This window comes from Adiantum capillus-veneris, chromosome 24 (assembly GCF_014529385.1).
Source record: "Adiantum capillus-veneris isolate H3 chromosome 24, ASM1452938v2, whole genome shotgun sequence".
Classification (NCBI taxonomy): Eukaryota; Viridiplantae; Streptophyta; class Polypodiopsida; order Polypodiales; family Pteridaceae; genus Adiantum; species Adiantum capillus-veneris.
In genome coordinates, this window is record NC_140954.1 from 70438513 (window position 1) to 70582691 (window position 144179).

Below are 144179 nucleotides of genomic sequence, written 5' to 3' on the forward strand. Positions count from 1 at the left end.
CACTAGAGAGCAAAAACTCTAGCTGATTATCAACGATAATTAGCTATATCTCTTTTTGATTAGCAAAATTATGTTAATTTACCTCTATTTTTTTAATTAATTCAATTAATTAAGAAGATTAAACCTCTTTACATTATAAATTACTCTTTTAACTCTTAATTTTCTGTTGATTACTTAGATTAAGGTTAGGGATATTAATCTAATTAATTATTAAACCATATTAGGACTGAAATTAATCTTTTAGTCTTAAATTAAGGATAAATATACTAATTAAGCTTAGATTGGTATAAGATAATTATCAAAGCTAGATTAAACTATTAAAAAGGTAGGAAAATTATATCTTTATTTTTTGATTAGTTTATATAATTAAGTAGGAAAAAATTAGCTGTTTTTAATAAAAAAACTCATGGAAAACCTACTTAATTAACTCAAATATTCCTAAGTTAATTACCACAGTTAGGAAATACTGTCAAGAACACGAGGTAATTACTCAGTAGTAGCAAATTAATCTAAGTATTTAATTAAGCTAAAACTAGCTGTTTTTAGACACAATTTTAAGGGAGAAATTATCAAATCAGGTTAGAGAATTATGTGCTATTTATGAGAGTTAGTTACATCATAAGTAATCCTTGATAATTATCTTAAGATAAAAAAATTAATTTAGTTATTTGTCTAAGCCAAAATAGACTCATTCTAGCTAAAATTAAAAGGAGGAAATTAGCAAATCAAGTTATATAATTATGTGCTATTTATGAAAGTTAGCTTACATAAAATTAAGCAGTGATAATTATTTAACACTAGGTTGGTAACCTAACAGGACATAAAAGTGTCCTTTCAGGGTTTTGAAAAAAACCTCCAAAACCATAGTAGATCTACTCATTTTGTAAAATCCTTTCATGAGGTTATAGTTCAAGGCCTACTACACATGGAAAAAATAAGAAACTTGTAAAATTTCTCATCTTTTGGTCACACCAAGCCTCCAAAGTTGACGGACCAGTACATTTTCATCAAAACAGTCATTTCTTACCTTTTGTTGCATAAAAATAAGTTTAGGGATTTTTGTAGGACTTGAGATAAATTACCTAGTTAACTTCAATGGGTTGGTTATCGGAACATATGATTGCTTCTCACTCACTATTTTTTGTTTTGCCAAAAAAAATAGGTACAAAAAAGTTGAATTTTTACCATTCTGCAAACCTATCATCAAAGTTTCTATAGCCACGCTCAATACAAATAATATATGCATGTTTTCTTAGTTCCCTATTGTCCTTTAGGTTCATAAGGAGCCATGGAGCATGTCAAAAGAATAATACATCTCTTACCAAGGGGAATCTTGGGGACAAAGATGAAGTGCTAAATACAGCAAACATGAAAAAACTGGGTTCAACATTATGAGTTGTAGAATCCCATAGAAACTATTCAATATCTAGCCAAATTTGATCCTTATGACTAGATATGCTTACTACCTACAAAATGCATGTAGTTGTCACAAGAAACTAACAATATTGACAAAGCTATACTTGATATACTAGAATGTTTCGTTTTCTTCTATAATTGAAAAAATCAACCATCGTTGTCACCTATGCAAAATAGGGTATTAGGTGCCCCAAAACTCAAGGAATATTAGCTTTATGTTACGATATGCGACATAGAAAATCAAAACTGCATTTGGATATCATGAAAGCCATCAAAAAAATCATAGAAGAGCTAAAATTGGCTAAAAAACAGGATTTGATAATTTTTGTAATTTGGTCATAACTTACAACTTTAACATTTATTTCTCCCTAGTACATGTTGAGGACTACTAAAGATAGTTCTCTAGCATTATAGACCTCACAAATATGAATTCTAGAGTGGTATAGTTGCAAAAAGTTGAAAAAAGCCAAAAACAGGACCCGTTTTTTCACACAGTTTAGGTTGTTAAATGTTGTGCAAGGACAAGGTTAAAGATGGCATTGATATTCCAAAAACATGTCGAGTTTTTTTCAGCTCATGAGACAACTTTCTAGACAGATAGCACCTCAAAATCTATTTTGAAACTCTTGAAATAATTCAAGGAAAATGGTCACTTAACAGGACATAAAAGTGTCCTAGGACATAAAAGTGTCCCATTACCAACCTAGTGTTAAGGTTAGAAAATTAATTTTACTATTTTTTAAAGCCAAAGAAGACTAATTCTTGTTGAAAGTAAAAGGAAAAAATTAGCAAATTATTTATCAGTGCTATTTTAAATCATAAGTAAGCCATGATAATTATCTTAAGGTCAAAAATTTATTTAGCTATTTTTCTAAGCCAAAACGGACTAGTTCTAGTTAAAATTCAAAGGGGGAAATTAGCTAATCAAGCTAGATAATTATGTGCTATTTATAAAAGGTATTATAAACTATAAGTAATTCTCGTAATAATTATCTTAAGGTCAGAAAGTTAGCTTAGTTATTTTTCTTATGTGCTATTTATCGCAGTTAGTATACATAATAATCATCTTAACGTTAGAAAGTTAGTTTAGCGATTTATCTAAGCCAAAATAGACTCGTTTTAGTTGAAAAAGAAAGGGGAAAACATGATAACTACTTTGGATAATTGAAAGGTAATTATCAAAGTTAAAAAATATCTCTATCTACTTGTCATAATTATAACACTATTATTTAGTCAGTTTAAGTAATTATAATGGATCAAAATCCTTATTTTTATCTAAAGATTAATTATGATAAATAGAATTTACAGTCAAAAGTTTCTTAAAAAATTACAAAAAGTGTAAACCATTGATATAAAGTTGCAAAAATGCAATCTTTAAGAGAAAATAAATATAATAAATATTAAGCTTAAAATAAGTAGATTTCAAGTTTAAAATAGATGGAAAAATTAGGAAAAGATGTAGAAATGTATAAGAAAATTAACAGAGCTTAGAAAACCCTCAGGGAAACTATGGAAAACTTATCTTACCTATATAAGCAAATAACAAATTACTAGGTTAAGAATTTACCATCTAGGACTACAAACTCAACCTTGATTGGGTTAGAAGACGAATTACATTGAATACGAAGGTTAAGTCTAGATTTTGGATGATTTATCTAAAATTAGACGTCCTTTTTTATAAGGATAAGAAGTCATGGCACCCAAAAGGACCCGAGCCAATCGTTCTTCTGATGATGAGGGTAGTATTCCTAAAAGAGCTAGAGCGTCGCACGACGATGAAGCCGGGCCTAGTAGTAGGCCCACTGACGAGAGCGTTCAGGTCTCAGCACTACAATAAATGCCTGATCAGTCCCAAGTGGGTCTTCGTTATAATTAAGTTTACCTAATTCAAGTTTTTCTTTAATTATTAACATTGCATACGTAAAGAGGGAGTAAGGAATTAGGAAAAGTAAAATTGGCTGAAACGGAAGACATCTTCCAAGAAACTTACGAGCACTTGTTTGTAAATTAGAAAGAAAATATTTGGGATAAGACTGGTTGACTTAGGAAAGAATGATTAAGACAACTTGTCTCAAGACACCTCTGATTCCTTGGAATACTTTCACTTCAGGTGATGAGTAATGATGGCTTGTCAGCCATGGATGAGTTGGTTTCCCCCATGTACGTGGAGTCTGTACCTCCTACATGTGTATGTTTGTGGATACTACTTAGGATACCGTTTTTATCCTAGGGAAACCGTCCGGTTGTATGGGCAACTGGTTTATGGGCGCCCCGAACTTCAGGTGATGGGTTTTCACCCTGTTTATAAATAAGGAAGGATGATGTTGTTCACCCATGTTTAGGTGTGCTTGAGACAAGTGGAGTACGTGTCATGATTTTCAAGATATATTACAAGTGACTGTACCTTGTTTTAAGTCTAAAGATGTTTGTTTTCCAAAAGACTGTTTTCAATGCTAATTTCAATGACTTGTCTTAATGAATAACTGTGACAGAAAGTTAAAAAGGAATACATTATTTTAAGTGTTAAAACACATGTGGTAGTAATTAGGAAACAAAAGGATCATGTGTGAGTACCGGGTGGTAACTGGGCATTGACTAAGGTTGTCAATCATCGACGGGTGGACCTGATTAGTCAGGTAACTATCCATTCCCGTGCACTATAAGCATTTAGTAAACTTCTCCAATTGGAAGAGAAGTTCACCAACAGATGTCATGTCACATCTGTTAGGGGGAAAACAAGCATTGGTTAAGAATACCTTAGCCCAATTTGTGGAAGTTATAGGATTCAAACAGTCTTAGATTTTTAAGATGTTGTCCGTTTCCGCTAGGACTAGGTTTTCTTCTAGGGCTATATACCCAAGCCATTGAGGTCAAAAGATACATGTGAGTGCACCCTTGTGATCTAAAGCATTAAGGAAGCAAATAGGCCAAATTCCATTGAATTTGAAGCATTTTTGGGGTTGTAAAGGCCATAAGACAGATCTAGGAAAAGTGAATGCTTGAATTCGTCATATCTAGCACAAAACGTGTTGGATTTGAATTCTAAAAGTTGTTGTGGGTTACCAGTGCAGTGAGGGACCTCTGGAGTGAATTTCACTTCATTCTGACGAGTTAGACATCATACGTGTATGATGTCTAAGGGAAATTTTAGGGTCCAAAGTTGACATCAAAGCATACCATGGTGTTTAGCACCACAAAACAAGCCTCTAGACCAAATTTCATCTAATTTTGAGTACATAGACATCATACACGTATGATGTCTGAGGTCAAGGTCTGAAGGTCCAATTGCACTTTTGACCACATAGGAGGTTTGAAAATGATGTGTTAAGCTTGTTTGTAAAATTTCAACTCATTTGGACACATATCTTTGAATCTAAGGAGATTTTTGCAAATCCAAGAAGGTAAAGGTGAAAAAGTAGTGATTTTGAGTAATTTTGACATCCAAAATTTGTTGTGATCACATATTCTCTTTGTATGCATCAAGGAGTACCTTGGGTAGAAATATAAGTGAAATTTGAGCTAAAAGACATCATACGTGTATGATGTCTTAGAGGCCAAATCTGGGTCAAATCAGACATCTGAGTATACCCTAGTGTCCTAGAGCATAAAAGAAGTCCCTAGCCAAAATTTCATTGCATTTGGAGCACGTTTGGGCTAAAAAGTGCCAAGAGACAGAAGTTGGGCAAGGTTCATGCTTGTATTGATCATAACTTGCACAAAAAGTGTTCAAATTGAATTCTAAAAGTTACTACCAGTTGCTTGAGTAATAAAGATTTATTGGGATAACGGTCACTTCATTTTGCCACAAAAAACATCACAAGTGTATGATGTCTGAAGTGCCAAATGAGAGGTCAAAACTTACATCTGAGCTTAAATAAGTGTTTGTCATCACAAAATAAGCCTAGAGACCAAGTTTCATCAAATTTGGATCACTTTTGGCTCAGCTAACCTCCTCGAGAAGTTGCAAGCAACCAAACAGGAAAAGGACTGATAAACTGTCTAAAAGTGTCAGAATCACAAACTGAGACTTGGAGTGGTTAGAGTACATCATCAAGGAGACTCTACATGTAAAGTTTGGAGCAATTTTGAGTCAGGATACATTATATACGTATGAAGTCTCCAGGCACAGGTTGAGGCTAGACAGGAACTTTGACTAGTCGAACGGCTTCCTTTTGACCCTAGAATCCCAAATATAACTCCAAAACCAAGTTTGGACACCTGTAAGTGGACCAAAGCATGCATCTAGTGTTGACACTCTGAAATTGCCAGAATTGTCCTACAAGAAGTTTGAATGCAATAGAAGACTGTTTTGGCCATAACTTGAGCTCCCGATATCAGATTCAAAATTGTTTTTTATAAAAATGAAGCTCCAGATAGCTCTATAAGATTCAGTGTAATCCTTGAACAACAATGAAAGACCTTTTGGGAAAAGGTCTTTTACTGTTAGTCATAGTTCAAAAAACGTTGTTTAAGGCCTCAAAATTCATCCGGAAGTTGGGGTGTCTAAAAGTGACAATTTGAGAGAATTGTGAGGAAACGGTAACGGTTTTGGACATAGTTTCAACTTTTTCCTAACCAAATCACTAAACACATTGGTAAAGTCTTCTTACATCAAGCTAGAGCTATTAAGCCTAGATGTCATGTCTATTCTAGCTTCAAACTCAGCTTATACAATCTCCAGGATCCCAACAATAGAGGAGCATCCGCCCATAATGGATCTTCCAAACTTGCAGTTGATAAAGACCAATTTTGTTGAGAGAGTTTGGATGACAGATCATGAAAGTGAAGGACTATATAGCTACGTGATGACAATGCGGTCAGCCTTTATAGGTACTTAGAGCCATACCCAGAAGAGCTGACATATTACAAGCTCTTATATGTCTATACATATTGAGTCAACTGTCAATGGAAATCTATAGTTGTTGACAAGTATGGACAATAATATAGAGCTATAGAAAACAAAAATTCTCAAAATGCATTAGAAATAGGTAGATATTTGGCAATGAAGGACCACAAATACCTCACCAAACACAAGAATTTCTATGAGAATCCCAAAGAGGGAGCCACCTAGATTCTCTTCTAGAGTGATAACAAGTGATGAAATGATCAAAGAGATGGAAAACATGCCTCCTCAAGTGAATCCCCCCAATGGACCAATCTCCAACAGAACAACCAATCCCTTTGAAGAAAAACCTAAGCATAGTAGAAGGCCTGAAGCGAGAGAAGGATTGGGAAAGTCTATGGTTAGACTTGTAGACAATTGGTGAGTTAGACCATCAAATCCAAAAATGCATAAACAGGAAATACTCCAAAGATAAAGATCGGAGAGATCATTTAACGGCTTTCAGAAGAGAAATTAGAGCAGAGGAAGTTTTAGATTTTGTGACATAGTTTGCTGGATTCGGACTGACTCTGGAAGATGACGCAACTACATGGTTCGACTCAGTGGAAAGACGGGATTTTAAGACTCTAGACAATTTGTTTGAGCAATTCATCAGACACAGTCTCACAAATTCATAGCTCACAACACGGTCTCACAAATTTATAGATTCAAAGAGAAAGAGGGTGAATCAGTACATAAGGCAAAATTACGGCTCAAGAGATATGTCAAGTTTTATCCAAGAGTGGAACTACCTACACAGACACAAATGATGTTGATCTTTATTTTGGGAATGAGACATTCACATCTTCAAAAGGATCTAGATATAATAACAAGCTTGACGCTAAATGAATTGATAAAAAAAGCTCTTTATCTGGTGGATAACTGTGAGGAATATAAAGAAAAGGAATGTAAGAGTCAAGAGGACAACAAATTCTCTCAGCACTATGATTCATAGATGAGTGAGTCCATTGTGAAACCAGTGGCACCTATCGATCAAGAAAAGTTTATCGGCGATATGGTCAAGAGGTTAATTCCTCTTGTAAGGTCTGATCCGAGGGAGCCTAAGTGGTGCAAAAATGAAAGAAAATGAACAAACCATACGAGGAAAGAGTGTTACTACGACATGGAATATGCTAGGGAGAGGTATGTACAACCTATTCCAGTAGCACCTACTCCACCTAGATACGTTACGGGGAATGTGTCAGGACTAGTAGGAGTTTCTAGGCCACATCTTGTCTTAGGACAACAACCTCCACTGCCAAGTATTGGAATTCCTATGGACATGAGATACACACTGATGATGGAGCCATCCAGTAAACAAGCACTAGGACCGACAACAATGTGTTATAACAACGAAAGCGGGTACTGCCCTTCGAAGCGACAGAAGATGAGAGAAACAAATGGAATGGTGAGGCCAATACAACCTCCACCTCCTACGTTTAGACCTAAAGAAAGAAGGTAAGAGATGGAAGAAAGGACATTGCGGTTCATTGTGAATGGAGGCTTAGCTAGGTCAGAACCTGCTTACAACCAAGAGGAAATGCAAGAAGAAGCTCTTCAACCAGAGACAGATTGTCACAAAAGCTATGACAACCACTTGGCCAAACAATGTCCTTAGACGGATATCACTAAAGTGAATGCCTATTGTCTTGACTGTGGTGTCATTTTCTTGATTCCCGACTGTCCAAAAAATCCAAACCAAATCAGAAAGATCACAACGAATGTCTCAAGAATTGTTCAGCTATCCAGTAGCTCGAAAAATAAAAACAACGTGCTAGTTCAAGTAGTTACAAGAGCGGAAGCTCAAAAGGAATCTAATGAGAATTGAGAGATAGAGAAAATAAAAACTGACATGAGTCGAACCAAAAACCGACTCACCTAGTCAAAAAACCAAGAGCAAACAAAATAGTTAATAAGATAGAAAGGCTAGGATGAAAGAAGTAGGGAATGAGAGCAGAAATCCCTAGGTGCTGAGCTTACCCAAGCTAAAGAGAAGATAAGATAACATAAGGAAGGCTTTCACCTTCTCTTACACAAACGTCTCAACCTCCAAAAGAACCATCCATGGAAGAGAAACTGAGGAGTGCTAGTTCAAGAGGATCAGTATTGGTAGAGAAGTTTAATGAGCCATTAGACACCCTCCTAAAATCCTATGAAACACGGCTCAAAAATAACCAAACCCAAGAACAAAGGTGGATGACATATCCATATGCGGAGCTAGAAAAGCAAAGGCTTGAAATGTGCCTGCAAATGATTCAAATAGCCCAAGCTTTACTAGAATCTCCAAGTGGAAAACCTGAGGATGTGATCCTTGTCCCACCTATACAAAAAATCCCACCAAACCAAGAACAAAAAGAGCCAGATCCCAATCACGAGCATATGTCAAAGCTCAAGGACCCAACATTAGACCCAAGGATAGTATTGAATACCATGGATAAATCTTCCAAGGGATTTCACGTAGCTATACCTGAGGGTTGTAAAGAAATAGATGGTCTAGACAAATTGTGGAAACAAGTCAAAGATGTCAATAAAGCAAGTGAGTTAAGTAGACGAGTAAACCAGAAGTATGATGGAAGAGGAGTGTTTCTTCCACCAATAGAGGAAATTGAGACTGGATCTCAATGAATCTAGACGTGCAATCATATTGGGGAGACAAAGGATATGTATAGTCCATGGACACTCAACCCCATTCGCTAAGAACAATACCAAACTATACGAGAGAGCACAAGGCCAAGTCAAATGTTATTGCTGTCCCATCAGAGAGACTATCTTTCAACAAGGTCATCGATTCAAAAGGGCTGATAGATATTCTATCTATCCCAGTCAGTTGTACGATAACGTTAGCCAAGTTGCTCAAAGTAGAACAAACATGTGGAATACTGTGGGAAAATTCCTAAAGAAATTTGGTGTGAAAAACCCAATGACTCAAGTCAAGGAAGGGATCAAAGATCTTGAAATGCCTCAGCTAAACACTAGGTGAATGCCATTAATCAAGGTAGACGAGTATTATGAGGGAGAAAATGGGAACACCTCTCTTCATGTGGAACTCCAAGGTGTAAAAACAGTGGCATCCTTGACAATGGAGCTGGTGTTGCCATCGCAATAAAATAAAAGTAAAAAAATGAAAAAACTAGGAGTGAGGGCTACCATGATGAAACTCTAGCTTGTAGACGGACACACAAAAAGGCCCCTAAGACACCTTGAAAATTAGTTGTTACTTCTTGTGGCATTGAGTATGAGCATACCTTTGCTATTATTGACTTTGGCAAAAAGAACAACTATGAAATCATTCTAGAAAGACCATTCATGCGACAATTGAATATGGTCCAGGATTGGTGTTATGGCCATATCTAACTAAGACACATGAAAACACAACAAGGATAAACTTGAACGACCATAGCTACAAGGATGTGACAAGAACCCCTATAGAAGAGTTTGGCTCCGCTATTATAACAGGATCAAAACTTCCAGCATGGTTGGGCAAGCCTAAGGAACTATGGATGTGTGGAGCTTTGCAATGTGGTAGCTTGAAATGAGAGGAGTGTATTTTAGAAAGGGCAATTGAAGATACATGTTATACCCCAAAACCATTTCTTGAAGAAGCTTTAGAGCCACTTAAATGGGAACACATCTTGACTACTCTAGAAGTGTGTGCTATTCAAGACGGTCCAGCAACAAAGTTTTGTGATCAAAATGGCTATGATGTTGTTCCTTACCATGCAGTGAGTGTGATCTAGAAAAATGAAGAGAACCATGCATCAACAAAGTTCTCAAAATGAAGAGCAAACAAAGGAATATGGTGAATCAAGGGACAAAGAGAAAGACGAGTTCTATGAATCCAGAAAATACTTGGAGCTTCAAGAAGACGTCGACAATGGAAATCTGGACAACCCAATAGGTGACATAAACAATAATTTAACTAATGCACAATTTTATGATTGTCCATATCAAAGATCTACGAACCAATGTCACTGGTACAAGAATAAAGTGCATCAGAAGTGGGTTCCAAAATCCCCAATGGTGATGCAACCGCATCAAGCATCCTCATACGTGGCTCCTATACAAGAAGAAAAGACTCAACCAAGAAAAACACAGCCATGTCAATGGGCTAACAATGCTTTAATAAATTGGCTAGAAAAGCCCTTTTCGAAACAACAATCCAAGAGCGAACAGATAGTAACTTTCCATAACCAGCCAGAAAGTGCCAAAATTCAGCCTTGTTGAGCATAGTAGCGACATTGATGATTCTTATGACATTCCCTACCAGGAACTCAAGTCATCACTATCACTAGTAGCTTTTGTGACCACCATAAAATGCCAAAAGCAAAGAACAACAAGTTAGAGTCAAAAAAATTGACAAATTTGGATACCAAAGAGCCAGCTCGGCCAAAATGAGGTATGGATCAAGAAGAAGAAGATCTTTGATGAAAACTCACAAGACTCAACACCAAAATAAAAACAATCAAAGTGTGCAAGAATGGCTAAGAACATCACAAAGTTGCAAGCTTTCACAACTCAGATTCGGGTTCCAAAGAAGTTGATTCAAGAGCAAAGAGGTTAGGAGTTTATTTGGATTCCAAAATGGTTAAAGTATCAAAGCCCAAAGTCTGAAGCCCGTCCCCAACCAAGCGTACAAGGGCTGAAGCAAAGACCGCGACTGACTCACACAAAGACAAGGTGGATCCCAAAGAAGTCTCTTCAAACACAAACAAAACAAGGACAAGTATGGGTTCCCAAATGAGCACACTCAACGAGATAGCTAGTAATCACAAAGAAGTGGGTCCAAAAGGGAACCAGTAAATCTATTGTCACTGCACTGCCGCTTGAATTCTTTCAATTCCTTCTATGGTTACAGTACAGTTAAAAGAGAGCATGTCGCTCACTTCACCACTGCATGCTACCAAGGCTTATGAATTAGGAGATGAAGTGAATGCACAAAAATATCGGAATCAAAATGACCAAAGACAACCAAAGAGGAAGTCAAAATCTTTCTACAACCTTCGATTCAAATATCGTCACATTGCTTAGAATAGGAAGACTTGCTAGCAAATGCCAATAAGAAAATTGCTTATACCCACATCTTGCACATCATAAAATTTTTCCATGCATTGACTGTGTATGCATAATGGAGCTCCATTGCAAGGCATGCATTGGCACAATTTTTGAATGCCCAAGCACATCACATACCCTTGACGATACCCTATCGTCTAGGAGGACTCCAAATACGAGGGGGGAAGGCATTCTAAATGTAGACCTAATACTATGAATATAAGAGGGAAATGTTTTGTGAGTTGCATTTGAGGTTTTGCATTTTATTGTGATTCCATGTCTTTGGGGACTTGTCGTTTCCACGAAGGTTAGCCCACCATTGACAAGCAAACTTTTGGAAGTGTATAGCAACATGGTGTAGCTTGGAGGAATCTGTGAAGACCTCGTCTCCAAACGCCACATCAAATTGTTGGATGAAGGCCAATACTTTGTCGGTGGTACCAAAGGTGCCATCATAGGTGACAAAAGAGATACTCTTTTCTCCCTCTTTGAATTTCTTGAGCTTTTGGGACCTTGCCATGCAGGGTAAGTTTTGTAATGTCCTCTCCTCTTGTATTCTTTAGGAGAATAACTATTGCTTTCGTCCGAAGAGGAGTAAGTTGAAGAAGAAGGAGAAGAGGGTGACCTCTTTCTTGCCTTTTTCTTCCTTTTTTCTCTCTCTTCCCTTTTGGAATGACGAGGAGAAGGACTATGGGTTGACTGTTTCCTCTTGGGAGGAGTTGGCGACAGCCTAGATCGCCGTCTTCGTGGAGCCACATCTTCAGAGAAACTTAGGGATTTGCTTTTGTCTCGTTCTTTGGATTCCTCCTCTCTTATGGGAGAGAGTCTTCTTTTGGGAGTTTCATCAAGAGGCCTCCTAAACTTTCTTTCCTCTTGGAGAGGAAGGGAACTCCCATAAGCACGAAGTTTTTGGGTAACTTCCGCTTGCAAAGTAGGGTTGCCCATAGCTTGATGCAACTTAGGAACAAGATAATTGATAAACATGGGGAATTCATCATTAGCACCTTCATGTGCAAAATCAAAGTTATCAATGTTCATTCTACTCTCTTGGTTATTGTCAGCCATGCTAATTATACTTATGTGTTTACTTAGTGTATCCTTTGGCAATTCAAAACCTTAGTTGCTACTCTAGCCTTTGAAAATAAGCACTTAAGTATCTACACCCACGGCTTGAATTGGTTAATTATATAAAGTAGTGGAGTGGGTCTAACATAGCAGAATTGCCGAGGGATAGCTCCTTTTAGAATTCTTATGGCTCAATAATGGTAAAGTCATAGGCAAGTCTAAAAAGACTCCATTATTTAAGACCGAGGTGTGTGCGCCATATCCCACATAGTGGGCTCAACAAAATCGATAATAGATCTGAGTCTCACTTACCCTAATATAATTAACAAAATCAACCATTAATAGGCTACTTAAGGACCTCTCTTCTTAAGCAAGAAAAGAGAAACCAAATGCTCTGATACCAGTGTAGTGGAAATGGCCTATGAACTTTGAGAATAGCGGAATCAAGAGAATTATAGTGAGCATTTTTGTGAGATTACTTTGAGAACATAGAGGGTGAACTTAATTGATGGTAGCAACATGAACATAGTACTTAATTAACTTGGCATGAACAATACTTTTGCAAGAGAGAGAGTATTAGAGAACACGACAATAGTTGAGGATCGGATTTACTTGGAGCCAATCCCCCCTCCAAAAGGCGTTTGTATTATAGATTCTCCCATCAAGAGAGACTTGGTACAATAAAATCTTTGTGTTCCTTGTGACCTCAATGATGCTATGAAGATGGAAAGCTTCATGCATCACGAGCATAACATAAACTTTGCAAAAGAGGGTAGGGAAGAGGAAGAAGAATCATCCATATGAGAAAGAAATAGTTCCTCACTTATCATCACTCTTCTTACTTAGAATAGCATAATAGCATAGTAATGAAGATGAAGAAGATGGAAAGCTTAAGCATTGAAGCATGGCTCTTGGTTGGAATTGCATTCCATAGCCAAGAGTGTTGGTGTAGGCTCTCCACTTCTCCTCAAGCTTGGAGAAGGAGATGGAGCTCTTGCACTTTGCACTCCACACAATGAGAGAATGTATGTGTGTGTGTGTGTTTGTCTGTGAGTATACCCCCCTCTCATGCTTGGTCCACACCTCTCTCTCTCTCTCTCTCTCTCTCTCTCTCTCACGTAATATTTAATTATATCATTTGAGACATGTGTCCTCTTTTTTCTCTTTGAGAGAAAGAACTTAATTATTTATTTTTATGCATCTAAATTCTCCTTGGACCCCTTTAAAGCCTATCCAATAGGATTCAAGCACATCATGAGGGCCACATGTGGATAATTTATTGAACATGTGTCTTTTATGCTTCTTAAGTCATTTGGTTTGAATTGAATACTTCAAGCACTTAGTCAATCAAGCATGGAAACGTTGATGCTCTTGAGAGTTTATCTTGGAAATGAACTCTTCAAGAACCTTAGTCATTAAAACCTCAAGCTTTGGGCAAGGTTCCACAACCAATTTAAGCATCTTAGAACCTCATGCTTGGGTAGGATTCCCATCTCGAGGTTAGCCCTACCTTGCGTAAGGTCAAATAACTTTTTAACACTAACGTTTGGAGGTCTTTAATGACGCTAACCCTAAGGTCTTTTAAGCTCCATTAGATGCACGTTTCTCTTTGACAAACTACCTCTTTTTGGACCCCTTGAGATGTAACCATCTCTCCTCTTGGTCCCTTGTTGATGTAAATCTAGAAGCACTTATTGCACATTGCTCTTTGGTAGACTGTCTTCTTTTGGACCCCTATTGAGATGCAACCATTTCTCCTTTTGGTCCCTTGTTGAGATAGGTCTAGAAGCACATATCTATATCCTACCTCTTGTTCCCCTTTTATCTTCCATATTAAATGATCAATTTAATATGAGAAAAACATTTTAATGACATATAGGAAAATGACAAAACTTCATGAGGTATGCCTCGAAAGCCATATGCACAATGGGTAATGTCAAAGGTAAGAAAAGAATGTTGATCACCCTTTGACAACAATATGAGGCCAAAAATGACTGAGAATGGTCATAAAACTCTGACATGGTCTATCTACAAGGACAAAGAAAGTTGGTGATGCGACTAAACGAAAGCACCCATCAAGTCTAAAGTTGCCTATCAAACACTTCATGAACTACAAGGCCATATACAGGAAGTATACCTTTATACTGTAAATCTTCTATCTTGTATGTGATTTAATGAAGCCTAACAAACAAAAGGGACTAACAATACTGACAAGAATAAAAGGGACACAAATGATAGTTCGATCATCTATCACGATAAATGTCTGCAAGAGCAACCAAGGGCTAAGCTAGATTTTGGTCATCATCATTGGTTCTACATGTGTTTGGTAGCCAGAAGGTGCCACAGATACCCATTAGACGTTTTTGAGACTAAAACAAAAAAAAGTACCAAATACAAGTCCAAATCAAGCCAAACTTTGTTAGTAGGCTGTGAATAGAGAATACAAGCTAAGGGTGAAAAAAAGGGAAAAAAGAAGAAAAAAAGAATAAAAGTCTAACCCCTAGCCTGAGATGCAATTTTTCAACTCTGAAGCTATGATAGCCATCTTCATACATTGTACATCATGTGTATGAGTTTTGGGGGACAAATGGACAATGATAGCTCATAGATGGTCATCTATCGTTAATGATGTCGGATAATCCCTTTTTGAAGCAAGTTACTAACTTGGGGAATTACCTGGGGTGCTTTAATTAAGTCATGTATCAAGTAGAATCAGTATAATGATTTACACAGCACATAAATGCTAACAATGATAAATGCAACTTTGATCACCTTGATTGTTGGACATGGGTCTTGAACCTCAAATCAAAAAAATTATCTCCCAGATTCGGCATGACACACAGACTTTGTATTGGAGTGCAACTTGTCCTAAATAAGTTGAAGGTTTAGCCATACAATTTCTACAGATTCCTTACAAAATTGTCATTGGTTCACAAGATCTGAAAGCCAATCATTCAATTCTACAGATTTTAGAAGTTGTTTCTGAGAATAAGAAATACTCAAAATTGACAGATTTACAGGAGTGAGTGATGGATGGAACTTTATCTATCCATGGTGATAAGAGTCAAGATGAACGAGATTGGGTTCTTTTTGAATTTAGATCTGGCAATAGCCCACTAATGACAACAATAGATGTTGTAGCTCAGGGCTTGGATGTGAAGGACATAAAGATCATCATCAAACATGATGTGGCATAGTTCTTGTTGTGGTTTGACAAAAGTACAACTAGTGGAGCACAAAAGCAAGAGCGACAACAAAGATCACACCGACATTGACAATCAGATCATGTCAGGGACGACATGAATTCAAAGGGGGGCAGTGTTGACCCAGGGTCAACAATACGCCATAACTCAAGAAAGCCTTATTTTCAAAGAGTTATGAAATGATGCAGATTATGGTTATAAACATCATTTGTAATGAGTAGCTATTCTAGTTACAAAAGCCAGGGTGCAATGGCACTTCCAGATTGTAAATACAAAGCCATTTGACCCCTTGAACTCTATTTTAGGTTTAACTTATGGTAGCCTTAGTACATAAAGTACCTAGGTCATTTTGTAAAGAGAGCTTTATCATAATCAAAGTTGTGAGCTACCGTTGATTGTGTGTGAGAGAGAAAGAGAGAGAGCACGAGCTTCATCCTGGCGCTACTTCTTGATTGCTCATCGTATCAGAGATTTAACTGCACCATGGCGATAGGCTCGGCTACGCAACCACGCCAAGCATTCGTCGCAAAATGGAGCACACACACTAACACATCTACGAGCTATTTGCGGCCGTAAGTATATCAAATGATGTCTGTTTTCTACGTGCAAGTAGTCATTAGAATTGTGGTGACATAAGCTACGCATAGGTACTCATAGATTTCAATTTCAAACACTTTCAAAATGTTGAAATGTCGCTCTGTGTTCATACGCGTTCTTCGTAGATGGGTTTGGAGTGAAGCTTTTGAGTGTAGAGGCTTTGGGCTAGGTGTATCCTAGTGAGGGGATGGTGTTTTTTAAGTTTCATACGATTTTGGTATGATTTGGTGAGTTTCCTTCCGTTTGTGTGTATGTGGGTTGGGTGGTGTAGTTGAGAGCAGTGAGATTCTTGATTGTTGTTTAGTTGGTTTTCTAGAGTGTTGTATGTGTGGGATGATCTCAGGCTAACAAGCTAAAGAGATTGCCTCTGTGTGCCTATCGTGTCATCTGTGTTCTCAATTGACATTATGTTGATCTAGGTAGTGTTACATGCACTTTATAGGTGGTGTGATTCGCTCCCGCAACAGCTGTATAAGCTCACTTTGTATGACAAGTGTGGGCAAAATTTTTCAAATGAAGTTGTGGATTCTAAGGCTATTTCAAATGCAAAAGTTTGGCATGCATGTTTTGGGCATGTGAATTCTGTCAGTTTGCTACGTTTGTAGAAATCTGATATGGTTGCTTCTTTGCTGCCTCTTGAAGCACTTGCCAATTATGTTTGTGAAGTCTGTATTTTGGGTAAGATGCAACGTTAAAATTTTCCAAAGGATGGTTCAATTATTGCCACATGCAGATTGCAACTTGTGCATAGTGATGTTTGTGGGCCCATGCAAACTCCATCCTTGGGCAATTTCCTTTACTTCGTGACTTTCATAGATGATTACTCTAGGCATGCATGGGTGTATCCGTTTAAGGTGAAGTCCGAAGTGTTTTTGGGCTTCAAACAATTTCTTGCTATGACTGAAAGTGTCTCAAAATGTACTATTGGCACTGTCTGTTGCATTTTTGGCTAGTCATGGGATAAAACACCAATATATAGTGCCTTCTACGCCTCAGTGTTGCTGAAAGGAAAAACATGTCACTTACGAAAATGGCACAATGTATGGTCAAAAGTCAAGCTTTGTCGTATTCGTTTTGTCGTATGCCACTTATGTACTTAACAGGTGTCCTACAAAATCTTTGCAATCTATGACTCCATATGAAGGATGGCATGATAGAAAGCCTTCTATTGAGCACATGTGTGTTTTTGGCTGTTTGGCATATGCTTTGGTGCCACAAACGAAGTGCAAAAAATTGGATAATAAGGCTGTCAAATGTAATTTTGTTGGTTATAGTGCTGAAAGCAAAGGTTACAGGTTGTATCATTTGCAAGCAAAGTGTATCTTGGTTTCATGGGATGTTGTGTTTGTGGAAGATTCTGCTCAGCCCTTGCTCTCATGTACTAGAGAAAATAATGTAATTTATTGTCTCTAGTACATTTATGGCACTTTGTTGCCTCTTTTTAGTGGTGGAAGTTTGAATGTGAATTCCAATGAGGAAAATGTACAGTCTATGGGGCTTTCTGAAAATGTTGCAGATCAGCCTATTATTGATGCAGATGTACATGATGTACTTGATGAGGAAAGGGCTGAGAATGAGCAAGCTAGAGGTATGCCTAAATGGCTGGTGCATACTTTGCATGATAGTAAATTAGATGCACCTTTGTCTAGTCGTACTTGTTCAGGTTCTTATCATGCATCTTATGCATCAGATTGTTATGATTTTGTTGTGTCTAGTTTATGTGATATTAAGGAACCTCTATCTTTTGATGAAGCATAGGATTTAGAAAATTGGATGGATGCCATGCAATCAAAATATGATGTGCTTATAGAAAATGACACATGGACTTTATGTGACCTGCCTCCTGGAAAAAAGGCCATTGGTACGAAGTGGGTTTACAAGTTGAAACGCAAGTCGGATGGTGAGATCAATCGCTACAAGGCTCGACTTGTTGCAAAGGGTTATGCACAACAAAAATGTATAGATTATGAAGAGACTTTTGCTCCCACTTTTTGTATGACTACTGTGCATTTTCCATGCGCATTTGGCATCTCATTTTGGTTGGGATGTACATCAGTCATATATTGTTACTGCATTCTTGAATGGTGACATATTTGAGGAAGTTTGTGTAATGCAACCTCATGGTTTTGTCATTAAAGGGCAATAAGAGAAAGTGTGAAAATGCAAGAAAGCTTTGTATGGGTTGAAGCAATCTTCTTGTGCTTGGTATGAAAAGGATGACACTCATTTGGTCAAACGAGGCTTTCGTAATAGTCCAATAGAAAGCACATTGTATGTAAAGCGTGAGGGTGATGTACTTCTCATTGTGGTTTTCTATGTGGATGATTTGCTGATCACTGGACCAAATGAGAGACATATTGCTAAGTTTAAGGCTGATTTGAATGCTACTTTCAAGATGAAAGATTTGGGGTTGTTGCAACATTTCTTGGGCATACAAATTAGGTAGTGTGATGGTGGTATTGCCTTGTGTCAAACAAGTTACATAGAGACATTGCTATGTAAGTTTGAACTTGAGGATTGCAAACCTATTGCCACTCCCATGGAAACACACTGGAAATTGAGACTTTGTGATTCTGGTGATCCTGTCGATTTCACTCTTTACCAAAATGCTATTGGCTACCTTATTTATGTATGCAACACGAGGTGGATATTGAGTTTGCAGTCTCACAAGTCAGCATTTATGCATAGCCTGGTCTAAGCATTGGCAGGCTGTCAAGAGGATTTTTTGATACTTGAGTCGCACTTTACATCTTGGCTTGTTTTATCCCAAGGGGGGATCATTGCCACTAGATTTACATGCTTTTTTGGACTCAGATTGGGCTAGTTGTTTTGACACGCGAGTGTCCACGAGTGGTTTTTGTTTCATGCTCGACAGTTCATGCATATCATGGTTGAGAAAGAAGCAACCTATTGTGGCCACTTCTAGTTGTGAGGCTGAGTACAATGCAGTCTTCACAACTAGGATTGAGTGTGTATGGCTCAGATGCCTTATGTCTGATTTGGGTGTTGGATAGGACACTCCCAACACTATCTCCACTGACAGTCAGAGTTCATTGGCAATTGCGAGGAACCCAATTTTTCATGCTCGCACAAAGCACATTGAGGTGCATTACCACTATGTCAAGGAGAGGCTCTCAGTAGGAGAGATCAGCTTAGCTTATGTGCCAACATAGGAAAACCTTGCAGATCTTTTCACAAAGGCATTGTCTCGTGAGAAATTTGAAGCTTTCCGCAAAGCTTTGGGCTTACTCCCCTTGTGGAATGATCATGGCACTTCCCTATACTCTAGGTGTCAGCTCTCATTTACCGCATCACTCCCAGGGGGGATTTGTTACCATATACATGTGGTAGTGATGTGCGTGAACACACTTAGGACCATCGGGGCAATTTTTCCCTCACTAGGAGGTTTTTCCCCCGGTGCATTGTATATACGCCCATCACTCTAGGGCTATCTCATCTTTCCATTGCACACTAATAAGGAATATACTCTTTGTTGTGTGCCTTGAGCTTCCTTCATCTTCTCCAAGCTGTGTGTGTTTTCTTGCAACCCTAATTCCAATAGTTGAACAACGCAAGAAGCACTAGCATGACAACGAGATCAAGGTCAGAGAGTTCAAACAAGGAGACTTGGTGCTCTTGTACCAATCTAGGCTGGGCCTAGAAACCCAATCTCAAAATAGCTTGTTCAAGACCTTATGAGGTTGATTGGGTCTTCTCGAATGGCATAGTATAGCTAAGGGATTTATTAGAATTATTATTGTTTGGGTCTATAATGGTGCTAATATCAAATCGTATTATGTTAGGTCAAATGTAGCATCATCAACACCAGTTCCAGAGAGTAGTACGGACTCGAAAGAAGAACCTTTGAACTTGCTTCAGAATGTCAAATATTAGCCATTGGAAATATTTCAAAATTCAAAGAAAGGGGGGTAGGAAATGTAAACGATGGGAACAATCCCTAGGTTGGAATTTTGATTGACAATTGAGCTAGTAATTACTAAACCAATTGCTTTGTTCATTATACAATGGACAATCAGTTAGAGACCTAGTTTGACAACTATAAATAGGGGCCATTACTTCATTTGATGAAGGGATTTAGGGAATGCTTTTGGGGAATTTGTTGGAGTTGTCTTGAGAGTTTTTAAGTGACACTATTGTGTTGTGCTCTTGTACTCTTTTGCCTATAAGCTTAGAGAAATCCTTTGGCTCTCAATGTACTTTGTCCAGTTGTACTCGTTTAATTGAATACAATCCAATTCCAGTTTCAATTCTAGTATATGTGTCATTTCCATTTTAGTTGCTATTTCTAGTATCGTTGTCTCCCTGATCTGTCGTCTGAAGTTTGAAGTCCGAATTGATAACTAACTCTTAACCCAACACTGGAAGCGCTGTCTGAAGAGACCCGCTCATTCCACACATATAGACGAGGCTCACCTAAAGGGTGTTTAAATTCCTTGTACTAATGTGGGCCTTAATATCACATGATTATGGATCTTAACAAATCCTCCTACCCTTCTAGCTCTAAAATCAGCTAAAACCCATGAATTTCTTTGGCATATTTGGAGGGAATCTATAAATTGCAAAAGAAAATTAGTGTACATATCGCCATCAAAGCCAGATATGGCTTGCCTACCTTCAGAGTCTTCTTGCATCTCCCTCTACATAGCTCATCCCCTTCCACCCTCCCTATCTCTCTCTTCCAGGTGGGCCAAGGATGCGACTGAATACACAAAGGTATCTACCGCCCATCCCCCCCCCAAGAGGCTTGGTCCCACCTTCCTTGACGATACTCAAAACACAATGGTTGTAGCCCATCACTGCTACGCTTTCCCATTGCGCCTCACATCTCTAGAGACTCTGTGTGTGTGTGGCAATGTTCATTGAAAACCGACCTTTAGTCTATTTTCGAAAGACAAAATTTGAAAATTCCTGGCTAGTGTGGAGGGTCACCTTGATGGAAATCGCCTTTGTTTGGAGGATTTTAGTGTAAAAATTGATAAAGACCCTAAAATTTTCACTAAAATCCGAGAGATCTCCAATACGTTCTTTTTTTCTTCATTGATTGCTAAATTCTTTTTGGTGAACACTGCTCCTAGGTTTGCCATGCAGCAACACCATCACAAGGCAATAATCGATCTTCTCTTTCTCTCTGACAACCCATCCTGATGCACAGGCAAAATATCTCTCTCTCTCTCTCTCTCTCTCTCTCTCTCTCTCTCGTGCTTCTCGTGATGTACGACAACTCTCTCTCTCCTTCCTTGTGCCCTCCACGTAGCATCTCCCCCTTTTTTGCTCTCAAAGCTATCGCGCATCCGCGTTGATTCCCCTCATCGAAGCACGTCAAAAGAAAAATGCCACACCTAGGCCTATTCCTTCGTTTCATACGGTTGCATATCTTGAGAATTAAGTAACAAATGTTATCATTTGGGTTCGTGTAAAGATTATACTTCATAGACAAATTGCAGAGGATATATTGATGGGGAGGATGCACTCATGGGCATGAGGACTACATGGGCTGCCTAGTTGGCCTTTGTGGAGGGCCATCGATATTTTTGAACTTAGGAGATGAAGACCCATAAATTTGGAAGGCCCCCTTACGAGGACCCCATAAAAGCACTTCCGAGTAACAAAGAGAAATAAACATGTCCATTGTCTATGTTTGGCTCTGTGTGCGTGCAATAGAAAAAAAGAAGCTAGTGAATTCTAAATGAGAAGACGGTTGAAGCACCCTCCACGTATTTGGGAGGTCTACGAGGCAACCTTTTATCTTATGAGGTCCCTCCACAAGCACCTTCAGAGGGCCTCAACCTATGAGGGATCTCTCTAAGCATATTGTATGCTCATTCCTTTTGTGATACCGTAGGGACTCACATGCCCCTTTTGTAGTGCGTTAGAAGAAACATTGGCCGAGCAAGAGCGGATTCGCAAAGGTTGGAGTTGACTCGAGTCAGCTAACGATGTCTAGCATTCGCACGGGCTGTAGTCAAGTAGCGTTGAGCAAGGTACTAGGAAATACCACTCTGTTGAAAACGACAAAGTAGCCATTTCAAATTCTCATTAATCGGTGGTGCAAGCAAGGGCCTACCTTCCCACAAGGCTCGCATTCAAGAAGACGGTGCAAGCAGAGGCCTACCTTTCGACAAAGGCCTGCTAAGAACTAGCAAGCAATGGATGGACCTACCACGTGGCACAACTCTAGTCCATGCAAATGCTCACCCTCTCTGTAGCAATGTTGGTAGCAAAGTTCCGTTGGAGTATGCAAGATGGACAAAAGCGTCTGCCTTCGGTTTCTGGGTGCATAGTGCTAGTCGTTCTTCTTGTATACTTTTTGGTGTATGAGGGGAGCGGCTGGGCGTGCCGTACCCGACTCCGAAAACAAAACAAATTATGCAAGATGGGGGTAGCACCCCCGTGTGTGCAGACACTCCCTAACCATGAATGCAATAGACTTCAACAATGAATTTGCATGTGCGTAAAGAGAGATAGATGTAGCTATACGCTTGTGCTATACTCCCTCTCCCACTTGATGTGTGTGGAGGGTGTTATGCTTTACCCACAAGTAGGGGAACTAGAAAGGATATGTGCATGGAAAGATAGGATAGAGTAAAGAGTAGTTGCTTCTGTTGAAACCCTTCCTCCCCTCCTCTCCCTTTCTTTCTCTCTACTTAATGGGATGTTCTCTCTCTCTCTCTCTCTCTCTCTCTCTCTCTCTCTTAAGTATCTACCCTTGGTTGTTGAGCAATGAATCAGCCCTCAATATTACTTCATGGAGTGCTCCTTGCTTACATCAGAGAAGCCGATGAGCTCGTCTGCGAGCATAGGCGATCCACGCCCAAATTTCTTCGCAAAGTAACGTCACACTCACCATAATTTTTGTTTCATTCTTTTCTTGTGCTCAGTTGGAAATTTAACATTTATGCACTATATGGTTATGCTTTGCGTTGTGTTTGTGTGTACATGCTTGGTAGACCAATGGAAACTCATTTTGCATGTTCGTGGTTTGCGTGCATGTGTGACAATCAAAGTAGTAACACCCACCCACGGAATGCACACATTGCAATCCCTAGTGTGGAGAACTCTGTGTTGATAGCCATCATTGCTTGTCACTTACCCCGTGTTGGATGATGCATGGAGGGAATGCTTAAGCGAAGTTAGCTTAACATGCCAAGATTAGCAATTGAATGGCATGTGCCTGGGTTAGAACCCATTGGGGCACTCTACAAGAGTGAAGCCTCAAAGAAACTAGCATAGATGTGGTATTGTGATGTCCAATGCTTAACAAGGTGAGGAATCACAAAGACTTGCAAAATAAGGGGAGATGAGAGTTATCGGGAGTAGATCATAATGAGTGCTTAACATCACATGTCTTTTTTGTTTTGTTTTAATATAAAGAATGTGTGGCCCGTTCTATGGATAGGGGGAGGGAGGGAGCTCGGAGCTCGGACGGAGAGAGAGAGAGAGAGAGAGAGAGAGAGAGAGAGAGAGAGAGAGACCCTTTTCTTGGCATCCAATCCACCACTAGCTCCACATGTCATGACCTTCCTCTCTTTCTTTCTTTGCTGATCCCCCTCAAACTAAAAAAGAAAGCACCCTCAGCTCCCCTCAGCACTAAAGGGCATGAGAGAAAAGAGATGGGATCCGCGGTGGGGGTCCAAAGGGGGAATCTCGAGGCGGATGGATGGCAGAAAAAAATGGGCGTCGATAGCAGGCTCGGAGACTCGAACCTGCGCGACCGCCATGAGAGCCCAATGCTTTAACCGCTACACCCGCGACGGGGAAGTTGACATATGGACAAACCAAATAATAATAAATAAACTCGGACATCCCCCCCTGCTTGTCCAAGTTTACCTTTTCGTGTCCTAGTTTACCTCGACATCCTATGGTTGCGCACGTCTCGATCGTCGTGTCTTGACTTCACTATCGTGGATCCCACTGCTTGAGCTTCAAAAATTTCCCGTGCCCTTTAGTGTTGAGGCTCAGCTCCCCCACCTATCTACACCCTACGTGCACCTACCTCTAGTTTTGGGTCCATCACACCATGTGCTTAGAGCCCACCACTGCCCTCACTTTTGAAGTATTCACTTTTCCAATTCAACAAACTCTTAATTAATGAAATACTCACATTCCCACAATCGAGCAAACTTTTAACTTTTAGCTTGTCTTTTGGATCTAAATATTATTAGTATTAGTACGATCGACAAGCTTCTCTCTCTCTCTCTCTCTCTCTCTCTCTCTCTCTCTCTCTCTCTCTCTCTCTGTGTGTGTGTGTGTGTGTGTATGTGTGTGTGTGCGCGATCGTTGTATACCCAGAGATTGGAGGTCACACCGTCGGATGAAGGTGTTGCTACCACATGTCAGAGGAGCCCCGACGGGCTTCTCTGTGTGTGTGTGTGTGTGTGCACGATCGTTGTGTGCCCAGAGACTGGAGGTCACACCGTCGGATGAAGGTGTTGCTATCACATGTCAGAGGGGCCCCGAAATCCCTCCCCCCTTTTTTATAATAGTATAGATTAAGTGGATCTTTCACGATCCCTCTCTCTTTTTCTTTGCCTTACTTGACTTGATCTTCACTCCCTCTCCTTATGCCACATGATAGATCTAGCCTCCAAGGTGCATTAAAGATAGCATCGAATTAGTCACATTGTATTGTCCATGATACACGCATGATCACAACAAACGCCTTATATATCGAGAAGGGCCCCACTCAAACAATAAGTTGAAAAGCTCACATTGGCATCGTAAAGCAAAATGTAATTTTAAAAAATAAAGTAAAATAAAGAGACCTATTAACAAAGAAAACAAAAAAAAATTAATGGTTTTATAAGCAAGCCAAAACGGTTTGATAAGTAAAACGGTCTTCTTTGGGGGAGGGGAAGGGCGAAGCTTTGGCGTTAGCTCAATCCAATCTATGTTCTTCATGGAGCCGTTTTGGAGCAAAGTATGATTTTATCATAAGTTCTATCCGTAAGCGACTGCAGCGTGTCCTCATGTCTTGACAGTTTGTGTGAAGTTGCAAGGCCTTAATGTGCTCAAATGACCCTCGTCACTATATGGCACGGCTCCAGTCAGGGGGGATCTATGATGGGAAAGAGAAGCGAAAATCGCAATGCAATCTCAGTCGTCCGTCGACTCGGTGAACTACTGGGGGCAAAAATGGCACCCTGAGTTCATCCCCCTAGTTCACTCGCTTCGCGGGGTATGGGTCGGAATCCGAGACCTCTTTGTTGCCACACAAATGCCCTACCACCACGCTAGCGCGTGTCGCTATCCATGTTGGCATGGCATGTGATCACACCCTAGTTTACCCGCCCCTAGTTCACCCTTAGTTCACCCCCAGTTCACCCACCCCTAGTTCACCCCAAGTTCACTGTATGATCCGATGGCTAAGATTAAAGCCGCCTCACCCCCCCAAATTTGGGCCCTAGATCCCCTCTGAACCTAGAGCCATGCCATATAGTGACCAGGTCAAAAACTCTCTCTCTCTCTCTCTCTCTCTCTCTCTCTCTCTCTATATATATATATATATATATATATATATATATATATATATATATATATATATATATATATATATATATATATATATATATATATATGTGTGTGTGTGTGTGTGTGTGTGTGTGTATGTGTGTGTGTGTGGTGGGGGGGGGCGGGGTTGTAACACATCGCTCACCTATAGCCTCTAGCAAAAATTTAACGTAAGAACTTTTCATTCATCCGTTGGATTTGTTTGATAGCTATTGGCTTGCTATCTAGCTCAAAGATCTCTGTCGCATCTATTCTTTATCTCCTCTCAAACCTCATATACTTTCTCCCAATCCATCTATTCTTACTCCTATGAGGGAAAAAGTGTCTGGGTGGTCCTAAGTGTCTTCATGGTTACATTAAAGATCTCTATGGCATCTATTCTTTATCTGCTTCCAAACCTCATATACTTTCACCCAATCCATCTGTTCTTACTCCTACTGAGGGAAAAAGTGCCTCGGTGGTCCTAAGTGTCTTCATGGTTACATTAAACTAGATCTCAAAGATCTCTATGGCATCTATTCTTTATCTGCTTCCAAACCTCATATACTTTCTCCCAATACATCTGTTCTTACTCCTACTGACGAAAAAAGTGCCTCGGTGGTCCTAAGTGTCTTCATGGTTACGTTAAACTAGATCTCAAAGATCTCTGTGGCATCTATTCTTTATCTGCTCCCAAACCTCATATACTTTCTCCCAATCCATCTATTCTTACTCCTACTGAGGGAAAAAGTGCCTCGGTGGTCCTAAGTGTCGTCATGGTTACGATCTATGGGGCATCTATTCTTTATCTGCTCCCAAACCTCATATACATTCTCCTAATCCATCTATTCTTACTCCTATTGAGGGAAAAAGTGCCTCGGTGCTCCTAAGTGTCTTCATGGTTACATTAAACTAGATCTCTGTGGCATCTATTCTTTATCTGCTCCCTGAAGGAGTACGAGCGGAAGTGCGACGCGAGAGAGAGTGTGAGAAGAAGCGCACGACGATATGGTGAACTCGCTCTACTGTAATGTGTAGAGCATAGTGAGTTCTTATTAGGTTTTTACAAAAGAATATGTGTACATACCTGGCGGCCCGCCCACTTACCTGGGCGACCACATTGGGCTTTATACCCCAACAACCTCCCACTTAAAGTCCAATGTGGTACTTTAAGTGTGAGAGAAGCTACTATACAAGCTAATATACAAAAGATGTAGAGAAGTGATGTACTACCCTACACCTATCTGCTTGCAAAAATGTGCAAAGCTCTCTGAGGGAAGTCCTTTTGTAAGTAGATCAGCAGGATTTTCTATGGTGTGAACTTTGACAAGCTGAAGTTGCTTATCCTCGAGCATTTCCCTGATGAAATGATACTTCACATCCACATGCTTTGTCTTTGAGTGATAAACTGGATTGCGAGCCAATTGTATAGCACTTTGACTATCACAATATAACACAGGCATCTCTTCTTTGATTCCCAAATCTGTTACTAGTCGATTAAGCCAAATTGATTCTTTGCATGCCTCTGATGCTGCAATATATTCAGCCTCTGTAGTAGACTGAGTAACACAATCTTGTAATCTAGAACGCCATGATACTGCTCCACCAGCCAATGTAAAGACATACCCTGACGTAGACCTTCGGTTGTCTAAGTCACCTGCATAATCTGAGTCTGTAAAACCCTTTACACTTAGCTCCTGACTCCCATAGCATATACGCATACTCTTTGTAGCTTTCAGGTATCTCAATATTCCTTTCACTGCCTCCCAATGTTTCTTGCCTGGGTTTGACATGTATCGACTTACTACTCCCACTGCAAATGCAATGTCTGGGCGAGTAGCAATCATTGCATACATCAAACTACCCACTGCAGACGCATATGGAATCTTATCCATTTCAGCCTGTTCTTCCTCAGACACAGGACAATCTTGTTTGCTAAGTTTCACATATGGTGGCAATGGAACACTCAGTGCCTTTCCCTTCTCCATATTGAAACGTTGCAAAACCTTGTCAATATACTCTGTTTGAGATAACCAAATCAACTTCTTTGATCTGTCTCTCTCAATGCGCATACCAAGTATATGACTTGCCTCACCCATGTCTTTCATGTCAAACGATTTTTCCATCTTTGACTTCAAAGCTGAAATTTCTTCCAAGTGCTTGCCAGCAATCAACATGTCATCCACATACAAAATAAGGATCAGCCAACTGCCATCCTTAGCCTTCTTTGTATATAGACAGTAATCGAACTCACTACGTTTGTAGCCTTGAGAAAGCATAAACTTGTGGAATTTATGTTACCATGCCCTCGGTGATTGTTTTAAGCCATAAAGACTCTTTAACAACTGGCATACCCAATCTTCCTTGCCTTTCTCAACAAACCCTTCTGGCTGCTGCATGTAAATTTCCACATCTAAATCACCATGCAAGAACGCTGTCTTGACATCCATTTGGTGCAACACCAAATCTAATATGGCAACCAATGCAAGAAAGCATCTCAATGTAGTCATCTTGACCACCGGAGAGAAGACTTCATCAAAGTCAATGCCTTGTTCTTGCTTAAAGCCCTTGGCAACAAGCCTTGCTTTGTACTTTGGCTAACTATCATGAGCGGTGATCTTATACCTGTAAACCCATTTACAAGGTAGAGCCTTTTTGCCCCGTGGTAATTTAACTAGATTCCATGTCTGGTTTTTATGCAGAGGTGTCATCTCTGACTGCATGGCCACTTGCCAATTCCCAGAGTCCTTCATTTGCACTGCTTCCTTGTAACATGAAGGCTCATTGCAATCAGTCAACATGACATAGTTCATAGATGGAACAAACCTATCAGGAGGTCGCGTGACACGTCCAGATCTACGCACAATAGGTGGCTCAGGCTCAGCCACAACCTGTGGTTCCACTCTATCTTGTCCTTGCTCCTCTTGAGCCCTGACATTTTGTCTTGCACGTGCAGGTCCATCTTCTTGGAAGACAACTCTTCTAATCTCCTCAACCCTCTCTGGTTTAGAATGATATTTGGATTCATTAAAGTGAACATCATTGCTGCGGACAACCTCTCTGGATTCGGGATCCCAAAGTCTGTACCCCATCTCACCAGAATTACCATAGCCTAGAAAGATGCACTTTCTACTCTTTGGCTCAAGTTTGTTCCTAAATTCTTTTGGAACGTGAGTATATGCCTCACAGCCAAAGACTCTGAGATGCTTGTATGAGGGCATTTTGCCTGACCATACCATGTCTGGCACTGAATCCTTCTGCAAAACCTTGCTAGGAGATCTATTTACAAGATGAACAGCTGTTGATACAGCTTCAACCCAAAACCCATTTGGCAGCTGTGCATTAGACAACATACTTCTGACCTTCTCTTGTATGGTCCTATTCATCCTCTTAGCAACACCATTTTGAGGAGGATTGTAAGGAGCAGTAAGTTCACGTTTTATACCTTTTGACTCACAAAAGTCCTGAAAGGCCTTTGAAACATACTCTCCACCATTGTCAGTGCGTAAGCATTTAAGCTTCTTGCCACTCTGATTCTCCACAAGTGTCACAAACGTTTTGAAAACACTAAACGCTTCATCCTTGTGCTTGAGAAAGTAAACCCATACTTTCCTCGAGTAATCATCTATAAATGTCATAAAGTAAGACGCTCCCCCTAGAGATAGGTTAGGCATAGGTCCACACAAATCACTATGAACAAGTGCCAACTGTGTATCTCTTCTACTGCTTCTATGCTTATGTGGCTGCTGTGTTTGCTTACCATACAGACAATGTTCACAGAATTCAAAATCATTAAATGAAAAGCCAGGCAAATAACCAGAACGAGACAAGATTTCCATTCCCTTCTTGGACATATGTCCTAACCGGCTATGCCACAAAGAAACGTTCGGCTGCTCGGTTACATTGATTACATTTTTAGAGACATTTGATACATAAATCATGTAAAGTCCTTCAGACTTTACTCCATGTGCTACTGTCATAGATCCCTTGGATATCTTCCACATGTTCTGTCCAAAAGTGGTGACGTAGCCAGCATCATCAAGTAAACCTGTGCTGATCAAGCTCTTTGTAATTGCGGGAACATGTCTCACATTCGTTAGCGTGAAAGAAGAACCATTCTGAAACTTCAATTGAACATCTCCAACACCTAAGATCTCACATGTGTGCCCATTGCCTAGCCGAACATGATCTTTAGTGGTCACATAAGTTGTAAACCACTCCTTGTTTGGAGACACATGAAGTGATGCCCCTGAGTCTATAATCCAGTCACTCAGTGCATTTCCATCAGATGCTGTAAGAAGAGCTGAGTCCATTGTATTCTTCAAGAAGTAGATGTCTCCTGACACTAGACTGTCATCCTCTGCAACAGTGTTTGTCACATTTATTTCTTGAATCTTCACTGAGGACTTGTTCTTCTCACCACGGTCTTCAGCTTTCTCTTTGCCTTTTTCTGCTTTCCATTCTCTGTAGTCTCTTTTCATGTGACCCTTCTTGCCACAATGGTAGCATTCTATGTCACTCTTGCCTTTAGCACTGCGGGACTTGCTATGAGACTGATTCCTCTTTCCACCTTTGTACTTTTCTTTGGTCCTTCCCCTGACAACTAAGGCTATTCCTTTGCCTTTGTCCATTGTCTTTCTATTGGTTTCTTCAGTAAGCAGACTTTCTTCTACACCTGCTATGTTCAAACCATCTGGAGGTGCAGAATTACTCAAAGTTGTGCGAAAAGTGTCCCAACTTTCCGGCAATGTGATCAACAGGAACATAGCTCTAACAGGCTCATCAAACTTGACACCTTGAGCTGACAACTGACTATAGATTGTGTTGAATTCATTTAGATGATTGGACATAGGTGTCCCTTCTTTCATCTTCAAGTCAACAAGCTTCTTAAGCCAGTATACCTGTGAAGCTGCACTCTGCTTCTCATAAAGATCACTCAGCTTTAACCATGCTTGATAAGCCGACATCTCGTCTGCTACATTGAAGTAAATGCTTTCTACCAAAGTCAGCATAATGGTAGAAAGTGCCAATTCATCCGTTTCGCTCCATTCATCTTCGTCGATATCTTCTGGTTTTATCCCTTTGAGCTTTATAGGTTTTATCTGCTTCTTTTGTACCAACACGTGCCAAATCTGCTTCTTCCACAATGGGAAATTGGTTCCATCCATCTTCTTGATATTGTAAAGAGCAGTGTCCTGTGATCCAGCCATAGCTACGCTTCATAGTGGTTTACTTTCCTGGGAAAAATTCGGCAGAGTTTCTCCTGTAAACTGACCTCTGAACCAATATCAACCTGTCAAATGAACCAAAAAAGCTTCGGATTCTGCATAAATTTCGGCAGAGTCTCCTTTGTAAAATGGCTCTGGTGTACTCAAAAACAGACCAAAAAACAGCTCAAAAACACTGTCTCTTTGACACTGTAAGCTGCGGGTAAACCTGTCCTGCACCTGTACTATCTCTGACTGTCCTGTCACTGTCAACGGCAGTAAAGCAAAGATGCAATCCCAACTGTCTAACTCACAGTCAATACATCCTAGCTGCCTATCTAAGGGTGCTCGAGGGATCGCTCCAAGACCTGTATCACTGAAAGGATCTCAACATTCGAGAATCCCCCAGCTCAATAAAACCTCACTCGACCCTCAACAAAGGCTGCAGTAAATCTGACAGTACATAGACTTCCCACAGAGTCATACATCCACAAATTTCCCACTGTATGCTGTAACCGCTGCGGCGGTTGTTTGCTGCGTGACTCACAGCCAGCAAACCCTCAACAGACATACATCATCTCTGACAATACATCCCATGTGGAAGTACCTGCAATGTCAGGATGAAATCTGGAATATCAAGCAGCAAACACAAGCTACCTGATGAACTAGTGGATGTCGCCTACAGACTGTGTGTAGATGCGCCCGTGTCGTATGTGACACGCCTCCAAGAACTGTGAGCCGTCCTTCGATGTGTAGACAGCCACAAATCAACACTCTGGGAGTGTCGATATCCTCAGCACCTGCAGTTGTAGGCCAAAAACCCCAAATTTGCAGAGTCGGATCCGCACCCGCCGAGACCACCTAGTCGAAAATGGCCTGCGCAGACCTTTGTCGAAGCCAAACGGTGGCCGAGATGACCTCAGAATGAAATTCTGAGAACACCGAGCCCTTTGGGCTCGCCCACAGGATTTGGGGCCGTGTCTTCGCCTGTCGAATTTCACTCCAACCTGAGCTGGTGACTCTAGCCTCCTGCAGTGCTGCCCCGAGCCTCGATCTGAGCTCTGATACCAGTTGAAGGAGTACGAGCGGAAGTCCGACGCGAGAGAGAGTGCGAGAAGAAGAGCACGACGATATGGTGAACTCGCTCTACTGTAATGTGTAGAGCATAGTGAGTTCTTATTAGGTTTTTACAAAAGAATATGTGTACATACCTGACGGCCCGCCCACTTACCTGGGCGACCACATTGGGCTTTATACCCCAACACTCCCAAACCTCATATACTTTCTGCCAATCCACTCTTCCAAAATTGGATCCAAGCAATCAAACTCGCATTAGCATTTCCAAGGTTTGTACTTTTAAACTTTGTACGCGATCATTCTTAATTATGTTTTGCTTTGAGGATCCCATCACACATGAAACTGATGATATCGAAAGTATCAATAGAATCTGCCACAATTTCAACAAACTTGGAAATGTTTCATGCGAGTACAAAGAACATGAAAAAAAAATCATCATGCATCGTTGAAGTTCATCCTTCATATCTTTGAAGTTAAAGGGTGTCTGCAAACGCTTTTAATTCTTCCTGCATCTATCTGCATCAATTGTATGGCCTCCAAGCCCACCCACAAGCTGTGATACCCATAAGACACTATTTGCACCTCGCTCTTTTTCATCTCTCAAATAGTATTGGGGACTAAAAATCTTGCACGCATTGAAAAAATACGTCTGGGAATTTCTCATTCACACATTCAATGACTTGCAACATGAAACACTTTGTAATAGCTATCACAAGAACTTTTGGACAAATTCTCAGAATAATTCCCACATTGTGACTTACCTCAACATCATGAGCTTCTGTGAGGGAGGCACTGCATACCTAGCTAGGTACGATTGGGGGCAGGAGACTGGCGCCCCCCCCACTGGCCCACTGGGCCGGCGGTCCCCTGCCCCCAATCGTACCTAGCTAGGTATGCAGTGCCTCCCTCGCAGAATCTCATGATGTTATGCATTGTATGGAAAACACTGACAAAGAATCTGTTTTCCTACATGAGAAAATTTCTAAATTATCTTGTGTATACAGCTAGCTAAATCACCCCATTCTACATCCAACAAAACTCCTTGTTTATCTTTTCCACGCATTGAAGAGTGTTTAAGATGATGGACATACTTTTTTTCTTTGTAAATTGTATGTCATAAAACACCATACTTAGTACTGTTACCATATACATGTGGTAGTGATGTGTGTGAACACACTAGGACTGCCGGGGCATTTTTTCCCTCTTTAGGAGGTTTTTTCCCCCGAGCATTGTATATACGCCCATCACTCTAGGGCTATCTGTCTTTTCCATTGCATACTAAGAAACACACTCTCCATTGTGTGCCTTGAGCTTCCTTCATCTTCTCCAAGCTGTGTGTGTTTCTCTGCAACCCTAATTCCAACAATTGGTATCAGAGCAGGTCACGCCCTCCCAGGCTTAGTCGCCAGCTGCTCCAGCACACGCCTGCTCACTTTCTCCGATTTCAATGAGCTTTGGCGAGCAATCGTAGGTCGACAAAAATTTAGGGAAAGGTCAAAGAGCTTGGTATGCTCAGAATTTTGATTTGGGCTCATTTCGGCCTCCGTTTCCACTACAGTCAGTACTACACAGGCTATTTCGTCATTTTGTGCAGAATTTCTGTCAGTGCCGTTTTCTGCATAACAGGTGCCTTATAGTCTTCTACGGTTTGTGCTATATAGCACAGGTTGTTCCCGCTCCGTTTCTCCTATTTTCGGGCAGTTTTCACATCAGGTTCAGCATTTACCATGGCTGACAACAACAACACAGATGTGTTCAAGATGTTTGCTGCTGAGGACAGGTTGGATGGGGACAACTACCCTATGTGGGCTTATATGATGCAACATGTTCTTGTGTCAAAGGGTGTCTGGAACATTGTGCAGGGCATTGATGTACGTCCTGGTTCTGAGGATGTAGGCGATGTTGAGGATGTTGCAAGTCTTGCTGCAAGGATTGCAGCTGTTAGAGTTGTTTTGCCTACGGCAGAACAAGCTCGTTGGGATGTTAAGGATGCGCAGGCTCATGCATTGATTGCGTTGTCTGTGAAGCACACCATTGTTCCTCACATCCGTTCAGCAAAATCTGCAAAACAGGCTTGGGATATTTTAGCATGTCTTTATGCAAGCCGCAATGAGGCTAAAATTGCTTTGCTGCGTAAAGAGCTGGAGTCGAAGATTATGCATGAGGAAGATGATATGGACACTTTCCTTGATAGTATCAAGGATATCAATGAGCAGCTTATTTCTGCAGGTGAAGTCATTTCAGACAGCTCCCTTGTGCAGACTGTTCTTGATGCCTTACTAGATTCCTACCAGACTTTTGCTAGTACTTGGAGACTGATGACCCAAGGAATCCAGAAGTTGTCAAGTTTGATGCATTATGCACATTGCTGTTGCAAGAGTCACTGTCCAGAAAAAACATGACTAGACAGCGTGCAGTTGAACAGGATTTTATTGCTTCTCAAAGAAAGGGTGGTAACAGTAATGTAGCCACTTCTTATGGTTCTGCTACGAGTGGCAAAAATTATGTTCCTAATGCTTCTGCTGGCAGCAGTTCGTCTGGAAATTCTAGTGATAAGGGCAAAAAGAAGATGCGTTGCCATTATTGTAAATCCAATGATCACTTGATCAAGTCGTGTCCTAAGTTGAAGGCCAAAGAGGCTAAGAAGAAAGAGGGTGGTTCCACTGTAAATGCTGGTTCCACTACAAATGTAGCCATTGTTGAGTCTTCTGTGAAAGGAAACTGTAATGCTGATGTTGATGCAGAATGGGCTTTTAGCGCAGAGTGCACTTACAATCCTGCTGTCCATGATGCATGCTTGTCAGTTGCTGCAGATTCACATGTGTGGTATTTTGACAGTGGTGCTACAAAGCACATTACCTCACATCGTGAATTGTTTACCTCTCTCGAGTCTGCCCCTCATGGGAATTCAGTCACTTGTGCCAACAACGCCTCTTATCCAGTTCAAGGAGTTGGAAAGATTGTGCTCACTGCTGCTAATGGCAGCTCCTTCACACTTGTTGATGCACTTTATGTACCTGGGATCAAGAAGAATCTCTTGTCTGTATCCGCACTTGCTAGACTTGGACTTGTAGTCAAATTTGTGGATGACAGATGTACAGTTCATGATCTCAGTTTTGGTGATGAAATTGTTGCATCTGGCCTTTTGTGCCGTGGGCTGTATAAGCTCACTTTTTATGACAAGTGTGGACAAAATTTTGCAAATGCTGTTGCAGATTCAAGGGCTATTTCAGATGCAAAACTTTGGCATGCACGTTTTGGTCATCTGAATTTTGCCAGTTTGCTGCGTTTGCAGAAATATGATATGGTTGCTTCTTTGCCGCCTCTTGAAGCACCTATCAAACATGTTTGTGAAGGCTGTATTTTGGGTAAGATGCAGCGTTCTAAGTTTCCAAACGATGGTTCAGTTCGGGCCACATGCAGGTTGCAGCTTGTGTATAGTGATGTTTGTGGGCCCATGCAAACTCCGTCCTTGGGCAATTACCTGTACTTCGTGACTTTCATTGATGATTACTCCAGGCATGCATGGGTATTTCCGCTTAAAGCGAAGTTCAAAGTTTTTATGTGCTTCAAACACTTTCTGGCTATGGATGAAAATGTCTCGAAATGTACTATGGGCACCCTCCGTTCCGATCGAGGGGGGGAGTATATGTCTCATGAATTTAATGCATTTCTGGCTAGTCGTGGGATAAAACACCAATGTACAGTGCCTTATACACCTCAGCAAAATGGTGTTGCTGAGAGGAAAAATAGGTCACTGACGGAAATGGCACGATGTATGGTCAAAAGTCAAGCTTTACCGCATTCTTTTTGGCTTGAGGCCATCATGTGTGCCACTTATGTACTTAACAGGTGTCCTACGAAAGCTTTGCAGTCTATTACTCCATATGAAGCATGGCATGATAGAAAGACTTCTATTGAGCATATGCGTGTTTTTGGCTGTTTGGCATATGCTTTGGTGCCACAAGTGCAGCGCAAAAAATTGGATGATAAGGCTGTCAAATGTATTTTTGTTGGTTATAGTGTTGAAAGCAAAGGTTACAGGTTGTATCATCCGCAAACAAAATGTATTCTGGTTTCTCGGGATGTAGTGTTTGTGGAAGATTCTGTTCAGCCCTTGCTCTCATGTACTAGAGACAGTAATGTAAGCTCACAAGACATTTATGACACTTTGTTGCCTCTTTTCAGTGGTGGAAATACGAATGTAAGTTCCAATGAGGCAAATGTACAGCCTATGGGGGTTTCTTAAAATGTTTTAGATCAGCCTATTACTGATGCAGATGTACATGATGTACTTGATGAGGAAAGGGCTGAAAATGAGCAGGCTAGAGGTATGCCAAAATGGTTGGTGCACACTTTGCGTGACAGTAAATTGGATGCACCTTTGTCTAGTCATACTCGTTCAGGCTCTCACCATGCATCTTATGCATCAGATTGTTATGCTTTGGCTGTGTCTAGCTTACATGATGTTGAGGAGCCTTTGACTTTTGATGAAGCACAAAATTCAGAAAATTGGATGGCTGCCATGAAATCAGAATATGATGCACTTATAGAAAATGACATATGGACTTTATGTGATTTGCCTCCTGGCAAAAAGGCCATTGGTACGAAGTGGGTTTACAAGTTGACACGCAAGCCGGATGGTGAGATCGATCGCCATAAGGCTCGACTTGTTGCAAAGGGTTATGTACAACAAAAAGGCATAGATTATGAAGAGACTTTTGCTCCCACTTGTCGTATGACTACTGTGCCTTTTCTATGTGCATTGGCAGCTCATTTTGGTTGGGATGTACATCAATCAGACATTGTTACTGCTTTCTTGAATGGTGACATATTTGAGGAAGTTTATGTAACGCAGCCTCGCGGTTTTGTCATAAAAGGACAAGAGGACAAAGTGTGCAAATGTAACAAGGCTTTGTACGGGTTGAAGCAATCTCCTTGTGCTTGGTATGAGAAAGCTTACACTCATTTGGTCAAACAAGGCTTTCGTAACAGTCGAACAGAAAGCACATTGTATGTAAAGCGTGAGGGTGATGTACTTCTCATTGTGGTTCTTTATGTTGATAATTTGCTGATCATTGGACCAAATGAGAGACATATTGCTGAATTTAAGGCTGATTTGAATGCTACTTTCAAGATGAAAGATTTGGGGCTGTTGCATCATTATTTGGGTATACAGTTTAAGCAGTGTGATGGTGGTATTGCGTTGTGTTAGAAAAGTTACATAGAGACATTGCTATGTAAGTTTGGACTTGAGGATTGCAAACCTATTGCCACTCCCATGGAAACAGGTTTGAAGTTGAGTCTACATGATGCTGGTGATCCTGCTGATGTCACTCTTTACCAAACTGCTGTTGGCTGCCTCATTTATGTATGCAACACGAGGCCGGATATTCAGTTTGCAGTCTCATAGGTCAACAGATTTATGCATAGCCCAGGGTCTAAGCATTGGCAGGCTGTCAAGAGGATTTTCTGCTACCTTAGTGGCACTTTACATCTTGGCTTGTTTTATCCCAAGGGGGGATCATTGCCGCCAGACTTACATGCTTTTTCGGACTCAGACTGAGCTGGTTGTTTTGACACGAGAATGTCCACAAGTGGTTTTTGTTTCATGCTTGGCAGTTCATGTATATCATGGTTGAGCAAGAAGCAACCTACTGTGGCCACTTTGAGTTGTGAGGCTGAGTACAGGGCAGTCTTCACAGCTACGGTTGAGTGTGTCTGGCTCAGACGCCTTATGGATGATTTGGGTGTTGGACAGGACACTGCCAACACTATCTACACTGACAGTCAGAGCGCATTGGCAGTTGCGAGGAACCCAGTTTTTCATGCTCGCACAAAGCACATTGAGGTGCATTACCACTATGTCAGGGAGAGGCTCTCAGCAGGAGAGATCAGCTTGGCTTATGTGCCAACACAGGACAACCTTGCAGATCTTTTCACAAAGGCATTGTCTCGTGAGAAGCTTGAAGCTTTCTGCAAAGCTTTGGGCTTACTCCCCTTTGTGGACTGATCATGTCCTCAGGGCATGGCACTTCCCTTTACTCATGTGCCAGCTCTCGTTCACCGCATCACTCCAGGGGGGATTTGTTACCATATACATGTGGTAGTGATGTGTGTGAACACACTAGGACCGCCGGGGCATTTTTTCCCTCTTTAGGAGGTTTTTTCCTCCGAGCATTGTATATACGCCCATCACTCTAGGGCTATCTATCTTTTCCATTGCATACTAAGAAACACACTCTCCGTTGTGTGCCTTGAGCTTCCTTCGTCTTCTCCAAGCTGTGTGTGTTTCTCTGCAACCCTAATTCCAACAAGTACTATCAATAGGTGGCTAAAACGTTCTTTCTTGGGTTACAATAGGCAGAATCCTTGAAGATGCCCTCTTCGTCGCTTTGGAGAAGGTGAGGGTAGGCAAAGTAAAGCAAAATTGAGTGCAGATGTCGCCTTGGTGTTTTCTTAATCTTATTAAGTGAAATTTCAATAGATTCTCTGTTTGAGGAAAAAGGAAGCAGATGTTACGTGGAGAGAGAGAGAGAGAGAGAGAGAGAGAGAGAGAGAGAGAGGGAGAGAGAGAGAGAGAGAGAGAGAGAGAGGAGGAGGAGGAGGAGGAGGAGGAGGAGCGAAGGATACGCACCGATTGATGAAGACGAGGTTGGGAGAGAGACGGAGAGCTGAGGTCGCAGGAGTTGAAGCAAGCTTGCTCTTCTCTCTATGAAGTCATACATGGAGCTTTGCCCTCAACAACTTGCTTAGCTGCAAACTTTCATGGCAGCAGGGGCAGAAGCGCCATACTTTGAGGAAGATAGCCAGGGTCGAAGCTGAGAGCAAGCGAAAATTTGGCAATGGAGGCGGATGGGGGCGAGCTGGCTTTGGAAGAGGTGGCAGCTAGAGACCAAAGGCATGAAGGAACTGATGAGCAAGAGGTGGACTAGAGTGTGAGCAATTTTGGTAGAGTCTAGTGTCGGAGGACCCGAGTGCACACGTGGGGAACATAGAGATGAAAAGTGCAAGTGTAAACATCTCTTTCTCTCTCTCTATCTCTCAGTTTTCTGTGGTGCATCAGGGGACAATGAGGAGAAAGGAGGGTTGGATTTTGAGGCTTGCAAGGAGGATGCAGTGAGGGCTTGGTGTTTGTCACTACGCAGGCTGCAAGGTTGTAGTGGAAGCGTGATGAAGAAGTGCACCGTGAAGGAGGTTGCATGGAGCAGGCATGGGGGGACCTTTTGCTTTGCGAGTGGCACTTCAGTGCATATGATTTCCAAGTTGGGTTGGAGAGAGAGAGAGAGAGAGAGAGAGAGAGAGAGAGAGAGAGAGAGAGAGAGAGAGAGAGAGAGAGAGAGAGAGAGAGAGAGAGAGAGAGAGAGAGAGAGAGAGAGAGAGAGAGAGTCATCACTGCTGTGTCAAAGGAAGGTGGAGGTACGCAGCGATGGCACGAGAGTGGAGAGACTGTATAGATGTAGAGATGGCTATGTGTAAGAATCGGCTCCAATGCTTTTCCCTTCGACTTCAAAGATTCCTTTTGGAATCGAATCATACAAATTAATTAATTCTTTGAGAAATAGACCGAGTATGTGGACTGAGTAGGTAATGAAGAGTGTCTCACCAAGCATCAAAGCATAGTAAGGACTAGCTTGAAACTCATGCATCCAGTGCATACACAAGATCACAACGAGCCTTATACTTCATTAGGGCCAAGACTTGTTCCGTAATGAAGCATGCCAACTTCATGCATGTCATTACCTTTAACCCCTTCCATTGGGACCTTTTCATATTGGTAGGTCTCCATGGATGAGCTACCCTCGCTATGGGCCTCGGGCATTAAATCTCATGCCCAAAACATGCTAGTTCTCTAGTTTCTTTGATCGACTTGGTCAAACCTTGATTCAAAAATGACCCACTAGTTCATATCGACAACCTTATTCGAACCCACAAAACGACCTTTGTGCGCTCTCTCTCTCTCTCTCTCTCTCTCTCTCTCTCTCTCTTCGTGCATTGTGTACGTTGTTGACCATTCATTTAACCCCTCCTTGAGACCTTTTTAAACTAGCTGGTCTCCACAAACGAGCCACACCTAAGCTGGGTCTCAAACATTAAATCCCATGTCCAAAACATGCGAGTCCTTGGGTTTTCTTGACCAACTTTGTCATTCCTTCATTAGCGAGTGATAAAATCACCAGGCCTGCCAGGCATAGTAGAAATTTCTTTTTGACGTACAATTTTCCAAGCCCCCTTTCATATGCTTTGTGTAATGTGATCAACCTATATAATTTTCCATATATAACATTAACTCAAGGGCATAAACACAAAAAATGACAAGCAATTTTAAGTTTAGCATGTCAAATGACATGAGGTTTTCTTAAAGCACTTGTTTGATAGGTCCTTGACAAAAAAAAAAGTGTCAATTTTAGACCTTGGTCTAAGTCTAGATCCCACCTTAAAAAGTTCTACATCTCTAAGTTTTTTATAAAAAAAATATAAGTTGAATTAGAAAAGCACCCATAAACTTTAAAGCCCTATGCTCTAGATCCCACTTTAATAATTCTACATTTATAAGCCCTAGAGCCCCTTTACAAACTTAAAACTCTAGATCCGTAAGCTATAAATCCAACTTTAAAAGATCTAAAGTTCTAAGCCCTAAAATTCTAGCACCCCAAGGTGACCCTTCCCCTACCTGTGGATCCAGGTAACCTTTTCACTTTCTTTAATTCAAAGTTTTACCTTTTTTTTAAAAAAAAAACTCTAGATCCTTAAGAGAGACCTTACTTTAAAACTTCTACATCCTTAAGTTCTAAACTTAGATTCAAAATCTTTAAAATAAAAAATAAAAAATATCTAGAGATTAAAGCTCTAAAGGATAGATCCCTTCCTTAAACCTAGCAAAAATAACCATTTTATGAATGACAACTTTAGTTTATCACCTCAAGTTTCAATGGTTGAAAGAACTTCTCAAAATGAAAAGTTGATTCTTGGGATTTATGGAGCCACCCAGTAGGTCCGCTAAGTCTTTATCATTTAACCCATAAGGCTTTCTAGGTTTCATGCTTTCAAAGGCAGCTCAAAATCCTTTCCTTAGTAAATGAGCATTCGTTTCATATTTCAAAACTAAAGACATGTCTATGATTAGATTTACACACCCTTCATTTAAATGAGTGTCCACTATTTTATTTCAACCAATCGGCATTTTTGACCTATCAAAACATGCTAGAAAATACAACTCAACCTTTTTTTTATTTTAGCCATCAAAAAGAGAAGGCATCTCTATAGCTTTTTCCCTTTGAACATGTCAAAAAAAGACCCACTAGGTCCTCTCAACCACCTTGGTAAAAAAAGCCACGAATCTACGACCATCTTGGTCATTTAATATTCTTCCTTCCTTTAAGAGAATCATTGACCTCAATGATTCACAAGGTTTTCAAGTAGCATTTGTAAGCGGCTGACATTTATAGGCAATTAGAAATTGCTACATGACATGGTTCTTCAACGTTTTCCATCTCCTATCCATTGTCTTGCTTGGATTATGATCATAATCTTATGATTCTTATAGTGTTATCAATCATATTATTATCTTTGCCAATAAAAAAATTTATTGACATGAAACACTAGATGCACTCGACATTGTGGAGACAACTCTACTCGATACTTATGTCACTAAGCTCTTTGATTATTTTCCATAATCCACATTACCTAGGAGAAAGCTTATGACACTTCCTAGCATTCTAGTCAACAAAGAGATAGGATTTGAAGGGTTTTGAGTCCCTTCTTCAAAGACTCTAATCCATGGTTTTTTTATCACCATAAGTCTTCTTCTTTTTTTGCAAAATGCATAGTGGTGAGTAAATTATATTCACAATCGCAAAAAAACACATATTCTTGCGATGCTCGTGGCAAGCCATGGCATCTCTAGGAGGTCACTGATACATCAGCTAACAGGGGAGCCGCCCTGCGAACAACATAGGGTCCTTATCTATTAGAGTCACTTAAAATGGTGTCAATCGATCTGTTCCATTCATCAGAGTTCTTGTGTTTTCCATAGGCTAGGATTTCCCCCCTTCTTTCTTGTATTATCTATGTGAACCTGTCTCTTTCCATGGTTTTGTCGAATAAATGAGCGTTTTAGCCTTCCAGACCTTGTTTAGAAGACTTACCTTGGAAGCGATGAGCAAGCTCTGAAAGATGTGCATGCAACAAGCCCTAGGGCTTGGGAAATATTTGCCAAGAATGCTCAGAAAGCAATAAAAAATGCAATTCCTAGAAGAAAGAAATACCACAAGGGGCACCTGAAGCAACTCGGGGACGAGGTTAAGCTACTAAATTCAAAAAAATAGGAAGGGTATGCCTCAAAAGCAAAGCATAAAAGGTGGTTGCAATCCAAGGGAGACTTGATTGACTACCAATTGGAAGACGTGAGGAAGGCCAGAATATTGTCCAGAGAACCTTCCTCCAATCGGAGGAGGTTAATCAAACTCACTTTGACAGAGCCCTCAAAGTTAAGAGAAATTGGAGTATAGTCCACTCATTCATCACCGATGGAGAAGATAATGAGGTTAAGGACCCAAACACAATGGCTCATTTGATGCTGGATCACCTAAAACGGATCATCAAAAACCCTGAGGCCCATTCCCCAGAAGTGGATGAAGCCAAAGCTATTCTTAGTGTCCAAAAAACGGTTTCCATTTTGGACTCCAACCTCCTGGAGAAAGAGTTCACCGAGGAGGAATTCTTTTTTGGCCTCCAAGCCCTTGGAAAAGAGAGATCCCCTAGGTGGGACGGCATGACGGCTGAATTTTTCAAAGCATTTTGGGAGGAACTGAAGTCCCCTATCAGGATAATGGCCAACCAAGCATTGATTGATGGCATCTTGGACTCAAGTATTGAAAGGAGCCTCATCAAACCGATCCCGAAACAATTGTGTTGCTTCCAGCTAAAGCATTGGAGGCCCGTCACCATGATGTCAGTTTCCTACAAAATTGTTGCCAAAATGGTTGTCATCAGGCTTGCTCCCCTTCTAGACAAAGTTATCACGCCACATCAGCATGGATTTAAGAAGGGAAGGTCAATATATGATAACATTGTGGTTGCAATGGTGGACATAGAGTATGCCGATTTCACTAAGCAAGAGTGTATCTTGCTCTAGTTGGATTTAGACAAAGCCTATGACAGGATCACATGGCCATCTATTGAAGATGTCATGAAATATCTAGGCTGTGGGCCTTGTGTGTGCAGGATGGTGAGCACCTTTGGTGCTAATAGCCAATCGGAGATCCTATTCAATGAGAGAATTGTGGGAGTGTTTGAGGTCAAGAGATTCATCAAACAGGGGTGCCCTCTTGCCCCTCTTTTATTTATCATTGAATCTCATCCTCTAGTGACCTTGCTCAAGGATAATGTTGCGAAAGTGGAGATTCAAGGGCTATCTCTCCCTAATAGCAACAAACTAATAGTTGAGCTTTTGTGGATGACTCATTTCTCTTCCTCACATCTGGCTCTTAAGTGATCAGAAAGGCTTTGAAGATTGTGCAAACGTATGCCATAGCATCAAGGTCAAAGTGTAGCATCAAAAAATCAAGATTGATCTGTCTCTCAGAGAGCAAATCATTTGATCCATCAATGTGGTCAGGGTAGATAGTGTCAAGAGGGAAGATGTTTTGACACCTTGGTGCTCCGCTAGGGGTGGATGTTAACCACAAGCAAAAATTTACTTGGGTCTTGGAGAAGATAAGAAGAATGATGCACACATGGGAGTATGTGCTTCTTCCCTTCCAGAGTAGAGTGAAATTTATCAACTCGTTCATGCTCCCATATATAGCTTTCAATGGTCTCATGTTGAAGCTTTCCAAATGTAATTGGAAAGAGTTTCTTAAACCGGTAAAAAGATACCTATGGAAGAGCAACATCAAAGACTCAATGCCTTGGCAGTGGGGTAGCTAGGAAATAGTTGTGAGACCAATCGAGCAAGGCATCTTGAGATACTTAACCCTAATGTCCACGTGTAGGCCCATTGTGCTAAGTTTGTGGTTGCACTCGCGATGCAAGACCAATCTTGGGCAAATATGGCCAATGCCAAGATGTACTCGAAAGGGCTCGAGGTACACGACAAACTATTTTCCTCTTGGTGGGCTGGCTTGAAACTCGGGGGTGCGACGGGTGAGCTCATTAGGAAATGCAAAAGAGTGGCGAAAATTGTGGGGTGGGAAGAACTTACAAGGTATTTTAACAACTTTGCATCTCACTGGTCCTCGTGGTTGACTAAGTGGGAAGCGTCTCTTTGAACCCATTTTGGAGGGAAGAAGGTAGAAATATCAATAAAAAAGCCATCCCATGTCTAGACCTATTGTGGGATAATAGTGGTAATCGGTGGAAAAGAACAAACCAAATGGTTCTCCAGTACAACCTGGATGGGCCTGGAAGGATTTTGATCAGAAGAGCCCTAGAAGCCAGCTGCTGAATTCTTTTCTTAGCTAAAGAAAATAACATATCTTCCATCTTTGTAAAAACAATCACCACATTTGATTAACTTAACTTGAGAGTACAATATCTTTTGAGCTAATGGGTTTATAGCACAATTCATTTCAGATTGTCTATGCAAGATGGCCATCGTATGCAAATTCCATTAATGCAAGATATGAACCCCAAAAAGTCTCCTATCAAAACATAGGCTCAAAGCATCTTCTCTAGACTTTCATTGAACCTTTTGGTCTCAAGGTGATCACCACTGGGATGGCCATTGTATGAAAATTCTATTAATGCAAGATATGAATCCCAATAAGTCTCCTATCAAAAACATAGGCTCAAAGCATTTTCTCTAGACTTTCATTGAAGCTTTGGTCTCAGGGTGATCACCACTATTCATATTAAGATTAACATTTAACTTGTGCATACTTGGTGCCAAAAATAAGTAGAAAACTTTTGATCTCTATCTGACACTTTGGATCCTAGTAATCCATGTAGTCTAAAGATATTGTGAATAATGACGTGAGCCATCTTGCTCAAGGAGCAAGCCACTACCAAAGTATCCTACTTTCTCTTTGAGTTCTTGGTAGGGCTACAATAAAATCCATAGATAAAATATTCCAATTCCATTTTGGAATCTATAAGGGATGTAATAAGCCAATAGTTATTTTTTCTTTAATAACTTGAAATATTTTGAAACGTACTTAGGAATTCTCCCTTGAGATTACCACCAAAATGGGCTCTTTACTAATTATAAAATGCCAAGATGGTATGCATAAGGACTAACATGGAAATCATGCAAAAAATTTTCTCATAGTTTCAGTGCATGAGGAACATAAATATTCCATTTTGTTTAAGAAATCCATTCTCAATTGAGAAATTAGTAAGCAAACTTGGAGTGGGTCTACTTGATGAGTTAGAGTAGGTTGCACTAGTAAGTTCAAAAAACTGTGGATCAATCGTGGATCTTATTGGTGTTGGGATAAAGGCGGTGTGCCTCTTACCCCATTTGGATGCGCCCGACCACCCATCACTTGTACACATCTTATTCTTTACTAGATAGAAGAGTGGTTCTTTCTATGGATGCATATGTGGATATCAAGTGAGCTAGTTACAACTTGCAAGTGATATATTCACAGGTTTATAGGGATTTTGGAGAGGTGCACTTGTCCATAGAGCCACTCATTTAGGAGTGAGCTAGATTGACATAGTTTTGGCAGTTTATGTATACCATATGTGGATTTTCTATTGAGACACTAAGTTTTTTTTATGGTCTATAAATTTTGATGAGATTTTGCTTAAGTTTCAAGGGAAAGTCTACCCATTTTTTCTCAGGTTCTTGCCATGCTCTCTACATATTTGTATCTTACTCTCTGATGTTTTAGTGGTCAAGATTTACTTCCACTTTTGATAGTTTTTTTAATTTTTTACTTTAAGTGTGATAGGTTTTGTCAGTTTTGGATACAGATTGATGTTCTTGTATCCACTCTCGTAGGAGTGAGATTTGTGTATGCTCATAGTGGCTATAGGTTACATGTTATGCACTAATTCTAATCGATGGATATTTTGATCATGAGTCTACTGCTTACAAGCTATAGGTAGTCACAGGTTCCATGGACTTTTGGCAGTTGAGACTTGCATCAGTGTGATGATTGCAAAGCACAATGTGGTTACACTACTGCCAGATATTTTACACATTGATGCACTTGAGCACTACGAGTACTAGTAAGCTCTTTTAGGAGCATTTTCTTCCCGCAAGGAGCTCCTTTTGTTCCAGGTTGTTAGGAAATAAGATGTAGCTAAATAGATATTTGAGTAGATTACTTAATGGAGAGAGATAGATTTAGACACAAGAGATTATAGAGTAGAGAGCGAGAGAGAGAGAGAGAGAGAGAGAGAGAGTACACACGATACACATGGTTCACCCAATGTGGGCTACGTCCACGGAAAAGCAGCTACTCAATGGCTTTAGCACTTCAAAAGAAGAAGTAGTTTACAGAGGGATTAAACCCTCAATAGAGCTCCCGCCTTGCTTCACTCTCACCACCTCACACTCACCTTGTTGCATCAACTTCACACTCTATAAAATGTGTGTAGAAATGGCCTCCTTTTATAGGCCAAAAGGGTTGCCCTCTCTTATGAGAGGCAGCCATGTGTAGCCGCCCTTGTGTGAATAAGTCCAAATTGGACCCTCCAATCCGCCCATGTGTGGCTGCCCTTGAGAAGACAAGTCCGCTTTTGAATTCGGCCACCGGCCACCGGCCATTGACTTCCGACCACCGGCCACCGGCCAACCGATTGGTTGTTTTCCGACCGCTTTTCGGCCGCCATCCGGCCATAATATTCCGGTGAAAAGGAATATTCCGGCAAGGAAAAAAAAGTCTCAGGGGCTTCCGCCCCCGAGGCCCCTAAAGTTGCCACTGGTTTTTTACTGTGAAAATTTTGGTTTTCGGTGAGTGATTTACCTTCACGCACAATGGCTTCTCCTCATAATGGGGGCCTTACAAATGTGTGCTTTTACCAAAGAAAATTACAAGGGTAAATCAGGCTCCATACTTAACAATCTCCCACTTGGAGACTGATCTCCAAACCAAACCTGTGACTGCTTTCCATCCTGGCTTCTTATCCTTGAATGCCGATTGAAGATGAGCAAAAGCTCAACTTCTCCTTGTTGACCACCTTTGTAAACATGTCTGCAGGATTTTCACTTGTATGCACCTTTCCTAGCTTTAGCTATCCCTCTTCCAAAAGAGTGCGTATGAAGTGATATCTCACCTCAATGTGCTTTGTCCTTGAATGAAAGGCTGAGTTCTTCTCAAGATGGATAGCGCTTTGTCTATCACTGTACAAGACACAATTGTCTTGCTTGAATCCAAGCTCTTCTAAGAATCTGTGAAGCCACATAATTTCTTTGCTTGCCTCCGCCATTGCTACATACTCTGCTTCCGTGGTAGAAAGTGAAACCACTTTTTGCAGCTTTGAAGCCCAGCTTACTACTGTGCCTCCAACCGTGAAGACATAGCCAGTAGTGCTCCTTCGAGTATCTTTGTCACCTGCCATATCTGCATCAACATACCCTTCTAGAAACATATCAGTTCCTCCAAAATACAAAGCATTTGTTGTTGTCTCTTTTAGATACCTAAGTATCCACTTCACAGCTTGCCAATGCTCTTTACCTGGGTTGTCCATGAACCTACTCACAACTCCCACTGCATGTGCAATGTCTGGCCTTGTCCAGACCATAGCATACATTAGAGAACCTACCGCTGCAGCATATGGAACTTTAGACATATAGGCTATCTCCTCTTGTGTCTTTGGACATATATCCTTCGTTAGTTTAAAATGACCAGCCAAAGGTGTAGAAACTGGTTTTGTATTTTGCATTACAAACCTTTCTAGTACCTATGTAATCTTCTTGAGATAGCTTTATTGACTTCTTCGTCCTGTCCCTTGATATTTTCATACCAAGTATCCTCTTTGCAGCACCTAAATCTTTCATTGAAAAAGATTTAGACAGCTCCTCTTTTAGGTCTTTGATGTCCTGCATGTTAGCACTTGCAATCAACATGTCATCAACATATACCATTAGGATGATGAATTTCCCATCTCCCAAATTCTTCGTGTAGACACAATGATCCGAGTTGCATCTTGTGAATCCATGATCCAACATCCATCGATCAAACTTCAAGTACCATTGTCTTGATGCTTGCTTTAAACCATACAAGCTCTTCTTTAATCTGCAAACCATTTTCTCCTTACCTTTTACTTCATACCCCTTTGGTTGAAGCATGTAGATTTCCTCCTCTAAGTCACCGTGAGGGAATGCCGTATTTACATCCATTTGCTCGAGATTTAGATCATGAGAAGCCACAAGTCTTAAGACAAGCCTAATTGAGTTCATTTTTACAACAGGAGAAAATATTTCATTGAAGTCAATACCTTTCTTTTGAGAAAACCCTTTTACCACAAGCCTAGACTTGTACCTTTTCTTCCCACCTTCTTCTTCCTTCAGCTTGTACACCCATTTGTTTTGAAGTGCCCGCTTACCTTTACGCAGCTTAACCAACTCCCATGTTTGGTTGCGATGTAGTGAGTCCATCTCCACTTGCATGCTCTTCGTCCATTCTTCTTTGGATTCATGTTACATAGCTTCTTCGTATGATTCTGGCTTTCCAGAATCTGAGATCAAGAGATGGTTGAAGGAAGGAACAAACCTTTCTGGAGGTCTACTTGCTCTTGTAGATCTTCAGGGAATAGGTTGAGGCTCCTCATTTGGTTGACGTTGTTGCACATTGTCACCGTTTGCAGTCCTTGAGTCTTCACCGTCCTCAAGCTCCATGTACTCATCACCTGTTTCTTTTGTTTGTTTTCTTTCCAAGTAATCTTTGTACATATTTTGTTCGTTAAAAATTACATCCCTACTCCTTAAGATTTTACCATCTTCAGGATTCCATAGGCGATACCCAAAGTCACCTTCTCCATAGCCAATGAAGAAACACTTTTTGGACTTTGCATCTAGCTTTGATCTTAGGCTTCTATCTATGTACATGAAAGCCTCACACCCAAAACACTTTGAGAAATGCATAATTCACCGGTTTATCTGTCCATGCCTCTTCTGGAACTCCCCCATCCAATGCCGTTGAGGGTGACCGATTGATTAAGTATACAGACGTACTTACAGCTTCCGCCCAAAGCTCAAGCGGTAGGCTTGCATGTAGCCGCATGCTTCATGCTCGCTCCATGATTGTCCTGTTCATCCTTTCCGAAATCACATTTTGTTGAGGTGTCCTTGGGGTTGTCCTTTGCCTCCGAATGCCATTTCTAGCACAAAAGCTTTCAAAAGCTTGGCTGCAATATTCACCTCCATTGTCGGATCTTAGGCATTTAACCTTGGTACCTGTTTCATTCTCCACAAAGGATTTCCACCTTTGAAATATGGAAAATACATCGGATTTATTCTTCATGACATAAACCCATGTTTTTCTAGTCGCATCGTCTATGAATGTTACATAGTACAATGAGCCACCAAGTGATGGTATACTTGCAGGACCCCAAACATCAGAATGAACCAACTCAAGTTTTTTATTTTTTCTTTCATTTCCTGATTTTTGAAATTTTACCCTCTTTTGTTTACCATAAACACAATCTTCACAGAACTCTAAGTCACTTCTTTCAAACCTGGTAGAAGCTCCTTTGTTTGAAGAATTTGCATTCCTTTGGCACTCATATGCCCAAGCCGGTAGTGCCACACTGCACTGTCAACTTCTGTAGTTGTTGCACAAGCTGAAGGTTGCGTGCTAACAGTACACAAGTAAAGTGTACCGACCTTTTCTCCGTTGGCAACCACCAAAGATCCCTTTGAGATCTTCCACCGTTTGTTTCCGAATGCAATGTTGTGACCTTCATCATCCAATTGTCCTGTAGAGATTAAATTTTTGCGAAGAGAAGGAACATGCCTAACATCTTTAAGCTTCCATTCATTTCCGTTAGCAGTTTTGACAGAAACTGTACCTTTGCCGACAATCTCACAAGCTTCATCATCTCCCAAGTATACATACCCAAAATTACCTTTGGTGTAGTCTTGGAAATGTTGCTTGTGTGGTGTCGCATGGAATGAAGCCCCGGAATCTACTATCCAGGAATTAGACACATTGTCTAATGAGAGAATTAGAGCATCTTGCTCTACTTTACCTGCCACATTGGCCTCCGATGTTGGCTTGTTGTCTTGAGACTCTGTCTCCTTCTTCTTCTTGGACCAGCAATCCTTCTTGACGTGGCCCTTCTTGCCGCAGTTCCAACATTCAAGAACTGACTTTGTGCGTGACTTGCTCCGCCTTGAGCGATCACGACACTTTTGGTTTTTGAACCTCTCCTTAGGCCTTCCTCTTGTTTCCACTGACAGTGCAGCACTTCATGATTCTCCTGTGCTTCTCCTTCGTATTTCCTCGCTTAGGAGAACACCCACAACATCATCAAACTTAAGAGTATTTGTGCCAGAAATAGAATTACTTACAGCCATCACAAGGCTGTCCCAACTATTCGGTAGAGATGATAGTATAAGGAGAGCTCGCACTTCGTCATCGAAATTGATTTTCACCGATCGAAGTTGACTTATGTTTGTGTTAAAGTCATTTAGGTGTTCTGCAACTGAACCATTCTCTGCCATCTTTAGATTGAACAAGCGCTTCATAAGAAATACCTTATTGGATGCCGATGGTTTCTCGTAGAAGTCGTCAAGTGACTTTATCAAGTCCTCCGTGGTCTTCATCTCCGAAACATTGAAGGCCACCGTTGACGCTAAGCTTAACCGGATTGTTCCCAGTGCCTCTCGATCAAGGATAATCCATGCTTCATCTGCCATTGTTGTGGGCTTCTTCGCAAGACCGCCTAGTGGCAAATAGAGATCCTTCTGGTAGAGATAGTCTTCAATCTGCATCTTCCAATGTTGGTAGTTTTTGCCGTTGAACTTCTCAATCTTGAGCTTCCCTTCCTCCGCCATAACTCCCACTTAATTCAAGGAATCCTTTCCTTGAGATAATTTAGCTACGAGCAAACCTTGCTCTAATACCAGTTGTTAGGAAATAAGACATAGCTAAATAGATATTTGAGTAGATTATTTAATGGAGAGAGATAGATTTAGACACAAGAGATTATAGAGTAGAGAGAGAGAGAGAGTTCACACGATATACGTGGTTCACCCAATGTGGGCTACGTCCACGGGAAAGCAGCCACTCAATGGCTTTAGCACTTCAAAAGAAGAAGTAGTTTACAAAGGGATTAAACCCTTAATAGAGCTCCCGCCTTGCTTCACTCTCACCACCTCACACTCACCTTGTTGCATCAACTTCACACTCTATAAAATGTGTGTAGAAATGGCCTCCTTTTATAGGCCAAAAGGGTTGCCCTCTCTTATGAGAGGCAGCCATGTGTAGCCGCCCTTGTGTAAATAAGTCCAAATTGGACCCTCCAATCCGCCCATGTGTGGCCGCCCTTGAGAAGACAAGTCCGCCATTGAATTCGGCCACTGGCCATCGGCCATTGACTTCCGACCACCGGCCATTGACTACCGGCCACCGGCTAACTGATCGGTTGTTTTCAGACCGCTTTCCGGCCGCCGTCCGGCCATAATATTCCGGCGAGGGAAAAAAAAGTCTCGGGGGCTTCCGTCCCCGAGGCCCCTCAAGTTGCCCCTGGTTTTTTACTGTGAAAATTTTGGTTTCCGGTGAGTGATTTACCTTCACGCACGATGGCTTCTCCTCATAATGGGGGCCTTACAAATGTGCGCTTTTACCACAGAAAATTACAAGGGTAAATCAGGCTCCATACTTAAAACAGGTTTGGTGTAGTTCTTTTTTGGCATTGGTTTATGCACATTGCCCTTGTACATGTTGTAGAGTCATAGCTCTTGTTTATCCCACTCTAATTTTTTTTTAGTGATAGTGGTCGTGTCGTTCTTCCACTTTGACATTCACTTGTGGCAATTGATACGTGTGATAATTTTGATGTCTGTAGATGCAAAATTAGAGCGGCATACACTAGTGAGACACAATAGATTGATCCTCTTAGGACAGAGTTGTCTCCTATCACAGAGGAGTGATATGGAGTTTTTTGACATGCTCATGCTAGACATTGATATGGTGATGCCAAGACATGTGGATAAAATCTGTATGGATGATAAGAAAGTGATGACTATCCTGGAGTAGGATTAACATGTCTATATGTGACTAGTTTTGGTGGTGATGCAATGAGCATTGAGATACCTACTATGGATAAATTGGCAGAGGTCATGCACATGGCATTGATGTGATTGGCAAATATTACATGTTTTTCATTAGCCTTTGGGATCTCATGTATGACCTCTTAGTGCCAAGACTTGACATAGCAACGTTTACAGTTGGGGTTGATAGTCAAGCAATTACTGACACTAGCATGATGCACCCATGGAGCAGTGCAAGTCATTACAGGATACTTTGAAAGTATGCATGTTGATTCTAGCAGGTATATATGCTTTTGAGCATAGCTAGAGTCTATACGATGATATGCATCAACTTTAAGAGAGCCAGTGGGCTCTAAGACTCTGTGGACTAGAGCATGCCACTTTCTACCCAATCATGCCCTATATAGGTGCTACCTTGCTAATAATAGGGATCCCCTATATCGCATGTCATCCTAGTCCTTGGCTTGCCCGGTATTACCCTAGGCCTGACATTACTCTCCTCTTGGACAAGCATTTTTGTCCTTGAAATCAAAAGTGGTTGTATCTTCATAAGGACACTAATGTTTTCTGCAGTGGCATCCTTCATTGATCTAGCTTTTCGTTTGACCGAAACACGGTTCAGTAGGAGATTCAATGAAATCAAGAATAACATCTTGATTTTCCACATTGTTTTCCCTTTGCAACCGTCTTGTATAACTAGCCCATATTGAACATCGCCTGTAGACTCCATTTAGAACTCACTTAAGTATGCTAAACAAGTTATCACAACTAAGATGTATCCAAAAGAGTACCTCTTTTCACTTTCCATGAAAGTAGCTAGCTGACATGACTCATCAACAAAGTATAAGTCCTTACTTGTTATCGATTTTCATCAGTAAAACAACCCCACCATAACTAGTGTTCAAGATTAAGAACCTGACTTACACATGAAGAGACTAAACCTAGTCGCAAACATGCTTTACCTTATGGTAAGCAAACTCCAACTAGAGCGATACATGCTTTCTAATTGGATTGCTTGGTGCTAATGTACGCACTTTGCAGATCCTTTAGCACAACATTACACTTGTAATCTATCCCCTTTGGATAAATGACAGAACTGAGGTGTGTTTACCCACCGTTTACAAACAATCTTTCAAAATGACTAGTAAACAGGGATTATAATGCGTTACAAAGTGACTGAGGAATCACCAATATATAAATAACCATCTTGGTTAACTTGAAAGATCCACAAGCACCCAAACCAAGCCATGACCTCTATTGGTGATTGTTAGATCTATGTCATGAATGTGCATGCCGATCCAAATCAACCTTTTCTAAACACTAGGACCCATAACACCTAGTGTGAATGCATTTAGCAAAAAACAAATGTGAACCTGCATATCCGTGACCATACTTGTCAATACTTATGGAGGATATGATGCTCATAGAACACATGAAAGAGGAGTGTAAATAGTTCTAAAAAGGAAGTAAATGCATTCTACTATAATCATTTGCAAGCCTTGCTGATATGTTTGAACCATAAAAGAATATGACACATAAGTCACTTCTAGGTACAAACAATGAAACATTTTTATTAACAACACATAGCCTTGCTATATGCATTAACGATCATTAATGTTGTTTAGCAGCACTCATAACCTTAACAAGTTGTTCTTAGTATCTGATAATTTTTTGCCATTGAAATTGTTCTTGATACAATGTGCTCAAAATGGTCTAGCAAACGGATTTGACCAGCACTTGGGGACTTTGTCGCGACACATAATTGATATAACAGGCACCAGTGTTAATCCCAGAGACTCATATTCTCCACATGTGGAATATGTCTCTCATAAGGATGTCCGTAAGAAGAACGTCCTTCAAGTACGAAATGTACTTGAGTGTGCAGATAACTGCAAACACTCTATGATGTGAGTGAGAGGGATCCTCATTAACCTTGCTCTACACTAGCTAAACCAAACTCCTTGAGTTCGTTTTAGACATGTTGAGTTCTCAGACCATGGTGTATCCCCTATGACAATTTGTGCCAAAGAAAACCCTACATAAAGGTCCATGAGTGCATAATGCAGAAATGTATTTGGGACAATGAGGCCTAAAATTATTTGCTCTTACATGAACTTGTCATATCTCTGAAGAGAAAAATGGATAAAAACATAGAAACTTATATATCCTAATTAGAAAAATAAATCAAAACTTATTCAAAAAAGAAATAAAACCAAATCAGATGCGTACGTGGAGGTTGATCATAGTGTTCACTTACCCATAGTCAAATGTACATGCCCAAATGCAAATGAAAGGTTAAATTACAAAAAAATCAAGTATAACTTGAAATCAAGCCCTCTTTGAGAGCGGGTCTCTTCGCTCGTAACCTTATATAGCAAGAAATTAGACCTATCGCATACCTTGTATGTCTTCTAGACTTGGTTCATACCGACCTCCAATAAAAATCAGGTGGACATGTTGTTAGGATTTCCCAAGTTTACTTATATTATTGGTACTCACCAGTCTTTGTAACCAGCACCCTAGCATCGAAATTTGGAGCATCATGTGGAATAACTATGATTTCATTGTACTTTGTGTACTTATGTTGCCTACACTCTGGCAAGCTGTAATTGCCTTGGAGTAGTCATGCCCCCAATGCATAAGTATAAGTAGGGGGGGTGCTTTACCCCTCCGCTTGACAACACAAAGAGGATATGAGAAGAGCTTCTCGCCAACAAAGTCTATAACCAACTAAATTCATGGAGCCTTTCTCGAAGCATCTTTTGGCATTATCATATTAAACAGAGTTGAAAGAAAATCAATCCCTGCTATTGTCAAGTAGGATACCAAATTGGAAGCATAAAAATATTGACAATAATTCATAAACACAGCGTAACTATCCTATACAAATTGCATGCACCTGTTGTCAATCACCCTTGAAGACAGGTCGGATTTGACTTGTAGGCAATGGGTTGTTGAGTTCAAAAAACTTGCGTAGGAACCATGCCCTAGCAAATCCAAAACTTATAAATAGAGAGACTCATGTTGGCTTCTTAAGTTGTCACAAATGGTTCGCCATGCAGGGCACTTTTGCCTCTAATGAGTGAGCCCTTGCCTTTGTAGGATACAATTCAGTAGCCCAATTTTGAATGTTATTCTTCTTTTCTCGAGAAAGTCCCAATGTTGTAGATTTCTAGCTTGAATCACTTATTGTGGCATCAGAATTCGTAGCACCTCTTGGTGTGGTCACCTATCCAGGACACCTCACATGTGTCGAAGCCATTCTTCTCTATGTACAATCACGTTTTGAATGATTGAATAAGATCAAAATTCTAATTCATGAGGTCTTTTAGCCACTGCACGTCTGATGCAGTCGACGGAAAACTTCATAGGGAAAACTTTGTTTGTGGACGGACATCAGCTCATAGGCTTGTCTACACCTTGCTTCTAGAGAAGTGTCAAAATTTAGTCTTTGAATCTCCACTAACGGCCTTCCAATGTCCTTTCCTTGGATGATGCATTAGCTTAGGGAAAAGTAGTCTTGTTGAACACAAGGTCTTGAGCTTGATTTCCTGCTGGTACATGCATGGCAATTTTTTGCTGCATAGAGTGTACCCTAGCCCATGCAAACTGGTGTAGCTAGTGAGGCGGTCCGGGGCGGGCAACAAGAGAGGCGACCTCTAAACACCCCTCAAGGCTCCCGTGCTGCTCAATTGGGGCTGGGGCAACCACAAGCACAACAAAACAACAAACCCACAGCCAAACCCAAACAAGATAGGGGCACCACCTAGTTATGGTATGCGAACTAGGACGCAAGAGAGATTTTGGCACAACCAAGAAGATGCACCACACAACACACACAAGCAACCTCACACCAAGACACACACAAAATGGACCAGAGAGACCTAGAGAAAAGGGAAGAGAGAGAGAAAAGGATCTTGCGTAATACCTTATTTGTGACTTGCAAATGGAGATGGTTTGTTATGATGCTATCGTAGAGCTTGTACAAAACTCACTCAATGCTTAGTGATTGCTAAACATTGCCAAAACACACACACACTGTCTTAGGGTGTGGGAGACCTCTCACCACAATACCCTCTTACAATGGACACAAAACTGGCAATGAAAAACACACTAAAACACTTTCTAAAATCAAGATCAATCGATAAAAACTCAAATACACAAGTCACCTTGAATTCACCAAACCGTATTGCACAAATGGAAGGACGAAGATTTGAACGTCGAATCACGCCTTTGCTGCACCAAACCTCAATTTATTGATGATGAAGGAGCCTATACAATAGTGGTTTTGAGATTTGAGGAACTCACGCTCTCTCACTTGCAATGTGTAGCTTGAAGGCTTCTCTCACACCAAGAGTGAAGCTCACAAGTGGTTGCTACACCTAAGTCTCTCCTCACGCATAGAGTGTTGGGGTGCTATGTGAGATGTTGGAGGTTGTTTTACAAGAAGGAGAGGGGCCTATTTATAGGTTGTAGACTCCTCATTAAGATTATTGGAAATCCTAATTTATAAGCTAACAAATCAGGATTATGATTTTTTTGAATATCAAAACATTGCGGGCCTTCTTTGTCTGCTTGAGGCATGGGTGTGGGCTCAAAAGAGAGCATTATTGATGGTAGATAAGGTGAAAGTAAGTAAGGAGAGAGAGAGAGAGAGAGTTACTATACACATGTCTTGAGGTGAGGTGTCTTTTATGGTTAGGTCAATGCTATTTTGTGTTAGTATGTTAGTCGTTAGAAATCACTAGAAAGTTAATGATATATTTACAATGGGTAGAATGGGGTGGATGGTTGAAGTAAGATGGTTGAATGAAGTGAGCAAATATTTGTGATGGTGAAGCTTGAAGAAGTTTTGGACTTACTTGTGTAGGTTCTCAAAATGACTATCGATCTTCTTCTTCGTCTTCTCTTCTTTACGCCACCGCCGCCAAGGTTGATTATCACGATGAAAATGGTAATTCCATTGATGAGATCTCTTGATTTGCAGAGGTTAAGCATGGTACACATGCTGAATTTATGTATATATATAAGCGTTAAGATGGAATTGTACTTTGGAGATAATAGCGAGAGGCATAGAGATGGTGTATGTACATGGAGAGCTCATATGAGAGCTATGTAAGTAAGAGAGGAGGTTAATGGTGAAGAAGGTGAGAGAAACCATTGAAGGTGCAGGTTTGAGTGAGGAATTGAGAGGAATGTGTGTGTGTAGAAGTGTGGAAAGAGGTGAGAGAAGACTATGGACTACTTGTGAGAAAAGTGGGCAGAGTGGGGTCCACTCAAAAAATCATATCTCACCGTTGGTAGCTCCAAAAATCATGAAAACATTTGAGGTGATTATTCAGAGCGTGGGCTACATTTTCTCTTTTGACCACCGCTCCAAATTCGGAATGGAGATAGGTGCCAAAATTCTCACCAAAAAGCCTTTTTTTATGCCTGCAAAAGTCTTTTAGTGGCCCCCTCCTTTGTTGAATTTGTACAATGCATCCAAGAGTGAGCCCCTCCTTTGTCATATCATAATACAAAGCATCCAAGTTGCCCTTGGCCCATGCATGGGGAAGGATTATTGGTGAATAAAGAAATATATACGTGGTGGGACTAGTGTATGGACTACTCATGGACTTTAGCTCAATGAGCACATGGTGTTAGAATAATGAGTAAAAATAATAATAAAAATATGGAGGAGTTATGGATATGGAAAGATATTGGAATCATATGATATGGTCCCTCTTTGAATTATTTTGGGTGAAAGAGGAAAAGGTATGCAAGTAAATAATATAATAAACGCGACCAATGCGTAGAAATCAATTTTTTGTTTTCACGAGGGTGAGGGTGAAAATGTGGGAGTGATTTGTATAAAGGAAAAATATAAGGTTAGAGTATGTACATATTGGCAAAAAATATACTTATGGTGTAAGAGGATGAAAGAAGGTGTATATAGGTTTAATAAAACACACACCTAAGTAGAAATATTTAAAAAAAAACCAAAATAATTATAAAAATTCCTATATTTAGGCTATATATATAATGCAATATTTACACACAAATGGGCCATAATATATTTTATTTTTTTGAATTTATTTATTTTTTTGGCTCAACTAGCCCAGTGACTAGTTAGCTGAGGGTTTTTAAGGAGATATGGGAAAAGTCCCGTAACTCACACACGCCTATGTACAGTGAAATGGTAGGGATAGCCATAGTGTTTGGGTGAATTTGGTAGGGTGAGGAAGCTTACTATGACAATTACGGAGAGCTGAAAAACGGCTATCACTAGCTTGAAGATCCTCAGTTGTGTTGTTGTCCATGGGGCTTCGCCCTTACTAGGAGGGGGGTGCCCCAGATTAGGGTGCCCGTTGGTGCTAAAAATAATGGAGTATTGATGGCCATAAGAGCACGAGCGAACGAGGAAGAAGAAGTCAGCTCCACGGTCCTAGGTTGGTAGCACTGCAAAAGAGAATTCTATTACCCACCTCCTTGCCACCTCCTTGAGCCCAATTTCTCTATACTCGGTGCTACTTCTCCGGCTTGAGCCCTCCATGGAAGCCTACATTCTTGCACTCTTTCTTGGCTTGAGCCCGCCATAGAAGCCCTTGTTCTTACTCTGCTTGTCAACTAGAGTCCGCAATGGAAAACTTGCCTTGTGAATCCATGCACAACAACCTTCAGCCCTTCTTCTCCGCAACGTCTCCATCCCTAATTGAGAGAGAGAGAGAGAGAGAGAGAGAGAGAGAGAGAGAGAGAGAGAGAGAGAGAGAGAGTCCAGGTCCTTGCTCTTTCCCTCCCCCATGGCTGCTCCTCCTGAGCTTTGATACCAATCTAACACTCTGGGAGCTGGAGCATGCCAATTTCCACCCAATCGTGCCCTATATAGGCCCTGCCTTGCTAATAATAAGGACCACCTATATCACGTGTCCGTCCTGGCCCTTGACCTATCCGGTCTTACCCTAGGCCTGGCATAGGCATAGGTTGAGATAAGATTCCTTCCTATACTTCATGTACATAGATTGTTGGAGTAAAGGCAATGTGCCTCTTATTCCGGCCAGAAATGCCAAAGGCATCCGATCACCCATCACTTGTACACACCTTATTTTTTACTAGATAGAAGAATAAGGGTCTCTCTCACATTGTGGTGAGTAGCTTCACCCACATCCTATGTCTGCTTCTCTCTCTCTCCATCCCCCTCTCCGTATACACACCATATTTGTGCACCCTTCAATTGGTTGTAAAGAAAGATTCTTTGATCATTGAGCTTGCTTCAAAATTATAAAAGTCATATCATTCAGGAGCCTTTATAAAATGTATGCTACAATGTTATCTTTGCCCTTCTTATAAAGACCATCCATGTGAGTTTTTGATATAAGCTTGATCCATCTAGCTTGGGGACCCTCAAATCTCGTTGGGTGAAAAAGTACTTTTAAGTATGCTAATTTGTATACCTTGAACTTTGCGTCATAAAGATAATGACACCAAATCTTAAGAGAATAAATTGTAGCATACAATTCTAGCTCATGTATTGGCCATTTCTATTGTTGCCATAGAAAGTTCCTTTCAAAAACTTTTGGTCATTCATGTTGACTAAGGATTGCCCCTATTGCAATGCTACTATTACTTGTGTATAGGTTTCTTAAGTTCTACAATTATAAGCATTGGGACATACGTAATTATGTACTTCTAACTTCTAATTGCTCAAAACTTTCTTGTTTGTGAACTAGTACACTCAAAATAAACATCAAGGAGCCTAAATGCATGAAGAAACTATCGTTTACATATTCCATGAGCTTCTAAATGCTCTTGGAATTTTGCTTCAAGTAGTATTGCTGTATCTCTGTAGGTAATTTGCAAGAAAACCACTCCATCTACTCCACAAAATGAACCTTCTGCAATGGTCTATCTTCCATGATAGATGAGTATGCTATTGACCCTGATTTTAAAGATGTAATGTTAGCCCTTTCTTGGGGAAGAAAGAGGCACCATTCACCTTGCAAGATGGTTATCTTCTCCATGGAAATAGGCTATGTGTTACCCGAGAAACTCATGTATGAATCCCATGCTCCTCCCTATGTGGGACATAGAGGCATTCAAACTACTCTTCGAGGAGTAGAGACATACTTCTATTGGCCTACCATGAAAGTGGACATACAAGAGTATGTTTCAAAATGTGTGGTATTCCAAAAGACTAAGTATGATAGAGGGAAGAAACCTGGATTACTCTAGCCATTGCCAATACCTAATTCACCATGGGAGAGTATATCCATGGATTTTATCTTTGGATTACCAACCCAAGTCTATCCATGGGAATATGGGAATATGAGAATATGGACAATGGTCAACAAGTTTAGCAAGCAAGCACACTTTATTCCTGTCAAAAAGACTATTAAGGCACACCAAATGGCAACTATCTTCATATCTCAGATTTTCAAACACCATGAATTACCAGCATCCATCGTGTCAAATAGAGATCCTAGAATGACCAATAATTTTTGGAAAGGTCTCTTTGAAAATCTAGGTACAAGATTGAATTCTTCTTTGGCCTACCACCCACAAACCCATGTCCAAAGTGAGATAGCCAATCTTGAAGCCAATCAATGACATGTCTTATCAACTCAAGTTTCCCAACCATTGGCTCATACACAATGCTTTTCATGTGAGCCTAGTTAAGCCCTACAAAGGAGATCCACCAATAAAACCAATTATTGAAGACCCTCCAAAAATCGAAGACCAAGAAGAGGTGCTACAACCCGAAGCTATCCTTTGGCATGAAGACAACGTACTACGGCATGGTAAGATTATTCGATGGTATCTTATTAAGTTCAAAAATTATCTATTTGAAGATGCTAGATGGATGCAAGGACTACATCTTAAGGATAGTATGAACCTTGTCAATGCTTACAATGTTGCACTAGAGTAAGCAAATGTAAATTCTTTCTAAATGAACAATGTTTTTGTCTTATAAGACTAATCATCTTTTGTGCACAAATTTAAATCGTATGCATGCTTAGAATCATGTTTGTAATGACGACGTCACTCAGAATTTGTCACTCTACTTTGGGAGTATGATATGGACTAAAGAGCAGACATGCTTGCAGAAGCTATGTCTCCCAAGCACCAAATGGACTCGTCATCCATTTAGGAATGATGTTGCAGGGTGAAAAGGGATCCTCTACCTGCTAAGAAACGTAGACTAATGACTAGGACTTTATCTCTTCTACCTCATAGTCGAGGACGACTATGATTTTGAGAGAGGTAATGTCATAAAATCTAATATCTAACCAACCCAAATGATCTTCTCATATCAAACTGATCATTTAATGTGGGAGAATAAACAGAAACAAGGGTTAGAATATAGACATGTGCTTATGGATCTGTTGCAACACGGGGCCAAGGTTAAAAGGGGTCCAAATGAGAGATGGTATGTTAAAGAGCAATGCTACCGAATGGAGCTTAAAGACCATAGGGTTAGCTTCGTTAAATACCTCCAAAAGTTAATGTTCAAGAGTCCTTTGACCTTAGGCAAGCTAGAGCTGACCTTGAGGTGGGAATCGTATCCAAGCATGAGGTGCTTGTTGGCTTGCTAAGTGTTAGTGGGAACCTTACCCAAAAGCTTGACGTGTTTCTCACATGCTTAAGTGACTAAAGTTTTTGAGGTATTCAATTCAAAGATAACTCTCAAGAGGCATCAATGTTTCCATGCTTGATTGACTAAGTCCTTGAAGTATTCAATTCAACCAAATGACTTAATAAGCATAAAAGACACATGTACAAATGATCTTCCACATGTGGCCCTCATGATGTGCTTGAATGCTATTGGATAGGTTTTAAAGGGCTCCAGTGAGAATTTGGATACATAAAAATAAATAATTAAGTTCTTTCTCTCAAAGAAGAAAAAGAGGACACATGTCTAAATGAAATAATAAAATAATACGAGAGAGAGAGAGAGAGAGAGAGAGAGAGAGAGAGAGGTGTGGACCAAGCATGAGAGGGGGGTATACTCTCCCACACACACATAAAAATTCTCTCATTGTGTGAAGTGCAAAGGCAAGAGCTCTATCTCCTTCTCCAAGCTTGTTGAGAAGTGGAGAGCCTACCACAACACTCTTGGCTATGGAATGCAAATCCAACCAAGAGCCATGCTTCAATGCTTAATCTTGCCATCTTCTTCATCTTCATTCCTATGTTATTATGCTATGCTAAGAAATAAGAGTGATGATAAGTGAGGAAATATTTCTTTCTCCTGTGGATGATTCTTCTTCCTCTTCCCTACCCTCATTCCCCACTAGCTCTCTCCACCTTCGAAGGTGTTTGAGGCCTTGGAATTGAGGCTTGGGATAGTTAATGCTTTTTGCAAAGTTTATGTTAATCTTGTGATGCATGAAGCTTTCCATCTTCATAGCATCACCAAGGTCACAAGGAACACAAAGATTGTATGGTAACAAGTCTCTCTTGATGGGAGAATCTATAATACAAACGCCTTTTGGAGCGGGCACCGGCTCCAAGTAAATCCGGTCCTCAACTATTGTCATGTTCTCTAACACTCTCTCTCTTGCAAAAGTATTGTTCATGCCAAGTTCATTGAGTACTATGTTCATGTTGCTACCATCAATTAAGTTCACCATCTATGTTCTCAAAGTAATCTCTCAAAAATTCTCACTCTAATTCTCTTGATTCCGCTATTCTCAAAGTTCATAGCCCATTTCTATTACACTACGCATTTGTCCACCAGCCTTCATGGATGGCATCAACTACACTTTGTGGAAATTCAAAGTTTTTGCAATGTGGATTTGTATGAGTTACTAGATACAATGTTGGGGAAAAATGGTGTCACCCTAGAGCTCAGCAATTGATCCAACAAATCCAAGTGTTCCCTCCAGATGCTACTCTTTTACGTGCTTGGAAAAGAAGGAATGCAAATGCCTTGTGCACCATTGTCATGTGTGTGAGTGATTTTGTTCTCATGTTGATTGAGCATACCACTAAAGCAGATGAAGCTTTGGAGCATATTGGCTTGCCAATATGAGGCGCATAATCACACCAGAATTCAAAACCTAGAAAATCAACTTGCTACTGAGAAACTTGGTGACAGAGAGAAAGTATAGGCCTTTATCAAGCAAATTAAGGATCTCCAAGATCAATTAGCTAATGTTGGTGTGGCTATTTTTCCAAGCGATTTATCTTAGTGCTACATTTTCATACTTCCAGCGAGATATGATGGTCTTGTTATGGAACTCAGCACTCAGGTTTGTCCAACCCCTCTTATGTTTGAAGAACTGAGTACAATGTTTCTTGAAGAGGAGCTATGACTCAGTACTAGGGATGGTGGGGGTGATGTTGCTTTCATAGCTAGCACAAAAGGGGACTACACCAAATATCTCTAAGAAGAAGCCTAAGAAGAAGAAATTTTAAGGTAGTTATTTTTATTGTGACAAGAAAGGTCATCCTATTAAAGACTGCAAAAAGAAGAAAGCAAATGAGAAGAAAAACACCATGAATGCTTCTTGGAAGGAAAGAGAATCTGCCAACAATTCTAAGAGAGATCTTGAACTATGGACCATCATAGAAGATGTATGCTCATCAACACAAACTCCATTTGTTGATGGTTCATGGATTCTAGATAGCAAATAATCCCAAAATATGACTACTAAGAAAGAGTGGTATAGTTCCTGGAAGCCTCTACATGAACCCATCAATACAATTGTTGGGAATAATGAAAAATGTCCAACACAAGATTTTAGAATAATTTCTTTTTTAGTAGCTCCAGGTGAGAACAAGTAACTCTTTGATGTGTTGTACGTGCCACAAATCAAGAAGAATCTGCTCTTGATTGCTGCAATCACTGATCATAGTCGTGAAGTTCATTTCAAAAAAACTGGAGCAAAAGTTTTGGATTCTAAAGGCAATCTGCTCTCATCTTTGTATGATTAAGAAACCTTGTGTGATATGAAAGGTTCTCAAAGCCAATAGCAGGATGTAGTGAAGTGACTAAGTAAACCTCCTCCATTGAGAAAGTTTCCATAAGCACCCCCCAGGATCAAAGATCTTGAAATATCTTTCCCAAAGCAAGATATATGGTATAGAATCACTTACTGATTTCGGTTGAAGAAACTAGTAGATTTTACTGTTGTCCATCATTGCATCTATCACTATGAATGTGATATAAAAGATTGGTTTCTCTTCCTCCTGTGTAAAGTTGATGTATCTGCTACGATCTTCAAGAGCTTGTATGAGAAAATTCATGAACTGTAGCTCATAAAATTCATTCAACCTGGGTAGGCTCATCAACAAGTAAAAAATTCTATGACCTTCATGATTTAGGAAAGCTTGATCCATGCTTCCAGCTGCTATTGGAAGGTATTGCAAATAGTTTACCACATAGGTAGATAACAGAGGAAGGTTTTTATTGCCTCCAACACATTGGAAGAGAATAGCTTTTGGTACTGATTGATGTAATGTCCACATGTAGCAATCAACAAGTTTTTCATCTATGATGAAGACCAGAAGCATCACAATGTGCGACCTCCATACACCAAAGAACCAAATGAAGAAGATTTGGAAACATCCGTTTATCACCAAGTATTCATGTCCTCTTCCGCTTAAGAAGGTATGGTGTCCCCGATGAAAGGTATATGTGAAGAGAGGAGAAGTTGACCTTGAAGAGGTGAAACCCAATGTGAAGATGATTGGGGCTTCCAAAGTTTGGATTTTTTGCTAAGAGATTGTCCCATGAATGAAGAGCCACCCACTAAAACACCATTGGAGAGAATGATACCCTTATGACAGTTTCCTTTTATGATTTTATTTTTTACTGCTCTCCCATGTTCTTCATCCCCTTCTAAGCCCCCCCTTTGGCAAGGTTGTAACTCCTCACATTGTACCACCTCAAAGGTTGATGGATTACTGTTTGATTTTGTGAAAACTTTGGTTTATTGCATGATAGATTCCTCCATGCTTAATATACATGGATCATACCAATGCTTTTCAACATCCTCAAATACTTCTTGAAGATTATCCTCACATGGATTCAACTCACACTCTTCTACTTTGTTTTGGAGTTGGCATTCCATGTACACAATCATCTCTTTATGATCAATGTGGTATATGATCTCTTCACCTATGATTTCATCTTCTTCTTCACTCTCTTCTTTTAGACAAGATACACTCTCAGAACATTCCATAAGATCAAGGTTACCTTCAAGGTTTTCATTCTCCATAGAGTCATGTTGCACAAAAGCTTCGTCTGCTCGGACTAGAAATTGATCCTCCGCCAAAGGGTTGGATATATCCATTATTGAATCATCAATGCCATTTGAGATATCTTGTGTCAATTTTTGCATGCTTGTGATAAAGGTAGAAGAAAGAGATTCCACATTTGAATCTTGGCCACACACTTTAGCACTTGAATAATCACCTAGCATGTAAGTAACTTCTTCAACATTTGTCGAAGTAGAAGGAGACAAGTATGGCAAAGGAGATGACTCCTTGATAGAAACACTTTCATGATGGTTGGTTCTTCTAGCATGATGGAAAAAAAATTTTATGTAGAAGTACTTGTGAAACTTCCTTCGGGCAATAGTGACCGCTTCTTCAAAGGTAGAGGGTCCACTACAAGTAACCTTAGTCTTTAGGAAAGGAGACAAACCCGAAATAAATTGATCCATTTTTACATAATCTGGAAATGTAGAACTAAATCCACATCCTTCCCATTGACGAGAAAAAATATCCTCATAAGCATAGTAGTCTTCACCATGTTGTTGAAGTCTCCGTAGTGAAGCCCATGCTTTCTCCGCTGTTGGAACTTTAGAGAATTTGGCCTGCAAAGCTTTGGAAATTTGGGTGTATCCATCTTCAATCTGAGAAGACATACTCCAAAACCATTGCTCAGCGTTGCCTCTAAGGCATAGCAATAGAAAATCCCCTTTTTCAATGTCATCCCTTTTACCAAGGATATGACAAACCATTCTAAAATCAGCAAGAAAATCATCAACATCTTCTTCTGGATTTCCGAAGAAGATTGGGATATCATCCAAGGTATAGCGTGTCATAGTCTCTCAATGCTAGAACCACACAAAGACTAGTTCCAAACAATCATCAACTAACTACACAAAGTTTTGAAAGGTCTTTCAGCATGAATTCTAGATTCTTATGTGAAAATGTTTTTTTCCTTTCTTATGTTATGCATAATCCGAACCATATTCTAGATCAATTTTTGTTTCCTTGAAATTAAACTCGGTCATACATGTTTTCATGATTCATAAAATCTACTTGATTATGCTGAAATTCAAGCATTCATGCAATACAACAACAATAAGCACAAAGTCAGTCCTCCGTGGGGGCACCAAAATTGAGGTGGTCCGGGACAGGCAACAAGAGAGGCGACCTCTAAACACCCCTCAAGGCTCCCGTGCTGCTCAATTGGGGCTGGGGCAACCACAAGCACAACAAAACAACAAACCCACAGCCAAACCCAAACAAGATAGGGGCACCACCTAGTTATGGTATGCGAACTAGGACGCAAGAGAGATTTTGGCACAACCAAGAAGATGCACCACACAACACACACAAGCAACCTCACACCAAGACACACACAAAATGGACCAGAGAGACCTAGAGAAAAGGGAAGAGAGAGAGAAAAGGATCTTGCGTAATACCTTATTTATGACTTGCAAATGGAGATGGTTTGTTATGATGCTATCGTAGAGCTTGTACAAAACTCACTCAATGCTTAGTGATTGCTAAACATTGCCAAAACACACACACACTGTCTTAGGGTGTGGGAGACCTCTCACCACAATACCCTCTTACAATGGACACAAAACTGGCAATGAAAAACACACTAAAACACTTTCTAAAATCAAGATCAACCGATAAAAACTCAAATACACAAGTCACCTTGAATTCACCAAACCGTATTGCACAAATGGAAGGACGAAGATTTGAACGTGGAATCATGCCTTTGATGCACCAAACCTCAATTTATTGATGATGAAGGAGCCTATACAATAGTGGTTTTGAGATTTGAGGAACTCACGCTCTCTCACTTGCAATGTGTAGCTTGAAGGCTTCTCTCACACCAAGAGTGAAGCTCACAAGTGGTTGCTACACCATGTCTCTCCTCACGCATAGAGTGTTGGGGTGCTATGTGAGATGTTGGAGGTTGTTTTACAAGAAGGAGAGGGGCCTATTTATAGGTTGGAGACTCCTCATTAAGATTATTGGAAATCCTAATTTACAAGCTAACAAATCAGAATTATGATTTTTTTGAATATCAAAACATTGCGGGCCTTCTTTGTCTGCTTGAGGCATGGGTGTGGGCTCAAAAGAGAGCATTATTGATGGTAGATAAGGTGAGAACACGAAGAGTGACAAGATTATCAATGTTATTATGGCATCGATGAATGTCCCTTTGCACGCTTGTCATTATCTTCAGCCCCAGTCACTCAATTTCATCTCCATTATGCACCCAAGCAACTTTTCCATAAGAGACCCAATCATTATAGTCCTGTAGTTGTTTACATTCTTTACATCCCCTCCTTTATGCAAAGGCTTAACCCAATTAGTACTCCAATCATAAAGCATACCATGTTGAAGTGCAAGGTTGAACATATCACACATCCACTCATGGGTAAAATCTCCCCTCCATTTGATCATCTCCGGCTTGATACCTTGAAGATCTCCCGCTTTACGAGTAGCCAACTTTTCAAGCCCACCGCATACATCCTCAATAGTAAAAAAATAAGTCATACATCATGAAATGGCATTTTTTCAGCATTTTCTTGCTCATATAATTGCCTACAATGTGTGTACATATCCATAAGACTCAAGTTACCAAAATTCTCAACCCGCTTGCCCCTCAAGTTTCTCCAAAATCTTCCACATGCATGTACCTTTTCTTGGACTTGAAAAAGTTGTTGCTTTACTTCCCATCTTTTTCTCTTCTTTTGAATCAATGCCTTGTATATATGCAATTGAATCTGATAGTGTCTTTGTCCAAAGTTTCATCAAGCTTTATCAAGGACTTTCGAGCATCTTGACATTTTTTATCAAACCACCTTTTGCGTGATCTATCTTTGTTGATACCACGGAGATGCTTTATAGCAAAGCATTCTTCGGCACAAGAACAAATAACTTTCTTGAAAGTTTCACATTTAGTTTCCAATGGTGCATCATATTGAAGCTTCTTCATCCACAAATTTTGCTCAACCATTTCAATATACATTGGTGCCCGTTTGAAATCCATACATAGTGATAATTTCTCTTTTCTTTGGCTGAGATTATCGTGCTTAGTTGCTTCTCCACATGAAAGGCCAATATATAAGGTGCGATGGTCGGATTTCGGGGTCCATTGGTCAAACATAAAACTCTTTATGTGATACATGATGGCTTTGGAGAGTAGCATATTGTCATTCACACTATCCCCATTATGCCTCCTACATATGTAAATCCATTGGTTCCACTCCACAAAAATACACCACTGGCAATGAGCATACCAGTGCTATTACACATGTGTAAAAGTAACTTTCCATAGTGATCTGGCTCTTTCTCATCCATTGAAGAACGATCATACAAGTGAACTTCCTCCATGTCCCTTGAAATGTATGGCATATCAAATTGTTGAGTATCATGTTGCAATGTTGTTGTGCGAGCATTCATATCCCCAAATACAATAACATCACCTTCACCTTTGAAATAAGCAATGTCCTCTTCTAAATCAAAAAATGGATGATCTCTATCCATGCAAGCATAAAAGGGAGAATCATGATGAGGAATGTAGCAACCGGCTACAAAAATGGGTGCTCTTTTTGGTGTCATAATTTGCAGCCATACATAACGTTTGTACTTGTCATCTTTCACAATTGATACAAAATCTTACAATCCTTTCTTAACCATACATGTGACACCTCCTTGTCCTCTTCGTCGCTTAAGATTCATTGACCACATCAATGAATGTACATTGTAATTCTCCAAGCCGTTAATCCTTTGTGTATCATGCTCCCAAGTTTCAACAAGAAGTACAACATCGGCTTTGCTGGTTAGTTCATCAATGCCAACCTCCGCATTCCATGGGTATCCATTACAATTCCAAAAGCATAATTTCAATTGTAACTCGGTCTCATAGGTCACTCATCCCTATTTGCTTGAGGGACTTGCCTCCTCCTTGGGCACATTTTCTTCATGAGAGATCTCCTTGTTTCTCTTATTCTTTTCCTCATATGCCTTACGATGCATATTTTGTTGCTTAATAGTGCGATCTTCACATACAAAACATTTTGTATCCCTCAAATAGGTCCAACTATTATCAAGGATAATCTTTCGCTTGGTCTCACCATGGTGCATACAATTGGCCGTTCTCCCAAGCGAGGAGCTCCTTGCTTCCCCACTCTATGTGTTCCATAGACTATAACTCCGGACATGCCAAAGTGGGTTTTGAAGAAATTTTCAATAACAATGGCAAGAGAAGGAGGTGTCTCTAGCTTCTCTTCGAGAATTCCACCAATAACAATGTTCTTGGAATGTCGCTCCCGTTCCTTCAACTCCTCCACATCCACATTCTCAACATTCTTTGTTTGAGCCATATCTTGCATGATTGAGGAATTAGCAACCACATTGCTACCACATACATCAGCCCAAGACTTGTTTGTGCATACATTTTTCATGTCACATACATCCCGGCTCATGGTGTCAAATTTCTCCTCTTTCAATACATGGTCATTCTCTACTTTGCTCATCCGCTCCTTCAAAGCATTCAAGTCTACAAGAGAGTGTTTACATTCCTTGATTTCCTCTTCAAGTTGCATCAAATGTTTTGTTTGCATCTCAAGTGTCCTCTTGAGATTCTCATTCTCAACCACAAGTAACCTTAGTGTGTCATTCTCCATTGCAAGTGCTCGTAAGTCTTCACCTTGTTTGATTACAGTCTCTTGCAATGATACCAAGTATGCCATGATCATGGTTTCCGATGTCGTTGGTTGGGTGGTTGTGTCGTTATCTCCACACTTAGGAGATCTTGGATCATTTTCCACAATGGTTGTAGACCTTGTTGTAAAGAATGAGGATGCAAGAGAGCTACACAAGACAAGCACAAAGCACACAGAGATGGAAAGCTTCTTCTTCTTCTCACAGAAAAGAAAGTACAAAATGACTAAGTGCTAAAATTGAAAAGTAGCACATATGTACATGAAGTCACTAAGTGTGAACTCACTAGAAGCGTACTAGGCTGGCACTATAAGTGTAGTCCAGCTGTAGAATCACTGGCAGAGATCCTCCGTGTCGGTCACCTAACGCGCCAGTGAGTAAATGCCGTAAGCGGCCAAGACCTGTAGTGGATGCCAGCTCAAGATGTAGAGCTCGACATCTCAACACTCCCCCTCAAGCTCTGCTTGTCGCAGATTCCAAGCATAGTCCAGAAATGCCGAAGCTTCTCAGCTCCGAGGGCCTTGGTAAAGATATCCGCTATCTGCTCCTATGTGCTGACGTAGACCAATTCAATGTCGCCCGCCAACACTCGCTCTCGAACGTAGTGGTAATGGACCTCTATGTGCTTGGTCCTGGCATAGAACACTGGGTTCCTAGCCAACTGCATGCTGCTGAGGTTGTCACAATGGATGACAATCTGCTGGTCCACCTGCACTCCCAAGTCCTCAAGTAATGTGCATAGCCAAGCTACCTCACACGCCGCAACTGCTGCACCTCTGTACTCGGCCTCTGTGCTCGATAAAGCAACCGTAGGCTGCTTTTTGCTGCTCCAAGTAACAGCAACACTCCCAAAAGAGAACATGAAGCCACTCGTAGATCTCCTATCAACAATGCTACCTGTCCAATCTGCATCTGTATACCCATACAATGCTAATGGGGCATCTGCTGCATAGAACAATGCATAGTCAAGAGTCCCTTACACATACCGAAGTGTGCGTCGTACTCCATCCAAATGTGGCTTCCTCGGAAGCTGCATGAACTGACTCTCCAGGCCTACTATGTAGCTCAAGTCTGGCCTCGTGATAGTCAAGTAGATTAGACTACCCACAATCTTCCTGTACATCTTGACATCCTCAACAACATCACCCTTCTCTGCACTCAGCTTTGCATTCACATCCAAGGGAATAGAAATTGGCTTACAATCAGCCATACCATACTTTGACAACATGTCCAAAGCATACTGTCTCTGTGACAGCCATACACCCTCTGGAGTCCTGATCACCTCAATGCCAAGAAAGTAGCGCAACTCGCCCAAATCTTTCATTTCAAACTCCTGTTTGAGAAAACCCTTCACATGGTCAATCTCCATAGCATTGTCACCCACAATAATAAGGTCATCTACATATATGGTAATGACCACAATCCCCACATCACTCTCACGTACATAGAGTGAATGATCAGCATGAGCTCTCCTAAACCCAATACTGACAAGATACTTGGCAATCCTGTCATACCATGCTCTAGAGCCCTGCTTCAAACCATACAAACCTTTGAGAAGTCTGCATACATAATCTGGGTAACCTGGATCGACATAACCAGGTGGCTGATCCATATACACTTCCTCTTGCAACTCACCATTCAAGAAGGCATTCTTTACATCCATTTGATGCATAATCCATCCTCTAGATGCAGCCACTGCTATGACAGCTCTCATAGTCGTCATCTTTGCCACTGGAGCAAAGGTCTCCTCATAGTCTATGCCATACGTCTGTGCATAACCCTTTGCGACCAGCCTTGCCTTGTGACGCTCAATGTTACCATCAGCCTTATGCTTGGTTTTATACACCCATTTACAGCCAATAGCTTTCTTGCCACTTGGCAATGGCACCAACTTCCATGTGTCGTTTGCTTCCAATGCAGCCATCTCTTCATTCATTGCATCATCCCAATGCACATTTCCAACTGCATCCTCAAAACATGTGGGCTCCACATCCTGTATCACCTTAGCCATGTAGGCTTGGTGATGCGCTAGATACCCATCATAAGTCAATTTCTGAACTGGATTTCTGACTCTGTTAGATCTGCGCGGTCCTGGGTCACTCCTTTGCCCTCTAACATCTTCTTGTACTTTCCTTACACCAGGTGTCCTGACAGCCGGAATTCCAAATTCCTCATCAAGACTTTGTTCAGAACCATCTGAATCCATGTCTACATGTGAAAACCCTGATGATGCATCAGCCATAAAGGGAGGTTCATCTACCTTTTCCTTTCCTTTTCGTGATACATTCCCTGTACCTGCTGGTGGAGTAACCTGCGTACGTAGTCTACCATTCCATGGATTCTCAACAGAGCCACAAGAAGATGACTCTTGTGGTCCACTTAAAACCTGTGACTGTGGCCTCATATTTTGTACAACCACATCATCTTTTACATCAGCCCCAATAGTGCCATGTGCATTACTGTACCAGCTGCTCATCTCATCAAAGACTACATCTCTGCTCACTCGTAATTCTCGTGTAGTAAGATTGTAGCACCTGTACCCCTTTTGTTCAAGGGAATATCCCACAAGAATACATTTCTCTGCTTTAGCATCCAATTTCCTACGCAACTCATCTGGTACATGCACGTAAGCTATGCAGCCAAACACTTTCAAGTGTGCCAAATCAGGCTTTGTACCTGTAAACTTTTCCTCATGCGTTACATCATGCACCGCAACTGTAGGTGTCATGTTCATAATGTACACAGCTGTATTTACAGCTTCAGCCCAGAAATGATGAGGCATGTTCTTCTCATTCATCAATGCACGTACAACCTCTGCAATGTGCCTATTTTTCCTTTCTGCGACCCCATTCTGTTGTGGAGTATATCTGCATGTAAACTGTCTGCGTATACCATGCATTCGCAGAAAATCTAAAAAATCATTGGAGAAATACTCTCCCCCTCCATCTGACCTCGATGTCTTGATTTGCATATCTGTCTCCTTCTCAATCATGACTTTGAAGTCATGAAAGTGACCAAACACTTCACTTTTGTTACGCATGAAGTAGACCCATACTTTCCTTGTATGGTCATCAATGAAAGAGACATAATACCTGCAACCATGTATACTTGCAGTATCGGTTGGACCCCAAACATCTGTGTGCACCACCTCAAGTGGCTTTTTACATACATTACGCTCATGTGGAAATGAGCCCTTTGACTGTTTTCCAAACTGGCATGCTGCACACACTTTATGCATACCATCCACCTTGAATTTGGGCAAACCTTTTACAATCTGTTTTGATTGCATGCTGCGCAATCTCTGCTCATTGACATGGCCAATGCGTTTGTGCCAAATGTCAACATCAGCCACAACACCTGTGCTCTGTGCAAATAATGCAGCTTTTACCTCAGGCATGTCTACATTCAACGTAAACATTCTGCCCACACATTTTCCCTCTGTGATCAGCTTACAGCCTTTCTAGAAATCTTCTACATAACAGCCATTTGGATTGAAACGAACCTGCAAACCCTGCTCAACCATTTGTCCAACAGAAATAAGATTCTTTGTAATGTTTGGGACGTGAAGTACATCTGCTAAGTGCTTTGATTTCCCACTCTTCGTATTTAGAGGTATGTCCCCTACATGAGCAATGGGGTGAGCTGTGTCATCTCCTGTCTACACATAGCTTGACACATCTGGTTTGTGCATATCTCTAAACCACTCTCCACGAGACATCATGTGATTAGAGGCACCTGAATCCACATACCAAACATCATCTTGGTGGGAATTCTCTGCCGTCATTGTATTCATTACATGCTGCATAACAAACATGCGCTTGTTTTTGCCATCATCTGCATCTCTGCTAGTAGATGCATAGTTGCCCTGTTCTCTCTTTCCACTTGCTTTTCCCTTTGGACAGTCACGTGACATGTGACCTCTTTCACCACAAGTCCAACATTCTCTGCTATCTGCAGTATGTTGCTGCCTACTTGATCCTGCACCACGACCTCTTTGACTCCCCCTGCCTTGAGACTGGTTTCCCCTGCCACCTGTATTGTTTTGATTTGATTGACCTTCTTGAAATTGGCCCCTACAACCCCTTGGGCCTCGACCACGACCTCTACCTCTACCTCTGTTGGAGTTAGAATAGAAGGCCTGTTCAGAATTATTTCTGCCATGAGAAGAAGATGTGTCAAGGTTCTTCTCCTCAAGAATAAGCATAAAAATCAAATCTTGGAACACGGGGATGTCGTCTCTTGTATTCATGGAAGACCTGAAATGTACATACTCATCTCCTAGACCATCCAAGCATGCACGGACAATGTCATCGTCTTCCACTGAGACTTTAATAGATCCAAGAGCCTCAATGATACTCTTGATCTTCAAAGCATAATCATTGATGGAGAGGTTGTTCCTCTTAACCTGATTTAGCTCCAACTTTAGTTGAAGCTTCCTGGCCTTGGTGTTTACCTCGAACATTCTACCTAAGTTTTTCCATGCAATGGCGGGGGTTTCAGCATCCTGTAGATAGCCCATCATGCCATCTGTGATGCTCATAGAAAGCTAATACATCACTTTGCTCTGGCCTTGTTGCCAGTCCCTCAAAGCTTTCCTTTGTTTTGCTGTAGCATTTGCCTCGGGAATCTCTGGTTCCTTTTCATTGTCTCCTTCTACATAGTCCCAATAACCTTTTCCTTTTAGGAAATTAATTATTCTGAACTTCCATGCAGGGTAGTTATTTTTCTCAAGCTTCTCAGTAACAATCTGACTGAAACCGTCAGACATCTTGAAGCACTAAGACAAAATAGCTGCAATCTGCAAAAACCTGCAAATCTGTTGAACCTGCTATCGTGGTACCTGTAACGCTTTCTACACTCAACGAGTGTCCACAATCAAGCGTACATACAACCATTGTACTTGTACAGTAAATCTTTGTGTACTGCACTTTGGAGACCTGTTCAGAAACTTGTACGAAAAACTCGACATCTGGGCGTGGATTGCGAACGAAGGGATTGTGATGCTCTTGCTCTCTTAGCCTCTCTTGCCTGCACCAGGCTCTGATACCATGTAAAGAATGAGGATGCAAGAGAGCTACACAAGACAAGCACAAAGCACACAAAGATGGAAAGCTTCTTCTTCTTCTCACAGAAAAGAGAGTACAAAATGACTAAGTGCTAAAATTGAAAAGTAGCACATATGTACATGCGGTCACTAAGTGTGAACTCACTAGAAGCGTACTAGGCTGGCACTATAAGTGTAGTCCAGCTGTAGAATCACTGGCAGAGATCCTCCATGTCGGTCACCTAACGCGCCAGTGAGTAAATGCCGTAAGCGGCCAAGACCCGTAGTGGATGCCAGCTCAAGATGTAGAGCTCGACATCTCAACACTTGTTGAAGAAGAAGAAACCTTGCGAGTGTCGGAAGACATTGTATGTAAAATAAGGGATAAGAGTCAATTTTCTTGAACCTGTTCACTTTGGAAATGTTGTTCCATAACTCTGAAAATTTCTATCTTTACATCAATGCGTAGAGGGATTTCTGCTCTTCAATTGAGGCTATAGATCACCCAAATCGGAGTTCGGATGAAGAAGTTATAATCAAAAGAGTGAACTATTGTCTACTAGGTCAAAAAACGGCTGCATTTTTGTTGGGGAGAGAGAGAGAGAGAGAGAGTCTCTTGAACCAATCAACCAATGAATAACTGAATGTGTATACAATGGAGGCAAGGGGTTGCTTATATAACAATCCCAGTAAATTGCCCTACCCAAGACTTTGACAAATAAGTAAAATAAATACCTAAAATCCAAACTAAATAATGGGATCACATTGGCCAGTCACTTGAGATGCCTCAGTGTTTCTCTCCTCAAATTTGTACCTGAAAGTAATGCCATCTTGAGCATCGATTTCCTTTGTAGAAACTTTGAACTGTAGACCACACTACATCCAATAATCCCCATTCGCAAACTGTGAACACATCACGTCCAAAATATAAAACTCCAAGATAATGAACTATTGGAACACATCATGTCCATGATTCAACCAGCAACAATGAATCTGGCTAGCCCATCCATAGTGTTTTAGACGTCTGATTGGTTCCCTGCCAGATGGGGAATGGGAATGGAGAGAGCTTTTGGAGGGAGCTTTTTCCAAATTTTTACCCAACTGATTGATTTTAAAAAAAAGCTCGCTTTGCTCCAAAATTAGTTTTTGGAGCGAACTTTTCGGAGGGAGCTTTTTTTTTCTTAATCTCTCTCTCTCTCTCTCTCTCTATAAAAATATGTGTGTGTGTGTGTGTGTAACACATATACATACATATGTACATATTCCTGCTACAAGGGTTGTCTTGCCCTGTTAGGAATACATATAGGTGTACATATTCCGGTTACGAGGGCTGTCTTGCCTTGTTGGGAATACATATAGGGGTGTGTGTGTGTGCGTGTGTTTATATATATATATATATATATATATATATATATATATATATATATATATATATATATATATATATATATATATATATATATATATATATATGTGTGTGTGTGTGTGTGTGTGTGTGTGTGTGTGCGTGTGTTTATATATATATATATATATATATATATATATATATATATATATATATATATATATATATATATATATATATATATATATATATATATATATATATATATATATATATTCCTCTCTCCCCTTCTCTCCCTCCCTCTCTCTCCATTGCAAAGTCAAATCACTACTTTTTACAGTGGGACTACTCGGGGTGGCCCCTAAGAGGAGAGAGCATGCCACATTGTCTAGAGAAACGACACATAAAGGATCCATGCAGAGTCAAATCACTAATTTTTATAGTGGGGTACTTGGCATGGACCACCACACATTACCTAGTCACATCCTTATTGGGGTATCCTTCTTGATCAAGCCATGTAGATACTTTCTCCATTGTGCACCTCTTCAGCCCACGTATGATTGTACCCCACCTCTTCCCATATGCCTTAAGTTTATGTATTATGTGATGAAGATGTTGATAATGATGAGGAGGTTGCTTCACATCTGCAGACAAATTTGGCAAGCAGGTTTAGGCAGGGAGCAGGTCCCTTTGCTCCATTTGAGCTGTTTTGCAACACCCGCAATGGGCTGTGGTACAAATCTTTAGCATTGGGGATTGAGCAGTTCACTCAACAGGAAAGATTAGGTGTGGCAGGACATTATTGTTTTCAGCCAGCGGGTTTTGTGCGTCCTTTTGAGCAGTGAGTGGTTGCGCTCGTAACGGGCTGTGGATTCCCCCATTGGATTTGGGGTTGTTTTGGTCTTTTCGGACGAGAGACATTGCATTACAGGTTTTGCTTTTTGCAGGGCTTCAAGAGCCAGGTCGAGGGAGCCGAGGTGTGCCCTCTCACTCTCTTTGCATTGATCTTGACTACCCGCAGTGGGTTGTGGATTCTCTGCCCAGTCGGAAGTCTTGGCTGTTTACTTTGGTATTCATTACGCCGCCCTGCAAGGCCAAATATTGCAGGTTAGAGCAAGCGCCCTCCACGAGTTATGTATTGGAGGCCATCTAGTCTTAGTGGAGCCAGAGTGTGCTGAGTTTTTGAGGATATTACAGGTTCTTTGTGTGGATCGCGAAACCCATATTTTGTATGCTAGTTGATGTACGAGCCATAGAGCTCCTGATTCATATCATTCAGATTGTTGAGCCCATGTTAGCTTCTCGAGCGAAGGTGGATATATACCCTCACTCACAGCTTATTGTGTTGTATTGGTTTTGCTGGCGTGCCTGCCACTATAGACCCCGTCATAGTGTTGCTCTCGGGCTCGAGTGGAGCCTTGTGTTCATTGCTTTGAGGTCCTTGCATTGTGGATGCACGAGGGCCCCTAAGATTAGTGCCCACTTGCACATATGAGAGAGAGAGAGAGAGAGAGAGAGAGAGAAGGGAGAGACAATAAATAAATAAATATATATATATATATACGAGCTATGTATTGGAGGCCATTGGTCTTAAATGAGCCAGAGCGTGCTGAGTTTTTAAGGATATTACAGGTTCTTTGTGCGGGTCGCAAAACCCATATTTTGTATGCTAGTTGATGTACGAGCCATAGAGCTCCGAACTCATATCATTTAGATTGTTGAGCCCATGTTAGCTCCTCGAGTTTAGGTGGATATACCCTCGCTTGCAGCTTATTGTGTTGTATTGGTTTTGTTGGTGTGCCTGCCACTATAGACCCCGTCATAGTGTTGCTCGCGGGCTCGAGTGGAGACTTGTGTTCATTGCTTTGAGGTCCTTGCATTGTGGATGCACGAGGGCCCCTAAGATTAGCGCCCACTTGCACATGAGAGAGAGAGAGAGAGAGAGAGAGAGAGAGAGAAGGGAGAGAAGAATATATACACACACACACACCCACACAAGCTCTGTATTGGAGGCCGTCTAGCCTTAGTGGAGCCAGAGCGTGCTGAGTTTTTTAGTATATTATAGGTTCTTTGTGCGGGTCGCGAAACCCATATTTTGTCTACTAGTTGATCTACGAGCCACAGAGCTCCGGACTCATATCATTTATATTGTTGAGCATGTATTAGCTCCTTGAGCTAAGGTGGATATACTCTCGCTTGCAGCTTATTGTGTTGTATTGGTTTTGTTGGTGTGCCTGCCACTATAGACTCCATCATAGTGTTGCTCTCGGGCTCAAGTGGAGCCTTGTGTTCATTGCTTTGAGGTCCTTGCATTGTGGATGCACGAGGGTCCCTAATATTAGCGCCCACTTGCACATGAGAGAGAGAGAGAGAGAGAGAGAGAGAGAGAGAGAGAGAAGGGAGAGAAGAATATATATATATATACGAGCTTTGTATTGGAGGTCGTATGGTCTTAGTGGAGCCAAAGCGTGCCGAGTTTTTTAGTATATTACAGGTTCTTTGTGCGGGTTGCGAAACCTATATTTTGTATGCTAGTTGATGTACGAGCCATAGAGCTCCGGACTCATATCATTCAGATTGTTGAGCCCGTGTTAGCTCCTTGGGACGAGGTGGATATATACCCACGCTCGCAGCTTATTGTGTTGTATTGGTTTTGCTATTATAGACCCATCATAGCGTTGCTCCTGGGCTTGAGTGGAGCCTTGTGTTCATTGCTTTGAGGTCCTTGCATTGTGGATGCACAAGGGCCCCTAAGATTAGCGCCCACTTGCACATGAGAGAGAGAGAGAGAGAGAGAGAGAGAGAGAGAGAGAGAGAGAGAGAGAGAGAGAGAGAGAGAGAGAGAGGGAGGTTGAGAGAGATTGAGCGATTAAGAAAAAAAGCTCCCTTTGAAAAGCTCACTCCAAAAACTGATTTTGTAGCAAAGCGAGCTTTTCTTTTTTAATTGCCTAGTTGAGCAAAGATTTGAAAAAAACTCCCTCCAAAGCTTCTTGCAAAATCTCCCTCGAAACCTTAACTCTGCTAGATGTGTGCATTGAACTCTGACCTACGGGTCCAAACACCAATAACTTGAACTCCAACACAAGGGTCCAAATTAATTATAGGGAGCAGTGCTTGCCCCTCTCTGCCACTCACAAGCCTCCCTCTAACTGAAGCTAGCGGTGACACCTATCATTTGATTAGAAATCTGACGTCGAGGCCACTGTGGCTGCCGCCAGGTGTGCCATGCCGATCTCCTCTGTCAAATATTTATTTCCGTTATCTCTGTCCAGCTTGCCTTTATCCTTGTCTTCAAGTGAATTCTTGCTTTTGCCTTTGGCTTCCAACTCCCAAGCCAAACAAAGCGTCAAATCATAATCATGATTGTGGTCGTACCTCCCGGGTACCGAGGGAGCTAGCTGAGTATTGATACTGCCATCCTTGTCCAATTGACCTTGGCCATTGTCCTCTAGCAAACTCCTCCATTTTCTTTTGACTTCACTAACTTGAGCCAAACAATTTGTAAGATTCCTTGAGAACTGTGACGATGCATAAGCCGCTAAATGGATGGTTGAGGTGTTAGTTTTTGGATATTGTTTCTCACTTGTTTTTAGAGTGTTTTCTTGGATTAGCAAGAAGCAACCAACCATTGCTCTTTTGTCAACAGAAGTGGAGTATAAAAATTCTTGCTTTGCAGCATGTGAAGTAGCTTTTCTCAAGAGAGTTCCCATGGACTTAGGTGTTCTTGTTGACTCAACAACAATACTACTTCAATGTGACAATCAAAGTTGCATGCACAAAGCATATTGAGGTTCAATATCAATATGTTCGATAGCTTATATGAGGATAATATTGTGCAACTAGAGTATTGTCCTACGGAAGGTAATTGTGAAAATATCTTCACCAAAGCTATTGGAAAAGATCAACTACTTAGATACCTTCATCAACTCAAAGTTAGTGCATGGCCAACTCCGACTTGCTAGCGCATGGCCAACATAAAGCATCTTCAGGTGTTCACTGATTGGGGGTGTTAGTATACCTACAATGCTCACCTATCAGTTTTGCCCACCACAACATATGTTGCACAATTTTTAACGTCTCCATATGAGGAGAAGCCAATAGTGCACATATATCCGGTGGATTCCAACTTGCATACCGGAATACCTTGGCCGAAACGACGGCCAAAAAGTGATCCAAAAATAGCAATCCAGTGGTGTGTAAGTCAATGACTGATGATTGATGTCCATATTTCAATGGTCGATGACTGACATTCAACCGTCGATGACCGAGTTCTACTAGGACTTATCTAAATAAGGGTGGCTATACATGGGCACATGGATGGCTATCTCTCATGAGAGAGGGAAACCCACAAAGGCTCCCTTACATTTAAATAAGGAACCATCTCTATGAGCCATTGTACACACACCCCACATTCTTGCCTACTTGTTCTAGTTGACTATATCGCCATCTAAGCTCTACCTTGAGAGGGCATGGTTGGATGATGCCATCACTTTGTAATAGTGTGTTATTCTAATTTTTTTAGTTTCCACTAATCTACTTTGCATCATATGTCTTTCTACTCTCCTTACTACAAGGTCCTATTTTGTTTCGCATTTCTTACATGTCTGAGCATTACCCTTAAGAAAAGACGCTGCCCTTCGTACCTTGGAGGCCTCGTAGAAGTTGCCCCTAGAGAAGGCGGTGTCAAACTGTTGTATGTAAGCAAGAGCTCAATGGGAATCATTGAAGCAAAAAAAGGTGTCAAACCATATTGCTTGACCCCCATCCTTGAACCCTTTGGTATTTTTTTTCTCCCTTTTCAAGGTTTTCATTTTGCGTGGCTCTTATGAGGTGGTTCTACTTCTTCCCATAGATGGTGCCAAAAGCATGGAAATGGAAATCACTCTCAAACCCGTCAAAAGAGGAAGAGGTCTCCTCCTCCAAACTAGTAGATTTATTTTTGTGTTTTTTAGACCTTTGCTTGGATTTACTTTTCTTGTTCTTTCTTCGCTTCTTCTGCCTCTTTTCATCCTCATTGGAACTAGAGAAAGAGGAACTGTCGAAACTTTTAAAGAATGAAGAAGAATTGGGGCCATCCTCATAGTGAAGACAATTCTTGGATCCACTTGCCACCTCGAAAGTTGATTTTTGGCCCAAGTAATTGGGATAGTCCTCTCACTTGCTTTTCTTTTGAGAGTGCTTCTTTACTTCATCATCTTGTTGATTTTTTGTTCAAGAGTGTCAACGAACTCTTCTTGTGAGTTCAATTTTTTCTTTTTTGTACGTGGCTTTGCTTTAGTCTTCTCATGGCCAACTTGATAGGTGAGTGGATGACCTTCTACCATCGAGAGTGAATCTCATCGAGCGGATGATTCTTCAAATACTTCACATAGTTTGGGTCCTTAGAGTATTTGATCATTCTCTTCGCAGAAGTATCAACTTGCAACAACTGATTCCTGTACTCCCCTCTGTCAAGATCCCTCGCAAAAACTTACTCTTGTCCTCTCTCAATTCCTTGGAAGGAGGCTTGCTCCCGCTAGATTTTCCCTTGGTTCTTTTCGTTTCTCTAGTAGGGGTGGTGTGCTCTTTATCCTCCTACACACGTGCGATCGATGAATGGCATCCTCTTTGTCAAATTCACTACTAGAACCCATATGTGCTGCAAAAAAATCAGATCCTTTGTAGAAGAAGAATCATATGAGCTCTGCTACCATTGAAACAGGCTTGAATACCCAAGCAAGAGTTCAATAGCAACACATAAACAAAAACTACTAAGAGAGAGAAAGAGAGAGAGAGAGAGAGAGAGAGAGAGAGAGAGAGAGAGAGAAGAGAGAAGAGGAGAGTCGACATGAAGTGGTGGCGTTTCGCCCCTAGAAGCACCAGCCCCAAAGATTGGTGCCCCTTTCGATATTTCTTTCTTCTTGGTGATAACAAATTTACAATGGCCGCAGGTCTCCGCTCTCTACAGTGCTCTCAAGCGATCTTCCAGAGAAGGAGGCCTTAGGGCACTTACAAAGGTTTACATGGGGGCCTAAACTAGTTGCCTTTAGTAGCCAAAAGCAACTTCCAAAAGCTATGCCCAAGAATTGACGCCACATAGGTTCGTATGGTTGTCGCATCACCATCCCATGATTCGCAACATGAATCGTTGTGGATTTTATGGAACAGCCTGCCCCATCCTCAAAGTGCCTATTTTAGGTCTTGGCCTTTAGTTTTATGGTCCTTGACTTTATTTGGCAGGTTTATGGGCCTTTTTAGCAATGCCACATCATTCCTTTATGACATGATAACCACTTGGTAGATGACAAGTGGCCTACTGAATCCAAGGTGACATGTTCCCTATCGTGACTTTGTGCCTCTCCCGTTCACATCAAGTTTTGGGGTGCCCCTTGCAGACAACATCTATGGTGTTGTGCAACCTGTTGCCCTCCCATCTCCCTAGCGATCACACTCTTTAGTCGCCTTCATTGCCCTTGGAGTCGTGCATCTTTGCTGCCCCATCCTCTCTGCATCCTCTCTACATTAGCCACATGATTTGTTGTATCACTCAGTCACTCAGGGTACAACACTCCAAATGTTACCATCTTTGCCATAGTATAACACCTCCTTTAGCCACAACATAATGTACGACAACACACAAATATCTGACCTGGCTTTTTGAACCCTTCTTACGGCCGGGTCCCCCTTTGTGCTAAGGAGATTAGTGGGTTTACCTTCTAGTAATGTTAAATAAATGTCACACTTATTCATGAAAAGTAAATGCTATTAAAATTTAGCTACCCTTTTCCTAGTTTTTCTGCTTGTTGTAAGAAGGTGAACTTTGTGTATTTCTCGTAATACGATGAGAAAATCAAGTATTAATAGCACTACGACTTTAAAGGGGAGTGTGCCGTAGATGCTACTGAAACAAAAAAACCTTAGGGTGACGAGACTATAACAAGATTTATTAAATATAACTAATGCAACTTAGAGATAGTGGGACTTGGCTATTTACAAGTGGTTTTTCTGCTTCTTCCATTTGAGATCATGTCATTCTTTGCTTGTTGGCATGTTGCCTAACTTATTTTAGTGGAACTACCTACAGCTTTGCACATGCAACAATGTTCAAGTGATTGAAGAGCTTGAAAAGGCAACACACATAGGAAGTGGTGTGAGCAAGCTTTATGCCACAGTCGACATTGGCGCAGCAAGAGTCATCAGAACAAGGCCCGTGAAGTATGCTTCCTCAAATCCCAAGTGGAACCAAAGCTTTAGGGTTTACTGCGCCTATGAAGCGAAAGATGTCACCATAGAAGTGAAGGACGAGCTCACTGTTGGAACCGTCGTTATTGCCAAGCGACGACTTTCACCTTCCCAGCTTCTTTCTTTAAAAGCTCCAGAGGGTTGGTTTAACACTTTCGATCCTCAGGATCCTCGTAAGCAACGGGGCAGGATCTTCATCAAGCTCGAGTTCCATGAAATCAACAGTGTTCCAAGCTGGGGACAAGGTATCAAGGGTTGTGACATACCAGGTGTCCATTATTCCTTCTTTAAGCAAGAGAACGGCAATGCAATCACTTTGTATCAAGATTCTCATGTTAGAAATGAATTTAGGCCCCAGATTTCTCTAGATCAGAGGCGGTCCTATGAACCACACCGGTGCTGGGAGGATATATACACAGCTCTTTCTGGTGCTAAGCACCTCATTTACATAGCTGGTTGGTCTGTTTTCTCCAATATAACCCTTGTCAGAGACATGGAAAGGCCGATTCCACGTGCTCAAGGCGTCACATTGGGTGAGTTTTTGAAAGGCAAAGCCCAAGAAGGTGTGAGGGTCTTGCTTCTGCTGTGGGATGACAGAACCTCGATTCCTCGTGTAGAAATAACAGGTGTTATGCACACTCATGATGAAGATACTGCTGCATATTTCAGAGGCTCTAAGGTGCATTGTGTGCGTTGCCCCCGTAATCCGGATAATGGGTCGAGCATTGTGCAAGGGCTAGAGGTGGGTCTCATGTTTACTCATCATCAAAAGACCATCGTTGTTGATGTTGCTACATCGGCAGCAAACACAGGGCAGCGCAAACTGGTCAGCTTTTTAGGTGGCATTGATCTTTGTGATGGGCGATACGACAATCAAAACCACTCTCTCTTTGGAACTTTAGGCACTGTCCACAAGGAAGACTTCCATCAGACTAACTTTGAGGGTGCCTCTCTAAAACAAGGAGGGCCTCGTGAACCTTGGCATGATGTGCATGCACGCATAGAAGGCCCTGCTGCTTGGGATGTCCATTGTAACTTCGAACAGAGATGGAGAAGGCAAGCGAACAAGAGGCATCTTCTTTCATTGAAAACCATACCTGAGCTATGGCCACCATCTGAAATCATCCAAGATGATAACCCAGAATCTTGGAATGCACAGATTTTCCGCTCCATAGATGAAGGTGCTGTTGATGGTTTTCCTAAAAAACCCGACATTGCAGCTCAAATGGGTCTTGTAACTGGTAAAGAAAACATTATTGATAGAAGCATTCAAGATGCATACATATGTGCTATACGACAGGCCAAGCACTTTATTTACATGGAAAATCAGTATTTTCTTGGCAGCTCGGCTTCCTGGAGCTCACACCAAGATGCAGGTGCAATTCAGCTAATCCCCATGGAGCTCACACTGAAGATCATTAGCAAGATTGAAGCAGGAGAAAGGTTTGCTGTGTATGTAGTCATACCGATGTGGCCTGAGGGTGTACCTGAGAGTGCTGCTGTTCAAGAGATTTTATACTGGCAGAGATTAACAATGGAAATGATGTATAAGCGCATAGCAGCTGCACTGAAGAAGAATCATATTGATGGGATTGCTCAGCCCACCGACTACCTGAATTTCTTTTGCTTGGGCAATCGAGAAGCGCCAAATCCTCGCGAATACCAGCCTTCAGAAACTCCCAAGAGTGAGGATTACCGCAATGCACAAGAGCATAGGAGGTTCATGATCTATGTGCATGCCAAGACCATGATAGGTTAGCCATGTCGTATATTGCTTTTCAAATAAGTAAAATGCATGTGGTTGATGAATATCTACACTCAGAGATGATCGTTGTCGATTAACTTGTAATTTGTGATGATTGGTACAATGCAGTTGATGATGAGTATATCATAGTGGGGTCAGCAAATTGCAATCAGCGATCTATGGACGGAGCTCGTGATTCGGAAATTGCGGTGGGCGCATACCAGCCACATCATGTGATGGAAGGATCTTTGAATGCAAGGCCACAGGGACAAGTGTATGGGTTTCGAATGTCGCTCTGGTATGAGCACACCGGCAAAGTGGATAAGGAATTTCAAAACCCAGAGAGTCTTGCTTGTGTGAGGATGGTCCAGAAGATATCGCAAGAGCTGTGGACAGTGTACACCCAACCAAAAATCACGAATATGACAGCTCACTTCCTTCCTTATCCTATCACAGTGCTTCCAGATGGTGAAGTGAGGAGCTTGCCTGGTTATGATAATTTCCCTGATACCAAAGCGTCCGTCCTGGGTGCACATTCCAATACTCTTCCTGCCATTTTAACTGTGTGAAAGACATGTTGCAGCTCAGCAGCAAAGATATGTGATTGCACCAGCTAACCACAGTGCACTAACTACTTCTGCAGCTAACTATTTAATGTTGAAAATAAGAGTGTGCGCCTATAAGTGTGGGTGCATATGCGCACACCCGCCATTCCACCCACCTCTTCAATGAATGCCAATCAGTGCCTGAAATAACTGTTTTCCTACAAGCTTGGAAAATTTTTAAGGGTAAATTGGCTATATTAGATGATCTTTGCACTGAATTACTATAAAATTTGTAGCTTTTCTCACCTTCAAATCTAAAGTTTAGAGGTAAATTTCAAGGTTTGTAGGTGGCATCACACTAAAGCTAGGTTTTCATGGCACTATACTCATATATCTAGTTGGACAAGTGAAAGTTGACAGCAGCACAACCATGGAAAGCATACGAGTGTATTGCAACTACTTGCAATTTTTACTCAATGAAAAAAATTCACAAAAAAAGAAAACCCATTGAATTGATATCATGGCATCAAGGTGAGCGTAGCTAGCGTTCAATAAAAGCTAGGTTCAAGCCCCGCGTTTAAGCACGGGACATTTGTCTTTTTGGGACACTCCTTGCTTAAACAAGAAAAATATTTGTTGACATGGAGATGCTTGTGTTGTGATTATGGCCTTTGGCCAAGACCTCCTCAAATCTCTTGAATACTATCTCTTGTACACTCAGTAGTTTAATAGTCTTGTGAGTATCTGCCTAACACACATGGCATGGTGAGTTGACCCTTGAAAGGTGCACCTATCCATATACTGCTACTACTTAAGTGGCCACACATTGTACACACTTCCTAGTTTTATTGATCATTCTTAAATATATTAAGTATTGTTATTAGTTTCCTACTTTGTACATTGTCCAATTGCTCTCTCTAATTACTCATTATGAATGCTACAGTAATCATGTCACTGTATCCTTCAACTAGTATCACGTACCCTTCAACTGGTATCAGAGTGCCACATAGTGATTAGCATTTTCTAATCACACCTAAATTCTTTAGTTTAATCAATTTCCAATCAACATCTTAATCTTCTATGTGTGGCATGTTCTTGATGAAGTCCAATGAGCCATTACCCTCCATAGTTAGATTGAGGAAGTCGTAGATATCATGTGCATTTCGTGTTTGCATTTAGCAACCTCTCTCAAGCTAAATTGACTGGAAACACTATCTCTCTCTATCTTCAATCAATTGATTCGAATTTCCCCTCATTTAGTGTGCATAAGTTTGTGATTTTTTTGATAATCTTATCCTCTAATTACTTTTAAATCAAAGGCCATCCCTCTTCAAGCTTTATGTGTGTGGGAAGAGCTCCGTAAAAGGGATCCATAGAGCCCTCAAGCTCTTCATTTGGGCACCATTAGCTCACCCTAATTATTTTACTATAATTGGGTGTGTGTGCTTATGTGAAGCACTATTAAAGCCAAGAATTTAATCCCTTTTTTGAGAATTTTTTGACACACAAGGACACAAGGGTTTGGTGATTAGAGGGTTGATCCTATTCTTGGGGACCTTGGTCACCGTGGGCTCAACTACACTTTAAGGAGGGAAAGTTGGCGGACTTGAAACAGGTGCTCTACCACATCTAATTGGCTCGGCAGGTTCACAAGCCTCCGTTCTCACGCCAAGCCTTTTGCTTGCCTTTGGTAGTTGCCCGGATCTGAAGTCGATTCAATTTTAGCTTTGGATCACCGTCAGCTCTATAGGAGGATAGTCATGTGCGATGCTCCGAAGCTCCAAAGAGACATACCCACCCCAAGCCCTTATAAAGGGATCGCTTCCCGCAATTGGCCTCCCTTGGCTCACAAAAATCCTCAAGCCCATTACAACCTCTCCCCACGTAAAGTCCAAAGCTCCTCCCCATTTCTTGGTGGGGCATTCAAACCAAGGGTTTCTCTCTCTTCATGATAGATTTCTCACCATCGCGAGAGCCCAAGGAAAGGACGGTTTTCTCTCACTAGCAAACAAAGGCACAAAGAGACATCAATTCGGGCTTCAAAAGCTTCTTTCAAGTATCAAGAACTCTCTCTCTCTCTCTCTCTCTCTCTCTCTCTCTCTCTCTCTCTCTCTCTCTCTCGTTAAAAAAATAAAAAACCCTTGCACCCAAAGCACTATTTTTGCAATGTATATAATTGTTCTCATCTACGGGATGATTTGATTTTAGTGCATTTGCGAAGAGGATAGACATTGGCATTAGCACGCCGCTAATAGTTAAGACTTGTCAACTTGCATTATCACGGATAAAGGAATAGAGCAATGGAGAAGGGTTTTCACCCTAGTGGACAAAGCTACAAAGTCAGGCAAGAAAGGGTTTCCACCCTGCTATTAAACCACAGGCAGTTGAGCCATCTACATTATTAAAAGAACACGTATAGAAAACATAAGTCTGAGCTCAAAACCAAAGAGTTTTTACTTAAAATGAAGCATCCATGTGGCTCATATATCACCCAAGTAAAATATGTTTGACCTTAAAATGATCTACCCCCCTCCTAAAGTATTTACATTTGCACAAAGTAATTCATTGATATTTCTAGACATAACAATATGAGAAGATATAAAATTTAATCATTTTGACTATATCATTGTATTTAAAATGTCCCAAAATCTTAAAAATAAATATCCATCCGTTTCGACTTCAAAGTAAAGTAAAAAGCTTCAAAAGGCTTTAAATCAATCTAGAATTTTATAGTTGCTAGAATTGGATAATTTTGACCACAATGTTGCATCCGAAACGTCCCAAAACCCTAGAAACGGCTGCCCATATGCCTCATTCTGACACCCAAAAACGGGGTTCCATACCAAAAAAGGTCCTGAAATTGTCCCAAAGGGTCTTGCGCGCCGACGCGGGACTCGTTCCGGCAATTTCTCAATAGAATTGTTTCTAGGATTTTTGGCCATTTTGGACGCAACCATGTGGCCCAAAATTGTGAAAATTTTATTGAGAAACTGGTCGAAAGGGTCCCATGTCGGCACAAGATCCCTTGGGGCAGTTTCGGGACCTTTTTTGGCTCAGAATCCTGTTTTCGAGTGTCGTTCTAGACGCAACGATGTGGTCAAAATTGTCAAATTCTAGCAACTATAAAAATTTAGATTGGCCCAAAGATTTTTGGAAAGTTTTTTCTTTATAATAAAATATATGGATATTTACTTTCAAGGTTTTCGGGACATCTCAATGCCATGGTCTTTTCTAGGATTATGGGCATTTCAAACATAGTGACAGATCAAAATTATCAATATTTATCTCTCTCCTATAAAATTGTAATAATAAAACCTCTATGATTTGACTTGAAATACCGTGCAAGGTTTACAGTCACATCCACAATAAATCTTTCGTTATTCTTTACTGTCTCTAGAGAGATGGCTTATAAGTCATTATGCAAGGGAATCTCTTCAATGTTAGCATGCACATTAGCTAGTCTCTGCTCTCTCCAAAGCAAGCTTGATGATTGGGTTTCATGTCCTGATCTCGCAACATCTCTTCAACGACGGTGGATAGGGGAAAAGGGGAACACACCCGGCCCCCGGATAATCTGTCTCTCTATAGCCCAGGATAATCATTGCACCCCAATCCACTCAAATTCACCTACAAATCTCACACAAATGCAACCGCAAGCAACTGCCACAATCCGATGACACATGCACTAGCACTTCAAGAACCCACAACCACCGTGTTAGACTTGCTTTGATTACGCACACAAGAAACACCTCTCTCTCACCCTCTTTGCACCACACAAACCACGGTTCGGGGAGAACACTCACACACACCAACACCGCACAATATGATGCAAAAAACACGAACAGATAGAGAAGTGGGGGGCGGGGGAGATCGACCAAGAAAATCGAAAGGGTTGGGTTCGTTTCCTTCTTTCCAAGCTCGCTTACAGTTGGTGCTTCTTCTTCCTCTTCCTCTCTCTCTCTCTCTCTCTCTCTCTCTCTCTCTCTCTCTCTCTCTCTCTCCACAAGGGCTCTTCTCCAAGATAAGCTTCACTCTTTAGCTCTCCAAGAACCGCTCTCCAAAAAAACAAACACCCAAAAAGTCCAAAAAACTGCCCTATAGGGCGTGTGCATCCCCCTTTTCTCGGTCAACCATTCTGTTTTTAGCTTGAACTTGCATGAACCAGTGCTTTTTCTGGAATTCCTTGCTCTCCAAGCCATGTGGGAGGGCCCTCCTCCGGTTGTCAGAGCGGCGTGACAAGGGGTGGGAACCCCCTCTCTCTCAACAAAAGATGGCTCGTGAGACCCTTGTTAGCTTGCCACATCATCGTTAGCTTCACGCCTGTGCGCAGCCCATTGGCGCCATCAAAAGCCGCACACAACGCGAGAGTGAAGGCCGCCATAGCCCCTTGAGCTCCAAGCTCACAACCTCATGGAGATGCCATAGGTGTTATACCCCTCGTTCGACAGTCCTTGTTCCACCTATGGGCCAATGGGCTGCCACGTGTCATCTCTAGAGCGATTGCCCTCCATAATCCTTTAAAGCTCACCCAACAGATCATAAAACTCCACAAAAGAACCAGTTCTTTTTCTGGAATTCCTTGCTCTCCAAGCCATGTGGGAGGGCCCTCCTCTATTTGTCAGGGCGGCGTGACAAGGGGTGGGAACCCCCTCTCTCTCAACAAAAGATGGCTCGTGAGACCCTTGTTATCTTGCCACATCATCGTTAGCTTCACGCCTGTGCGCAACACATTGGCGCCATCAAAAGCCGCACACGACGCCAAAGTGAAGGCCGCCATAGCCCCTTGAGCTCCAAGCTCACAACCTCATGGAGATGCCATAGGTGTTATACCCCTCGTTCGACAGTCCTTATTCCACCTATGGGCCAATGGGCTGCCACGTGTCATCTCTAGAGCGATTGCCCTCCATAAGCCTTTAAAGCTCACCCAAAAGATCATAAAACTCCACAAAAGAACTTTGTTTTTTGTCCCACCTTGGATGTCCTGTGAGTTGGTGCTCAGTGCCCCAATTCTCGAGCTGGGAAGACCTACTGAAAGCTCATCTCATCGGCTTCCTTCCGTGCTGGCCCCGACACCCCTCGACTTTGCTTGGCCCTCAAGCCGAGTGCCCCAAATCGACAAAAATTCATCTGCTACCACACTCTCGACAACTACCACCATCTTCAAACCCCGGTATCTTATTGATCTGGTGCCCAATTAATGAGCCGTAAACTCCCATGGCCTTCACTTGCCGCATAGAACACATATAAATCCTAGAAAGGCTCCAAAATCCTCAAATGGCACATCAATCAAGGTGATCAAACTGGCACAGAACTGGTCCCAGCCGATGAAAGTTCAACTGGCAATATCTTGGCATCTGAGATTCCAAATGATGATTTGAAAAGACCGATATACTCCACATGATGAGCTCTTCACATCTATCTGTTGAAACTAGCTTTGACCACCTATCCCCAACTTCCCCATCCGTCTCAGATCTTCAATGCACTCAAACTTTGAACAGCCATATCTTTCACCCTATAGCTCCATTTGATGAGCAGTCTGGACCAACTTGTAGAGCATACCGAGGGCCACCTATGACACTCTCATTTCTAAACTTTCAAAACTCCAATCATGCCCCTCTAACAAGAACCATAACATAGAATTCTAGCCCTAAAAACCACATAGAGCATAGATAATTGTTGCTCCTTCACTTTGACATGCCCTTGAGAGCCTACAATCTTACTTTGCACTCTTTGTAGCACTGACCAGCTTTGGTTGTACCATCCTTTCCCAACCCCCTTGTTGAACCTTCAATGATCATCCAAAAATATGACTAAAGAAATTGAGAAACTGCAAAATTGATCAACACCGTGAGAAAACCAAAAAACCTACAGTATGTACAGAAACTTATTCACGGGAAGTATAAATCCTATTTAGGCTGGTTACCCAACCCTTTCTACCAAAACTTGATGCACTTTTGGCACCAATTCCCTTTCAAAATAGAGCTTGAGGCACACACCATTCACTCGGTTCTTGAGAAGATGACCGTTCATCCGCATCAACAAATAAGTACCATTGGGAAAAACCTGATGGATCTTGTAGGGACCTATCCACATCTTCTGGAATGTGAAATCCAAATAGCTTTCGTACTTCATCACCAAATCTCCCTTCTTTATCTGCTTCTCTGGAAAATATTGGTTGAACTTCGCCACTCTTTTCTCCCGCTCTTTCACAAAAAATCCGTTTCCTCTTCACGATCCATCTTCAAAGCTTCAAGACTAGTTATCTTATCCTGTAAAACATCTTGGTGAGACTTATCAATCTGCCACATACCTTTTAGTGCACCTAATTGCACATGCACAAGCAACTCTGCCTCCTTGTCATAAACCAACTCATAAGGAGTAAAGTTGGTAGCCACTTTGTAAGAAGTCATGTACGCCCACAAACACTTGTCAAGATTAGCTTCCCACTCTTCAACATGCTTGTATATAAACTTGGTGAGCATCTTGACAATCTGCCCATTTGCACTCTCAACTAGACCATTGCAATGTGGATGATATGGAGATGAAAACCTGTGTTGAATTCCCAACTTTTCCACTAGTGCATGCACCAGCTTACTTCTAAACCCTTGACCTCGATAAAAAATGAGCACCCAAGGCACCTCAAAACGGAAACATGTGCAATCAAAAACAAATTGAGCAACTATGTGAGGATTGACCTCCTTCACCACTTTTGCTTCAACCCACCTGGTAAAATAACCAATGGCCACCACAATGTATTTCTTACTGCTGGCCGACTTGGGTGACGGCCCAATGGCATCCAATCCCCACTTTTTGAACGCATCCTGAGCTATGATAGACCCATGTGGCTCGGCTACCAGTCGTCTCTCACCCATTGTTTGGCATTGATGGCATCTTTTGCACCAGTAGTGCACATCTCATACAATTGGAGGCCACCAAAAATTACCTCTTAAAATGAAAAATAGTACCTGATCTTTGCCTTAATGACCGCTTTCTTCATGACACTGCTCCAATACCATCCCGATCTCCTCTTTGTAAAGAACTCTCGGCATCACTCCATCCCTTCCGTATGTCATCAAATCTTCTCCCACAAGAGTGAACTTACATGCCTTCTGAACAATCCTCCTCTTCTGCAACTTTGACAAACCCTCCGAACATTGACATATGCTCAAAAAACCATCAACCTCTTTGAGAGTTTCCCTACCTGCATAAGTAGCCAGTGCTACATATAAGCTTGATAGTTGAGTCTGCATTTTACTGATAGCCAACCGATCCGCTTCTTGATTATGCTCTCTTATAACATGTTTGAACTACACTCCTTAAAATAACTTTAACAAATTCTTTATGAAAAAAAAACAATTCTTGAGAGAATCCATCTTAACCTACCATTGACCCAAAAACTGCTTTATAACTAGGAGAGCATCACCCTTAACCACCAACTTGGAAATGCCAAACTCCACACATTGCTTCAGGCCTAAGTAAAGCGTAAAGTATTCCGCTTCATTGTTCGTGTGAACACCCTCCAAATCATAGGCTTTGGAGAAAATTAATGTACCTTGGGGATCCTGAATGATCACCCCTCCTCCTACCTTCTGCACAACTCTTCTATAAGCGCCATCAAACCACATAGTGAAAGATTCCTTTAAGGCTGGCTTGTCCGCAACATCCTCTCTCACCACTCTTGGATAGATGGGCAAGTGCGCTTCCTTGTTGACCAAAATATCCGCCAAATAAGACCTACTCGTGTGATCAATCTTAAATTCAAATTCAAACTCCTGCAATTCAAGCACTTATTTTCTTATCCTCCTTCCTGGCTTGAGGTGAAGCACCACTTCACGCAACATATTGCTAGAGGTGAGCACACAAAATTTTCAAATTATCAAATAAAATTTGAACTTGCGTCAAGCAAAAACCAATGCCATCACCCACTGTTCGGCCCGGACACCTTATTCATCCAATCCTGAAATGTCGCATATGCATTCATCAATTAAGAAGGCATCCACTGATAAGCACAACATCCCCATGGCTAAATGAATGTAGTCTTTAGTATAACCTAAAAAACCATCCATAACAGAATATTGCTAATTACATGCAACTTGGATCGAAATTTTGTCCAAAAATGGCAAAGGGTAGTGGTTCCACTTTGTAGCAACATTTAATGGCTTGTAATCTACACATACCCTCCACTTCCTGTTCTTCTTTGGTGTGATAACAATAGGGGAAACCCACTCAGCTTCTTTCACGGGATAGATAATACATGCCCCTAACAGATTGTTGATTTCCTACCATAGAGCTTCCTTCTGAATATCTCCCAACCTCCTCAGCTTTTGTGCTGACGAAGGAAATTTGGAATGGCGGCCTCTACACCAAAACAAACTCCATTGCGCCACAAGGGAAATGAGATAAGGGCACCACCTAGTCTTGGAAGCGTGGGCTAGGACCGCTACACAAAGAGAGAGAGAGAGAGAGAGAGAGAGAGAGAGAGAGAGAGAGAGATCACTATGAATGAAGCATTAACCTTAGTGTGTGTGCAAGGAATGGATGACTTCAAACACTCCCAACACAAATAGCATGTAGATTACCAAACAACCACTCAAGGATTAGCCAAGATCACATCAAGCACTCTCACACATATATACAAGATTTCTCTTAATTAACATAAGTAAGAGAAGGAGAGATTACTAGCATGAAACAATTTGCACTCTAGAATGTGCAAGAATAGAGTGAATGAATGAGCTTATGGGCTCATGGTGAGTGATACAAAGACTCAATGGGGCTGAGGGAGGCTTGAAATTACAAAGGGGAAGGCCTCTTTATATAGGAAAGAGAGTGATTAGGAGTGAGGTTAAGATCCAAGTGTAATTTGTACAAATAAAGCTTGATTAGGGACATTCAACCAATGAAGAAGCTCCTTCCAAGTGATTTGTTGACCAATTAGCTCCATCATCACTTGTGTTGTCTTCACTCCTTCCTCCATAGCTTGAGTCCAAGAGCTTCCTTATTTTAAAATGTAAATAATCTACATAAAATCAATACATATCTAGTAATAATAGAAAGGGGTTGAATGAGAACTTATGAATTACAACAAGATTAAGCATGACTTGAGAGGTGATTAGAAGAGGAATTTTGATGGGTTTTTGAGCTTGAGAGAGAGGAGGAAGGAGAGGAGGGTGAGAAGACTAATGGCTGATTTTTAGAGAAGGTCTCAATGTGGAAAAGGAAGGGTGTGTGTGTGTAAAGGTAGAGGGGGTGGTCTCCACCACAGTTGAAAAACTGGCGTCCGCCATTTTGGCCATATCTCCTAGACCGTAGATGCAAAAATTATAAAAAAATTATGGCCAGAATCTCCAGCTCATCAGCTACAACTTTGATGAAGACAACTTTTCTTGGATCGGAGTGGAAGTATTTTTTAAAAATTTAGCAAAATCATGTGTCTGGTTCCTTCCTTTACCAAGTCTTCCACTTGGGTCCCATTTGTTTGAATCATCATATGGCTCCAAAGCCATGATGATATGAGCCACTCATGACCCTTGAATCATGGGTGCATGGCTCCACAACCACATCATATCATTTCTTTTCACATTTACATATTTTCCCTTCCATTTACCACTAGGTTCTCCCTCTACCTTTCACCTCCGGTAAACTAGTCAAGAAAAAATTCCTATCAAATCATTTTTTTTTTAATTTTTCCAAGAGGTTGTTCTCACTCTTTCTTTTATTGTAAACCTCTAGAAGCAAGGAAAACCAACAAAATATGATAAACAAAAATTTGTGATAGGCTCGGATCATAGCCCCCCCAAACCTGGCTAGGGGTATTTATGCCTCTAGCCTACTTTCTTTGATCTTGAGCTGACCTTATCCTGATGTGATAAGGCTTTAGACGCCATCCATTTGTCCTGGTCTTGTGCACTTTACCATCAATGTCTTGAAGTCTGTAAGAGCCATTTTTGAACTTTTTGGTGACCAAGAACGGGCCTTCCCATCGGAAAAGAAACTTTCCATCCTTACGAGTGTCGAAGCGATTGTCATATCGAAGCACCAGAGATCCCTTTTTGATGTCTTTGGATGCTAGCTTTTTGTTGAACTTTTCTCTGCGCTTCTCTGCTTCTTGAGAATAGTGGTTGATGGCTTCTTCATGATCCAGTTGCAGCCTCTCTAAATCCATGATCCTTTGATGTACTTTCTCCTTTTGAGAGCCTACCTGGCTACCCAATATTCGAAGACTTGTTAACTTCACTTCAATGGGCAAAAGCGCCTCCTTTCCATAAACCAAATGAAAGGGTGTGTACCCTAATGTGGTTTTGAAGGAGGTTCTATAGGCCCATAGAGCTCCATTCAGGTGTTTGTCCCAATCTTGGCGCCTGGCATGTACCTGTTTGGTGAGAATTTTGCAAATGATTCCATTTACCTTTTCCACCAAACCATTGCACTGAGGGTAGTAAGGAGTAGAGTGTTGATGCTGAATATTTAGCTTCTTCATGAGTTCTCCTACCAAGTCTGCTCTAAACCCTGGTCCTCTATCAGATAGTATTTCAAGAGGGGTGCCAAACCGGCAACAGATGTGGTCAAAGATGAACTGACTCACATACTTAGCAGTAATTCTATTGGTCGGCATAGCCTCAACCCATCTAGTCATGTAGTCTACTCCCATGATGATGTACTCTTTACCTGACTGAGTGCGTGGTAGAGGCCCTATGGCATCAATTCCCCACTTCTCAAAGGGCCCATATACCTTTATTGGGTTCTGAGGTTCAGCTATGAGCCGTCGTGGTCCTGCTTTCTGACATTCATCACATGTTTGACACCAGTATTTGACATCACGATGAAGACTTGGCCAAGTAAACCCAGCTTGTAGAACTTTTCTACTAGTGACGTCGTGTGCAAAGTGTCCTCCGCACATATCATCGTGACAAGCTTTTAAAATCTCTTCAAAGGCACTCTCCTAAGCACACCATCCTTACCAAGACAATACAAGTCATCATTTACTATGCGATACCTGGTAGCCTTCCTAGCTAACCATCGCCTTTCCCCTGCATTCAAGTGTTTAGGAGCCTCTCCTTGCTCCAGAATGTGCATAATATCTTCCAAGTCCTCCTTGCCTTGCTGAAGTGGAAGTTTGATGGCCACTGCTCCCACTATTGACTCATTTAACTTTGATGATGCTAGGTGGTCTGCATCCTTGTTCTGGTCTCTTGGCACATGATGTACTTGTGCCTCCCTAAATCTCCTCATAAGAGCTTTGGCTTCTCTCATTTTAGTAGAGAGACGGGCATTTTTGCAAGCCCATGTACCTTGCATTTGCCTTACCAAAAGCATGGAGTCACCAAAAGCGTTTAATCTCTTACTTGAATTATCGAGGCACCAACAAAGGCCATGAATTAGAGCATGATATTCTGCTTCATTGTTGGAGTGGACATCTTCTAGAGTGATCCCTTCACCATGGATCCTCTCTCCCAATGGAGATAAGACCACGATGCCTGCAGTTGCCTTATCCTTGGTTCTCTTGTATGCTCCATCAAAGTAGAGGCTATAAGCATTGACCAAAGCCTCTGGAGCTGGAGGTGGTGGAAGTTCCTTTCTCTTCAAATGGAAAACTTTTTCATAGCACTTGTTTGTTAAAATGTCGGCTAAGCATGCTCGAGTTGTTCTTTCAACCTATATTGTATAATCAAACTCTTGAAGTCGCACCACCCACTTTGCTATTTTGTCAGAGATTTCCATATGTTGTAGTGCATAGGGAAACATATCCTCCACAGTGATAATTACAAACCTCTTCGGCAGCAAGTATGGCCGAAATTTGGTTACCGCAAACATGAGAGCTAACACTAGCTGTTCCATCAGGGTGTAGGCCTTCTCTATGTTTTCCATGAGGCGGCTAGCAAAATACACAGGCCTCATAAAGGATGTTTTTGGATCTTTTTGTAGGAGGGCAGCACCAATGGCCTCTTCTCCCACACTAGGGTTTACAAAGAATGTTTCTTCCCAACAAGGTTGGAGGATTACAGGGAGTGACCCTAACATTTTTTTAATCTCTCTAAAATGCCCGTCACTTTCTTCACTCCAAACAAGCGTCTCTTGACGAGTCAGCTGTTGTAGAGGAAATATCACTTGGGAGAGTAAGTGTATGAATCTACTCAAATATCTTAGCTTTTGCAAGAAAGAGATTAATTGTTTGATGGAAGTTGGGGAAGGTAGATTTAGCAATGTTTCTATCTTTTCAGGATCTACCTCGATTCCATCAATGGACACTACATGCCCTAATAGTGTAACCTTGCTTTCCCCAATGTGACATTTGTCCTTGTTTAGTTGTCCACCCAGCTTAGCTAAACGAGTAAATCCTTCATCAATCTTGCCGAGATGCATACTTTTGGAGCTGTAAATACAAAAGTCATCTATGAAAACCCTTATGGACTTACCAAAGTAAGGTTGGAAGACCATGTTCATGAATCGTTGAAAGGTGGCTGGAGCGTTGGTGAGACCAAAAGGCATGACTCGAAATGCAAAACATCCCCATGGTGTGATGAAAGTAGTCTTTTTCTGGTCCTCCTCTGCAATGCGTATTTGAAAGTAGCCAGAGTAGCCATCACACACTGTGTATCTCTCATGGCCTGCTACTTCATTTAGAATCTCATCTTGAAATGGGAGAGGGAAGTGGTCCCTCTTTATTGCATCATTTAGTGGCTTGTAATCCACGCACACTCGCCATTTACCATTCTTCTTTGGCCTCACCACTACTGGGGAGACCCATTCTGAATCTTCTACTGGGTATATGAATCCTGCTTCTAAGAGTCTCTTCACCTCAGACAACAGTGCATTTTGTTGCACAACTCCTAATCTTCTTAGTTTTTGTACTACTGGCTTGCTCCCTTCTTTTAGATGGATATGATGCTTCACTGCAGTGACACCTGTAATGTGAGTGTAATCAGAAATAAACAATGATGCATGCTTCTTGAGAACATTTACATAACCCTCCTTTTCTTCTTCCTTTATATCCTTGGATAACATCTCCTCTAGGCTGGCATCCCACACATTCTCCATTTGGATCCTTGGGTTGTCTTCTGATGAGGTAGTTTCCTTTATGGTGACTCCCATGACTTCGAGAGTGCTATCACTCTCTTCACTTGAACTCTCTTCCTCGTCCATGGATGAGGAGCATCCACTTGAGCTCCACTCATCAGCTGACGTCTCTAGTTCAAGGTTCTCTTGTCGCCCATTCTTTAGGTTATAAACCACCTTCCGACTATGGCCACCCATGCGAGGCCTCAACTCCAAGTCTCCTGTTGCCCAATCTTGCCTAGCTTCTATACCCATGAGCCAAGGTCGTCCTAAAATAAGGGGGTATCCTTCTCCCTTTACTGGCATCACATAAGCATCGGCCTCTGTAGTGATTCCAAAAACAGAAACTCTCAAAGCTTTCACTACACCCACACAAGTGACAGAGACATTATTGGCCATTTTTTCCCTAAAGTTTGATGATTCCATTACCTCTAAACCCATTGCTCACATTTGGTTGAGTAGCAGGGGCTTGAGCTTGAGCACGAGGTGGCTGCAAAATTTGAGGTTGCGGTTGCTCTTGTGCTTGAGCTCTAGCACGGGGAGGACTTACTTGTTGTCGAGGACCTCTGATAGGGTAGTCATATCTTCTGGGATGAGGGCAATTATACATGCCGTGGCCATTTTCCCCACAATTTTAACACAACATTTCCCTTGCTTGACGTCGCATTGGTGGCCGATTCCCACCATTTCCCTCAATAGGCCTTCTTGCACCCTGCACAAGATTTACTCTCAACCTCTCTAGCTGGTTTGTGAGATTGTTTATTTGTTGGAGCATATCTTCTTGTTGACCTCTATTGAGGTCTGGTGCATTAGGCACATTTGGAGGTATGTGAGAAGCTTCCATAGTTGTGATATTGCCTCCCAAAGCTAGCTGGCCAGCTTGGGCTTGATAGAGAATCTTTCTATTCTTTTCCCTAGCAATTCTTAAGGCATCTTCAAAAGCATTTGGAAATTTTCTCTTTACCTTCTCCCTTAGCAAGGGGTACAAACCTGAGATAAATCGATCCTTTTGGAGGCAATTGGGAGCTCGCTCACCAGGGTTTAGTGAGTCTGACCATTGCCCCCAAAGTTTCAGAAAACCTTCCTCATAGGTTGCATAACCATGAGGGTCAACTTGATGAAGGGCCAGAAGCCGTTGCCATAGTTCTTCTGCCGAATTGGCTCGTTGAAATCTTCGTAGGAAAGCCGTCTTCAATCCCTCCCAATCAATTCTTTGGGTTGGATCTAGAGCCTGGAACCATACCCTAGCTTCTTCTTTGAGCACCAAAGGAAAAGCTCTCAATTTCAATGCTTCATCATCCCTCCCAGAGACAAGGAAAGCCATCTCCAAGTTATCCAAAAAATCCCCAGCATTTTCCCCACTACGCCCAAAAAAATTTGGGAAAGCCATCATAAAAGTGGGTTGCCTTCCTCTCAATACAGCACAAAGATGAAAACGTCTAGGCCCAAATCATATCTTATTAAGGGTAGAATAAATGGATTGATAGATGCATTAATCTCAGATAGACGACGAGGGCCTAGTAAGTTCCTTATGATGTTTTGGAACCTAAGCTTTGTGCTAGCTATTATATGCACAGTTTGTCTAGCAAGAGGTTGGAAAGGTCCATATAAATCCCTATGATTCATGGAGTATGCTTAAAGCAAGATGAAGATGTGAACATCAAAAGATACATTATACTCCAAAATAGGAAATATTATAGGGTCAGGGGACAACAATATCTCTCTCAACCTCTCAGCTCCAAAATAGTAACCAATCTTTGTTGGAAAAAAATCTTTCTATCAATGCGCACATTCACCCTAATATTCTGAACTGATTGAAAGTTGTAGAAAATGGGATTATTCATTGGTGCATTAAATACAAGCTTCCATGAAGCACTTCATTGAAGTTGAGCTCTCTTGGATCCCACCATTTGAGAGATGCGAAGAATTTGCTCACCAGTGATTAGCCTAGCTTTGGTGTGACCATCTTCAGCTTTGTAGAGTTCATAGGGTTCAATGGCTACCCTCTCAACCACCTTGAGCCTTCTTGCTAGTAGTAGTTGGAGTGCATCACCATATGTAGCCTCTTGCCAATACCGCACCCCATTGATGTGTAGCTCCCCCTCCAAAAACTTGTTAATACCCGAGTTTGAGAGTGCTTTCACCACCTGAAGTCGAGGCTTCAAAGGAAGTGTCTTCACACTAGCCACAAAGCACTCAACACAATTTTTTGACCTAGGGACTTGATGACTACAAGATTTTCCTTGAAGCAAAGAAGGGTGTGTGTAGTTAACTCTCTTTACCCGCATACATGCCGTTTGTCGATAAAGACGCTTCTTTTCTCGAGCTTCTTGGGGAGACCATAGTGGAAGTCTCGGAGAATTTGATGGATCTTCCTTCATAGGGTTGATAGAGCGCTGCTTGAGAACTCCTCCGTGGGGGCAACAATTTATGACGAAGGAAATTTGGAATGGCGGCCTCTACACCAAAACAAACTCCATTGCGCCACAAGGGAAATGAGATAAGGGCACCACCTAGTCTTGGAAGCGTGGGCTAGGACCGCTACACAAAGAGAGAGAGAGAGAGAGAGAGAGAGAGAGAGAGAGAGAGAGAGATCACTATGAATGAAGCATTAACCTTAGTGTGTGTACAAGGAATGGATGACTTCAAACACTCCCAACACAAATAGCATGTAGATTACCAAACAACCACTCAAGGATTAGCCAAGATCACATCAAGCACTCTCACACATATATACAAGATTTCTCTTAATTAACATAAGTAAGAGAAGGAGAGATTACTAGCATGAAACAATTTGCACTCTAGAATGTCCAAGAATAGAGTGAATGAATGAGCTTATGGGCTCATGGTGAGTGATACAAAGACTCAATGGGACTGAGGGAGGCTTGAAATTACAAAGGGGAAGGCCTCTTTATATAGGAAAGAGAGTGATTAGGAGTGAGGTTAAGATCCAAGTGTAATGTGTACAAATGAAGCTTGATTAGGGACATTCAACCAATGAAGAAGCTCCTTCCAAGTGATTTGTTGACCAATTAGCTCCATCATCACTTGTGTTGTCTTCACTCCTTCCTCCATAGCTTGAGTCCAAGAGCTTCCTTATTTTAAAATGTAAAGAATCTACATAAAATCAATACATATCTAGTAATAATAGAAAGGGGTTGAATGAGAACTTATGAATTACAACAAGATTAAGCATGACTTGAGAGGTGATTAGAAGAGGAATTTTGATGGGTTTTTGAGCTTGAGAGAGAGGAGGAAGGAGAGGAGGGTGAGAAGACTAATGGCTGATTTTTAGAGAAGGTCTCAATGTGGAAAAGGAAGGGTGTGTGTGTGTAAAGGTAGAGGGGGTGGTCTCCACCACAGTTGAAAAACTGGCGTCCGCCATTTTGGCCATATCTCCTAGATCGTAGATGCAAAAATTATAAAAAAAATATGGCCAGAATCTCCAGCTCATCAGCTACAACTTTGATGAAGACAACTTTTCTTGGATCGGAGTGGAAGTATTTTTAAAAAATTCAGCAAAATCATGTGTCTGGTTCCTTCCTTTACCAAGTCTTCCACTTGGGTCCCATTTGTTTGAATCATCATATGGCTCCAAAGCCATGATGATATGAGCCACTCATGACCCTTGAATCATGGGTGCATGGCTCCACAACCACATCATATCTTTTCTTTTCACATTTACATATTTTCCCTTCCATTTACCACTAGGTTCTCCCTCTACCTTTCACCTCCGGTGAACTAGTCAAGAAAAAATTCCTATCAAATCATTTTTTTTTTAATTTTTCCAAGAGGTTGTTCTCACTCTTTCTTTTATTGTAAACCTCTAGAAGCAAGGAAAACCAACAAAATATGATAAACAAAAATTTGTGATAGGCTCGGATCAGTGCCTTCGGCTTGCATTTGGCCTTAAGCAGAATTCAATGTTCCACCCTTTAGCTCCCCGCAAATCTTTGTACTCCGTAGCAAACAAATTGGGATATAATGCACATAACTCCACATAGTTTTCCTTTTCTAGCTTGGTTAGATCCTCTCCTAGCATATCCTCTACTTATTTAGCCTCTAGACCACAAATTGGAGTTTGCATACCTTCACTGGGCTTGGTGGGATCTATTGTGACTCCAAATAAATCTTTATATAGCTTTAGCAGGTCTTCATCACTCTCCTCCTCTTCAACACTGGTTGAACCTTCATCATAAGTCAATTCCGTCTCATACTCGTAGTTGGTACTAGCCTTCTCGATCGTCTTCAACCCCTGGGTGAAAGTGGATCTCCCCGGTCTTCAAGTGGAGCACAATTTGCCCGCCATTCTCTTGATCTAACAAGGTAAAAAGCCATGTTCCCCAATCCTGTTTGGCCTGGATTGCCAACAACCACGGTCTCTCCAAGATAATTGGGTAAGCATTTTCACATGCTTTCATAACAAAGAAATCAATGAAGCACTCAATACCCATAACTTTTACCTTCACATCCTTGGCCACTCCCAAACATCAAGCTTTGGCATAGTTGGCCATCCTCATCCGCACATTAGACCTGACCACAGACTTGATACCGATATCTTTCATAGCAGACTCTGTTATCACACAAACCTGGGCACCACCATCAATATAGGCTTGCACCTGCTTCTTCCTTTCAACCAAAACCTCCACCACTGGAATCACATCTGTCAGAATCCCCGCCCTTAAGGCTAGATTCTGCATAGCATGCACAACACCTCTTGCACGGGGAAGGCTCGTACTAACATTGGTTGACTATTGCCTCCTCAATTTAGGGTTTAATGAAAACGAATGTTCATAGGTGATATTAGCCTTTTGGTTTTGAACATCACTCACTAGATCATATTCGGGATGACCACGTCCTAATTGAAAGTTGGTCTGCTTGATTTTCCTCCGTCATCTTCTCTTGCTTGATTATGGCTGCTCTTTATTCTCGTTCACTTTCTCTTTGCCTTTCCTATCTCTGGTTTCTTGTTCCATCTCGGTCTCCCTCTCTCCTCTTGTTCTTTTGTTGGCCATGGCATTGACCTCTTTCCTATCAACCCTAATTAAAATTAACTCTTTGCACTTCGTTATTACATAGTGGGGCTGTTAGCACCTAGTTTTCAGCTGTTTGCTGCTCGCTTTGACCATTGAATTGTGCTTGTCCTCGACCTTGACCAAACAGAGGGAACATGCCGCACCTCTCCCTCGGTGGATGAGGGAAATCGGGAGAATAATGGCCCTCCTCTCTGCAATTATAACACCTACCGGTAAACTGCCTAGCCCTGTCTCTTCCAACTCTTGGCTGCACTCTGTCCATAACACTCAAACGCAGCTCTTGCATTTTCTCACTCAAATCTTGAACAGTGCGTACCCATTGTTGAGGAATTCCTGTCGCTCCCCCGTTTACCTGGTTATCCACTTGAGCTTCTTCCCTTGGACCTGGAGCAAGGTTAGCAGCCATCAACTCCTACCCCAATGCACCTTGCTCAATTTTTTTCTTGATTTATCTACTCTTTGCCCGTGCAATAGCAACCACCCCATTGTAATTATTTGGGCCCTCAAAGTCCATCTTTTCTCGAACCTTGGGATGCAAACATACCATGAATTTTTCCAATTTAAAGTACTCATCTTCATTAGCCAATTGCATGGCTACTACAAAATCCCTCTAGCATGCTTCAAAACAGTTAAGAAAAACTCCAAATTCCTTGTTCAAGTCCTGCTTCAAATTCTTCAATCTTGCATCTAAATCAGCAGGAGATACCTCTTTCCAAAAGTCCTACAAAAATTGAGTCTGCAAAGCCGACCACATGAATCTTTGTTCACCTTCCAAAGCATACAACCACAACTTTGCTCTCCCTCACATCAGCAATGGAATTTTTTGCATATTTTTTCCTCGGTTTGCATATGCAATGACAACATATACAGCTCAAAGTCGGCCATCCACTCCTCGGGACCTTCTCCAGTGAAAACTGGAACGTAGCCTCTTGCTGCCATCTCTTCTTGATGAAAAACCATTCCTTTGATTAAATCCGAAGAGCAATCATATGCTCCTCAGTGGGGCACCAGAAGATGAATAGGGGGAAAGGGGAACACACCCAACACCCGGATAATCTGCCTCTATATAGCCCATGATAACCATTGCACCCCAATCCACTCAAATTCACCTTCAAAACTCACACAATTGCAATCTCAAGCAATTGCCACAATCCAACGACACATGCACTAGCACTTGGAGAACCCACAACCACCGTGTCAGACTTGCTTTGATTATGCACACCACACACAAGCAACACCTCTCTCTCATCCTCTCTTTGCACCACACAAACCATGGCTCGGGGAGAAAACTCGCACACACCAACACCTCACAAAAGGATGCAAAAAACACGAACAAATAGAGAAGTGGGGTGCGGGGGAGACTGACAGCAAGAAAACCAAAAGGGTTGGGTTACTTTCCAAGCTCACTTATAATCGGTGCTTCTTCTTCCTTTCCTCTCCCTCTCTCCACAAGGGCTCTTCTCCAAGACAAGCTTCACTCTTTAGCTCTCCAAGAACCACTCCCCAAAAAAACAAACACCCAAAAGGTCCAAAAAACTGCCCTATAGGGTGTGTGCATCCCATTTTTTCTTGGTCGACCATTCTATTTTTAGCTTGAACTCGCATGACCCACTGCTTTTTTCGGAATTTCTTGCTCTCTAAGCCATGTGGGAGGGCCCCCCTCTGGTTGTCACGGTGGCGTGACAAGGGGTGGGACCCCCCTCTCTCTCAACAAAAGATGGGTTGCGGGACCGGGTGCCTAATAACTTGCCATGTAATCGTTCGCTTCGCGCCCGTGTGCCGCCCACTTGCGCCACCGAAATCCGCACACAGTGCTAGAACGAAGGCCACCATAGCCCCTTGAGCTCCAAGCTCACAACCTCATGGAGATACCCAAAATGGGCGCCCACTATAGGTGTTATACCCCTCATTTGGTAGTCTTAGTTCCACCTATGGGTCAATGGGCCACCACGTGTCATCTCTAGAGCGACTACCCTCCATAAGCCTTCAAAGCTCAATCAAAAGATCATAAAACTCCAAAAAAAAACTTTGTTTTTTGCCCCACCTTGGATGTCCTACGAGTTGGTTCTCAGTGCCCAATTCCCAAGCTAGAAAGACCTACTGAAAGCTCATCTCTTTGGCTTCCTTCCATGGCGGCCCCGACACTCCTTGACTTTGCTTGGCCCCCAAGCCGAGTGCCCCAAATCGACAAAAATTCATCTGCTACCACACTGTCGGCAATTGCCACCATTTTCAAACCCCAACATCTTGTCGATCTGATGCCCAATTGACAAGCCATAAACTCGCATGGCCTTCACTTGCTGCATAGAATGCATATAAATCCTAGCAAGGCTCCAAAATCCTGAAATGGCATGTCAATTGAGGTGATCAAACTAGCACAGGATTGCCCTCCGCGGTGAAACTCTAACTGGCAATATCTTGGCAACTGAGACACCAAATGACAATCTGAAAAGACCGAGATGCTCCACATGATGAGCTCTTAATATTTATCCGTTGGAACGAGCTCTGACCACCTATCCCCACCTACCCCGTCCGTCTTAGATTTTTAATGCACTCCAACTTTGAACAACCAAATCTTTTGCCATGTAGCTCCGTTTTATGAGCAGTCTGGACCAGCTTGTAGAGCATACCAAGGGCCACCTATGGCACTCTCATTTCTACACTTTCAACACTCCAATCATGCCCCCGTGATAGGAACCATAGCATAGCACTTTGGCCCTAAAAACCACATATAGCATACAAAAACGCTACACCTTGCCTGCGCTTGATCTTCACAGTTGCTCCATTATTTTGGCATGCCCTTGAGAGCCCGTACAATCCTGCTTTGCACTCTTTCTAGCATTGACCAGCTTTGACTGCACCAACGGTATGAAATTAAATTAAAATTGTGTTATATACACCATCTTCCTTTTGTAAACAAGTGGACAAATCATGTTTTGTAGTCAATATTTTCCTTGATTAGTTGTATGGCTCTCTCGGTATTTTGTTTTCTGGAAAAGTTTGCTCGGTGTTTGGTAAAACTCCATCTTCATCAACTAGGACAAATAACAAGAAGTGCTATGAGTGTGGCAAATCAGAGCATTTTTCTAAAGATTACTATCAAGAAAAAAAGTTGTAGTAGATGTAGAGTCAAAGGTCATCAACAGGCAAAATGTCATATGTTAGGTTGAGGCCGACTGTTCGGACATCCATTTTATTGATCGTACTAGCCTTATCTCTATTCATTGGTAATATAGATCAATAAGGAGTAGTGAGGCATTCTAATCCTCGTTGAGAGGTCCACCCAAAAGTCTAAGTTCTCCCTTCTTGCATAGCTTGCCGAGTATGCACACATCCGTGCACACTCTCTTAATGGTTACTTGCAAGAGAGCTTCATCATTGTCATGAGTGCTTTGTGAACTATGTGGAGTTGATTTGCAGTTGTTCTTGAGCTTTTATGGAGAAGAGTATTCAGTTAGAGTACTATCCTTTGATTTCACACACATTGGAAATGCACTGGTGTGTGCTTATAAGAGGATTTGAAGCAAGAAATTTGTAGCCATGTATGGGATTGTGGAGCCGAGATCCTTAACTGTGTTCAACTCATTTAGGAATTGATTTTACTAAGGTTTGGGACAATTTTAATATGGTTACTCAACCCACCGTGTCGCAGGTACATTTCTCGACCAAAAACTATATTTTTGGCCATGACTTCCTTATACGGACTCAGATATACGCAACCCATGAGGAGTTTTGGGAGTTTTGGCACATTTCAGATGCAATAGTGGTGTCCATCTGACCTGATTTTGATCACATTGTTTGCAAAAATATGCACGACATCATTATTCTCTACGCATACACACAAAGTAAAGCATGCATTGGCCTTTTTGACATTCCACATTAGCATTTAACATTGGCGATACGTTTTTGTTCTACAATGGAAATTGGCATCAACATCCATTGATTTTTCTTGGAATTTACTTCTTTGGCATCAACATTAGCACCAAATTCGGCATCGACACACCGTCTCAACATCGGCACAATGGTTTTTATGGCATCGTTAGAGAGATCAATTTTGACAGTTACTGCTCGACACCTCAGTGCCCTATTTTGTGCAGTTTTTGTGATGTATGACTATTGTGTTTCAATTATGTAATGCTTAGCTATTAATGGCTCCCAATTACCTGTTTCTATTAGTTTGCCAAACTCATAGGTTTACACAACTATAAGTTTTATCGGTTTTCTTGGCAGGCATCTCATTACAAGTTTGTTGTTCTGATAGGATCCAGTTATCGTATGCATGGCATCTGTGGTTTGATTTTGCCTAGCCTAGTTGGCTATTGTTGACAAGTTTTGTTAGTGACAAATTCGAGGTTCAATGGAAGATTTCTGTCTAGTGATTTCTTCTCTTTTGGGAACTTTATGCATATGGATATGCGTGATTACCACCGTGTGTGTGCTTGAGCTCTATTGAGAGGAGTTTTTAATTCCCCACAGGGAACTCACTAGAGTCCAAATTTTGCTTGCATCTCAATGGCACTTGTTTGAGCGTGTGTCCTACGGTCTTGGAATGATAGTTTTACATTTTTTGGATGTACACTATGTTGTGGATACTACCATTGTACCTCCTTGTGGAGCTAATTTGGCTTGTTTTGGTAGTCTTGTCCGTTTTTGAGACTCAATCCAAAAGAGCCCTTTTTGGGGCTATGGCTAGTTGTGTCTACATATCCTTTTGTGAAGGTTGTTGCTGAGGTTTTTTGAAGCCGAGCCCTAGAGGTAGAGTGTGAAGTGGATTATAGGTTGCTAGAGATCCCTATTTGTTTCCTCTCCATAGGCCATGTATAGATGGGTACAGGTGCTTTAATGCCAAGTTGACAGCGGGCATTCACCAATTTCTTTGAATATTTTATGCCAGTTAATGCCCTATCAGTACTCTTTGTTAGTTTATGCTTTTTTTCCTCAATTTAGTGTGAGATTTTGATCTCTATACAAAGCAGACTTTTATCGGATTTTCCTCACACGAGTCCTCTAGTTTTCTTACAATACTCTTTTACATTGGCATTATAGTGATTTTGTTGAGATTCTAATCTCTAAGCAAAAGAGATTGCTGAAATTTTCCTCAAAAAATTTACCAGAAGTTCTTAGCGGTCCTCTCTTACAATTAGCTCTTGTCAGTATGGCTGGATCTTCTAAGAAAGAATATTACTACATTAAAAAACTTGATGGCACAAATTTCACATATGGAAATCAAGAATGCTTAATGCCCTAATCAACAAAGGACTTGAAGCACCATTGAAAGAGCACAGAGAGGGTTTATACATCGATGATCAATGGGTTGCATCTTGGTGAGTCTATATTCTTCATGATTGTGGACAAGATCAATGCTAAAGAAATATGGGAGTCTTTATGCTCAGCATGGGATGGTAAGAGAGAATCAAAAAAAGTATTTTTGATGAAGAAACTTATGCATTTTTACATGAAAGAAGGTAGCAGTGTCAGTTCACACTTGAACAAGTTTAACATTGTGTTTACCAAAGGGACTTAATTTTGACGATGAAATGAAAGCCATTTTCTTGCCATGTTCTTTGCTTCCATCATGGGATACTTTTAATATTGCCATTAGTAACTTCGTCCCTAAGGGAAAGATTGTTTTTGCTGATGTTACAAGTGCTTTGCTCACAGAAGAGATTCAACATGAGTCTCTCGACACTGGTGGAAATGGTGATGCATATATGGCGAGTGGAAGTAGCCAAAGGAAAAATCAAAGGCAAAGAGGTCGTAGTCATATTTGCAATCACGATCATTCTTAGGATTTCAAGAATGCACATAGCGAGAGCCATGGATGTGACACAAGGAACATTGAATGCTATCATTGTCATAAGAAAGGACAAATGAAGAAGGATTTTTGTTTCTTACAAAGAGACAAGGATATAGCCATTGTCGTAAGTTTTGCATCTCCTAACAGCAATTTGAAGATAGAAGAGCTCAATGTTGTTGAGTCTCCGCATGTTGATGTTGTTCATGATGTGCTGCACCTATCAAATGTACTAGTCTTCACTTCTTAATTGATTCCAAAGGTGTTGTTAGCTCTTGACGTGCAAATGCTATGTGCACAATTGGATTATTGACTTAGGTGCCAGTTTTTATGTTACTTCTCACAAGGAGTGGTTCTCCAGTTATCCTTCTATACATGGTTCAATTAAGCTGGGTGATTCTTATCAGCTTGAGATACATGGCATTGGCGATGTGAAACTGCATATGTGCAACGTTACTAATTTCATGCAGAAAGTTGTTAGAAATGTACCAAAGCTAACTAAGATCTTGGTGTCAGTACCATAGCTTGATGATCTTAAACACACTATAGTGTTTGGGAATGGTTCTTGGATTATCAAAAAAGGTAACTTCGTCATGCTTAAAGGCCAAAATTTTGGCTCATTATATTCTTTGTATGTATCTTCTCTAAAAGAAAATTCTATGTATTTAGTCGAGATACCTTTACTAAGTTGTGGCATAGCCGGCTTGGTCATATGACTCAAAAGGGAATGAAATAGATACACCATTTTGGCTATATCCTTGTGTTAAACTATCCTGATTTTATTTTGTGCTAGCATTGCATATACGAGAAATGGACTAGGCTAACCACTTCACCATTGATTAGAGAGTTAGGGAATCCTCTAGATTTAGTACGTAGTGATCTATGTGGGCCTATGTGGCATACATCTCTAGGGAGGGAATTATATTTCTTGACTTTCATAGATGACTCGCAAGGTGTGATTCTACCTCTTGAAGGGAAAAGTCTTCCAAAAGTTCCTACCTATGGCAAAAAACCAATCATGCAAGAAGTTGAAGGCTTTGCACAGTGACAATTGAGGAGACTATGTCTCATTGAAATTTAAGGATTTTTGTAGAAAAGGAAGCATTAGATGACAATTTATTATGCCATACACACTTGCTCAGAATGGATTTGTTGAGTGCATGAATATAACTATTTAGGAGAGGGTCACTTTCATGCTATCTATGGTAAATTGAACTCAAGAATTTTGGGGAGAGATTGTTATGACAGCGGTGCATATAACTAATAGGTCACCTAGTTTATCGTTGAACTACAAGATTTTGTAGGAGATGTGGATAGGCAAGAAGCCCAATTATGATTGATTATGTGTCTTTGAGTGTAAGGCATCTCACATGTACCTAAGGGGATTAAAAAGAAGCTTGACTCCAAGTCACACAAATGCATCTTCATTGGATGTGGTGCAAATGGAGAGATGGATTATTGTCTCTGGTGCCGTGAATCTCAGAGAGTTATTTGCAGCTCACAAGTGATCTTTAATAAATCAAAGATGCATAGGCATCCCATGAAAGAGGTTAAGTATTGTAGAGTGAGATTCAAAGACATAGCCTCAAGTCCATTTACACAAATAGCTTAGTCTACTAGCAATGTACCTATCGCTAGTAATGCTCTAGAGAGAGCTAGTGATGCTCTTGAGAGAGCAGAGTCCAACAATCAAGCATTGAGGATATCTACACCTGTATCTCATGCTCCTGAGTGGTTTTTTCTAGGATTAAATTATATATTGGTCACTGATTGCGGAGAGCCTGCGTGCTACCAAGAGGTTATTGATATGGAAGATAGCATGAAGTGGGAGCGGGCAATGAAATCTGAGAAAAACTCAATTATGGCACATGAGACTTGGGAATTGAAAGAGTTTCCAAATGGCAAACAAGCCTTGCCTTGCATATGGGTATATAAGAAAAATTAGACAACAAAAGATACCAAGCCTAAGTATAAGGCTAGATTGGTTGCTAAGGGATTCAAGACAAAGAAAGGCGTGGACTTTGATAAGATTTTCTCTCCAGTAGTCAAGATGACTACATTGCATCTTGTGCTTGGATTAGTAGCCACTTAGGACAACTTGTCTAGATGGACGTGAAAACGACTTTCCTTTACAGGGATCTTGATGAGGATGTCTACATGAAAGAGCTAGAGGGTTTTGAAGTCAAACCTACGAAGCCAACGAGGGCAAAATTGGAGTGTAGATTGTATAAGGCATTGTATGGCCTAAAACAAGGCTCAAGGTAGTGGTACATGAAGTTTGATGAGTACATGTAGTCCCACGAGTATGAAAGGATCCACCTTAATCACTATTTGTACACCCAGAATTTGAACAATGGTTCACTTATCATCTTGATACTTTATGTCAATGATATGATCATTGCGAGTAGTCTAAAGATGATATTTCCATCTTGAAGAAGTCACAGTTTTCTATGAATTATTTAGGAGATGCAATTCGCTTTCTTGGTAAGAGGGATAGGAAACTTGGAATACTGGAGTCGTCTCAGTATACGTATATCCACAAGGTCTTGCAACGTTTTAATATGCAGGGGGGGAAGGACGCATTGAGTACCCCAATGCAAGAATATGAAAAACTTAGAAGAATGATGCTCCCAAGTTTGATGCTACAAAAGCAAAAATGGCCAAGGTGTCGTATTCTTCAACAGTTGGCAGTCATATGTATGCCATGGTAGCCACGAGACTGGACATTGCTCCAACGGGTAAGATTGTTGGGATTATGACCTTTGGCCTAAACCTCCTCAAACCTCTATGGGCACTACCTCTAATGTAGTCAACAATTTAGTTGTCTTGTGAGCATGTGAAGGCACATGGCTCAGCACACATGGCATGGTGAGTTGACCTTTGGGAGGTGCACTTTACCATATACTACTACTACTTAAGTGGCCACATATTGTAAAAACTTTCTAATGTTGTTGATCATTTTCATTATCAAGTATTGTTAATATTTTTTCCTTCGTGCATTGTCCGAGTGCTCTCTCCAATAACTCATTTTGAATGATACACTAGTCATGCCACCCTAGCCATAACCTTTTAAAATGCTATCACATTGCCACACAGTGATTGGCATTTTCTAATCACACATAAATCCATTAGTTTGATTACTCTCTAATAAGAATCCTAATCCTCTATGTGTGATAGTGTTCTTGGTGGAGTACAATGAGCAATTACCCTCCATAGTTTGATTAAGGAAGTTGTTGGTGTCATGTGCATTCAGAAATCTCTCTCAAGATAAATTTTTTGAAAGCACTATCTCCCTCCATCTCCAATAATTTAGTGTGCATAAGTTTGTGATTTTTTAACTAATCTTCTCCTCTGATTACTTTCAAATTAAATTCTATTCCTCTTCAAGACTTATGTGTGTGGAAGGTCCTCTGCAAGAGGAATCCATAGAGCTCTCAAGCTCTTCATGTGGGCACCATAAGCTCACCTCAATTATTTTACTATAACTCAATGTGTGCGCTTATGTGAAGCATTGTTAAAGCCAACAAATATTCCCTTGTTTTGGAGGCTTTTGACACACAAGGCAACAAGGGCTTGGTGGTCAGAAGGTTGATCCTATTCTTGGGGCCCTTGGTCGTGGACTCAAATCCATTTTTAAGGAAAGCAAGTTGGCGGACTTGAAACCAACACTCAAATACATTTATTTGGCTTGATGTGTCCCAAATCCCTTCTTCCCATGCCAAGACTTTTGCTTGCCTTTGCTTGCTGCTCAAACCTAAATTCCATTTCACTTTAGCTTTGGATCATCATCAGCTCCATAAGAGGATAATTTTGTGAGATGCTCCCAAACTCCAAAGAGACACATCCGCTCCCAATCCCTTATAAAGGGGCTGCTTCCTGTGGCTGGTCTCTCGTGCCTCAAAAAAGTCCTCAAGTCTATTAGATCCTATCCCCATGTAAATTCTAGAGCCTCTCTCCATTCCTTGGAGGGGCATTCAAATCAAAGGGCTTAGAACTCTCTCTCCACGAAAGATTTCTAACCATCGACGTGAACCCAAGGATAGAAAGGTTTGCTCTCATTAGTAAATAAAGGCACTAAGGGACAACAATTTGGGCTTCAAAATCTTTAGCAAATGAAATATCTCTCTCACTCTCTTTTTTACTCTCCCTTATAAAAAATTAGCAAAAAACACATTTGCACCTAATACACTATTTTTGCCATGTATGTAATTGTTTTGGTCTACGGGGATGACTTGATCGTAGTGCACGTATGATGAGAGGTCCCCAACTCATTGAATCTAAAGTTTTGATGGGTTCCTTGATAGGTCTATGGGTAATTGAAATCAGAGTCTCTAAATAAGAAAAATCCAAGGAACAAACTTTTACCATTGGCAATGGCTTGAGTCTATAGCCCTAGAAAAAGACATAGTCGTGTCTCGCAAGCGGAAACGGGACAAAACATAAAAGACCTAAAACTTGTTGGGCCATATAACCTCTTCAAATGGACTAAGGAATCCTCTTTCAGCTCTTTTTTCCTTCTACATGAGTGAGGGCATAGATATTGGTGGACTCCTCTTCCATTGAAGAAGTTTACTAGACGTTAATACGATGGGGATGTATATGAATCTTAATTTTGTAATTACTATCACATTCTTTTAATACTTAAAATAATGGTTCCTTTCAATTTTTAGTTATGGTGTTTCTTTTAAAAAAACCATTGAAAGCAACATTTTTAATCAAACAACATCTATAAACTTAAGACAAGGTACTATCAGCAAATCATTTAACAAGATGAGTGTTACATTTCTCATACCAAGCACGAGGAGACTACTTCAGCCGATACAAATCTTTCTTACATTTGCACACATTATTTTCTTGTCCTTTCTTGAAAAAACGGCGAGGCTATATTACATAAATTTCCTCAAATATATCACCATTCAAGAAAGCAGTAAAAATGTTTGATTGATGTATATCCCGTCCAAAATGAGCTACTAATGCACATAGAAAACAAATAGTCATACAAAAAGTGGGAGAAAAAGTCTCTTTATAATCTATGCCTTTCTACTGTGCATAACCTTTTGCAATAAGTCAAACCTTGTAGCGATCAATCTCACCATCCAGCTTACGTTTCAACTTGTAAATCCACTTTGTACCAATGGCCTTTTTGCCTAGAGGCAATTCACACATTTATCAAAAGAAAGAGGTTCCTCCATATCACATAAGCTAGAAACATCCAAAGAATAGCAATTTGATGTATATGATGCATAGTGAGAACTTGAACGAGTATGACTAGACGTATGTGCATCCAATTAACTATCACACAAAGTATACACTAGCCATTTTGGCATACCTCTAGCCTCCTCATTCTCAACCCTTTCCACATTAAGTATATCATGTACATCTGCATCAATAATTCGCTAATTTGTAACATTTTTGAAACCCCCATAGGATGTACATTTGTGTCATTGGAATGTACTTCAAGTTTTCACCATTAAAAAGAGGCAACAAAGTGTCATAAATGTCATGTGAGCTCACATTACTGTCTCTGGTACATGATAACAAAGGCTGAAAAAAATCTTCCACAAACACAACATCTTGTGAAACTAAGATACATTTTGTTTGCAGATGGTATAACCTGTAACCTTTGCTTTCAGTACTATAACCAACAAAAATGCATTTAACAGCCATAAGTAGTACACATGATAGCCTCAAGCAAAAGTGAATGTGGCAAAGCTTGACTCTTGACCATATGTCATGCCATCTTCGTGAGTGACCTGTTTTTTCTTTCAACAACACCATTTACCAAGGTGTATATGGCATTGTACATTGGTGTTTTATTCCATGATCAGCTATAAATGCATTAAATTCATGAGACAAATACTCCCCTCCTCGATCTTAACAGAGGGTGCCCATAGTACATTTAGAGCCAAAAATTGCTCGAAGCACATGACCACTTCAAAGTTAGCTTTAAGCAGATACACCCATGCATGCTTGGAGTAATCATCAATGAAAGTCATGAAGTATAGGTAATTGCCTAAGGAAGGAGATTGCATAGGCCCACAAACATCACTATGTACAAGTTGCAATCTACATGTAGCCCTTACTGAACTATCCTTTGGAAACTTTGAACATTGTATCTTACCCAAAATCTAGGCTTCACAAACATACTTCAAAGGTGCTTCAAGAGGTGGCAAAGAAGCAACCATATCATATTTTTACAAACGCAGCAAACTAGAAAAATTTAGATGTTCAAAACGTGCATGCCAAATTTTTGCATTTGAAATAGCCTTTGAATTCACAACTCCATTTGCAAAATTCTACCCACATTTGTCATACAAAGTGAGCTTATACACCCCATGACACGAATTCTAGATGCAACAATTTCATCACCAAAATTGAGAAAATGAACTATTCATCAACAAGAACAAGTCCAGATGCAAATACAGACAAAAGGTTCTTTTTAATCTCAGGTACATAGAGTGCATCAACAATTGTGAAAGAAATTTCATTCGTAGTAATAAACACAATCTTTCCACATCTCTTGATCGAATAAGAGGCATTGTTGTCACAAGTGACTGTATTTCCATGAGGGACAGACTCAAGAGAGGTAAACAAGTCATGATGTGAAGTAATGTGCTTTGTAGAACCACTATCAAATTACTACACATGTGAATCTTTAGAAATTGAAATACATGCATCATTGATAGAAGGATCATAAGTGCACTCTGCACTAAATGCCCACTCTACATCTACATCAGCATCACGATCTCCTTTCCCAGAAGATTCTACAATAGTTGACTTGTAGTGGAACCAATACCTTTCTTCTTTGCCTCTTTTGCCTTCAATGTAGGATACTACTTAATCAAGTGATCATTAGCCTTGCAATAACGGCAATGCATTTTCTTCTTGTCATTTTTACCAAAATTCCCAAACAAGGTGCTGCCAAGAGAAGCATAAGGAATAAGTGATTTTCCACTTGTTAAAGAAACGTGAGAAGTGGCTACATTGCCGTTATCACCTCTTCTTTGAGTAGCAACAAAGGCATGTTCAATTGCACATTTTTTATCCCTCTTCGTTCTTGAAAGTGACTCTTGCAATAGCAATGTGTATAATGCATCAAACTTGACAACATCAAGATTTCCTTGGGTCTGGCAAAAGTCTGGTAAGAGTCTGGCAATGCATCAAGAATAGTCTACACAAGTGATCTATCAAAAATGACTTCGCCTACAAAAATGAGTTGCTCATTAATATCCTTGATACCAGCAAGAAAAGTGTCCATGCCATCTTCCTCATGCATAATCTTAGATTTTAGCTCTTTACACAGCAATGCAATTTTAGCCTCATTGCGACTTGCAGAAAGACCATCCAAAATATCCCAAGCTTTTTTTGTTGATTTACTTGAGAAAATGTGAGGAGTGATAGTGCACTTTATAGATAATGCAATTAATGCATGAGTGTGCGCATCTCTAACATACCAACAAGACTGCTCAGCCGTAGGAAAAATAGCTCTAGCAGCAACGGTCCTACCACCAAAACTTGCAACATCCTCAATAGAGCTTGTATCCACAAAAGGCAAATGTACATCAATGCCCTGAACAACATTCCAAATTCCCTTTGACACAAGAACATGTTGCATCATGTAAGTCCACATTGGGTAACCCATCCAATTTATCCTCAATAGCAAACATCTTGAAAACATCTCTGTTGTTATTGTACCTAAATGGTAAGCATGGGAATGTCGATCTCCTTTGGGAAAATCGAATGAACCAATGGTGCATGCCTATAAATTGTGGTGGATTCTTGAGGAAAAAGAGTCTCTCTAAGCTAAAGAGAATTTCCTATAGTATTCAAATCTAAGGAAAACTATGAGCTCTCTTGACATATCTATAGGTTTTTGGCAAGCGAGGATTGTACTTAATCACCCCTAGCTTTCCAAGCAATCCCCCGAACTTTTAGAGTTTCCCTCTACTGCTATATTTATCCTTGATAGTTTAAAATATCTCCTCCTAATACTTGCCTAGCTTGAATTTCCAATCTGCTGGTTTTGGTTTCATTTTATAGATTCAACTAGAAATATCTCACCCATGTGATAAAATATCTGCTAGGCAATGTGATTTAATATCTTCTAGCCCATGTGATATAATATTTGTCAAGGCTTCCAATAATTTAATTTATTTAAGTGATTGTGAAAACTTTCGTAGATTCAAGGGTCAGTTCCAATCCAAATTTGATTCAAAAAAATTCCGATTGAACAATGGTTGTGCTTAAGATTCCAAAAATACCAACTGCATCTGTCTTCAGTTTGAGGATTATTGATTTGTGTATCCAATATTCTCCTTTTAAATTTATACATGTTTTCTTTATTACAAAAAGGTGAAAACCTTACAATCACCCCAACTTAAGAACTCAAGGTGCCCTCATCTCAATCAAAGTTGGAAAATTTTTTTAAAAGAGAAACTTCATCCTCCCAAGTAGCATCTTTAGTGAGATAATCTTTGCATTTTACCAAGTGTTCTTTCATCTCTCTATTTCTAGGGATCTCTATTTCTAAGGGATCTCTATTTCTAAGGGATCTTTCTCTGGTTTTGAGGATACAATTTGGTTGAAGTTCAAGCACTCACTTGCTTTTGCATTACATTTTTCTCATCATCTAGATCATGATTGGTATTTGGTATGTAAGGCTTCTGAAGTTTGATATGAAATAAATCATGAACCTTGTGTTCACGTAGCTTCAGTTTATAAGCTTGATCACTTAGTACTTTGATTACTTTGTAGGGACCACAATACCTAGGGATAAGCTTTTTGAATTTTCCAAAGGATAGACTACTTCTTTTTTGTCAAACTCAAAGAAATACTTTATCACCCTGCTTAAAAGTCCAATTAGATCATTTATGATCAACATAGTGAATTTGACGGTCCTTAGTAGCCTAAATATCCTATTGTATGGCCTTGGTTTGCACATTCATCTCTTCTAACATGGATCAAAAAATTTCAAAGGCGATATACATTCGTGCCCATAAAGTGAAAGGTGACATCCCAATGCTTCTATGGAAAGAAGAGTTATAAGCAAACTCCACCAGAGGAAGAAATTATATTCGTTTGCAAGGCTCTCTCTTGCAACAAGCTCAAAGAATTTCTTCAATCACCTAATTTACCCGTTGAGTCTATCCATCACTTTGAGGATGATATGTTGAACTAAAACATAGTTGGGCTTCTAAGCTTCAAACAAGGCCTTCCAAACTAGAAAGTAAAGTTTGCATACCTATCACTTATTGGTCTTTTGGGTAGCCCACAAATTCTAAAGATTTCTTTAACAAGAGACGACTTATATATGAAGCTGTATAAGTTTTCTTCACTGATATTAATTAAGATACCTTGGAAAGCATGTCTACAACTACCATACGGAGTCATAGCCTCGTTGAATAGCGGAAAGGCAAGTTATGAAATCCATGCTAATGAATTTCCACTTCATTTGAAAAATGTCTAGTGGTTAAGCTTTCTTGGTATCGTCACTTGTTCAACCTTAGTCCTTTGATAGGAAAGGCATTGTTTGATGTAGCAAAGTACATCTCCTTTCATTCCTAGCAAGTAATAGCTCCTATTTAAAGCATTAAGGTTAGGATAAACTCCTTCAAGTTTGAATTCTTAGGGATGTAAAGTCGATGCTTGTAGTAGAGCAGTCCACCTTCAATGTAGTGGTCCATGACTCTTTCTTTTATCGATGGGTCCTCTTGACCAAGCATCTATATGAGTTGAAGATAAGCCTTATCTTCTAGTGAGGCTTCCTTAAACCTATCCAAAATTGGTTTTTTACCATAAAGATGGCCCCAATAAAAGCCTTCCAGGTAAGGGCATCAGCAATCACATTTTTCTTACCTGATCTCTACTTTATTCAACATCATATTCTTGTAAAATCTCTATCCATCTTTGTTGCCTCATCTTGAGTGTCAATTGAAAGAAGATTCACTTTAGGATTTGGTGGTCCGTAATTAACTAACAGTTGCATCCCAAAAAGTAATGTCTCCACAACTTGAGAGCGTGAATGATAGCCAATATTTCCAATCATGAGTTAGATCATTCAGATCATAAATTCTCAGTTTTTTGGAGGTAAAGGCTATCGGTTGGTCTTCTTGTGTTAGTATTCCTCCTATGGCAAGGCCTCTAGCATTGGTTACTACACCAAAGTCTTTTGTGAAATTAGGTAGTTTGAGCACAAGGACTAATGTGAGGTATTGTTATAGTTGAAGGAAGCAATCTTCTTGCTCTTTCTTCCACGTAATCTTGGATGGTTTCTTGAGTAGCTGAGTCAAGGGTGCAGCAATGAGTGCATAATTCTTGACAAATAATCCTTACAATACCTAAGAAGCCTCAAATCTCACCAATAGATTTGGGTTGTGTCCATTCTACTATATTCTTAACCTTTGTAGGATCTACTAAGAATTCCTCAGAAGATATGATAAATTCAAGTAACTGACTTCAATGGTTTAAAAAACACATTTTCTCATCTTAGCATATAGTTGATGTTGGCAAAGGAGAAGCAATACTTTGCATACATGATCTTTTCATATTTAGAATAGACCAATATTTCTTTAAGAAAATTGCCCCTTACGTAAAACTAAATGAGCCCTTGGTCTCCAATTAGCCCCTTGTACTAATACTTCTTTCCCTAGTTCATATGTAAAGGAAAGACTACCTTGTGCATTATAAATGTTCTCATGGTTCTTGAATTGATGTTGGCCTCATAGCTTCCAAGCATGTGCTCAAGGGTTGCTTAAGGCATTGATAGACGTGGACAATCTAGTGCTTTATTGTCATCTGAGGAGCATAGCATCGTAAAGACATGTACTTGGTGTATTACTCCTCTAGTGAAAGTCCTAATTGTCATACAATAAAAAAAATGTTCATCTTACTAGGCTGGTGTGCAAGAGGGAGGTAAAAATCTTTAATTACTTGTTTCATCTTCTCCCAAGATGGGCTACTAGTGGGATTGTCTTTACAATGCTATTTCCACAAGATTTTAGCATCTCCGCCGAGACAAAGTATACCTATCATAGCTTGACTTTCCTGGGCAGTTCTTGCTACCAAAAAGTAGTCACCCATAGCATCAAGCCATGCTTTTCCTGTTGGACTTGTTTTTTAGATTTTTTTCTTTTCTTGCGTAATTGTGTAAAGGCAATTTTTGTGGATATTACCCTGTGAATAATTAGTGAAGTTTAGTACTAAGTGAAGATCTGGTTTGTTTATGCTTTCAAACTTATCTTCTACTTCAAAATTTTGAGCTTAAATGAATACAATGACCAAGCAGTAGACAAAAACAATTTATTCAAAATATGCATGACATAAAATACCCATGGAAACCATAGCATGTACATGAGTTGATACATTCCATGAAGATCCTACTACGTACAACAGTAAAAACAACCCTATACTAGAATCCTATGAACCATGTGTGGATTAGAAATAGGATCAAAAAATACATCTTTTGGCCCTCTAAACTTTGGGTCTACACCCATGGGTCTAGTCCTACCCGAGAAAATAGCTTTAGAGACCCGATCAAACACACACTAATTATGAGATACTTGCATATCATCTACTATGATGGTTTCATCTGGCCTCTCAATGCCAATGAAGAGTAGACTTCAATAACCTTGAGTGTTTTAGCCTACTTGAGTGTTTTAGCCTACTTGAGTCTTTTTAAGTTTATTGCAAGGCCTCCTATCTCTCTCACATCAATGAGAAAGCTTCCACTAGATCCTGACCAATTGATCCCCCAAGTGGGAGGAGAAAACATCTTGTCTAACAGTTTCACCACACTTTTTTGCACTAAAAAGCATCAAGATCTTCATGCACCCTTGAACATAATGTTGAAAATCATGAGCATGCGTAGGCCTGATGGATATCTTCCTACATTGATGAAAAAATTCTCTCATTTTTTTCCTTTTTTTTTTCAATATAATTTACCAATATACTTTAGAATTCAACACTTTATATAATCAAATTCTTCTTACATGCAAGACTTTTAGCAACCATGCTTTGATATCAAGTGAGACCCACTAACTCAAGTTGTGATGGGGTCCTTGATAGGTCTCTAGGCTTATTTAAAATCAGAGTGACGAGTCTCTAAGTAAGAAAAATCTACGGAACAAGCCCTTACCATTGGCAATGGCTTCACTCTATAACCCTTGAAAACGACCTAATCATGTCTTGCAAGCAAAAATGGGACTCAAACGGGACAACGCCTAAAAGACCTAAAACTTTTCTGGCCCTATATTCTTCACAAATGGGCTAAGAAGTCCTCCTCCAATGCTTTTTCCCCCTACGTGAGTGAGGGCACAGCCGTTGGGGGCTGCTCTTCGACTAAGAAGTTTACCAGATGTTAATGTGGTGGAGATGGATAGTTACTCAACTAATTGAGTCCACCCATCCATGATCAAAAACATTTTCTTATTACTATCACATTATTTAACACTTACAATAATGGTTCCTTTCAATTTTTAGTAACAGTGTTACTTTAAAGCAAAATGTTGAAATCAGTATTGCAAACAATATTTATCAAATGGACATCTTTAAACTTAAGATAAGATACTACCAACAAAACAACAGTCAGAACAACCATGACCGATACTCCTCTTGTCTCAAGATCACCTATATACAGGGTGAAAAATGGCACCCATTCCAAAAATCTGGGTACAAGAAGACATCACTCAAAAGTTTGGGTGCCCATACACCTTAACCTATCACTCATACAACCGGGCAGCTTCCCTAGGATAAAAAAATGGTATCCTAACTTATGTAGAAATATCTAGACATGAACGGAGTAGAGATTCATTGTTTACAGGGGTGGTCGACTTAAAAGTTTCCTTATAGCAATCATTATTCAAAACATGAGTGAAAATATATTAAGGAATCAAATGATCTTGAGACAAGCTGCCTTACACATGATCAAAAAGTTCTTTCCTAGTTCATCCAGACTAACCAAGACCTTTTTCTTAGCTTAACAAACAAGTGCTTGATGTCTCTTGGAAGATGTCCTTCCATTCTTAGTCTATTTTAATATTTCTTAAGTACATATCTATTTTTTAGCGGATGCAATGTTTTAACCAAAAGAACTTACAATAAATCGTATAATTATTGATAACTAAGGATCCGCCCGTCACTATTCTGGCATTGGGATCTATTATGGTGGCTCGGGGGCACAAATACTCTCATCTGACAAGATTCTACTCGGACTTCCCTCATTGTCATGAGTAGCCCTAGCCCTCTTAGCGGTGACCTCCTCCTCCGTTTGCTAGCTTGAATGAGTTCGTTTGGGAACCATTTTCTTTATTCTTATAAAAGGATGCTTCACCATTATGCAAAGCATAGAAACTCAAAAGCTTATCATAAGAATTTCCACGTCTTTTTTAAAAATTTAATTAATCCAAATTTCAAGAATCTAGGCCTTTTTATTGGATTATAGTATTATATATAATCCTTTTAAGTATGATTTTATTATCTTGGGTTTCCAATACCTTGATTAAGCTCTTAAACTTATTACATAATCTGCTCAGCTAGTTTGCTAATTTCTCCTTTTAGTTTATAGATAAAATTGGATAATTTTAAGCATAGTAATTATCTAAACTAATTATATGATCGAGATGTTTTTTTGATAAAATTTTTATAGTGTGATTTAACTCTAGAATTATTGTATAATATTTTGAATTGATTTACTAATTTTCTTATTCTAATTTCTATTCAAAATAAAAACAAACTAAGCTTACTAATTAGCTAAACTAAATATTTAATCAATTTATTCTTATCATGGGTTATTAACAATGTAATTTGAGTCTAAACAATATCTCATAAGTTTCTAAATCAATTTACTAATTTTTTCCTTAAAGTTTGCTAAAAGCAAAGAATTTTGAACATAATAATTATTAAAACTAAACATGTGATTCAAATATTGTTATGACAGCTTACTAACAATGTATTATATTTCTTATAATTATCGCATAACTTTTTATGTTAATTTACAAATTTTTACTTTTAGTTTTTGGCTAAAAATAGAGAATTTTGTGCATAATAGCTAGCTAAATTGAATATCTAATTCAAATATTTTTATCCCAACTTTCTAGCACTATATTCTAACTATAGAATATATTCCATAAGTTTCTCGGTTAGTTTACTCATTTCTCGCTTCAATTTTTTCCTAAAGATAGAAACTTTTAGGCATAGTAATCATTAAAACTAAAAATCTCCTTGAGATATTCTTATCATAGCTTTGTAAGAATATATCCCAACTCTAAAATTTAATCCATAATTCTCTCAGTTAGTTTATTGATTTTTCTCTTTAATTTTCTAATAGAAACGGAGAGTTTTGGGCCTGATATTTATCAAAACTATTAAGGTAATTTTGAGATAATTACCATGGTTGGTTAAAATAATTAAGCTTCTTTAATACATATCTCATTAATTTTTATATTATAATCCTAAATTTCTCGTCATTTATAAGCTATACAATAGATAAATTCTACTCTAATAATTACCAAAAATTAGAAAGATAATTTTGATATAATTTTTATAATTTTTGATATTGTGAATTTTTTTTTGAAATTATTCCATTGCTATTGAAATTCCTTTAGTATATTTCCTCTTATTTAGAGCCAAATTTAAGCAATTTATAACCATTAGCTTGAATATATAATATTTAATTAACAATAGAGAGAAGCCTACTCTTTTATAATTATAAAAATAAACCTAAATTAGTTTGCCTTTCACTAATGTAAAGAGTTAGGGCAAATACTTTAAGTAGTCACTTAGGTTTTTGCTATCTTAGTGACTTTTGAGAAGAGTCTCTCTAAGCTACGAAGAATTTTCCAAGGTCTTCGAGTCTGAGGAAAACTGCAAGGTCTCCCGGTCTATTTATAGGTTTTTGGAAAGCGAGCGATGTGCTTGAGCACCCCCAAATTCTCAAGGCACCCCCTACTTATATATCTATCCCTGGCATTTCAAAATATCTCCCCCTATCACCCCCAACTTCTCAAGGCACACCTACTAATATATCTATCTGTGACAGTTCAAAATATCTCCCGCTATCACCTACCAAGCCTAAATTTCCATTCTACTAACTTTGGTTTCACTTTATTACTTCAACTAGAAATTCTTGGCCCATTTGATAAAATACATGCTAGGCCATGTGATCTAATATCTTCTAGACCACGTGATATAATACCCGCCAAGGTTTTTTCTAATTAGTTAATTTATTAAACTGACCATAACAACTTCCGATACTAATTCAAGGCCAGTTTCTATCCAAATTTGCTTCAAACTTATTTTGGTAGAAATGAAGTTGTGCTTAAGATTCCAAAAATACCACATGTATCTATTTTTAGTTTAAGGTTTGCTAATTTTTGTATCGAGTATTCTTCAGTTAACTTTATACGCATTTTCTTTATTAAATAAAGGTGAAAATTTTACATGTGAAGAGGATAGACATTGGCATTACCACACCGCCAATAGCTAAGAGCCATCTACTTTGCGCTATGGGAAACCTTACATGTGAAGAGCATAGACATTGGCATTAACACACTGCTAATAGCTAACACCCAACTACTTGCACTATGGGGGATAAGGGAATTAATAAATTCAATGGAGAGGGTTTTCACACCTTGTAGACAAAGCTACAAAGTCATCTTATGTGCAAACAATTGTGGTATGTTGTTGAACCACGGGCAGCTAAGCCATCTACAATTGAAGGCATACTTACCAAATCCTGGATCCAAGTTCAAGCCAAATACAAGCAAGATCTTGGCATAATTATCACTTTGTTACATATGCACTTGATTGATAATTGCACCACGGCCATCAAAGCATGGACCGCCTTAGAGGAAAATATTGGTGCCAAATAGAAAAGAGGCAAGATCAATTTTAAAAAGAACCTTTACAAACTCAAAAAGAATCAAGGGGAGGAAATTTCAATCCTTGTGAATATATTAATGAGTATCAATACTCCATTAACTTATATTGTGTGCTAGATTCCCGAGAAAAATAAGATTGATCTGCTCTTAACTGCCATCCCCAAAAAATTTGATAACTTTGTCATTGCTAGACAAAAGGACCCAACACCTTCTTTAAAACATGTCATCAATGCTTCAATTGAAGAAGAGAAAAAACAAACAAATAAGACTTCAACCAATTGAGGAGCTTTCATTGCATCATCATCTAGGATTTCATCTTCATCAACTAGGACAAATAACAACAAGTGTAGCATTTTTGTAAAGATTGTGGTAAGAACAAATTCTGTAGTAAATGCCGTATCAATAGTAATTGATTGACAAAATTCCATTCCATTGTATCAGCAATGGAAATAGAGACAAAGGCAAAGTCAACCTTGCAAAAGATGAATATGAAGATGAAGATCAAGAGGAAAAGAATTGTCTCCATGTCTCTACTACCACTAATCATATAGCAGCTTTACAAATGTATTGTAGATAATATGGGTGGTCTTACATCGTCTTTGTTTGAGGGGAGGATTCTTTAGTTTGTGTGACACCACATCAGTTGAGACCACTTTTAGTATGTGTGAATACAATCTATGAGACTATTAGCCTTTGTGACATTGAATTTTGATCCAGCTCGGTTAAGCATAGTCCAAGTCCAAGGGGAGGATTGTGGGGAGGATTGTTGGGATTATGGCCTTTGGCCAAAACCTCCTCAAATCTCTATGGGTACTACCTTTTATACAACCATCACTTTAGTCATCTTGTGAGCATGTGAGGACACATGGCCTAACACACATGGCATGGTGACTTGACCTTTGAGAGGTACACCTTACCATGCTACTACTACCATTAGGAAATTTTGGAGGGCCTTCTAAGGAAAAAAAATTGGCATTCTCTCTCTAGAGAATAGGTGTGATAAAAGAAAAGGTGTCCTCATACAACCGTTCAAAAAGTGTACTTTGAAGTAGATTATTTCCACAGAGTCATAACGATCGTGAGGATTGAGGGAACGTCTCTTTTTAGTTACATTTAATGCACCTCGCCATCTTGGAGGGAGATTCAACTTTTCTTGCACTCGGCAGTAATGGCTTTCTCATTTTCCTTGCACTAAGCACTAATGGCCCTCTTGCACTGAGCAGTAATAAATTTCTCATCTTCCTTGCACTAAGCACTAATGGCCCTATCCTCCACACCCTCAAACATCCTAAATATCATCTACACATTGACTTAAATCCTCAATATGCGCCTTTATGTAAGCAAAGAAAAACCAACGCACAAGCATAAAAGCAAGAAAAGAGAGACAGAGTAGAGGGAGCACAACATGTAGACATTTGAACGCATGGTTCCCTCTATCCTCTTAATCCTAAGACTAATGCCTCTCCTGTATTTCCAAATCCTATTGGTCTATTGACCTTTGCTAGTGATGGAGAGAATGGGTTATTTGGCTATTCTAAAGCTTTAACTAGCCAAGCTAAAAATCACAAATGCTTACTTCATGCTCAAGCAAAGGAGAATTACAGGTTCTACAAGAAAAGGTGCAGAGGTTGGTTTTGAAAGAAAGATACCAGCTTGGGTGCTCATGTGTGAAAGAAGAAACTACGGAATCTTGAAACCTTGAAGGTTGGAGCTTGTGGTCTTAAAAAAAGAATCTAAGCATTGAAGTGAGGAGTTCCATCTTTCTATGTATTGGCTTGACTTATGTATTGCTTTCTTTGTACACTTGCTAATCATTGTATTGGTTTGACTTATTTATGCTTTCTTTGTGGACATGCTATCTATGTATTTCTTTGAATTATGTATTGTTGTCTTTGTAGACACGCTATCTATGTGGACAAGGAAAACATTGATTCCACAGCCAATGTAGGGAAGTTGTCAAAGCCCTTGATAAGCAATAGCCTTGCAAAATATATAATCCATGACAAGAAGTTTAAGGTTTTGCAGAGGGATGTTGTGGACCGATTTATTTCTCGTAATGCAGTGCCTACAATAGAGATACAAGGCACACTGGACTCACTTGGCGTGAGCAAGAGATGGTATTCAGCTATTCAATAGTTTATCTCCTCCATATTTGTGATTTAGGGAATAAAATCCAAGTTGCTACTGATAGCCGTTTTTCGGCTCTTTGTAATTGCCACAGTGAGTTACCTCACCCTACCAAAATCACCCAAAAATTGTGGCTATCCCTACCATTTCACTGTACATAGGCGTGCGTGAGTCATGGGACTTTTCTCATATCTTCTTAAAAAACCCTCAATTAGCTAGTCATTGGGCTAGTTGAGCCAAAAAAATTAAAAAAATTAAAAAATATAAGTATATTATGGCCCATGCGTATGTAAATATTTCTTTGTATATAGGGCCTAAATAAAAGATTTTTTCATAATTATTTTGGTATTTATTTAAATATTTCTACCTAGGTGTGTGTTATTTATGCTCTGTACATTGCCTCACCATTACCACAATTTTTCTTACCATTTTTCATACTCTTTATTCCATATAGAAATATTTTCATGTAAGCTTCTCTTATATTTGGAGTAACTCCACCCCAACAAAAATCCAAAAAAACTAGTTCTATTTATGTGTATATTTTTTTCACTATTGTGATTTTTTCCTTCCTACATATATTCTCTATTACTCTCATAAATTAGACCACCAAAAATATTCATCTTTTTATGGTAGACTTATAATGAGAGAGATTTATTTTGACCCCTTTATATTTTTCCACCTATATTATTTATATTTGACATGTACATATTTTTTAGACCCCTCAATATTTGATTTTCTTAGTTGTACTATTCACTTATATCATGATCTCAACAATATCTTCAATTATAGATCTACCAAATAAGGTCAAGGGTAGGTGGCATGCATACATGCACTATGGAGGGCTCACTCTTGGAGGTATTCAAAAGAATCATCCAAAGAAGAACACCACAAGGACCTTGTGCAGTGGAAAAAAACGGTCGGTTTTGTTGAATTTTTAACGTTCACTTGCTCTCCGAATTTGAAAAGGTGATACAAACAAAAGTTGTAGCTCGTGGGCTGAACTTTTGCCTCAAATTTTTTCATATTTTTTTGAGCTACGAGCTGTGAGCTATGATTTTATTAGTGGACCCCAATTTTCCCATGTTATGTAGCCACACTCTCTCTTCCACTTTATCATTTTCCTCTTTCACACACACTTCTCCACTCATCATCCCCACCTCTCTCACCCCTCCTCTCTGCACCCTACTCACCTTCTCCTCAACCTTGAAGAATAAGAGAAACCATGGTGAACTCATACCTCCCACACACAATTCCATTCCAAAATTGACCACCTAGTCTCATTTTTCCTCCTCCAAATTACCCATATCTATAAAAAAAACCACAAAATTCAGCCTCTTCTCTTAAAAGACAGCATCATGGTGGTTGATTACTCAGCTTCAATTACCTTGTCTCTCAAGGAAGGTCAAGAGTGGAGAAAAAATGTACCGTCAAAGCTAGTGGACCGTCAACAAGCGTCAAAATTGGCCCTACTCAAGACACTTGGAGCATCAACCTTGTAAGAAATCCACCTTTTCTTACCTCTTAAGAGTTTTTTCTTCCTTATTTGTATCCTACATGGATACTCCCATTGTAAATATCCAATTCCATTTGTAAATTAATACTAACTCTACTAACACTAACCCACTATGAAAAGTCCTATCACCTCCATTTCTCTCCTCTCTCTTTCCCCACCAACTTCTTGATAATTCCAAGCAAAAGAAATTAGATAAATTGCTGAAAATCTAACCCAACCATGGTTAGAGGAGAAACCCTAGCCTTCAAAATTTCTATAAAAGGAGGGTGTAGCTAGCACAAAAGGGGGGAGCTATAAGCAAGAGCACTATGCTATAGCTTGAGAAGCCAAGCTCAACCTCTCTAGAAGGAGCTCTTGAGTGGAAGCTCGTTGTCTTATGCATGTGCATGTGTTGTAATAGTGGATTAGCAAGGGAACTCTATGCCATTGTAAGAGAGAGAGTGATCATTCAATTGAGAGTAGGAAATCTATCATTTCTCCTACTAGTGTAAGCCCAACATTTGCTGAATCAAGGAGGGTGGATTTGGACTAAGCTTGAATACTTTGTCTCCCTTCCAACGTGAAGTTATGGACAACAATGATGCGTAAGTGTCTTGGTGTTTTTTGTTAAGTTCTTGATAGCTTGTCTCTGGTGTTGTCATCAATCTAGCCATAAATCCCACATACTGTAAGAGGGCGACAGGGTGGAGAGGACTCCCCTGGCCTTAAGACAGTGATTGGGGTGGCTTTTCTTGTGATGTGTTGTGGTGAAATTTACGCAAGCTATGTTGAACAAATACTAATCTCACTTTGATTTGTCATGACAGATTTGTAAGAAGGTATTAATGCAACAAGCACCTCCTCCCCCTTTCTCTCTCTTTCTTACATATATATATTTATGTTTGCTTGATCATTAACGATACACTTCAAAGCAGCCCGAGCACCATCTCTCTCTCTCTCGTGTTTTAGTGTATGAGAGTGTTCCATTGGTGTTAGGGTTAGTGTAAATTCCTTGCTTGTTTGTGGATTGCTCTAACGATTCTCCTCTTTTGCGTCCTAGTTCGCTCTTAAACTAGGTGGTGCCCCTTGTGTAGTTGGGATTTGGCTGGGGGTTTGTTGTTTTGGTTTGTGTTGTGTTGTGCCCCAGCCCCATTGAGCAGCACGGGAGCCTTGAAGGGTGTCTAGAGGTTGCTCTTCTTGTTGCCCGCCCCGGACCGCCTCACTACCAATGATAGCCGTTTTTCGGCTCTCCATAATTGCCATAGTAAGTTACTCCACCCTACCAAATTCACCCAAACGCTATGGCTATCCCTACCATTTCACTGTACATAGGCGTGTGTGAGTTAGGGGGCTTTTCCCATATCTTCTTAAAAACCCTCAGGTAGCTAATCACTGGGCTAGTTGAGCCAAAAAAATAAAAAAATAAAAAAATAAAAGTATATTATGGCCTCTTTGTGTGTAAATATTTCATTGTATATATGGCCTAAATATAAGGATTTTTTATAATTATTTTGGTATTTTATTTAAATATTTCTACTTAGGTGTGTGTTTTATTAAACCTATGTACACCTTCTTTCATCCTCTTACACCATAATTATATTTTTTTGCCAATATGTACATACTCTAACCTCATATTTTTCCTTTATACAAATCACTCCCACATTTTCACCTTCACCCTCGTAAAAACAAAAAATTGATTTCTACTCATTGGTTACATTTATTATATTATTTACTTGCATACTTTTTCTTCTTTCACCCAAAATAATTCGAGGAGGGACCATATCATATGATTCCAATATCTTTCCATATCCATAACTCCTCCATATTTTTATTATTATTTTTACTCATTATTCTAACACCATGTGCTCATTGAACTAAAGTCCATGAATAGTCCATACACTAGTCCCACCATGTATATATTTCTTTATTCACCAATAATCCTCCTCCATGCATGGGTCAAGGCCAACTTGGATGCTTTGTATTATAATATGACAAAGGAGGGGCTCACTCTTGGATGCATTGTACAAATTCAACAAAGGAGGGGACCACTAAAAGACTTTTGCAGGCATAAAAACGGGCTTTTTGGTGAGAATTTTGGCACCTATCTCCACTCCGAATTTGGAGCGGTAGTCAAAAGAGAAAATGTAGCCCACGCTTTGAATAATCACCTCAAATTTTTTAATGATTTTTGGAGCTACCAGCGGTTAGCTATGATTTTTTGAGTGGACCCCAGTCTGCCCACTTTTCTCACAAGTAGCCCTTAATCTTCTCTCACCCTTCCACACACCTACTCACTCTTACACATCCCTCCCCCTCCTTCCCTCACTCAAACCTGAAATTTCCATGGCTTCTCCCACCCTCTTCACCATTACCCTTCTCTCTCATCCCTATAGTTCTTTTATGAACCTCTACATACATACACCCTCTCCATGTCTCTCTCTATTGCTTCTATGTTACAATTTCATTTACCTCTCCTAAAAATATCTAAAATTCAGCATCTTAACCATGATAACTTCTGCAAATTGAGGATTTTTCATCAAAAAATCCTCTTTTCAATGCGGTGGTCAACCGTGGCGGCGGCGTAAAGAAGCGAAGAAGAAGAAGAAGACCAACGGTCATTTTTTCCACAATCTACACAAGGGTGAGTTCAAGCTTCTTCAAAGCTTCACCATCTCAATGATTCTCTTTTAATTCACCCCTCTTCCTTCATCAAATCAACTCATCCTACCCATTGTAAATGTATCACTAACAATTCTAGTGATTATTACCACTAACAACTAACTTCTCTTGTAAAAATGCACCCACACTATCAACATATGGAGTAGGCAACCGCACAAGTAAACCAAATTCACTAACTCCCATGGAAGTTTCTCTCCTTTCACCACATCAATAATTCTCTTACTTGAGCCCACATCCATGTGACTCAAGAGAAAAGAGAGACTCCATTCTCATTTGAAATTCATAAAAATTCATAATCCTTGATCTTTCCTAATAAAATTGATTAGGCTTAATCCTAATCAAGGCTTCTAAAACCTATAAATAGAACCCATTCCTCCTTGTAAAAGACATCACTATACCATTGCACACTAGATTGAGCGTACCACACGCCAGTTCTATCTTGGTTATAAAGAGAGAGTAAGCTTTCTATACACCATCACCTTGGTGCATAGAAAAGCTTGAGCTAGTTTGAGTGAGTGCGAGTAGAAGATATTCTTCATACCATTGTTGTATCTACCCCAACATCAATGAATCGGTAGTTTTGGGTGCAATTCATGTCCAAAGGCTCACGCTTCTCCTCCAATTTGGCTTGGCAAACTCATTCAGCTTCATAAGGTGACTTGTTTCATTGAAGGTTGTTGTTTTGTTGCTTGTGATTCATTGGCTATTGTTTGGCTACCATTGTAAGAGGGTGGATGGTGAGAGGGCTCCCATAACCCTAAGACAATGTGCTAGTGATGCTATAACCAAATCTTGTCACTTGATTTCGCAAGCTCTAAGTTCCTTTTTGTGCAAAATATAAAGTTGAAGCTAAGTTGTACACCATCTCTCTCTCTCTCTCTCTCTCTCTCTCTCTCTCTCTCTCTCTCTCTCTCTCTCTCTCTCTCTCTCTCTCTCTCTCTCTCTCTCTCTCGTGTTTTAGTGTGTGAGAGTGTTCCATTGGTGTTAGGGTTAGTGTAAATTCCTTGCTTGTTTGTGGGTTGCTCTAACGATTCTCCTCTTTTGCGTCCTAGTTCGCTCTTAAACTAGGTGGTGCCCCTTGTGTAGTTGGGATTTGGCTGTGGGTTTGTTGTTTTGGTTTGTGTTGTGTTGTGCCCCAGCCCCATTGAGTAGCACGGGAGCCTTGAAGGGTGTCTAGAGGTTGCTCTTCTTGTTGCCCGCCCCGGACCGCCTCACCAACAACATCAAGTGTTCAGAAAGAGAGACTTCAGCTCAACAACACACAAAACAACTTCCTTGGTTGTCCCTTTTATATTCAAAGTTCTTACAAAGTCCAAGAAACAGCCACAACTTATGATGAGCACAACAATATCTTCATGGACCTTACTTTGTTGCAAACCAGAATGGTAGAGTTTTACAATGTCATATTTGAAGAGGCTAGCAGTGTGCTACATTTTGTCTTGAAGCTAGATGAGTGTGAAATTCTTAAAGCGAAGAAGCTAGAGCGAGTGACAATCACATTGATGAGTAGGGCACTTTTGAAATGTCCTACCAATGAGCCTTTATACGTCAGTGTTTAGTCAAAAGCCAACATATGGTGTCTAGGTGCGTTTGAGGTAATTCATTTTCTTCAAAAAAAATTACTAAAATAGTACATTTCATTTCAAATTACATCAGGACAAACTTTGCACGTAAAAAAAGAGGACCATGACATTTTGTTTTGGGTCTTCAATCAAACCCCCATTCTTGACATAATTGATGGACAAATGAATCAAGGAAGGTGTTGTCTGTGGATGGGTGGGGAGACTTCAGGTCCAATGGAATCTTGTAAGTGACCTCAAACCACTAAATGTATGTATAATTGTGGAATGGGTGCAATGGCAAAATCTCCATGCTTGTTCTACATGGAGTCTGCAAAGGTGATGGATGCAAAGTGGTGGAGAAAGGCTCCTACTCGTCACAATGAAGACCCTAACTTATGCCCATTTATGGAAATCCCACTTGCTAATGTCCACATTTGTACAATGCATGCTCTTTACAGAATTGTGGAGAAGTTAGTATATCTCTACATTGGGTTTGCTTGGAAAATCAAGAAGTCAATTGAGTGCCAAATGGCTCTAGAGGCCCTTGAACTAGTATTGTCAAATATAGGTCTCCATGGGGACCATGTCAAAATCCAGCGAGACAAGAAAAGATCAAGCAATGAGAAAAATGTTCCTTCCAAACTATCCATTGGCGGTGTCAAGGCTCGTAGAGCTTTATCTAAAACACTAGGCATAAAATATGTGAAGCTGACAAAGCATGGAAGGATATATAACTCCACCTACGTTAGCAAAATTAAGTATTTGCAATATTAAAAACTGCATATGGTCGTGAAGGACCATGAGCCAGCTACTCACAATGCCAAGGTTGATGTCTAGCATTCCATAGATGCGCTCATTTTTATGTGTGACAAAGATGATTGGTCACAAGAGGATCTTAGTAAGTTCAAGGAGAACCTACAAATTCTCAAGAAATCATTCAAGACAACATGGAAAGATACTCACATTACTCATTACATGGTACTCTAAAAACCATTCTTGTGATTAGAATCATCTATGTCAGAGTTTGTGCTTACCAAATTTTCTTTCTTTTCAGCACATCATTTTCAACCATTTACCATACTTCATTCAAAAGTACAAAAACCCAGGCATATGGAATACCCAGGGCTTAGAAAAGTATGCCTACTTCACAGACACACTCAGCATGGTGGCTCTCGAGCCAAGGAAAATAGTTTAAAAGAGCTTTTTCAATGGTTCTATCGTAGAATTCTTCACCGCATGCAACAAAAGAAAGTATTAGCATCTTCAGCAACAACACATGCAATTAAACAATTACAACAAAGAAAAATTAAACGTTCTGAGGCTTTCAACAATTCCAATGCTCGAGAAGGCCAAAGAAAGTGGAGAGAGACAATGGAATATGTGAACCATAGGTGGAGCAAGAGACTAAGTGTTTGACACAGTATGTACTTCAATAAATTATGAGTAAATTAGACAAATGGTAATGTGTTTACCACAAAACATGTACAGATATGCAATCTTCAATGCTTAAGACAACATGTACAAGTCACAAGTTGTGTTTCAACTTGTTAAAATTTTAGATATATGTTCTGGCACATTTCCCTTGTATCTTATCATCACGTGTTTGCCATACTCTAAGAGTTCATTTGGGCCTTGTTTTCCTAGAGAAAGTCCAACCTTTTCTGCAATCTAGGACTGCACCCCAAATTAAGTGTCAGAACAGAGAGAGACATTTGGGGGGGGGGGGGGGGGGGGGGGGGGGGGGTTATTACCATGAAACTCTCACCTTGCATCCATATTTTGTCCTTCCATAGGTCCATCAAGAGGTTCAACCCCTGTGCTTGATGCTTATAACATTCCTCTACTTCTTCATTGCTCGTTGAGGGCTTCAGACTATTCCTGATTGCTGGAAAAGTGGCCTCTTCAGGGAGTGTCTCCTTATACTTTTTTTCTTTCTAGAAACATAGTTTGAGGCACTCCAATAGGTTGCTAGAGGTTTTTATTGCCTCGTCATCAACGCTATCTTCAGAGAGAAATAAACTCCTCTCCTTGTGGAATTCGGAGATTCTGCCTAGTGCAAAGTCTTCCCTTAGACAGAAAATACTTTGAGTTTCATGGAGGAAAATGTATGTCATGTCGCCAAATCTAAATTCTTGCACACCAGGAAGCATCAACTCAACTTGTTTCTCATTGAATCCAGTCACATCCAATAGTAGCTTGATTTTTGATGTTTTTACAGCCAGTATTTTGAATTTTTTAACCTCCTTTTCTTTTGTCTCAAAGTTAATAGGCTCCTCTATCTCTTCCACTTCATTGTAGTCCTTCTCAACGTCCTCTTGTTCATCTGGTGGTAGATCTCCTCCATGATTTTGTCAAGGGTTTTCAGAAGACTAGCAAATAGTATATTCAGATAGGAAATAAAGCCAAAGGACTCATGGATAAGGTTGCACTCCTTTTTGTACATAGGGAACCACAAGGGTCTATATGACAATGGAAACTGATAGTATTTTTTGTATGAACCTCATTTGGGATCACAATCTTGAAGTGAACAACCACCATGACATCAAGAATGGCCCTACCCTTTTGCACCTCCAGCTCACACCTCTCTCTTTTAGGATTTAAGAAATCGGCATGTTGAGCTATAAGATCATCAAGATTAAAGGTGGCATTAAAGATGCCACATACCTTATGAAATTTATCATCAACTCCTGCAGATTTTACAAAGTCAAAAAGCCTTTCATCAATGACTGCAAGTTCTTCCACAATAATTGTCTCTTTTTTCATCTTCTCTTTTGTGTTGCACTTTGTAGGTGGCCCACAGACATTGCTTGATGAAAAATCCACCTTCCTCTTTAGTGAGTTGAGCACATGACCCTTGGGGGTTGCAATGTCCTCTTGACTTGCAGAAGGTTCTGACTCCGCCATTATAGCATCCAAATCTGAGTTCATGACAAGCTCCTTTGCTTCCATACCAAGAATCTCTAGAGGCTGATTGAAGTCAATATTTCTCTTCATTGAACCTGTTCACAACTGCAATGAAGAGGCACCTACGTGATGGTGCCCAAACAAACACTTCGGATCTACTTTCGATCTCTTCATTCTATAAGCTCTGATGCCTAGAAATTAGAACAAAAACTATTTTAGAAATTGCAAGCGAATACATATCAATATTCCATCTGTGTGTAATTAAAAACCACAAAAACACAAAGGTAAATGGATGTAGCATTTATAATTATACATACCATCCTGGTTAAAACACACACACACACACTTTTTTGTGTAATATCAAACACACACACACTTTTTTTTGTAAATCACAAACACACACACACTTAGATACATGCACACACACACATACATGCATGCACGCACACACAAACACATATACACGCACACACACATACATGCGTGCACACACACACACACACACACACTTTATTTTTTGTAATGTCACACACACAAATAGTCTCTGCAAACGGCGCATGCGGAGATATGCATCAAAACATATGCCCTTTACGTGCGTCAATGGCAGGGATCACTATGAGATTCTCTAATTGTTTACTGCGGTCTTTTACAGTGTTTTGTAGAGAGAAGGTCCAAATTCAGCTGGAGAGGGAAGAGAGAGGAAGGCCGGGGGGGGGGGGGGGGGGGGGGTTTGTATTTAAACTATTACCGTGAATATTTCCACGATTATTACCATGGTGTTTACCTCAGTTATTACCATGTATTTATTACCATATTTCCACGATTATTACCATGTATTTAAACTATTACCGTGAATATTTCCACGATTATTACCATGGTGTTTACCTCATTTATTTCCGCTGTTATTACCACGTTTATTTTCGTGGGGAGATTTAGCGCCTAAACTTTCAAATTGTGGCTTAAACATCCCCCCCCCCCCCCCCCCCCCCCCCCCCCTCTTTCAAATTTTGGTGTTTCCATCCTCTCAATAAAAATTAAAGAATATTATATGAAATTTTCAAATTTAAAAAAGAAAAGATATGAAAACATGTAACAATAGTTATCTATTCAGGATTACACTTGGTTACAGCTAAACTAATCACTGTCACTTGATTAACATAATTGAGCATGTTCACAAAATTAGAGAGAGGAAGAGGGGGGGGAGAGAGATGAATGGATTACACGACAAAAAATCTTCATAACTTAAAGTATGCAAAATGTTTATGAATCCAATTCTAAGCCCATGGCTCCTAAATCAATAAAGAGAGAAACGGAATTGTCGTTTGTGGATGCGTTGGCTTCATCATCTTTGAATTTGTCATCCTCCATCTCATCATCTTCATCATCATGACAATCATCCTCGCTAAGACTTGACGCCACCGAACTTGATTCATTGACCTGCCTCTCCTCTATCTCCACCTCATACAAAGTAGGAGGTGGAAGAGGGTCGAAGATGGTCTCCACTTCATTAGTGGAAAAAATTGTTCTCCCCTGAGGTGTTACAGGAATTACGAACCAAAGTTTTGGTTGGTGGATTGTTGGGATATAGATGACCTATAGAAGAGAAGCTCAAAGTGAGTAACATTGGTATAATTATGTTACAAGAAAATGAATAAAAAAGGTAGTCACTCACCTGCTCATAATTGCACGATAAAACTAAATTGTCATACCTCCCTATGTGATGCACACTAGAGTCCACCATGTAGAGGTCATTCTCATGTTGTCTAGACACATTTGCAAACCACTTGCACTCATAGATGAAGGTATGAAAGGTTCTAAAATTAACCTTTAGTATCCTTTCAATAGTTCCACAGTACTTGTCTTCATCACCATCTGTGTCAAAGTTTCCCATGATGCCACAATCCATGGTGGTTCTACGCTCGTCAATGTGGTGCGTACAAAAGTGACGACCCTTTGACCACATAGAGTTAAAGGAAAGGCACTACAAAATAGGAAAATATATTTTATCAAATACAAATATAAAATCAAGAAAAAAAATTTACAATATGGTTTAGGTATATGAGTACTCTACCTTTGGTACGTAGACGTGTGCATACTTCCATTCTTTGTTGGTGATGTCTTCTCCGCGCGCTTTTGCTTCAGTCATTCTCTCATGAATCCACTCTACACTAATGAGATCTGGGAAACATGCAAGGTGTCTAGGCACTGGGGGTGCCCTCCTTCCTCCATGTGCTTGTTTCCATGCTTCTCTCTCTTGCAAACACCTTGTCTTTGCCATTATCCACAAGTCCACCCACTTGGTCATAACCTTTGCATTGAGAATACAAAAGTCATTGACCATTCGGGACAGATTCATATCCATGTTAAGTAGTTTACCCTTTCCACTTGGCAAGTGTGAAGTCATCCTTGCATCTTCCTCGTCTGACCACATGCGAGGCATTGAAGGATCAACTTGTGTCAAATACTCTGAGATGTAAACAAATGCCTCTTGCATGATCCACCCTTTGGCCATACATGCCACTGGTTGAGACTGTAGCCGCACAAAATCTTTGAGAGTCTTTAAAAACCTCTCTAAGAATAACATCCATCGTGCCTGCACTACTCCACATATAGCGATCTCCTCCACCACGTGAACCAAGAGGTGGATTTGACTAAGAAGAACCAATCGAGAAAATGCATCCTCAATGGCATACACAGTTTCTATTGCAAGTGTTTGAGCAGCAAGGATAGCATTTATTTCAATTTCCTTGGAGCTCACAAATCTACAAGAAAACACACAAGGATACACTAAGTGCTAGTTGAGATTATTGTGTACATAAAAAAAGTGTAGTTGAGTGGAGTCTTTTGGTGTACCTTACTAGATCTCCAAGTTTGAAAATAGCATCCCTCAACTTTCTTGTCCCGACATATACACATACTCACCGGCAGAATGAATTACAATGTAAATTAGGCAAAGGGAAAGTGAGAGAAAGTCATACACACAAACTATAGATAGAATAGGGAGAGGGACATTACCTGAAGCATCTTGTGCCAATCATGGGACTTCAACCCATACGATTGAATGCTTCCACCCTTCTTCGCTTTTGTGAAAGCTCCTTTTAGCGACCTCATGTATCATGTTGGTGTGTGAATAGAAGCAATGGTACCCTTCACTTTGTCTAATTCTTCTTTGTCTAGCATCCATAGTGCTTTAGGAAGCACAATCTTTCCATTGGAGGCGTGATGTGGAGTAGCAGAGGTAGGGAGACGTTTCAAAAGCCTCAAATCCTTCCTCGCACCCAATGAGTCCTTCTTGCCAATAATGTGGTCCCATAGTGTTTGAGCTACATTCTTGAATATGTGCATGGGATCCAAGAGGTGTTGTATTTTTAAGTCCTTCCAATATGGAAGCCTTAAAAATATGGAATACCTTAACATACCTTTTGGTGGAGGACATGGAGCTGGATTGTTGTTGTAGTGCTCTTCCCAAATGGTTGTCCAATTTGCCATCATGAGCTTTAGAGTTGTTTTTCCATTTGTTGGAGCCTTGTGCTTGCTATGACCTTGGGGTAAGAAACGATGGTTGTTTGGATAAATTACCTTGCACAAGGCATCGGGCCTCTTTGTCACCAATGATGGCCCACAAGTAGGACATGCATTGTGACCCGATGTGGACAATCATGCATACATATTGGGGGCGAGCTTTTTGAAATGGGGCCTCTAAACCCAAACCGATGGGCCTACCCTCACAAAATGTTCGTAAAGAGGTACGCACAGTACTTGGGGCACCACCTTCTTTTGGGAGTGGAGAAGGAAACCAATCAAAATAACACTTGCACTCACCCACTCAAGCAACACACTTTGAAAACCCCCTTACTCTATATACACTTTGGACACTTGAACACCATCAACGATTATGCAACCCAATGCCGTGCATCAAAATGAAATATGCAATTTGTGGAATAGCATTCACCTTCTCCCCATAAGAATACCCATAATACATCCAAACTCTTCCTCTCTCAAGCACTCATAAAAAAATCATGCGCACAAGACTTGCCTCTCAAACACACAAGAGAATCACTTACATCAAACTAACACACTTTGCATAGAGAGCTCATCTCCATCTATGCAATGCCGTGACACAAATAAAATCACCATGAGAGGTAGCCACATGCATATGTAATGAAGCAAAAGAGAGTTGGAGTGAGAAATTTCTTTAGACCAATTGAATAAGTGTGGAGAAACAAACCAATTGTAAATTGAGAATAGAACACTTACTTGATTTCTCGCACACCTTTTAAGGGGAGGACACACGCTGGCTAACCATCACGAATTGCGACACTTGAAAGTTTTGAAGATGATTTCATGATCATTAACATAACCATGAGAGAGATCATGATGTATTTACAAGTTATTGAGGTGCTACAAATGATTTATTGGGTTGATGGAGTAAGAGATTGTAGAATGGAAAGAGTGGAGAATAGAGTTGCACTTCCTCCAAAGAGGAGGGTTAGGAGGGAGGATGTGAAAGAGGGAGAGTTGGGGTTTTCTCTACTATTGATCAAGAAACAACATGAAGTTGAAAATATAGGTGTGTGTCCTTGAGTCTCTCCAAGGGGGGCTATTAATTATAGTTGTGTAGGAGTGGGATTATGCTACACTTAATTAGAGTAAGTGATTAGACCTAATTAACTGTCCTTTGACCACTCATTGAATATTGGACATAAAAGGGATTATTTTTTCACCAAAAACATCATTTTAGACCGTGAAGGCTCCATAGGGGTGCATAATGTAGGTGGGCCCCACCATGAGGCCCTACAGGTGGCTCTTGCGGGGTATCTCAACTTGTCTGTCTTGGCATTTAGAAAGCATCTTTAGGTTGGTCCCATCACATGCAAGTGACCTTGAACACTCATTGCTCTTCTAGAAGATGAGTGGGGAAAAAATAAGATCTCACCCTCTTGATTTACTTGATTTACAGTTCCCTTTTGCTGCGAATCTGACAGATTTACACTATTTTGACCATAACTTTTTACCTGTAGCTCGGAATGACATGCTTCAAAAGGCAAAATTGACCTTCTCAACATGTTTGATATGAATTTGGACTATTCTTCACGCCCATGCACCAAGGAATTTGGTTTGGAAGGTCCACACTATGCTAGGGAACCTTTTGCTTCCAAGTCTTCTTGTATGGGCCCTTTGCTTGTATGCATCCAAGGGGAATCATGCTTTTTCAAAAGGCTATGATGCTTAAACAAATAGAGGAGGGCCCAATATTATTTTCTTGTGAAAAGAATATACAATTGGAGTCTTTTTGAAAGGAGAGAAACTATATATATATTCTTAAGAGATATTGGGCCACCTATGTAGGGGGCATAGAAGACTTGTAGAGAGGGACCATAATCTTTGGTAAAGACAAGTGGAGAGTTGATTTCCATGGGAATTTATCTATATGGGGTGGAAGATGGATATATTATTTTTCTACTACTAATTCACAAGAGGTAAGAAATTTTGGGGGTATATAGTTGGTTATTGTATGCTTATTCTATTTACAAAGAAAAAAAGAAAAGGGTGGTAATATAAATATATGACTAAGGTGACATTTTTGGGAAGAGTATAATGTATGTGTCGCCACAAAGGTTAAACGAAGAGGGGGAATTTACTCTAGATAACTTAATAGCGTAGAAAAATATATACACATATGAGGAAGAGGACGTTGAGTAGGCTGACAAATGTTGCAAAAAGATGGTTACCATTTTATGCCACTCAATATCATATCATTAGAGAGATAGAGGGATAAAGGGGGAGAGAGAGAGAGAGAGAGAGGAGAAAGGATATACCAAAAATCTCTCCAAGCTCAGGATAGTCGTGCATAGTACATATAAGGATTCCCCTCACAATGGCTTCTCTCCCCAGGGAGACATCTACAACAGGAATGCCTCTCTATAACTCCTCGATGAGGGGCACGAGGTAGATATCAATATTTGACACTTTGTACTTCCTTGGCACAAGCAAGGAAAGAAGTATATTGCCCTTCTTAGTTGTCTCCCATGGTGGAATATTGTAGTTGATGATCACCACAGGCCAAGTGCTGAAGGGGATGACACCATCACTTGCTAACCCAAGTCTCAAGTGTCGAGGCTACAACCGAAACTCTGGCCATTGAGTTTCGATGTGCCTTCATGCAGGTGAATTGGCAAACATCCATCATTCCATCATTTGAGCGGTTGGCATGCCACACGAGAAGCTCCACGGTAGACCTGCTTTTAAACATGTGTTGAATGCAAGGAATTAAAGAAAAATGTCTCAATACCTTGCCGGGTAGATGCACCCCGCTCACTCCGGTCTTGTATCATGCTTCCTCGCACATGGGACATGAGGTATCATGTGCGTGCTCATTGCGGTATAGCATGCAATTGTTGATGCACGCATGGATGCGCTCATACTCCATTCCAAGTGTAGTGACATACGATCTAGCTCGTCGACGATCTGGAGGCATGTGGTGATCTTTTGGCAACATTTTTCCCATCAAACTACAACAAACATGCGAATTAGTACAATTGCAAGGAGGCGACACCATAAAGCGAGAGAGATGTATAAAAAGTCATATTTCAAACTTACCTAAGGAGTGCCTCAACACTTGCATTGCTCCAACCGAATTTCGCTTGCAAGTTGAGGACTTCCAATGATGCACGGAGCATCGAGTACTGTGCACCATCGTAAAGAGGTGTTCGGGCACTCACCATCAATCTATCCTCCATTGCCGTTGCCCGTTGAGTGCATGGCTGGCAATCCTCCTCGCACACGTCACATTCATGAGCCAGTAACTCATCACACATGTCGAGCATGTGCTCATCCTCTGCCTCAAAGTGCAACTGAGAGGGGAAAGGAGCTATCGAAATAGAGCTAATGGGAGGATCACCATGGGGTGCACCCAATTCATCCAATAGCTCTTGCCTCTGCTGTTCGGCTTTGCGCACGGTGCACCACCACCGAACACAGACCAATGGGGCACCTCCTCAAGCGAGGGGTGAGTGGTGCTCTCATCTCTCGGAGCACTTTTTCAAGGATGCCAAAGCCCTTCGTTCTCCACGTGCTCCAATGCAATGCACCTCAAGGGAGGGATTGCCCTTTTGCACTTGGCGCAAGGACAAGGGAGTTTTTCCTTGAGCCACTGATCGCGTTCATGCCCTCTAGGGGGGCCACAATCATCCTAATTGACGTCCTGCACATGCAACAAATTTCTTATTTAGTCATATATGCCCTAAAAAATAAACAATTAATTAAAAATAGATTTATTTCAATTTTAAATAATGACTATATAGTCAAAGAGAATAAAGTGCAATGAGTGTCTTTATTTTTTAAAATAAAGTACAATCGATGTGCGCACTAAATGGATAATTTTTTTACTCACAAATATCTAAAAGTACTTTAAAAATGCACTTAAAAAATATCTAAAAGTACTACAAAATTAAGTACTCATAAAAAATTTAGAAGTCTTCATAAAAAACTCAAAAGGCTAAAAAGAAAATTGTTGATAAGGGTAGAGGGGGTCGTTTGTACCACCCCCCCTGCAACCTCAGATACGTTTGTATCCGTTGAAATGATGTTGTGTAGCAATAATCGCGGTAATATCCGCTATAATAGTCGCGGTAATGCCTGGCGCCTAAAAAAAGAAGAAGGGTAAGGTATGCCGCATTTT

General features: G+C 40.5%; 1 protein-coding gene across 2 annotated transcripts; it reads left to right on the forward strand.

Annotated features, from left to right (window-relative positions):
• The first annotated feature begins 22895 nt into the window (after positions 1–22895).
• Positions 22896–86318, forward strand: LOC147426558 (phospholipase D alpha 1-like). Of its 2 annotated transcripts, XM_086498845.1 has the most exons (4): positions 22896–23061; positions 57044–57127; positions 83530–85441; positions 85561–86318. In XM_086498845.1, the coding sequence occupies exons 1-4, from the start codon at positions 22954–22956 to the stop codon at positions 85998–86000; spliced, it is 2544 nt and encodes an 847-aa protein (XP_086354971.1). In that variant the 5' UTR covers positions 22896–22953; the 3' UTR covers positions 86001–86318. The 2 variants fall into 2 exon arrangements, with proteins under 2 accessions (XP_086354971.1, XP_086354972.1); XM_086498846.1 differs by lacking the exon at positions 57044–57127.
• The last annotated feature ends 57861 nt before the right edge of the window (positions 86319–144179 follow it).

Bases quoted from the DNA above. Each gene is read 5' to 3' on its own strand.
- LOC147426558 (XM_086498845.1), top strand. From the start codon at position 22,954: ATGAATCAGCCCTCAATATTACTTCATGGAGTGCTCCTTGCTTACATC. The intron at 57,128-83,529 runs GTAATTCCATTG...AACTACCTACAG, and splicing joins TGATTATCACGATGAAAATG to CTTTGCACATGCAACAATGT. The intron at 85,442-85,560 runs GTTAGCCATGTC...GGTACAATGCAG, and splicing joins GCATGCCAAGACCATGATAG to TTGATGATGAGTATATCATA.